Source organism: Triticum urartu, chromosome 3A (assembly GCF_056163025.1).
Source record: "Triticum urartu cultivar PI428250 chromosome 3A, HENAU_Tu73, whole genome shotgun sequence".
Lineage (NCBI taxonomy): Eukaryota > Viridiplantae > Streptophyta > Magnoliopsida > Poales > Poaceae > Triticum > Triticum urartu.
In genome coordinates this window covers 342774107-342918285 of record NC_141875.1, presented here as the reverse complement: position 1 = coordinate 342918285, position 144179 = coordinate 342774107, and the positions used below count along the sequence as shown (strand labels likewise).

Sequence of the window (144179 nt, the reverse complement as noted above, 5' to 3'; positions counted from 1 at the left end):
GAGCTCATGGACGAGCTGGCAAGGTGCGGGGAGCCCTATGGCCATGCGGCAGCGAGGCGACGACGACGGCCGTGGCGACCATGGCGGGCGAGGAGACAATAGCGTGAGAGGAGGCGAAAAATATCTGGGGCGGCCCAGGGCATCGGCGCTGGTGTTCTTATCGTCTCTGCAGCGACTGTAGCGACGCGGGACAGAGAGTGGGTGTGGTGGCGACGGTGAACCGGCTCGGCCGGCGCAACAGGTGAAGGGGAGAGGAGGGAGACGCAGGAGGCAGGTGGGCCGGGCCAGCTGGGCCTGTCCCTGTGGCCTTAGGACCAGGGGCAGGGGGGCTTTTCCCATTTTTATTTCTTCTGCTCTTTCTTTTTACAGAAAATGCTTTGCAATATTTGAGTTGCCAAAAAGGATTCTGTAAATGTGGGACTTGGCCACATAATTACATTGCAATTGTTGGCACTGTCACAAAAGATTGTGAGGCTGTTGAAAAATAGTTTGCAACTTTTATAATTTAGAAGGGAATTTAATATATTGATTTAGCCACCATTTTAAATAGTTTAGTGCATCTAGACACTTGACAAAAATGTTGGTTCACTACCAATATTAGTTATGCATTATTTGGCACATGATGAACATTTTAGATTTCATGTCTGACAAATATGAATTTTTTAACTTTAGATTTGATTTAAATTTGAAAGGTGATTTGGATCAAGTGAAGATTAGCAATAGTAACATGATGACATGGCACCATTAATAGGGGTTTACTATATCATGACACTGGGGGTGTTACAACTACATATTTTTACAAAGTTTTTGTTCGAATGAAATGACAAAAAACATGCACCTCTTCCAAAAAATACAGGTATTTTCTACGTGCATATCTTGTGCATGATGTAGACAATTAAGGCTGCCAGCATTCCAGAGAAATACTTCCTCAGGAGATACACCAATCGCCTAAACATCCAGCCAACATTCAACAGAAATGACTTGAGGATAGTAGCGTCAAACAAGGCATCCCAATACTGCATTGAAATCTCACTACTGCAACTGAACATGAGGGTGCACAGAAAAATCTTGAGAAGCCAAGAGCAAATGGCGAGGTCATGGGTCGTCATGGACAAACTTGAACAAGAACTCGACGCCATGCATTCTGGTGAAAACGGAGGTGTCGCAGACAATGAAACCATTGAGCATGATATTGCTACAATCTTATCTGAGATGAACCATCTAGGAGCTATTGACCTATTCGACAACGAGGAATAGGAGCAACAGCAACCGGAGCTTGCCCATGTACACACTGAAGAGCAGCAACATGCTCACATGCAAGATCATCAGCTTGAAAGGGTAATTAAACCACCCATATTCTCAAACACAAAGGGGAGGAAGAGTAAGACGCAAGCAGCGAAAGCAGCAGCTAAAAAGCCGCCACACCCCATCAGAAGCGTGGAATTTGGCCCGGACGGCAAACCTCTCGGGATAAGGGCATGCGAATTCTGCAACATCATGACCAATCATAATTACCGCACATGCCCACTCCGCACAGATGCCATTGTCAACAAGCAAAAGTTGCCGAAGCAGATTGGAGCTGCCCAGGTTTCTACCAATGGAGACGACACATGTATCAGCTACACTTGCCGCAAGTGTGGGGGAACTGACGGACATAATGCCCGCACATGCGAAGTGGGCAAGGAGGTCAGTGGCGCTGAACAGAAAGAAGGCAAGGTCTTCCAAAAAATCAAAAGAAGAGGATGAAGAAGAAGAGTTTGACAAGACTGACGATCAATCAGACGAAGAGAATGAAGATGACAGTATTGTGGACGAGGAAACTGAAACTGACGATGAAGCTGCCAACGCTCAACCAGGAAAGGGCGCCGACAAGGGACACCATTTGGGGCCAGTTAGGTGGAGCTCACGACTGAAGAATCCATAGTGGTTATGCTGCTGCGTCAACTGAAAAATAAGCTTGTACTGTCAGTTGTCTCGGTACACAAATCAGGAAACATATCAGAAACACTGTCGTTACCAAAACTTATTTAGCTTTATCATTGATTTCTCGATCAGTACTATAGTTAAGATATAATTTGTGATTTGTGCCCGCTGGACAAGTGAGATTATTATGTAAACCACTTGATTATCCTTTTGAATGCAGTCACAAATATATTTGAAAAAACTTATCTGGATTTATGTAACACCAACACTACTGTCGACCAGTAACTCAGCAAAAATATGTTAAGGAAAATTTAAACTCTTATAGTACATCAGTACTGATAATTCTCACTCGTCAGTACAAGGCAGAGTAACCAAACACACCCGTGAACACCTCGAAAACATCGTTTCAAGAACAAGCTATGTCAAAACTAGCTAGGTCTGGTTCTGCTAGTCCTAGTTCAGAAAGTCCATCAGTATATAAAAAAATTACCTCAAGCAAACAGAAAAAATTGAAAGTGCAAATATAATACACCTGTACTGATGAAAAACTAATTTATCTATAAAAATACTTTCAAATATTATGTTGATATAAATAATCCTTTGAAAAAAACAAAATTGTTTTAAAAAAGATTAGCATGACACACACAATCTGACTGGTATTCGGTAAGTTCAATTACACTCCAATTGCCAGTACAGGTACCCACAGTAGAGGAGTACAAACCTCCATCATCACCAACCCTAACATGTGCAAGTGGGATAAGTAGCTTATAAGTACAGCTTGACGAGACGGATCAGTGTGACGGTAAAATGCCATCATCACCGACCCTGAGACGACCAAGTGGGATAAGCAACTGATAAGTACAACTTGAAAAGACTACTCACTGCAACCAGATTAATACCCTAGCAAAGAAATTGGCTTGGACAGTTGGTTCTTCCAGGCCACTGCCCGCGCCACCCACAGGGAGGTTGCCACAAGGGACTGCAAACGGTGACCCCACGACCACTGCACCCATGTCCCCGATGAACCGCCTCCCACACATCCCCGTCCACGCATTGGAAATAACCCATTGTATTCCATCTGTGCCTCATTCCATTCTAAGAACCACCATTGTCGCTGCCATCTCCTCTGCAGACAAACCAGAAACTTCTCTCCCAAGCCCACAGAACCCGAAGGAGGGCAATGGCGGAGGAACCGTCCGCCAAGTGTAATCATGGTGAGACATCCGACCAGAGCAGCAACCTCGTGGACGTTCACGTCCCCGGCGAGAAGCGCGAGTACACCCGAACCCTCACAGGTGTTGAGCTCGACGGCAAGGAGACACTGGAGATCATCTGCACCAGCGAACCAGACAAGACTGACGAGATGATCAGCAGGCACTGGAGGAAGGCATGCGACATGTATCCTAGGTTCGTCGGTGTTGGTGTGCATTACACTAGGGAAGACGAACCTCCCCAGATGGCAGCAGTCCTGCAGTTGTACGTGGAGGAACTCTGCCTGGTGTACCACATCGCAGCGGCCACAAAATGGTGACCTATCCTACTCATTTGCCCTGTTTGGTTCATATGTTTAATTACTATTGTATCCTGAAAATTTCATCAAACTTGTTTCCCAACTAGATGTACTATTGTGGTTTGTGAAAGTGGATGCATTACTGCATTTTCTCAAGTAGATGCACTATAAATGTATTTTTGAACCTGATGCACTGGATTACTATTTGAAAAATCTTTTAGAAAATTAATTTCTAAAGTTGATGTACTAGCATAGTTTCTGATCTCGATCTAAGAGTGTAGTTTCTGTACTCAATGTATTAAAAAGATGTTTCTGAACTTGATGTAGTGAAGTAGTTTTTGAATTTGGTCTAATGTTATTTTCATAGGAAAAAAACTAAGAATGTGAAGCACTCGTATGTGTTGTCCTATTGAAAAAAAGAAAACTAAGGCCCCATTTGATAGCAAAGTATTTTCTAAGTATTTTGAGAATACTATAGTTTTTGAGATTACAATAGTTTTATTTACAATCTGGTATTTGGTTGCCCCTAAAAATTGTGCTTTTAATACTGTAGTATTTGGAAAACTGTAGTTTTTTCTCTGCATAAAAAAGAACCCCTAACCTCTTTTAAAAAACAGAGTTGCTGAGTGCTTAAATGCATCGGCCAAACAGCAAAATTTGCAGCGTTATGCGGCAACAGCCAAACAGGTTCTATGTATTGTGAATACTCGAAATTACTCTATTTGATAAAACTATGGTATCTCACACCTACATGCAAAATTACTGTAGTTTTTGATACTTTGGTTTATATAATACTTTGGTATCAAACATAGCCTAAACTAGTACTAAAGCAACACATACAACATTGACTCAAACTATGTATAATCCAAAAATAAAAATAACATGGTGTACTTGAATATAATTTCAGAACTTTGTTTACTAGTTTCTCAAGTACATTCATCCATTAATTATACTATATAAGCATCTACTTCATGCATTCATTGCTTGTAAAACAAAACAAAATGAAGAATTCAAACATCAAAGTAATGCTAATCTTCAAAATGTCTTTCCCCTTGCAGGCCCAAGCACCTCAACGAGATGCTGAAGCATGAGAATTTGATCACATTTATCGGTTTCAGCATTGAAGGAGACAAAGAGAAGCTGAAGATGTCTGGTTTGGAGATCAACCCCAACAAGTACATCAACATTCAGTGCAACTGGAGAGTTCCATACACTGGAAAAGAGTACGACTCCTTGACTGATGTTGCAGCCAGCATCATCCACCCATTCTACAAAGGCATGAAGAAAAATATCGACACGCAGCAAGACCACAAACTATGGGGGATCAGGATGCTGCCAGACAACCTCATCGAGTGTGCAGGAGTAGAAGCGTACGCCTCATACAAGTCATGGAAGATAATCAACAACATCAAAAATGGTTGGGAAATTTCAAAAGCGCATGAGGCTGATCCCTACTACCACTGCTCCTATGTGGGATGAAGATACATCAAAGCCTGCCTTCTATTTGCTTACGCTTGTGCTTGCCTTTTATCTTGTTGTTTCAAATTTGTAGTTTGCGCTTGTTGGGTTGAACCAGTCTGCTTACGTCATGTTTGTCATGGTTGGACAAGTTTACTTATGTCATCAAGTACACTGTTTTGCTTATCGCATTATATAAGTTTGGTAGCTTCGTATTTTGTTAAGCCATCATATCAAATTAAAAAGTAGCTTCTGAATGGAACTTTGCGGCCGCTCTTCCGTACTAGTTATGAAGCAAGTAATCACACAATGATGTTCCATGTGTAGTTTGGATTCAGTATTGTATGGAAAACATAACTGTAGGATCAAAAGTATGTGTAAAGGGGGGGGGGTGATTAGACTACTTTACCAAATAAAAATCTAGCCTTTTCCCAATTTTAGTTCTTGGCAGATTTTAGCAACTTAGCACAAACAAGTAATCAACCTACACATGCAATTCTAAGAGTATAGCAGCGGAATGTAAAACAATTGCATATGAAGGTAAAGGGAGGAGTTTGATGGAGCAAACGCAATGTTGACACGGAGATTTTTGGCGTGGTTCCGATAGGTGGTGCTATCATACATCCACGTTGATGGAGACTTCAACCCACGAAGGGTAATGGTTGCGTAAGTCCACGGAGGGCTCCACCCACGAAGGGTCCATGAAGAAGCAACCTTGTCTATCCCACCATGGCCATCGCCCACGAAGGACTTGCCTCACTAGGGTAGATCTTCACGAAGTAGGCGATCTCCTTGCCCTTACAAACTCCTTGGTTCAACTCCACAATCTTGTCGGAGGCTCCCAAGTGACACCTAGCCAATCGAGGAGACACCACTCTCCAAGAAGTAACAAATGGTGTGTTGATGATGAACTCCTTGCTCTTGTGCTTCGAATGATAGTCTCCCCAACACTCAACTCTCTCTCATAGGATTGGATTTGGTAGAAAGAAGATTTGAGTGGAAAGCAACTTAGGGAAGGCTAGAGATCAAGATTTATGTGGTTGGAATGGAATATCTTGACCTCAACACAAGTGTAGGTTTTCTCTCTCAGAAAATATGTACTGGAAGTGTAGGCATGTTCTGATGGCTCTCTCCTCTAATGAAGAGTGGGTGGAGAGGTATTTATAGCCTCCACACAAAATCTAACCGTTACACACAAATCACCAAACTTGGTGCGAACGAATCATGAAACTCGGTCAGACCGATTTAGTTCAAAATGTCAACGTTAGGATTCTCGTTGGAACCGACATGTCAACTCGGCGGGACAGATTTCGTTAGGGTTAGGGCATAACGTAATCTCGGTGAGACCGATTACACAAAACTCGGTGAGACCGATTTTGGTAATGGACTAACAGAGAGTTGGTCAGGAAAACTCGGTGGGACCGATTCGCTCATCTCGGTTGGACCGAAGTGTTACGAAAGGGAAACAGAGAGTTTACATTGCAATCTGGTGGGACCGATCGCTCATCTCGGTTTGACCGAAACGTTACGAAGGGAAACAGAGAGATTACAATCCCATCTCGGTGAGACCGAGATCCCTATCGGTGGGACCGAACTGATTAGGGTTTCTAGCAGTGGCTATGTCAACTGAACTCGGTGGAGCCGGATAGAAAGAATCGGTGGGGCCAAGTTTGACTTTTGGTGTGGGACATATGTGGATATGAGAAAGTAGTGGAGGGTGTTGCAGCATATCACTAAGCATTTTGAGCAAGCACCACATTAGGCAACACATCATCCCTTCATAATAGAATTGGCTTTTCCTATAGACTCAATGTGATCTTGGATCACTAAAATAGAAAATGTATAGTCTTATGCTTTGAGCGTGAGCCAATCTTTTATCCTTAGCATTTTGAAGGGTCCACTTTCTAATCCATGCCATGCCAACCATTGAGCTTTCCTGAAGTATTCATCTTGGAATAGCATTAGCTCAATGAGCTATATGTTGTTAGGAATTACCAAAACCACCCAGGGATAGTTGCGCTTTCAATCTCCCCCTTTTTGGTAATTTTCCTTTGACACGAGCTCTTGGAATGTACGAACAACACGAAACTTTGCACGAACCTTGCGAACCTGAGTATCTTTGATCCCACAAATTTTCAGATTTTTTAGCATTTTTTTGCTAGTTTTTTCAGGATGGTCAAAGCCCTTTGACCGGCTTTGACCTGCTTTGACCGGACGGTAACGGCACAGAAGGGTATTTCTGTAAGTGCACCTAACGGCGGAGGGGCAAATTTGAGCATGCTTTGAAATTAGGGGTAAATCTGAGAGTGGGCGCAAATTAGGGGCATAGATGTAAATGTCCCAATGATAAATAGTATTTTAAAAACATCGTCGCTTTGAGAAGTATGTGATAAGCAAGAGCTCCCCATAAATTTGTGCATTATTTAAAATTTGCTTTTGAATGCAAATGCAGAATCGATTAGGATCATGGGTTACTATTCCATGTTATATACATCTTGGTGGAGCGCTCAAAATGATAGAGATTAAAAGCATGCATTCATCACCAAGAAAGTGAATGATCATATAAGAGATATAAAAGATATCATCATTCAACCAAACATTAAGGGTAGCAAATGATCAAACACATGATAAACAAGTATCTCACAAGTAGCTCACATAAGCACACAATAAAGTTTCAAAAAAATAGCAAGAGAGATAAAAACCAACACTCTCGCTTGCAGCCTACGATCTGTACATTTTTCTCCCCCTTTGGCAACAAGTTACCAAAAAGTTCAAAAATGCATAGTGCTAAACGACTCTCAGGCTTGATCTTCGGGAGGTGGAATAGAGAGAACTCTAAGGACGAAGGCTTCCGATGAAGTAGTTGGAGCTGATGGAGTGGCTGTTGGAGGTGGAACTGGAGCTGTGGCTGCTGGTGCTGACACTTAAGCTCGAGTATCTGTCACAGGCACTGCAGCAGACCTTGGACCTCGTGGCATTCGTTTGAAAGCATCATTAGTAGACTTGCCCTTCCTATCCTCTGCTTCCTCCTGTAGCTGCTCAACTGCTGTTTGGATCTCAGTTACCTTGACATCCAGATCATAGAACTTTTGCTCAACGATCCTCTCCAAACTATCCTGGTTCTTAGTCAGGGTGGCCAAGCCCTTCTCAATCCTCAGGGTGGATTGGATCAGATATCCAAGTTGATCTTGTTTGGATTTCAGAACACTTGAGATGCCTCTTCAACAGTTGGCATATTTGCACCTTTCTCTGCCTTTGCCTTCTCTCTCTTCTCATGTGCTTGAGCTGAAGATGGGTCATTTTCATCCATCACCACAGTGTTGTCTTCAAATTCAGGATATATGGGCAGGTGCTCCTTGTCCAACAGATATGTGCCGGTGCCCATCTTTGAGTTAATGAGCTCTTGAATTTGTGGAGCATACCCACAACTCCTCTTTCGATCAGCAGTAATCCTCTTGATTGTCTCAACAATCAGGCTCATGACTTTGAGCTTCTGTGGGACATCAAATATGTGCAGCAAGTTTATAGCATGTCCTCTGATCATGTTGTGATCACCTGACTTAGGTAGCAGTGTGTGCCTCAGAATCCATTTTATGGTAGGCAGACCAGACAACAGGTAGTGGACAGATCCAAACTTGTATGTATCCAAGGCAGCATTTGGGATCTCCTTGTACATGTTGGCCATAGTGTTGTGGCCTTTCATTTTCTATGCATAAAAATCCAAGTCATCCTCACTTTCTTTTGGAGCATTAATCAACTGAGCCCATTCATCAACGGATGACTGGTACCTGGTACCCTCAGACATCCAAACAATCTGCCCATCTGGATAGAACTGGGCAGTGGAGCAGAACTGCATGATCAGCTCATCAGTCCACTTGGTGAGCTTTTGTGCAACGAATTCATCAACTCCACATGCCTTAAAGCTGTCATACACTCTAGGATAGTGATCTTCATTCTTCTGGATGTACTCCCAGTCTACCCATTTCATGTCACACACAATGGGCTTCTTGTCAAGCAATACTGTCTCATAGAAGTCCTGTTGTTCCTTAGTTTGAAACCTATAGTCCACAACAGTTCTTCTCCTGATAGCATATGGATTAGACTCTCTCCATATTCTCAATCCTACATCCTTCCTAATTTTGATGTTTTCTACAATTGGATGTGCATCATTGTGGTCAGGCATCTTGGGTTTTAGCTTCCTTAGCACTTGAGTTTCATCTTCTTCAGGCACTGGGGCCTTGTTCTTTTCCTCAGCAGAAATGTTTCTAGTGCTTCTCTTGGGCTTCTGAGCTGGAGCAGCTGCCTTGGGAGCAGCTTTGGGCTTAGATGGAGCAGCGCCTGATCTGATTGCATCTCCCATGAGCTTTTGAGCTTTGGGTGCTGGTGCAGCATCTTCTTCCTCTTCAACATCATCTCTCATAATTGATGATCTGCCAAGCACTCTGCCAGTGGTCTTCTTGACCCTTTCCATCCTTTTCTTGCCTTCTCCAACTGCCTCTTTAGATGTCTTGGAGGTTTCAGCAGTGGATGCTCTGGCCTTAGACATGGGGACTCTCTTTGCTGGTGCCTTCTTATGCATCCCTGGCTTGACTGTAGTAGCTGAGCCATACTCCTTTTTCAGCACCTTTTTCTTAGAGATGACTTCTTCCTCAACAGCCACATAGTCCTCATCCTCTGAATCTAAGGTCTTCTTCTTTCTTGTTCTGGTCGATGCCTTTGGCAAGCTAGGGAAATCAAAGCAAATGGAGACCAAAGCTCTGATACCACTTGTAGGATCGAAAGTACGTCTAGAGGGGGGAGGTGATTAGACTACTTGACCAAATAAAAATCTAGCCTTTTCCCAATTTTAGTTCTTGGCATATTTTAGCAACTTAGCACAAACAAGTAATCAACCTACACATGCAATTCTAAGAGTATAGCAGCGGAATGTAAAACAATTGCATATGAAGGTAAAGGGAGGAGTTTGATGGAGCAAACACAATGTTGACATGGAGATTTTTGGCGTGGTTCTGATAGGTGGTGCTATCGTACATCCACGTTGATGGATACATCAACCCACGAAGGGTAACAGTTGCGCGAGTCAACGGAGGGCTCCACCCACGAAGGGTCCACGAAGAAGCAACCTTGTCTATCCCACCATGGCCATCGCCCACGAAGGACTTGCCTCACTAGGGTAGATCTTCACGAAGTACGCGATCTCCTTGACCTTACAAACTCCTTGGTTCAACTCCACAATCTTGTCGGAGGCTCCCAAGTGACACCTAGCCAATCTAGGAGACACCACTCTCCAAGAAGTAACAAATGGTGTGTTGATGATGAACTCCTTGCTCTTGTGCTTCAAATGATAGTCTCCCCAACACTCAAATCTCTCTCATAGGATTGGATTTGGTAGAAAGAAGATTTGAGTGGAAAGCAACTTGGGGAAGGCTAGAGATCAATATTTATGTGGTTGGAATGGAATATCTTGACCTCAACACAAGTGTAGGTTTTCTCTCTCAGAAAATATGTACTGGAAGTGTAGGCATGTTCTGATGGCTCTCTCTTCTAATGAAGAGTGGGTGGAGAGGTATTTATAGCCTCCACACAAAATCTAACCGTTACCCACAAATCACCAAACTTGGTGCGACCAAATCATGAAACTCGGTCAGACCGATTTAGTTCAAAATGTCAATGTTAGGATTCTCGTTGGAACCGACATGTCAACTCGGCGGGACAGATTTCGTTAGGGTTAGGGCATAACGTAATCTCGGTGAGACCGATTACACAAAACTCGGTGAGACCGATTTTGGTAATGGACTAACAGAGAGTTGGTCAGGAAAACTCGGTGGGACCGATTCGCTCATCTCGGTTGGACCGAAGTGTTACGAAAGGTAAACAGAGAGTTTACATTGCAATCTGGTGGGACCGATCGCTCATCTCGGTTTGACCGAAACGTTACGAAGGGAAACAGAGAGATTACAATCCCATCTAGGTGAGACCGAGATCCCTATTGGTGAGACCGAACTGGTTAGGGTTTCTAGCAGTGGCTATGTCAACTGAACTCGGTGGCGCTGGATAGAAAGAATTGGTGGGGCCGAGTTTGACTTTTGTTGTGGGACATATGTGGATATGAGAAAGTAGAGGACGGTTTTGGAGCATATCACTAAGCATTTTGAGCAAGCACCTCATTAGGAAACACCTCATCCCTTCTTAATAGAATTGTCTTTTCCTATAGACTCAATGTGATCTTGGATCACTAAAATAGAAAATGTAGAGTCTTGTGCTTTGAGCTTGAGCCAATCTTTTATCCTTAGCATTTTGAAGGGTCCACTTTCTAATCCATGCCATGCCAACCATTGAGCTTTCCTAGAATATTCATCTTGGAATAGCATTAGCTCAATGTGCTATATGTTGTTAGGAATTACCAAAACCACCCAAGGATAGTTGCACTTTCAATAACGTTGAAAACAATCAGTACAATTTGAGTTTCTTAACAACGCTTCAAAAGTTGAAGCAAAAATTCTTAGTACTTCATGTACTGTTCTTATTCATATGTAGCTGCTAGAAAATTAACAAGTACTAAAACGAAAAAAGTTAAGAAGCATCAGCACACACTTATATTGGTCACTTGCAGACTAAGAATGAATGTGAGACTAAGAACATAAGTGCTACTATGAATGAACTATCAGTACAACTTAGTCTACACGCAGGTACCGTATTGCTAAAAATGATACTAGAAGACCCTTGTGAATAATCACAAAAACAAACACAAAACTCACAAGAACTAGAACAAAAAGTATCTGTCCAAGTTACTGGTGGAGTCAAGTACTTGATTCAAACAAAAAAAGTAAAGAATTGACCGCCCAAGGACAAGCAGGCCCTGACGCTGCTAGATACTTGAACTCGAGCCCACGGCGGAACCGTCGGTGAATCCCTAGTAATTCGCACAACACAGGGTCAGCTGACCAGGGCCCACAGGTCATGAGAGAGAGAGAGCGAGCGCCGTCTATAAGCGCTCAAGTAAGTATTCAGAGGAGTTCGACCAGTAGGACTCGGCCGCGCTTATAAACAGGTCGAGAGCCTCCTCCCTTAGCAAGGTGGGACTAAACCTAGAGCACACGCACATCCAGCAGTCCCCAAATTGCCCGCGCGGGCCATTTGGGCCGGAAAACGGCCCAATAGCCTCCATTGTCTACAAACACCCCACCAATAAGGCTAGTTAAACAAAGCAGAGCGCAGGGCAAAGAAATATAAACTACAAAAAAAATGTTCAAAAACTGAAAATAGAAAAGTTCGAATAGTAGTTCGCAGGCATTAATGTTAAATACAAAAAATAAAAATAATTTTAGCTCTGCACCACGGATGATAAAAAGGAAAAAATATGATACAAAAACAATGAAACTCTAAAAAACAGAGAACTTAATACGCTATCTGTTAAATGTACATAATTTAAACCACCGAATTAAAATATTACTTTCAAGTTGAACTACTAAAATGAAAGAAGATCAAATAGATAATGTTTGTCATTTCTGCTAAATTTCTTTTTTATATAAAAATTGACAAGTTCAACCACTAAAATGCAAGAAGTTGATATAGATATTGTTTGTCAATTATGCCAAATTTCTTATTTATATAAAATCTGTCCACACCTCAACCAACGATGTCATCATAAATAATCTCAATCCGCAAAAAAAACTTAGTTCAAACATACATATGACATCAGTACTAAAAAAGCAGGAAGGGTCAGGCCACTCACACCACCGTGACACCGATTTTCAAAACCGTACGCTGTATGAAATTACAACTCAGTTCACACAGCACTAAACTAACAGTACACTAAAAGGAGAATACAAAAACTATAAAGGCCTAACTTAGGTTGGGACAGATGAAAATAAAAAAAGTCCCAGTTTTGAGCAACAACTCCCAGGGCACTAAAAAATGTTTTGAGATGAGATTAAAAAAATGTTTTTAGATCAACTAGTGTATAAGATTTCAGTGAAAAAAAGACTTAACCTCCACACAGAAAAGCATCACAAAGCATACGTCACTTAAACAGTTCAAAAATGCCATCAACACCAACCCTGACACGTGCAATTGGGATAACCAGCTGATAAGTACACATTGACAAGACCGATCAGTGCGACAGTAAAAACCCTTGGCTTCGACGGTTGGTTCTTCTAGGCCACCACTCGCACCACCCACTGGGCGGTTGCCACAAGGGACTGCAAACGGCAACCCCACGACCACTACACCCACGTCCCCGACGAATCGCCTCCCACACATCCCTGTCCACGCACTAGAAATAACCCATTGTCTTCCATCCCTACCTCATTCCATTCCGAGAACCACCATTGCCACTGCCATCTCCACTGCAGACAAACGAGAAACTTCTCTCTCTCGAGCCCACGGTCGCCGGAGGAGGGAAATTGCGGAGGAACCGTCCATCAAGCGTCATCATGGCCAGACGTCCGACAAGAGCAGCAACCTCGACGATGTTCACGTCCCCAGCAAGAAGCGCGAGTACACCAAAACCCTCACAGGGGTTGAGCTCCACGACAAGGAGACATTGGAGATCGTCTGCACCAGTGAATCACACAAGGCCGACGAGATGATGAGTAGTCTCAGGATGAAGGGCGGTGGCTTGTATCCTAGCTTCATCGGAGTTGATGTGGAGTACACCAGGGAAGACGAACCTCCCCAGATGGCAGCAGTCCTGCAGTTGTGCGTGGAGGAACTCTTCTTGGTGTACCACATCGTAGCGACAACAAAATGGTAACCCATACTACTGTTCATTCATCTGTTCTACTAGTACTACTCCCTAAAAATTTCAGTAAACTTGTTTCCCAACTAGATGAACTACTATAGTTTGTGAAGTGGATGCACGAGTACATGTTTCTCATGTTACATGCATTTCTGAAATTGTGAAGTGCATTGTTTCACCAGATTAGCATCTGAAACTGATGCACTGGATTAGCATCTGAAAATTGTTTCACCAAATTAATTTCTGAACATGATGTACTAGCATAGATTCTGATCTTGATGCACTAGTATAGTTTATAGAGTTGATGTATTAAAAGATGTTTTCAAACTTGATATACACAAGTAGTTTCCATACCTGGTCTCATGTAATTTTCAGTAGAAAAAATGAAGTAAGACTTCGTGAAGCACTGGTATAGGTCTTTTATTCGACAAAAAGAAAACTAAACATGAAGTAAGCAACACATAGATCATTTACTCCAGTTATAGGTTCTTGAACTTGGTGAACCATTTGGTGAAGTACTGAAGATACCAAAAAAGAAACATGACATGGTGTTACTTGAATTTAATTCCATCCATGACTTATACTATATAAGCATCTACCTCATGGATTATCACTTGTAAACTAAAAATAGAAGAATTAAATCTTGAAAAAAGAACACTAATCTTCAATATTTTCTTCCCCTTGCAGGCCCAAGCGCCTCAAAGTGTTCCTACAGGAGCAGAAATTGTACACATTTGCCGGTTTCAGCACTCACAGTGACAAACTGAAGTTGAAGAAGTCTGGTTTGGAGATCAACCCCAATAACTTCATCGACATTCAGCTCAAGTGGAGAGTTCCAATAACCAGAAAAGATTATGACTCCTTGGCCGATGTTGCAGCCAACGTCATCCACCCATTCTACAGAGGCATGAAGAAGAAGATCGATAGGGAGGAAGACAACAAACTATGGGGGATCAGCCCGCTGCCAGACAAGCTCATCCAGTACGTAGGAATAGATGCGTACACCGCGTACAAGTGATGGAAGAAAATCGACAACATCGTAACAGGTTGGCATATTTCAAAAGAGCAGGAGGCTAACCCCTACTACCACTGCCACTTCGCGGGATGAAGAGACATGAAAGTCTGCCTTCGTGTTGCTTGCGCTTGTGCTTGTCCTTTATCTTGTGGTTTATTTCTAGTTTGCTTTTGTTAGGTTGAACAACTTGCTTATGTCATGTGTGTAAGGGTTTGAACAACTTTGCTTATGTCGTCAAGTACATCGTTTGCTTATGTCGTTAAACAAGTTTGCTAGCTTCCTATTTTGTTTATCCATCATTTGAAGTTGAAGGAGGTTGTGAATGAAGCTTGATGGATGCTATGCAACACTAGTCATGGAGCAACAAATCACACATGGATATTTTCACAAAAATAGTGGCAGACTAAGGACAACAACAAATAGTAGCCTTAGACGCTCAGTACACCTTAGTCCTATATGATAGTACTATCACACTAAAAACAGTTTTTAGTTTTAGAAGAACACTAAAAAGACTAAGTTACAGCCGAGGTCAACATTTAGTACTAACAGCATCATGCTAATAGTAGTTACAAAATTACTAAGTACTGCAACAGGAAAAGCAGAGAACCATCAGTACGTATTTTCTAGTCACTTGCATACTAGGATTGAAAAGTACTAGTACACTTGAACACACAGTACATCCATTCTACAAAAATAATAGTGACACACTAAGAATAACAGTAATAGAACAATTGAAATCTCAGTACAACTTAGTCTATACGGCAAGTACTATGGTGATACCAAATATTTCATTGAGAATAACCACAGCCTATAAAAAAGGCTAAAACTAAATCAAAAAGATATCTGTTCGACCAAGGAGAAAAATCACAAGAAAGACAACAGAAGCATCACCCCACATTGACCGGTGAGGTACTAGTTTCAAACAACACAAAAGAATAAAATGATCACAGTACTAGCACAATCGAAATCTCAGTACAACTTAGTTTATTTGGTAAGTGCTATGATGATACCAATTAATGCCTTGAGAAAGAAGGCCAAGACTCGACCAAATAGATTACAGTTCAACCAAGGACAAAAATTCACAAAAACAAACAACAAAAGCATCAGTCCACATTGACTAGTGAAGTAATTGTGAATTTAATAGGGCTATCTGTTAAATGTAGCTGATTAAACCAGTGCTTTAACTTTTACTATGAAGTTCAACTACTAAAATTCAAGAAGTTCAAATAAAAATTTGGCTCTCAATTTTGCTAAATTTCTTATACTTCAATAAAATCTGGCTAGAGATCACATAGCAATTTCGTCGTAAATAATCTCAATCCCAAAAAAGCTTCAGTTCTAATTATATGACATCAGTTCTACATAACAAGGAAGCGTCACTCCACTCACGCTAGATCCAGAAGTGCTATTGTGACACCAAATTTTAAAAGCCTTATGCTGAATGAGATTACAAATTCAGTACTCACAGAACTATACCATGAGTACAAGAAAAAAGGGTACAATAATTATAAAGGTCCAACTTAGGTTGGGACAGATGAAAATAAAATAAATCTCACTTTTTTCAGCAACAACTCGTAATGCACTTGAAAAAGGTGTTTTCCGTTCAATTAGTGTATACGACTTCAGTACAAAAAATAAAACTTAACCAAAACGAATTCCCAATGAAACATACACAAGTGAAACAGCTATTCAACCACACTATCATCATGGGAAAAAAGTTTGTTAAACATTGTTCCACACTTAAAAACATCACAAATTATACCAGTTATTACATAGTAGTTGACAAGACATCCAAAGAATACAAACAATGCTTACAATGGTTTCAAGAGATATATCACACAAGTATCCCATTCACTACGCAAATGATGACCATTTCTTCCATGCACCAGGAGCCAAAGCCTGAACCTCCTCAGGAAGCTCCCGTAACATAACCTGGTTATTCCGGTTGAACACAACTATATACAGATCCTCAGCGTTCCAATCAACAATACGAGGCTACAAAACAATAAGACAGATTATCAAAAAACAATAGATAATCAGCCAAACACACAAAGTGAAAAGCTCAACTAGAACCCACGTCATTATTTTGAATGTTCTCAATGATATTTTCACCATCATAGGTTCCCACATACTTCAGAGTATAATGGCCACATTCATTCGCCCCCTGAAGTGGAACCTTGACAAACGTAGGTTGCTTTGCGAAAACCTCCCATTTGGGCTGCTTGCTCACATTATACTGAGCATCACCATACACAGCCTTCATTACATGGACCAATCTAGAGATTTGTAAAAAAGAAAAGAAACCACACATTTTCAGGTCTTGGAAAAGCAGAAACAAAGAGGTGGAAAAATTAATCCAGTACATATAATAAATGTCACTCACAATCTTCTCACAGTCTTTATCGTAGGTGTTCTTTGAAGGACGTTGGTTCTTCTTATAAGGTAAAGTGGTTCACTTTCTTATCCTTTGATAAAAACATAGGTTTGAATAGAAGCATCATGATCTAAAAATAAATGACCAAAAAAGAGATATTAAATATTCAAAATAAAAACCAGCATCACAACAGACAAATAAAACAGAAAATCAACTAGTAGATCTCACAAGGTCAGCACTGAGCAAGTCTTCCTTGTCTTTAACATAGCTGTTGAACTCTCTCGCTGCACTTGCCACATTAAACTCTTTATCTTCATCACCATAAAATGTAAAGTCAAGCACAACCTGCAAAAAGCCAAAAAGAAAGACAGGGGGAAACGACCAACAAGCAAAGTATTACTAAAAATCATAAAACAATAGGTTGTCTTGTTTCATAGAAACAAACGATCTAATTGATTACCGTGATGAAACATGGACTCAACTGTCACATCCCTAGTTCTGGTATGACCTAGGCTAGCTAGTCATGTGTGCATCATGTTTAAATTCCATTTAAATTTGAAATGGGGATTTGTAAAACCCTGAGAATCATTTCCGGAAATGACCCAGATAAAAATTTGTCCAAAAAGGTCCAAGAAAATGTTCATGTCTCTCTCTGAAAATATTGGGCAGAGGTAAAATTCAAACCAATATTTTTAGGGGCTCATAAATATTTATTTTGGCCATTTGGAATTAATCCAGTAATTATTTTCATTGGATAAACATTTATATATATATATATAATATTGTCCAATAATTCTGAATTTTGGTGAGGGGCTTTGGAATAATCCCTTAGGCCCCTGCAAAAATTGTCAGAATTAAATAAAATGATTTAGTATTTTTATTAAATCAAAACAAAGTCAGAAAAATAGAAAAGAAAACAAAGTAAGGGAAAGGCTTACCTGGCCTTACCTGGCGGCCCAGCTGGCCAGCCCACCTGGCGGCCCAGCCCACCAGGGGCAGTCCCGTCTTCTACCTCTTGCCAGTAGGCAGAGGAGAAGCCGGGCACGACGCACGCTGTGGCCACGTCTCCCCGCCACCTCCTACTTCTCCTCCTCGTCGCTCTGGCCTCCCTGGACGACGCCACGCGCCGCCCCGTTCCCCTCTCACTCTCCCGTGCCCATTCCTCTCCTCTCCCTCGCTCTCTCTCTCACCGCGCCCGAGCGCTGCCGTCACCGCCGTTCGCCATAGCCGCAGTCACTGCCTCCCCCTCGCCTCTCCGACAAGCCCGAGAGCTTCACCACATCTCCCTCTTCCTCTCCGTCAAGCCACAAGACGCCGGACGCCTTGTGGAGCCGCCGTCGCCATCGTCTTCCTCCTCGGACGCCGCCGACCGCCAACTCCGATTCGCCATCTTCAGCGCCTCCCCGATCCCACTGGCCTTCTCAGCAACTCCGCCGTGAGCTCCCACCTCGAATCCCCCTCTCCGCCTTGTCTTGCCGAGCAGGCGAGCCTGGTGAGGTTGGGGTTACCCCGGAAGCGAGCCTCCAAGATAGCCCCGGCAGGACTGCCGGGGCTCACAGAGGCAAACCACACCACCTCACAGCGACGCACGTGGTCAATCAGTGCGGTGTCAAACTCCTAAGTGACTAAGTGGTTGCTCCCTGCCACATGGCAGCCACTTCCTACAGAAGATGCCTCCAAGCGACACCCGTCCTGAGACGTGTCAAGCAAGCAGGCGCGAAGCTGGCAAAACAGCCCGGCAGGGCCTGCCGGGCGAGCTGTGATGTGACACTGAGCGGCACATTTAATGCGCTTTGTCAGCCTCCAGAGTTAGGTATGATAGCACCGTTTGCTATCTAAGTAGTATGTAAAGACTGATTTTCCACTATGGTGACCCCTTTATCTATAAAAGGAGGCCCATGGCAACCGTAGAAAGGATTCGAACCTACACACATTCATATGTGCATAGCCTCTCTCGCCCCGAGGCAACCTTGCCGGGCAAGAGCGTTGCGTTTCTCCACCATTTTCCATGTTTTACGCCTCGTGGTGGCCCGAACCTAGGTAAAACTGCCTGTGTGATCTCTGTCGTGATGTGTTATGCTTCTCCATTCTTTGTGCAACCTGCCCATCCCCCCGCCGAACCAGAAGGGGCTCATGGCCCCATAGGTGGCCACGGTATCCCTTGACATATTTGGCGTGCTAGGTAGGGGGGTCACTTGTGCGAACCTGAGAGCGTAACAACGCGTCATCTTCATCGCCATCTTCATCATCGATGGCTCCATCGACTATGGCGCCCAAGAAGAAGTCTGGTGCCACAGCTCCCCTGTCCACCTCGAAGGCCCTGATGCCCGTGACCCCCAACGCCGCAGGAAATGCAGAGGTGGGCGCTGCGGGAGACGTGGTCAGCACAGGCGGTGTTGTCACCAACTCTTCCGTGGCCAAAGCAGGAGCAGGAGGCACCGGAGAAGGACATCACCAACAACGTCCCGGTGACCACGCTCCGTGAGGTACGGGTAAATAGATTATTCCTTCTGTCCCTCCCGGCCTGGCCGAGGGGCATAGCCATGGCGGTGACATTCGTCCCGAGGAGACTTGCAATCCTACGGCCGCCCCCGCCATGGGCGCAGTCGCAGGGCATGCACCTCCCCCGGAGCAAACTGGCCCAGCCAATGCTCCGAACAGAGTCATTGGCCCACGGGCACCATCACCTCGTCACCACGCCATCCCAGCGACTAGCTTCCGACGATGGGAGCCCGGCACAGCCACCACCAGCACCATCAGGAGTGGGCGACGCTACGGTCTACATCATCATCATCAATGCCAAGCACCGCTTCGGAGGCCATGGCGCGAGCCCAACTGCTATTGAGGTTTCCACCGACAGCTGATCAAATGGATGAGTGGAGACCCACCATTCAGAGTCTGATTGGCTTTGCCGAGGTTGGAGGCTCACAGCAAGCTGCCCTGGCATGGCCTCCCCAGACGACAACGGCAGCCCACGCTGCTAGCCGTGCGGAAGGGGCCACCCCCACGGTGCAATCCCCACCGCAGCAACTATCGTGAGGGCCATGAGACTAAGAGCTTGATGACGTCTCGATGGCTTCGTCCGATCCTCGAGCTCGTCAAGGCCAACGGTGATCCCCAGAGGACAGGCGGATGGAGGGCGCGCACGTCACCATCGAGCGATGCCGTGACTGCCATCACCAGTCCAATGGGCACGATGGCCCCAACGTCGACGAGCCTGCGCTCGGCAGAGGCAGGTATCTGCCTTTCGAGGCTGGGTGCCCTGCCTTCACCCGTGAGCTGCAGCAAGTCCGTTGGCTGTCCGCTCGCATGTTCAAGCTAGAGATTCCAGAGAAGTATGATGGGAGACTGAACCCGGTAGAGTTCTTGAGGATCTACACCATTGCTGTTCAAACTAATGGGGGAAGAGATGAGAAGGTTTTTGCGAACTACTTCCTTTTGGTGCTCAAGCCAAACGTGAGGTCTTGGCTGATGCATCTGCCGGAGAACTCCATCTCGAACTGGACTGACCTGTGCCATGAGTTCGTTAGCACCTTCATGGGCGGCCACCAAGAACCAGGATGGCCCAGTGATTTGCAGCTTCTCCCGTTGAAGGAAGGAGAGACTCTGCAAAAGTACATGCAGAGGTTCAGCCGAGTCCACAGGAATATTCCAGATATCCACCCGACAGTTGTGATAGCTGCGTTCCAGTCCAACATGCACAGCCGTCGGATACTTTCCAAGATGAACATTTGATTGCCCAAGACTGTGAAGGAACTTTATACCTTAGTGGACAGGTGTGCTTGGGTGGAAGAGGGGAGGAAACTCCCTGGAGAAGAGGATGGCATTGACGTCGACTCAGAAGATGAAGACAAGGCCACCAATTAGAAGAAGAAGAACGAGAAGCACAACAAGAAGCGCAAGGACAAAGCAGTACTGACCGTTGAGGGATCAGGCACGCCTAGTACCGGCAAGAAGGCTAAGGCTGAAGCCCCCGGCAAGGAAGTTGCCATGTGCACTAACTGCTGGGAGGCTGCGGCTACCAAGAAAGCTAGAAAAGGTGATGGGTTGTATTGCAAGATTCATCGGACCAAGGGCCACGATCTCCAAGAATGTCATCGGGTTGAGGAGCTCGTCAAGAAGCACTGGGCTGAATATGAGAAACGTGATAAGGAAAAAGGTCAGAAAGGTGTTGTCGGGAAGGGACGAGGTAGTGAAGCAAATCGCCCCGGTAAGCCTCTCCAGAACCAAGGAAAACCCACCAGGGGCCGAGAGAAGGAAGATTGCAATGATGGAAGTGATGGAGGGGATGAAGAGGAAACCAGTGAGCAAGAATTCGAGAAGGAAATTGACGCCCTGTGCATTGATGGAGGTGCATCCCTGCACTGCTCTCACCGCCAACTTAAACGGTGGTCACGTGACGTCAATGTCGTGGAGCCAGCAGCAGAGTCTCGAAAGCCGCTCAAGTGGTCACGCACGCCCATCATCTTTGACGAAGAGGATCAACCTGACCGCACCATCGTGGTAGGATGCTTTTCGTTGTTGGTTTCACCAACGATCCGCAACCTCAAAGTCACAAAGATGTTGGTTGACGGCGGGGCCAGGTTGAATCTGATTTCCCCAAAGGTCATTAGAAAACTTCAGATAACAGAGGAAGAACTCAAAGTCACGGGAACGTTTCAAGGAATCAACCACGACAGGAGTCATCCTAAGGGAAAGATCACGTTTCCGGTGACATTCGGAGGAGAGTTGAACTACAGGACTAAGAAGGTTGTGTTTGATGTGGTCGACCTCCCCCCGCCGTACAATGGAATCCTTGCACGGCCAACTCTGGCAAAATTCATGGCGGCATCCATCAATGCCTACAATACTTTGAAGATGCCACTGCCGGTGGGAGTCATTTCCATTCCGCCAAACGAGAAGGGCGCAATTATTTGCGTGGATAAGATGTATCAGGATGTAGTCACGACAGAAGCCGCGGAAGCCACAGTTCCCACCAAGGAAATCAAAGGAACGAAGAAGGCTAGCAGGGACACCAGCAAGGAATCCAGGAAGTGTACCTCTTCATAGTAAGTTGCACCTGTCGATGACTTGCCGGAGAGTTCCCACAGCAAGAGATCCAAGGCTACTGCACCTCCTGTGAAAAAGGTCCTGGCAGGGCTAGCTGGCGCTGATGGTACCTCTACGATCTGTGCCACCCATGATGACAAATAGGAAAGAGCGCTCGTTGCCTTCCTGCGGGCGAATATCAATGTGTTTTCCTGGCAACCGTCTGATATCCCCGGTGTTCCCAGGGAGGTAATCAAGCACTACCTTGCTGTCTGCCCACATGCCTGACTCGTCAAGAAGAAGGTCCGAAAGCAAGCTTTGGAGCGGCAGCAATTCATTGCAGAAGAGATCAACAAAGTTGAGGCAGCTAGTTTGGTCAGAAGAGTATTGCATCCAACATGGTCAGCAAACCTAGTGGTCGTACGCAAGGCTAACGGAAAATGGAGGCTTTGCATAGATTTCAAAGATCTTAACAATGCCTGCCCGAAGGACCCATTTACCTTGCCGCACATCGACCAGATTGTGGATTCCACTTCAGGATGTGAGTTGGTCTATTTTCTGGATGCATACTCTGGATATCATCAGATTTTTTTGTCCAAGGAAGACGAAGAGAAGACCTCATTCATCACCCCATGTGGCACAAACTGCTTCGTGCGGATGCCTTTTGGGTTGAAGAGTGTCGGGTCCACTTTTGCAAGAGCTGTCCAGATTGATTTTGAACCACAGTTGCGCAGGAACATTGAAGCTTATATGAACGATGTTGTGGTCAAGACCAAAGACAGATCAACCCTCATCTAGGATTTAGAAGAGACATTTTCTAATATGTGTAAGACCAAGGACAGATCAACCCGAAGAAGGGCGTGTTTGGCGTTCCCTCCAGCAAGCTAGTTAGTTTCTTTGTTTCCCATCCCGGGATAGAGGCCAACCCCGATAAGATCAAGGCTATCGAGCATATTCAGGCACCTAAGACAGTTAAGGATGTGAGGTGTTTGATAGGGTGCGTTGTGGCGCTTAGCAGATTCATCTCCAAGTCAGCCGAGCTCATTGCTGTTCTTCAAGATCTTAAAGAAGGCATGACCCATGAAGTGGACCCTAGAAGCAGATACAACACTACAAGATTTGAAGACCTACTTTTCCTTTGTGCCCACTTTGGTTGCTCCCAAACCACAAGAGCCGTTGCTGCTATACCTAGCGGCAACTAGTCAAGTGGCTAGAGAAGCACTAGTGGTACAACGGGAAGTGGAAGAAGCAACAGCCTTAGCTAGTGTCCCTTCCAGGGAGAGAGTGAGAACAGCCCAACAAGGTCAGATATGGATTAGGACAAAGAAGAGAATGACAGCGGAGACCACCCTAAGGACGTTGCATGGAAGAAAGTGGTGTTGCGCCCAGGGTACTTTGTCAGCTCCCTATTGCAGGGGGCTAGATCCAGGTACTCTGGTGTGCAAAAGTTGATTTTTGGCCTTGTCATGGCCTCAAGGAAACTACGCCACTACTTCCAAGCCCATGACACCATGGTTGTCACCCGCTTTCCTTTGCAAAGGATACTCCTAAACCATGAGGCTACCGGAAGAATAGTGGAGTGTGCATTGGAGTTATCCAGCTTTGGCCTGAGATTTGAAAGAACATCAACGATTCAGAGCAGGGCATTGGCAGAGTTTATTGCAGAATGGATCCCAACACCTGATGAAGAAGTGCTGGAAACAGTTATTCCTAGCAAGGAAGCACCCCAAGAATGGATCATGTATTTCGATGGTGCCTTCTCCCTAAAAGGTGTGGGGGCTGGCATGCTTCTCATTGCTCCCACTGGAGAGCACCTGAAGTACATCATCCAGATGCATTTTCCCTAGGAGGAGGCGACCAACAATACAACACAGTATGCAGGGCTCCTTGTCGAGCTCAGGATTGCCACTGAATTGGGAATCAAGAAGCTGACCATTCAAGGAGATTCACAACTTGTGGTGAGACAAGTCAATAAGGATTACCAAAGTCCATTGATGGAGGCATACGTTGAGGAAGTGAGAAGACTAGAGGGTCGCTTTGACGGGTTGCAAATACAGCACGTACCCCGTGCGGAAAACAACATTGTTGATCATCTGTCGAAGTGTGCTGCGCAAAAGCTTCCTGTGGAACCAGGAACTTTTGTTCTACATCTTACTTAGTCCTCCTTATCCCCGGAAATAATGGCCCAAAAGAGGAGGAAACTGGACTCCAGTAAGCCTCTCCCGGAAAAGCCTCTAGGGGTTCCTGGCAGGGACCCTGCCGGAAACAACTCCCCTTCGATTGCCGGGCTGCACCCTCCTGCTGGGCCACTCGTCCCCGCATTCGAGGGACACACTCCTGCGAATGAGGCGGTGCCTCTAGTCCTCATTGCTGAGCCCCAGGCTCCAACTTGGGCAAGGCACATAGTCCACTTCATCCAAACTGGAGAACTTCCCGAGGAGCAAGAAGAAGCTAAAAGAGTATCCCAGAGGGCCAATATGTATCAGTTTGTCGATGACACACTATACAGAAGAAGGCCCAACGGTGTGAAATTGAAGTGCATTTGTCGAGAAGAAGGAAAGGAACTGCTGGCAGAAATACACAAATGCATGTGCGGGTCCCACATTGGATCAAGGGCGTTGGTTGGGAAAGCATTCCAGCAAGGATTCTGTTGGCCCATAGCCCTCCAAGATGTGGTCAAGCTAGTCACAAAATGTGAAGCGTGCCAATTCCATTCCAAGAACATCCATCTGCCTGCCCAAGCTCTTTAGACAATCCCTTTGTCATGGCCATTTTCGGTCTGGGGGCTCGATATCCTTGACCCTTTCCCCTGAGCTGTTGGGGGCTTTGAATTCTTGTTCGTTGCCATTGACAAGTTACAAAGTGGCTGGAAGTAGAAGCCATGAGAAAGGTAACTGCTCAGTCAGCTATCAATTCTTGAAAGGATTGGTGTGCTGCTTCAGGGTCCCTGCCCGGATCACCACCGACAACGGCACCCAGTTCACGAGTCATGCCTTCATGCAATATGTTCATGCCCTCATAAGCAAGATCTCATTTGCCTCTGTTGCACATCCCAGAAACAGCGGACAAGCTGAGAGGGCGAGCGCTGAAGTGTTGCGAGGACTCAAGACGAGAATAATTGATAAGCTGCAGAAGTGCGGCATGTGATGGATCGACGAGCTGCCGGTGGTTCTTTGGTCCCTCAGAACAACACCAAATCAAGCTACTGGGCAGACACCCTCCTCCCTAGTCTATGGGGCAGAAGCAGTTATCCTGATGGAACTCATTTATGGGTCACCTCGAGTGCTTGCATACGTGAAGTAGCGTAGGATCATCACCGGCGTGATGACGTTGTGCTTCTCGAGGAGAACATTCTCTGGGCTGCTATGCATGTTGCATGCTGCCAGCAAGCCATGTGTCACTATCATAGCCGCAAGGTTTATGCCCCATGTTTTGAGGAAGGCGACCTTGTCCTTAGGCGCGTTCAGTCCGCCAAGGGTGCAAACAAGTTGACGCCGAAGTACGAAGGCCCTTACCGGGTAGTACGAGTCACCAGACCTAGCGCAGTCCGTCTAGAGACTGGAGATGGCATTCAATTGCAAAACTCATGGAATATTGAGCATCTCTGCAAGTTCTACCCATAAGGCGCGGCTGTCAGCCCCTACCCGGCAGCCACCCTTTTATACAAGCCTTGCCTCAGTTGCATGTAACCCCTTGTACAAAGCCAGCACAGACCCTGAGCAACAGAGAAATAAATGAAGTGATGGGCCCCCCCCCCCGACAAGTTGCATGCATGCGTAAGCATTTCATGAGCATCACATGTTCATGTAGATAAGAACGCATCTGGCATCATTTTCATCTGCATAAACTGCAAGCTCCTGCCAAGGACTTGGTCTCCAAGACAAGATTGAAAGATGAGCCTACAATGCGATCTCCGGCAAGCCAAACAGATAAGTTCTTTCTCTTGTCCATATGTGTTCTGTAAGAAAAGACTTGTGCATAAGAAAACCTCGTCGCGTTTTGAAACTCAGGTGCTCCCATCCCTTGACTCGAACATTGCTTCGGTCAGGATGGTCGCAATGGCCTTTGATGAAAAAAGATTAGCGAGGAGCTGGTCCCTCTTCATGATTTGTGCCCGGTAGGCCTAACTCCACGGCAAAAACCTGAGGGTACCGACAGGATAGCCTGCCGAGGGAAACTTGTTTACTTGAAAGTATAGAGGCATTCCGGCCCTGCATGGACATATTACATGCACAAGTCCCCGGAAAGGTTTATCTTTTTCTCTAATATGCTGATTAGACAAGTACTGACCTTATAGGACACAAACGTGGATTCAAGAGATTACAGAATTTGAACTACAATTTGGCAAATTCCTACAGATTTAAGATTGAAAAAACATAAGTGCCCTGTGCTGCCCTTTCTTGTCCCTCTCCTCCTAGGAACTGTGGCAGGAGGTAAAGGGGGCAAAAGGAGTGCCTAGGCAGAAGCCCAGCCTGGCCCCGTCACGCTCCTGGAGAGGTAGCCCGGCGGGGTGGGAGGGCGTAGACGAAGGCGATGGCGACCTGTCAACCACCACCACCAGGGCCAACAGGATGCGGCATGGCTAACGGAGCTGGAGCCCATGAGGAAGCCCGTCGGAGTCTAGCTGGGAGGCTACTGGAGAAGCCGGAGGCACCACGTCAACCCCTGATCCCAACTCCCCAGCAAATCACCTTGCCGGATTGGAGGGGCAGATGCAGATGGTGCTGCCACCGCCTGATGCTGACGGTCTGGCTTACGCTCAGCCGGAGTCAGAGGCATCGCCCTCCCGGTCAGTGTCGTCGTCATCGCCGTCACTATCATCCTCGTCGCTATCGCTCGGGAAGGATCTTTCATCATTAGTTGATCTCTCCGCACAACACCCTAAGCGAGCACCCGAGCTCCCAAAAACATTGACAGAAAGGAAACCATGCTCCATTAACTTCAAGTGGAGGACGTGCCCTTCCAACAAACTATTGGCATGAGCAAAAGTCTTCCATCCTCGACAGAAGTACATGACATGAGGTGCGGGGAAATGTACATCCACCCGTATGCTACCATTCCCACAACCCCTCATGTGCAGCCTCAATGCTCGTGGTTGTTCGAGCTCCATCACCCTTGCAAATGGAGTAGGGAGGCGGAGGCGGCCGTGCGGAGGCTTAAATAGCTTGATGACGAACTCCAGAGGGTGGTCTCCAATGCGACCCTCCAACGATGGAGGAGCGTATCATAAGGGCGCGATCAGGGCACCTCCCCGTCCTCCTCCCCCTCGGGCGCCATGACGACCACGACTTCGTCCTATCCCTCCCCCTCTCACGGTGGGTTCCGCCCCATGTTGTCAGTAGGAGGAGGGATACGCTGTCGAGCAGAAGCTCTCGTCGCCACCACTGGAGCACCACCGTGTCTTCGTCATCTCGCAATAAGAGGAAGCTATCGCTGATTCATCATCAAACATGCATTATTCCGTCTCGGAACCATGAGCCTTATATTGAGTTGCTCTAGTTTGTTAGGGGTGCGTGTCCAAACTTTCGTCAAACAGGCCAATTTTTTGACCACATCATCTTGGTGGCATGACATTACGTCAAGCAAGGTTTCATGTGTTTCTAATCATTTTTTTATTTTTTTTGGAATTTAAATGCCACTCCATGCATGTGTCCAAGCCTTGACACCAACATGTTTGAAAATTCATTCAAATTTACTGCACATGGAATTAACTTGCACACAAGTACACAAACATGATTTTTCAAACTCTTATGTTAGCCGTTGCATGTAGATGTAGTTCAAATTTGAATTACGGTCATTAAATGGACAGAAAAATCACTTAAATGAATTAAAAGGTCAAATGACCACTGGAATTTTCCAAATTTTCACATGACAGTTGTATTAGTGCATGTTAAATGTAGAAAACATTGAAGGCCATAAGAGGAAGCCATCGCCCATTTGTCATCAAACATGCATTGTTCTTGCTTGGAACCACGAGCCTTCTAGTGAATTGCTCCAGTTTGTGAGGGGTGTGTGTCCAAAATTTCATCAAACATGCCAAAATTTTTTACCACATCATCTTGGTGGCATGACATTACATCAAGGAATGTTTCATGAGTTTCTCATCATTTTTTATTTTTTGGAATTTCAATGCCATGGCACTCCATGAATGTGTCCAGGCCGTGACACCAATATTTTTGAAAATTCATTCCAATTTACTACACATGGAATTAACTCGCACACATGTACATAGATATGATTTTTCAAACTGATAAGGTTAGCCGTTGCATGTAGATGTGCTTCGAATTTGAATTACGGTCATTAAATGGACAGAAAATCACTTAAATGTCTTTAAAAGGTCAAATGACCCCTGGAATTTTCCAAATTTTCATATGGCAGTTGTATTAGTGCACATTAACTGTAGAATTTTTTTGAAGGCCATAAGAGGTAGCTATCGCCCGTTCGGCATAAAACATGCATTGTTCCCTCTTGGAACCATGAGCCTTCTAGTGACTTATTCGGTTTGTGAGGGGTGTGTGTCCAAACTTTCGTCAAACATGCCAATTTTTTACCACATCATCTTGGTGGCATGACATTACATCAAGCAAGGTTTCATCTATTTCTGATCATTTTTATTTTTTTTTGTCTAAATGCCATGGCACTCCATGCATGTATCTAGGCTGTGAGACCAATATGTGTTGGATCTGGGCTTCCGGCAGACCCTTGAGGTTCGAACACTGGGGTGCGCATGAAGGTTTTCTCCCTATCAATCTGCGCCCTAGCTCTGTAAGATCTCGCAGACGAACACGACAAAATCTCAACATAGAAAGACACAAGATTTATACTGGTTCGGGGCACTCTTGTGGTGTAATACCCTACTCCAGTGTGGTGGCAGTGGATGGCCTCTTGGGCTAATGATGAACAGTACAAGGGGAAGAACCTCCTGAGGTCGAGGTGTTCTTGTGTTTGGTGTGATTGTGTGTGTGTGTGAGGATCGGAATCAGCTGTCGACTTGTGATGGTGTCGATCCGATGCCCCCCATGGTGGTGGCTAGTTCTACTTATATAGGCCCTGGTCCTCTCCCCAAATATTGAGCGGGAAGGGAGCCTACAAAGGCCAATTTGAAAGGGGACAACTAGTACAGGCTATCCTGACAAAAGGTGGTCTTCGCCTGCAAAAGGCTCTGGTGATGACGTCGTCTTGGGCTCCATGGCGTCCTCCGTCTTTCCATCCTTCTGGTCCTGGTCTCGTTGCACCAATATGGAAACCTTTGATTGATGCCTTGGTACTCCGCGCCTGCGCTTGCCCCTTAGCACCGAAGAGGAAACAAGGACGCTACGCGCGCTGGTGCCCGCCTTGTCTCAATCGTCATGGCTCACGTCACAAGGGCCTCACGAGGTTTGCCTTGCCTTGATCTCTCCGCCCCTCGTGAGCCTGCCTGGCGAGGTCTCTCTTGAGGAGGTCTTGCGTCGTCCACCCCGCGAGGCTTGGCCCCTCGCGAGGGTCTTGAATGTCTTGTCGATGAAGATGGGCCGTATGAACCTACCAGCCCAGCCACGCCGTGGGCCGCAGGCAGGCAAGTCTGGGGACCCCCGTTCCCAGAACGCCTACAGTAGCCCCCGGGCCCAAGGCGCGCTCAGGGTTGGTTTGAGGCAAAGCCAAAGGGTCAAGTGCGGAGCGCCGCGGGCCCCAAAAGCCTGCGGCCTTGGTAGACGCGTGGCGGTTGATTGGACGTGGGCGTCTCCGCTTCCCCACGCTGCGTTTGAACCCGCCTGGCCATGCGGCCCTCGCAACCTACACGGTTATTCTCCTATTGTGCACGCCTTGCTCCCCCGGTCCTTCTGCTCCTCTTCTCCAATCTGACCTGCACTCCGCCTGCTTCATCGCCATGGCGTCTAAACAAGCAGACAAGGGGAAGATGCCTCTGTCCCCGCCTGGTTCGCCTCCAGCCACCAAGCCTGCAGTCGGCCAGTCCTTGGTGCTCAACGACGAGGCCATGGACAAGGTGCGCCCCATGCTCGCCACTAGTTTCAATGAGTGGGGGGAGACGGTGGCTTGGCCTGCGTCTCGGGCTTGTATTCCTCGGGTGGTCAACGAGGTCCCAATCTTCATTGACGTCCTCTAGGCAGGCCTGATCCCCCCTTTCTGTGCCTTTTTCAATGCGGTGCACGAACATTACCAGATCCATGTGTGGCATCTCGACCGCCAATCCGTGATTGTCCTCGCTGTCTTCGCTTTCGTGTGTGAAGCCATGGTGGGCATTGCTCCCTCTGTGGCCCTTCTCCGCCACTTCTTCACGCTGCATGTGACTGATCCCCGGCAAAGCTCGGGGTGCGTGAGCTTCCAGGCTGTGGCTGCGACAGCTGGCGCGGGGATCGACTTCGAGCTTCCTCCATCCACGCGCTAGTTTCGGACATGGTGGGTATTCGTCGACGCGGGTGTGCTCAGCCCTCTACTCCATGCCCCATCAGCGCCCGCTGTTCCCCACTTTGGCTGGGGCCACGAGAGGCTCGCGAGCCCCCGTATTGCCCCTGTCTGGTTCTGACTAAGGATTTTGAAGGACCGCGGCGTGACTGCGCTGATAGTGGTGAAGGAGTTCATCAAGCTCTAGGTTGCACCTCTTCAATGCAATTCTCGCCCGATGTGGGCCTTGCTCAACAGTCAGGACCACATGAGGCTTCAGGAGCCCAGGCTCCCCCTTGGGGCGTGGAAAATAGTGCTCAAGGTCCTGACAAGTGTCCCTTTGCTGGACGACTTGCCTGGGAAGAATTGTCTCTTGTACCGATGCAGGAACAAAGCCGAATTCGCTGTTGGCATGCCTTCTTTTAACAAGTGGCGGCTGCATCCGGACGGCCTGGTGGGATCCCGTGAGAACCCTGCCAGCGTGGTTCCCCTCTTGGTTGCTGTTGCCGAGCTCGTCTGGAATGTGGGTGCGGGGGGACGAGTGCCACCAGAGGCTGACGGCACGAGCACTGATGTGCAGACGCCGCCTAGGGCTCCCAAGGAGTCGTCCTCAGGATCCCGTGACCCTTGGTCACCGGTAGCTGAAGCGATGCAGCATGCGGCTCCTGAGGCCGAAACTCCGGAGGCCTCGGGAGGTCGCGGTGAGACGGCGCCCGGCTGTTCTGCGCAGCCAGGCACCCCTGAAGATGTCCTCTTGAGCACTTCCCTGACTACCCCCCGCACTGGCCGGCACATTCAGCGCTTCGGCCGGCTTTGCATGGACTTCGAGGAGATCCACAAGAGGAAAGGATCTCTGAGCCACAGCGGTACCTTCGGGCTGTTGAAGCGATGAAAGTACATTGCCATTGACGAGTGAGTACCTTATCTTGGTGATCTTCTGTGTGCTGTCTTCCTTCCCTGACGATTGACCCCTCAGGACCCCTTCTGCCGAGGCCGTGAAACCTCCTGAGAAGCAGCTCCCTCTCGTCCCGTCGCACCCGTCGAGCTCCGGTGCTGCAGGTTCGGGCGCCGCCCATGGCGTGGGGTCAGTCGTGGGAGTTGGTCCGTCATCATGGTGCCCCGAGCTCGGGCCTTCGTCGTCCTTTCTTTGGGGCCTTGCTTGGAGTGCAGCAGGCGTGCCAAGGGCTCCTCCCTTGGTCGTTGTCGGCAGTTGGTTGTCCCCATCCCCGGGGTCTTCTTCAGGCAGCGGGACTTGTTTGGTTTGGGCCCCTCGCGAGGGCCGGCCGGCGCCAGGGGCCACGCCAGCCCCTAGCCCCCTGCCGATAGGAGGTGCCCCGCGCCGGGTGTCGCCCACAGCCCCTGTAGCAGAGGGCAAGATGGGTCGTGCGCTTGAGTTCAAGCGCGGGCGGAGCATCGTTCGCCACGAGCTTTTCCTGGAGGCGATGGGCGCGATGGACCGACTTAGCGAAGAACTTGAGGGTGTCGATGCATGCCTTGAGGCCGAGGGTCTTCGGTTAGCGGAGGAGAGGCACAAGGTGAAGGTGGCCATCAACCTCGGGCGCCACCAGCGTGAGCTGGACAACGCGAAGGCTGAGGCCGCCCTTGCGGACTCCCGTGAAGCCTGATCCCGGGCTCTGGAGGAGGCTCATGAAGCGGACCACCGTCGTGAGGCTGTGAAGAAGCGCGCATGGGAGCTCCACGCCTGGAGTGCATCCCTGAGCAGCAAGTGGAGGCGCGCAAGGCCTCCCTCGCGACACTAAGGGGGACGCCTACCAAGGAAGATGAGGTCCGGAAGTGCGAGGAGGCACTCGCACTGGATGTTGTGGAGCGCAACCTCGAGCTTGAGCAACTGGAGACGAGGGAGCGTCAAGTTGCCCAAGTAGAGGATGTCGTCGGGGCTCGCGAGGCCTGAGTCCAGGAGGAAGTCGACCACCGGGTGGCCGAGGTCAGCACGCCTTGAAGCTGAAGCTTGCGGGAACTAAGGCAGCGGGCAGGACCGCCGCTCTCCGGCCCAGGTCAGATGAGACTAAAGGCGTGAGGAGGCCACGACCGCCGCCCTGGTCACGGCGCAGGCGGACATGGCCTCCACCCGTGACGAGCTGCTTTCTCTTCAGAGGCGGGTTTGACGACGTCGATGTCGTCGTGCGTCAAAACAGGGAGGAAGTGCTTCAACGGCGGACGCTGGAGCGCGAGCATGCCCCCATGCTTCAGGGTCTCCGGAGCAGGGCTAATGCCGCCCTGGGTTTCATCTGTGACGAGAATGCACCACCTCCCCACTTGGATGACTACGCCAGTCACCTGACCTTCTTCACCAATGTGGTGACGCGCCTGGAATCCCTGTCTAACAGGGCTCGCCAGCTCGTGGAGGAGAGAAGTCACAGTCTGCATGGGCGCGCGTTCTCCTGCGTCTTCAGCCACCTCCGGAATAATGACCTCGACTTCGATTTTGACGCTGCTATCGCTGCCGTGCTGGAAGCCATCAGGGGCGACTTGGCGCGGTGGGTTGAAGACCACATGGATGCGCTGGTCGTGGCCTTCGCTTCCGATGATGACGGGGTTGTGGCCGCGGAGGATGTAGGCGACGTGGTTGATGATGGCGTCGTCGATGCCGGTGAAGGTGGAGGCAACGCCAGCGACGCCAGTGGCGCGTGTGAAGATGACATGGGGGATGCGGCGAGCAACGTATCCGGCTGATTCCCTGTTTCCCTATTATTTATCCTGTAAAAACTTAGGCGTGGCCCTAGAATACCGTAAGAGCATTTTGAGAGGGGGAGCACCTCATGTAAACAATAGCCGCTTTTATCCTTTCGTGCTAAATTGAGTTCGCATCTTCGTGAGCTTTAGCACGCTGGGACAAGGGTGTCGTTACGATTTTACCTTACCTTTGGCAACCCAAACTGGCTCGAGGGATTGTAGGTTCTTGAGGTGCCCCTGATGAATTCGTTGCCATGCCCGAGAGGGTCGTGTGATAAGCGAGTGGCCGCCATGGCTCGACACGTGTGTGGTTCGTGCGCTTCATGCTCAGCCCGGCTCGCGAGGGGCCCGCGGGGGGGGGGGGGGTTGCGACTGGCGCGAACTCCAAAATAAGGCAAGAACGAGACTGCAAGAAATAACTCAAACGAGCAAAGGCATCCCCCCGCGCGCATCAAATGAAAACTTAACTTCAACTTAAATCCAAATCCAGAAGGAAAGGTTACAGAAAAGTCATCCAAAGCAAATGGCCGCGTCCGGCGCCTAGTCTAGTCTTCGACGTCTTCTCACCAGCGCGGAGCTAAGTGGTGCCGCTAGGCTTGGGAGGGAGCCCCCGAGACCCGAGGACGGCTCTCTGGAGATTCCGGGGTGTGTACAGCCCCACTCATTATTACGTGAGAGTGTCACGGGCGGTGATCTTCACAGGCACTGGACCTTGCTTCACCGGAACCGGCTTCATATCTCCAGGTGAGGGCCCCGCCTTGCACCACCCTCTACCACTGCTGGGACGACTGGAACCCTGGACGGCCCAGCGAGGGCAGAGGGGACGCCAGCAGCGCCCTCGGCGACCACGGGTCCTCTGCTGGGGGAAAGGTCGCGGTCGCCACCCCGGTAGAGGGCCTATCTCCGGGTGTTGCCTTGCACGTCGCGACTCGGGGAGGGGCCTTGCTCCTGCCCCCTTCCGCGTAGCCCCCAGCTGGTTTCTCCGGTCGGGGCAGGCATCGGCGTGCCGGAGCCACCGTTTGGCGCCATAGCCTGGTTCATCTGTGACTCATGATTAGCATAAGCTTTCTCTTGAGGGATTAGTGGTACCATGTATCTATTGTCGACGGCACGGTTGGCAGGCTCTCCAGCGGCTCTTGGAAGGCTTCAGCTCCGAATGCCTCCTCCTCCCATGAGACGGGGTTGCCCTCCGGCGTGTACTCCTGGTCCATCATGCGGGGCACATAGGCTTCTAGGGCTGTCATCCCAAACACCTCGCCGTAGTTCCCCACGCTCCATGTCGCCTGACCCACCGCGACGTCCTTAGGATGATAGCGCGACGCCTAGCTGGGGCCGTGGGGGGCAACGCTCGTGTCCATGCTCACCAGAGGCGGTGCGGGGGCAACAGGGCCCCCGGCGCCGCCGGCTGCCCTGGTGATGGTGAAGCCCCCGGGCACACCCGAGGGCGAGCGGCCGCGGCCTGCGCCGTCGTGAGGTCCAGTAGTGGATCAGGACGGGACCAGGTAGCAGAATGGCGATGCTCCTGATGCCGCCGCATCCAGCAGCTCAGTGACACGTTCCAGCAGTGCATCACGTCCGCTCTCCATCAGCCGCCACCGTAGCAACTCCCGCGCCACCGTGAGTGCGGCCTGCATGTTCGCCTGCTCCTGTCGGGTGTGTGGCGCCGTTGCTGTGGCGCGGCTTGTGGCCCTTGAAGTGGCTCGCGCTTGTCGTGGAGTGGGGGTGGATGACGCCTAGCCGCGCCGCCTGGAGCGCGGGGTTGAGATCTTCATGGGCAGGTGGCGCCGCCCGGGCTGGCCAGGCTGCCCATTGGTCGGAGTCGGCCCTTGGGTCGCCGGACATCGGGGCCATAGAGCGTCGACGGGTCGATTGGTGGGGAAGAGACTCCGGCGCACCCCTACCTGGCGCGCCAAATGTCAGATCTGGGGTTCTGGCACACCCTTGAGGTTCGAACACTAGGGTGCGCGCGAAGGTTTTCTCCGTATCGATCCACGCCCTAGCTCTCTAAGATCTCGCAGACGAACACGACGAACTCTCAACACAGAAAGACACAAGATTTATACTGGTTCGGCCCACCGTTGTGGTGTAATACTCTACTCCAGAGTGGTGGTTGTGGATTGCCACTTGGGCTAATGATGAATAGTACAAGGTGAAGAACAACCTCCTGAGGTTGAGGTGTTCTTGTGTTTGGTGTGCTTGTGTGTGTGAGGATTGGAATCAGCTGTCGACTTGTGATGGTGTCGATCCGATGCCCCCCATGGTGGTGGCTAGTTATACTTATATAGGCCCTGGTCCTCTCCCCAAATATTGAGCGGGAAGGGAGCCAACAACGGCTAATTTGAAAGGGGATAGCTAGTACAGGCTATCCTGACAAAAGGTGGTCTTCGCCTGGAAAAGGCTATGGTGATGACGCCGTCTTGGGATCCATGGTGACCTCCGTCTTGTCATCCTTCTAGTCCTGGTCTCGTTGCACCAATATGGAAACCTTTGCTCAATGCCTCGGTACTCCGCGCCTGTGCTTTCCCCCTTGGCACCGAAGTGGAAACAAGGACGCTGCGCGCGCTGGCGCCCACCTAGCGCCCGCCTGGTCTCGATCGTCATGGCTCACGTCACAAGGGCCTCGCGAGGTTTGCCTTGGCTTGATCTCTCCTCCCCTCGAGAGCCTTCCTGGCAAGGCCGCTCTTGAGGAGGTCTTGCATCGTCCGCCCCACGAGGCTTGGCCCCTCGCGAGGGTGTTGAATGTCTTGTTGATGAAGATGGGTCGTACGAACCTGCCAGCCCAGCCATGCCATGGGACCCAGGCAGGCAAGTCTGGGGACCCCCGTTCCCAGAACGCCGACAATATGTTTGAAAAATCCTTCCAATTTACTGCACATGAAATTAACTCGCACAGAAGTACACAAATATGATTTTTCAAACCGTTATGGTTAGCTGTTGCTATTGGCGTCCTGGGAACGGCGGTACCCAGACTTGCCTGCCTGCGGCCCACGGCGTGGCTCCATCAGCGGCCTAGTACAGCCCAGTTTCAGCAGCACGACTCAAGACCCTTGTCGGATCGTGGGTTCCGGCAAACCCTTGAGGTTCGAACACTGGGTTGCGCATGAAGATCTCCCTAGCTCACTCTCGCAACGATCTCAAAGCTTAGCTCGCCGAACCCAAGGAATAAGTGACACGAGAGTTTATACTGGTTCGGGCCACTATTGTGGTATAATACCCTACTCCAGTGTGGTGTGGTGGATTGCCTCGTGGGCTAAGGATGAACTAGTACAATGGATGAACAGCCTCCTGAGGAGAGGTGTTCTTGAGCTCGATGAGCTGGTGAGATGGCCTTGGAGGAGTGGATCCGATCCAAGATGAGCCGACCCTTGACTACGGTGGTGGCTAGTCCTATTTATAGAGGCCCTGGTCCTCTTCCCAAATGTTTAGGTGGGAAGGGATCCCACAACGGCCAATTTCGAAGGGAGACTGCTAGTAAAAGTTATCCTGACAAAAGGTGGTATTCGCCTGCCAAAGGCTCTAGTAGTGACGCCGCGGTGGGCTCCGCGGTGACCTTCGTCCTGCCATCCTGCTGGTCTTGGTCTTCTTGCACCGATATGGAAACCTTTGCCCGATGCCTCGAGACTCCTCGCCTACGCCTTTTTCCTTAGCACCAAAGAGGAAACTGGCACTCTGCGCCCGCTGGCGCCCGCCTGGCTTTGGTCGTCATGGCTCACGTCACGCGGACCTCGTGAGGTGCCCCTTGCATAGATATCTCCGCTCCTCGGGAGCTAGCCTAGCGAGGACGCCCCAAAGGAGACCTTGGTGTGGTCCGCCTCGCAAGGCTTACCCCCTCGCGAGGGTCTTGAGTGGTTACTAATGAAGATGGGCCATACCAGGCCATTGGGGGAGCCACGACCTGGGTCGCAGGCAGGCAAGTCTAGGTACCCCCATTCCTAGGACGCCGATAGTAGCCCCCGGGCCCAAGGCGCGCTCGGACTTGGCTTCGAGGCGAAGCCAAAGGGAAAGTGAGGAGCGCCGCGGGCCCCAACCGCCTGCGTCCTTGATTGACGGGTGGCGATTGATAGGTCGTGGGTGTCTCCGCTTCCCCACGCTACCTCAGCAACTGCCCTACTTGATGAGACCCTGCTGCATGCAGAAGAAAATCATCATTGCCGTAGATCGTGGAGGTCGGCGGTTGGCCTCCCTCTGGCTATAAATGAGGAGAGGGCGGAGCCCCCGTTGCCCATCTCTACCTCCATCCCGCTTGCTTCCTCTTCTTCCTCCTTGCTTTGCCGCGACACCCATGATGCCGATACGAAGGTTCTCCGCCGCTGAGAAAGGGAAAACCCCTCGCGAAGAGCTTGGGCCACTCCCATCAAAGAAGAGGCTGGTCCGCTCCCGCGACATCGTCGTGAGGCCGGAGGTGACGAGGCCTTGGTACTAGCGGCCTCCCCCCGGCTACTTGCTGCCGCTGTACGCTCGGGTAGAAGGCTCCGGAGGAGGGGGCAGCAACGGGCGCCGCTCGCGCCAAGGTCGCCGTAGTCATGCCGTGGTGGCCCGCGTCGCTGCCTCGCGAACCCACGTTGAGGGCTCCTCACGTGAACTCATGGTGTGCACGGCGATGCCACCGCGCACGTGGATCCGATTCCCGCCATTCTTCACCGAAGTGATGCCGCCAAGGGGGCCGCTCGAGCTGTGGCTGCAGCATGTCGAGTGTGGCACCCCGGCTATGGGAGTAGAGGTTGAGGTCGTCTCCCAGGGCAAGATCTTCATGACCCACGGATGGGGGCAAGGTTGCCCGCGTCTGCCGCACAGAGGGGGCCCTCACGATCCATTTTGAGTACGAAGACGCCTCCACGATGTTCTTCAATGTCTTCGATGAGGAAGGTCACCGCCTAGAGTGCTGTCCTAAAGGGGATCACTAGGATAGCGCAGGGGCAGGCACTGGGCCCACCCATGGTCCTGCCGATGACTCCTCCAGCAGCAACGATGGTGCCTCGGAGTCCATCGACTCTCCCGAGCCTAAGGAGACTCTGGAGAGGAGCGACCACAGCTACGTGCCCCCGAGCTCATGCCATGCCCAGACCGCAGCAGCGGCGTCCGCTCGTTGTCGCCACTGATCTGGATGGGGTTGGCGCCGGCCCCTCGTGGCCCACTGTTGATGATGGCGCCGGTAGTTATACTTGTAGATGGGGCTCCTAAAAAACTTCCTTCTTTTGTTCCTTGCGAGGAATCGAGATGAACCCCGTGGGGTGTGTAAAGGTTCTGTAACGCCTTTGCATCAATATCATTTTCATTGCGAAATTCGTGATTGCACGTCTCGCCCCGGCATTGTCCCCCTTTTCGTCCTCACGGTAGCTTCGTGCTCTACGTTGATAGGTCCCAGTCCCCAGGCAGGCTTCAGCTGTCGCTGGTATGCCAGGTCGCGATGCCGTGGTCAAAGCCAGGAGGTGAGTGGCCCAAGGTCCGGTAAGAGCTCCTGAGGCGCGACGCTCAAGAGCCCCCCCTTAGCGTGCAAGTAGCTCCCTAAAGGTAGAAATGGAAGGCGGCATTGCTAGAGCAAGGGTGTTGGTGCCGAAAATCCTAAGTCGCGAGCTGGGCTGCCTTGGATACGTGACTTATCTTAGCAATCGTGGATCGGTTCCTTGGATGGCGCCCGGTTCATGGGCCGCTGATGGCGATGCTGCCAGGTTGTGTCCATACCAGCTCCGACCCTTCACATTCTTCTGTGTGCTCTACGTCCTCTGGTCCCGACTCTCGAGCGAGCTCAGCCGCCGCTGGTATGCCAGGTCGCGATGTCGTGGTCAAGGCCAGGGGTGAGGGATGGAGAGTCAGTAAGAGTTCCCGAGGCGTGATGCTTAGAAGCCCTCCCTTTAACGCCCAAGTGAAAGGCATGAAGGGGAGCAGTTTGTGGGACCTCCTGTAGCTAGGCTCCAGAGATTCCGGCAGGTTAGTGTGAGAGAGAGTAGCCCAATGCTGTGCTTGCCAGCCTGCCATTGCTCCTTCCGCGAGAAGATGAAGGCATTGAGGATCTGGTGAGGTGGCGTACATGGAGCGGGCCGCGAGCCAGAGCTCGATGATACGTCTCCAACATATCTATAATTTTTGATTGTTCCATGCTATTATATATATTCTGTTTTGGATGTTTAATGGGCTTATTTATACACTTTTATATTATTTTTGGGACTAACCTATTAACCGGAGGCCCAGCCCAAATTGCTATTTTTGCCTATTTCAGTGTTTGGCAGAAAAGGAATATCAAATGGAGTCCAAACAGAATGAAACCTTTGGGAGCGTGATTTTTGGAATAAACGTATCCAGAGGACTTGGAGTGGATGTCAAGCAACCAACGAGGAGGCCATGAGGTAGGGGGCGCGCCTACCCCCCTGGGCACGCCGTCCACCCTCGTGGGCCCCTCGTGGCTCCACCGACCTACTTCTTCCTCCTATATATACTTACGTACCCCGAAAACATCCAGGAGCACCACAAAACCTTATTTCCACCACTGCAACCTTCTATACCCAAGATATCACATCTTGTGGCCTTTTTCGGAGCTCCGCCGGAGGGCGCATTGATCACGGAGGGCCTCTACATCAACTCCATGGCCCCTCTGATGATGTGTGAGTAGTTTACTTCAGACCTTAGGGTCCATAGTTATTAGCTAGATGGCTTCTTCTCTCTCTTTGGATCTCAATACAAATTTCTCCTCGATTCTCTTGGAGATCTATTCGATGTAATCTTCTTTTGCGGTGTATTTGTCGAGATCCGATGAATTGTGGGTTTATGATCAAGATTATCTATGAACAATATTTGATTCTTCTCTGAATTCTTTTATGTATGATTGGTTATCTTTGCAACTCTCTTCTAATTATCAGTTTGGCTTGGCCTACTAGATTGATCTCTTGCAATGGGAGAAGTGCTTAGCTTTGGGTTCAATCTTGCGGTGCTCGATCCCATTGACAGTAGGGGAAATGACACGTATTTTATTGTTGCCATCGAGGATAAAAATATGGGGTTTATATCATATTGCATGAGTTTATCCCTCTACATCATGTCATCTTGCTTAAAGCATTACTCCGTTCTTATGAACTTAACACTCTAGATGCATGCTGGATAGCGGTCGATGTGTGGAGTAATAGTAGTAGATGCAGGCAGGAGTCGATGTACTTGTCACGGACGTGATTCCTATATACATGATCATGCCTAGATATTCTCATAATTATTTTCTTTTCTATCAATTGCTCGACAGTAATTTGTTCACCCACTGTAATACTTATGCTATATTGAGAGAAGCCACTAGTGAAACCTATGGCCCCCGGGTCTATTTTCCATCATACAAGTTTCCAATCTATTTTATTTTGCAATCTTTACTTTCAATTTATATCATAAAAATACCCAAAAAAATTATCTTATTATTATCTCTATCAGATCTCACTCTTGCAAGTGGCCGTGAAGGGATTGACAACCCCTTTATCGTGTTGGTTGTGAGGTTCTTATTTGTTTGTGTAGGTACGAGGTGACTCGCACGTGGTCTCCTACTGGATTGATACCTTGGTTCTCAAAAACTAAAGGAAATACTTACGCTGATTTGCTGCATCACCATTTCCTCTTTAAGGGAAAAACCAATGCATGCTCAAGAGGTAGCAAGAAGGATTTTTGGCGCCGTTGCCGGGGAGATCTAAGCCAAGTCAAGACATACCAAGTACCCATCACAACTCTTATCCTTTGCATTACATTATTTGCCATTTGCCTCTCGTTTTCCTCTCCCCCACTTCACCCTTGCCGTTTTATTCGCCCTTTTTCCGTTCGCCTTCTTCCCATATGTACCTTTGTTTGTGTTTCCATGTGCCTTCTATTTGCTTGCATCTTTGCTTGCTAAAAATCTATTGATATGGATCCACTTAAAGTGTTCTACTTGGATCATCTTTGATCTTTATGCGCTCGTGCTGAAGCCCCAACTAGCCTAGTTGATGGGAAATCTTTATATGAGCATGCTCATTTTGTGTGTCACCGTTTGTCTGAAAAAGGGAGACTCTTATGCGATCAAATAAACAGATTGCTATGTTATGCTTGGAATCTTTGTGAAATTTGTGATCTTACTTGTTGCTCTAAGAACCCTAAAAAACACCTCCCCTACCTATATGAGTTTAATGATAATGAAATCTTATCTTCTTATGCAAAGGGTGTTTATAGTTACTACGATATCGAACAAATTGAAGAATTTGTTGCTTTTAAGGGTGCTTATGAAGTTGCTTCTTTCATTGAAAAGTATGATATTACTCTCTACGAATCTGAAAATTTTGACATGCTTAAATATTGCTATGAAAACTATGCTCATAATGTATATGTCAAAGAATTTATTAAAAGAATGACCGTTGCTTCGGAAGAAAATAATGATATGCATGAATCTATAGATAATTATGATTCCGATGATTTGATTGAAATATCCCTTGATGAACATGATGCTTGCTATTCTTGTGGCCATGATGCCAATATTTATGAAGATGAATTTGCTATAGTTCCTTATGTTAAACATGAGATCGTTGCTATTGCACCCATACTTGATAGTTCCTTCAATGAAACGTATGATTGCGATGATGTTATTATAAATTCTCTTAATGTCAATTGTGCTTATAATATGCAAAACCCTAAGCTTGGGGATGCTAGTTTTGCTATGTCTACTACTTGTTGCAATGATCATGATTGGGGTGATTCTTCTTTTGATCTTGAAAATTTATTTAAGCCCCATGATGAATATGAGATTGATTATAATGTTTGCAATAATATTGAAAGTGGGTTTGGAAGAGTGTTAACTTTAGATCCCACATATTTGGAGAATGTTCAATCTGATGAAGTTTTTGATAAAAGTGGGTTTGCAGAGGTCATGACTTTATTTAATGTTAATCCCACTATTTTGGAAGAGTGTCAACTTTGCATACATGTGGATCGTGTTAAAAATATGTTTTGTGATAGCTATATTGTTGAATTTTATTATTACCTTACATGTAATTATTATGAGAGAGGAAAATATGATGGCAGAAATTTTCATGTTACTAAATTACCTCTTGTTATATTGAGATTGCTATTGTTTCTTTATGCTTCCTTGCATATGCTAGTTTTTGCTTGCTAAGGTAACTTGTTTGCCTATAAGATGCCTATGCATAGGAAGTATGTTAGACTTAGATGTGTTTGTCATGTGTTTTATGATGCTCTCTTTGTGCTTCAATTGTTGTCTTTCATGTGAGCATCGTCGAAATCTTATGCCTAACTAGGGGCGTTAAAACAATAGCGCTTGTTGGGAGGCAACCCAATTTTATTTTTGTTCCTTGGTTTTTGATTCTGATTAGTAATAAATAATTCATCTAGCCTGTGTTTAGATGTTGTTTTATGTTTTTAATTAGTTTTTTTGCCAAGTAGAACCTTTGGGAAGACTTGGGGAAAGCCTTTGCGATCTTGCTGTAAAAAACAGAAACTTTAGCGCTCAGGAGAATTGCTGCCATTTTTTACTGGAGTGTGATATTTAGTTAATTATTTTTGAATATGATTAATAGATAAATTACTCACGACCAGAAATTTATTTTAGAATTTTTGGGGTTCAATAAATATTCGAAACCTACAGATTACTACAGACTGTTCTGTTTTTGACAGATTCTGTTTTTCGTGTGTTGTTTGCTTATTTTGATGAATCTATGGCTAGTAATAGAGTTTATGAACCATAGAAAAGTTGGAATAAAGTAGGTTTAACATCAATATAAATAAAAAATGAGTTCATTACAGTACCTTGAAGTGGGGTGGTTTGTTTTCTTTCACTAACGGAGCTCACGAAGATTTTCTTTTAAGTTTTGTGTTGTGAAGTTTTCAAGTTTTGGGTAAAGATTTGATGGATTATGGAACAAGGAGTGGCAAGATCCTAAGCTTGGGGATGCCCAAGGAACCCCAAGGTAAAATCCAAGGACAACCAAAATCCTAAGCTTGGGGATGCCCCGGAAGGCATCCCCTCTTTCGTCTTCGTCCATCAGTAACTTTACTTGGAGCTATATTTTTTTTGCCACATGATATGTGTTTTGCTTGGAGCGTCTTGTATGATTTGAGGCTTTGCTTTTTAGTTTACCACAATCATCCTTGCTGTACACACCTTTTGGGAGAGACACACATGAATTAGAATTTATTATAATACTCTATGTGCTTCACTTATATCTTTTGAGTTGGATAATTTTACTCTAGTACTTCGCTTATATCTTTTAGAGCACGACGGTGGTTCTATTTTATAGAAATAATTGATCTCTCATGCTTCACTTATATCATTTTGAGATTCCTTTAGAACAGCATGGTAATTCACTTTGGTTATAAATTTTAAATGCTAAGAGAAGTTGGATGCTTGATATATTGTTTTGAGATATAAATGTGGTAATATTAGGGGTGTGCTAGTTGAGTAATTGTGAAATTGATGAATACTTGTCTTGAAGTTGGCAAGTCCCATAGCATGCATGTATGGTAAACGTTATGTTACAAATTTGAAGCATGGGTTGTTCTTTGATTGCTTTCCTTATGAGTGGCGGTCGGGGATGAGCGATGGTCTTTTCCTACCAATCTATCCCCCTAGGAGCATGCGCGTACTGCTTGGTCTTGATGACTTGTAGATTTTTGCAATAAGTATGCGAGTTCTTTGTGACTAATGTTGAGTCCATGGATTATACGCACTCTCACCCTTCCATCATTGCTAGCCTCTTCGGTACCGTGCCATTGCCCTTTCTCACCTTGAGAGTTGGTGCAAACTTCGTCGGTGCATCCAAACCCTGTGATATGATACGCTCTATCACACATAAGCCTCCTTATATCTTCCTCAAAACAGCCACCATACCTACCTATTATGGCATTTCCATAGCCATTCCGAGATATATTGCCATGCAACTTTCCACCGTTCCATTTATTATGACACGCACCATCATTGTCATATTGCTTTGCATGATGATGTAGTTGACATCGTATTTGTGGCAAGGTCACCATGCTTAATTTTTCATACATGTCACTCTTGATTCATCGCAATCCCGGTACACCGCCAGAGGCATTCACATAGAGTTATATCTTGTTCTAAGTATCGAGTTGTAATTCTTGAGTTGTAAGAAAATAAAAGTGTGATGCTCATCATTATTAGAGCATTGTTCCATTGAGGAAAGGATGATGGAGACTACGATTCCCCCACAAGTCGGGATGAGACTCCAGACGGAACAAAAAAGAAATGAGGCCAAAATAAAAAAAAGAATGCCCAAATAAAAAATGAGAGAAAAAGAGAGAAGGGACAATGTTACTATCCTTTTTCCACATTTGTGCTTCAAAGTAGCACCATGATCTTCATGATAGAGAGTCTCTTATTTTGTCACTTTCATCTACTAGTGGGAATTTTTTATTATAGAACTTGGCTTGTATATTCCAGTGATGGGCTTCCTCAAATGCCCTAGGTCTTTGTGAGCAAGCGAGTTGGATGCACACCCACTTAGTTTCTTTGATGAGCTTTCATATATTTATAGCTCTAGTGCATCCGTTGCATGGCAATCCCTACTCCTTGCATTGACACCAATCAGTGGGCATCTCCATAGCCCATTGATTAGCCGCGTCAATGTGATACTTTCTCCCTTTTTTGCCTTCTCACACAACCTCAATCATCATATTATATTCCACCCATAGTGCTATGTCCATGGCTCGCGCTCATATATTGTGTAAAAGTTGAAATAGTTTGAAAAGGCTAAGTATGAAACAATTGCTTGGCTTGTCATTGGGGTTGTGCATGATGGGAGCATTTTGTGTGATGAAAATGAAGCATGGCCAAACTATATGACTTTGTAGGGATAAGTTTTCTTTGGCTATGGTATTTTGATAAGACATAATTGCTTAATTAGCATACTTGGAGTATTACTATTTTTATTTCAACAATAAACTATTATCTTGAATCTTTCGGATCTGAACATTCATGCGACAATAGAGAAAAATACGTTGAAGAATATTCTAGAAAGCATTCCACATAAAAAATTCTATTTTTATCATTTACCTTCTCGAGGACGAGCAGGAATTAAGCTTGGGGATGCTTGATACGTCTCCAACGTATCTATAATTTTTTATTGTTCCATGCTATTATATATTCTATTTTGGATGTTTAATGGGATTATTTATACACTTCTATATTATTTTTGGGACTAACCTATTAACCGGAGGCCCAACCCAAATTGCTGTTTTTTTGCCTATTTCAGTGTTTCGCAGAAAAGAAATATCAAACGGAGTCCAACAGAATGAACCTTTAGGAGCATGATTTTTGGAACAAACGTGATCCAGAGGACTTGGAGTGGACGTCAAGGAACCAACGAGGAGGCCACGAGGCAGGGGGGCGTGCCTACCCCCCTGGGCGTGCCCTCCACCCTCGTGGGCCCCTCGTGGCTCCACCGGCCTACTTCTTCTTCCTATATATACCTACGTACCCCGAAAACACCCAGGAGCACCACGAAACCCTATTTCCGCCGCCGCAACCTTTTGTACCCAAGAGATCCCATCTTGGGGCCTTTTCCGGAGCTCCACCGAAGGGGGCATTGATCACGGAGGGCCTCTACATCAACTCCATGGCCCCTCCGATGATGTGTGAGTAGTTTACTTCAGACCTTCAGGTCCATATTTATTAGCTAGATGGCTTCTTCTGTCTCTTTGGATCTCAATACAAAGTTCTCCCTGATTCCCTTAGAGATATATTCGATGTAATCGTCTTTTTCCGTGTGTTTGTCGAGATCCAATGAATTTTGGGTTTATGATCAAGATTATCTATGAACAATATTTGATTCTTCTCTGAATTCTTTTATGTATGATTGGTTTTCTTTGCAAGTCTCTTCGAATTATCAGTCTGGTTTGGCCTACTGGATTGATCTTTCTTGCAATGGGAGAAGTGCTTAGCTTTGGGTTCAATCTTGTGGTGCTCGATCCCAGTGACAGTAGGGGAAACGACACATATTGTATTGTTGCCATCGAGGATAAAAAGATGGGGTTTATATCATATTGCATGAGTTTATCCCTCTACATCATGTCATCTTGCTTAAAGCATTACTCCGTTCTTATGAACTTAATACTCTAGATGCATGCTGGATAGCGGTTGATGTGTGGAGTAATAGTAGTAGATGCAGGAATGAGTCGTTCTACTTGTCACGAACGTGATGCCTATATACATAATCATGCCTAGATATTCTCATAATTATTCGCTTTTCTATCAATTGCTCGACAGTAATTTGTTCACCCACCGTAATACTTATGCTATCTTGAGAGAAGCCACTAGTGAAACCTATGCCCCCCGGGTCTATTTTCCAGCATACAAGTTTCCAATCTATTTTATTTTGCAATCTTTACTTTCAATTTATATCATAAAACACCAAAAATATTTATCTTATTATTATCTCTATAAGATCTCACTCTTGCAAGTGACCGTGAAGGGATTGACAATCCCTCTATCGCGTTGGTTGCGAGGTTCTTATTTGTTTGTGTAGGTACGAGGTGACTCGCGTGTGGTCTCCTACTGGATTGATACGTTGGTTCTCAAAAACTAAGGGAAATACTTACGCTGCTTTGCTGCATCACCGTTTCCTCTTCAAGGGAAAAACCAATGCATGCTCAAGAGGTAGCACTCGATCGCACAGGTTTATCAGTGTTGTAGGGACGGACCCGAGCACAAGCACTGTGCCAGCATGTGAGTCTCCCTTTGTGGGATAAGCAAGTGACCGATCAGCAGCGCGGGAGGCCACGATGAGCAAGCACCAGGTGAGTAGTGATTATAGAGCAATTCATGCGAGGAGACAAATTAGTTCATATAGATGCAAGAACGATACATGCCACTGGGACGAACCCGAGCGGCCTGGGGATGATGCAGCCGGTGAGGCACTCCCGACAGAGTAAGCTAAAGATGCAAAAGGATACATGCTGCAGGGACAAGCCCATGCGACTTGGGGATAATGCTGCCCGAAGGGCGCCCCTCACTGCATGAATTGGAAAGAGTCACCTGATACCATGCAGGAGTGGTGTCGGGCAGCTAAAGATGCGCGCCTGAGAAGTTGCTACTCACGAGCCGCCAGGGTCATGAGCCTCGGGAGGCTCCGCAGGCCCAAGTGGCTCCTGAAGAATTGTCGCAATCTCCGTGAGGATAGCGTGATGCCTAGCATCCTGAGCCGCCAGAATGCTCTGCAGGTGGCGCTGGAAGGTGACAGCCGCGTTCGACAGGCCGAGAGGCATGCGAACATAGCTGTGAGGGGGACCCTCGCACAGCCCAACGCGCGAAGGCCAGAAACGTCCCTGAGATGTGGCCCTATTGAGCCCTGGAATGTCGACGCAGACGCACAGCCCACCGCCCTTGCCAGGGTGGGGAGCTGCGCTGGGTGGTGGGCGACGATCGCCACGTATGGTCCTTGCCTCTTGAAGCTCCTGGATCGCCTTGGTGATGAACTCCTGAGCACAAGGCGTTCCATGCCTCGTGCCCTCTTGAGGAAAACATGTGGCGAAGCACACCTCCACATGGTGCCCGAGCGCCTCCCTCATGACAATGGCTAGGTCTGAGGCCCTCCAGAAGAGAGCCCCCGAGCGCAGCCCGAGGAGGCGTCGGGCGCACCTTCCTATGCGAGGGAAGGAGGCGCCCCATCTGCAGGCGCAGGTCCTGAGGTGGTGCCGCTGGAGACGCCGCCCTCCTGAGGCCCTTGACAGAGTAGCTGCTTCTTCTTCTTGGCGTTGGCCTCAGGAGGGTACAGGGTGCCTTCGTTGTCGGGGTCTTCGGTCGCTGCAGCTTAGTAAGCGCGCTCGAGGGAGCACACCGCATCTCTTTCCTCGTAGGCGACCGAGATGACGCCGCCACTCCCTGGCATCTTGAGGACGTTGTAGCCGTGGTGGGTCACTGCCATAAACTTGTCCAAGGCTGGCTACCCTACGATGGCATTGTACGGCAGGCAGATGTGGGCGACGTCGAAGTTGATGAGCTTGGTATGGTAGTTGTCACGCTGGCCGAAGGTGATAGGGAGACGGACCTGCCCTATCGGGGTGGTGGAGCCGTCGGTCACTCGTGACAAAGGATTGGTAGGCTATAGCTGATCGTATGGCACCTGAAGGCTGTCGAATGTCTCGACGGACAGGACACTGAGCCATGCGTCATCGTCGATGAGGGTCTTGGTGACTTGAACGTTGTTGATGACAGGTGAGCAGAGCATCGGGAGGGCGCCGATAGTTGCCGTGCACTTGAGCTGGTCTGCCGAGCTGAAGGTGATGGCGCACTTGGACCATCTGAGCGGATGCGTGGCCTTGAGGCTGTGAAGGGCCGCGTTCACCTCGCGAGCAATCTACTTGAAGACACGCTGAGAGGCTGGGGCTTGAGCACCACCCAAGATGCAGGCAATGGTGCGTGGCTCCTGGAAGCCCCCAGCCCCCTCATCCTGATGGTGGTCGTCGTTTCTCCTTGGTGGTGGTGGCAGCAGAGGGAGGCCAGTGTTGCCCTAAGGGTGGTCCTCACGAGGCTGGTCTCTCTAGGCGCCCTAGCGAGGTTGGTCCTACCAGCGGTCCTCACGAGGCCGGGCATGCCACTCCTGGCGGGGGCCGCGGTCATCCGAGCATCCTCCACTTCGTCCACCTCCTCGTCCCTAACCTCGGTCGTTGCGCTCGGGGCGTCGATCGAAGTGCCCATCTCGGATGTCCCTGAGCTCCTGACAGTCACTGGTATTGTGGCTGTGAACATTGTGGAAGGTGCAGAATGAGCGGTTGGCCCTGGATGATTCGGGGTGGTCGCGGCCGCGCTTCATCTCTGGCTCTGCCGCAAGCACGGCAGCCCCCTTGCTCTTCACGTCCTTGATCTTTGCCTTCTTGTCCTCCTAGTCAGCAGCTGGGATCTCGAGGAGGGAAAGGCGCCCTTCCACAGCCCTCGCGCACTTGGTTGCCATGTTAAACATCTCGAGGGCCGAGTATAGCTCCTCATGGATGGTGAGCTCTTCCTTCATCTTGACGTTGCGGACGCCATCGGAGAACGCGGAGATGATGGCCTCGTCTGTCACCTTGGGTATCTTGAGGAAAACACTGTTGAAGCGGTGGATGTACTTCTGCAAGGATTCCCCTGGTTGTTGCTTGATGCGCCACAGGTCGCCTGTAGCCGGTGGGCGGTTGCGAGTGCCTTGGAAGTTGGCGTGGAAATACTCGCGCTTCTCGTCCCAGGAGGAGATTGATCCCGCAGGCAAGTTCAGGAGCCACGAGCGCCCGCTATCCTTGAGGGCCATGGGAAACTAGTTCACCATGATCTTCTCGTCTCCGTTGGCTGCCTCGATGCTCAGCTCATAGAGCTGCATGAACTCCGTGGGGTCGGGGGTGCCGTCATAGCCCAGAAGCAGGTCTGGCTGGAACTTGCCTGGACAGACGACGTTGCGTAGCTCAAGAGTAAAGGCTCGGTGATAACCCACAAGTATAGGGGACCGCAACAGCTTTTGAGGGTAGAGTATTCAACCCAAATTTATTGTTTCGACGCAAGGGGAGCGAAAGAATATTCTCAAGTATTAGCAGCTGAGTTGTCAATTCAACCACACCTGGAAACTTAGTATCTGCAACAAAGTTTTTAGTAGCAAAGTAATATGATAGTGATGGTAACGGTAACAAAAGAGTAATGAAAGCAAAGTAATGTTTTTGGTATTTTGTAGTGATTGTAACAATAGAAACGGGAAAGTAAATAAGCGTAAACCAGTATATGGAAAGCTCGTAGGCATTGGATCAATGATGGATAATTATGCCGGATGCGGTTCCTCATGTAACAGTCATAACATAGGGTGACAGAGAACTAGCTCCAATTCGTTAATGTAATGTAGGCATGTATTCCGAATATAGTCATACATGCTTATTGTCACTTCGGGGTTAACGGATCATAACACATAATAGATGACTATAGACTTGCAAGATAGGATCTAGAACTCTCATATATTGATGAAAACATATTAGGTTCAGATCTGAAATCATGGCACTCGGGCCCTAGTGACAAGCATTAAGCATATCAAAGTCATAGCAACATCAATCTCAGAACATAGTGGATACTAGGGATCAAACCCTAACAAAACTAACTCGATTACATGGTGAATCTCATCCAACCCATCACCATCCAGCAAGCCTACGATGGAATTACTCACGCACGGCGGTGAGCATCATGAAATTGGTGATGGAGGATGGTTGATGATCACGACAGTGACGAATCCCCCTCTCCGGAGCCCCGAACGGACTCCAGATCAGCCCTCCCGAGACGTTTTAGGGCTTGGTGGCGGCTCCGTATCGTAAAACGCGATGATTTCTTCTCTCCAATTTTCTCTCCCCGAAAGCAGTTATATAGAGTTCGAGTTGGAGTCGGGAGGTCTCCATGGGGCCCACGAGGTAGGGGGGGCGCGCCCTAGGGGGGGGGCGCCCCCCACCCTCATGAGAAGGGTGTGCGTGCCCTGTTCTTCATCTTTGGCAAGGATTTTTTATTATTTATTGTAAGATTTTCCGTGGAGTTTCAGGTCATTCCAAGAACTTCTGTTTTCTGCACATAAAACAACATCATGGCAATTCTACTGAAAACAACGTTAGTCCGGGTTAGTTCCATTCAAATCATACAAGTTAGAGTCCAAAACAAGGGCAAAAGTGGAAAAGTAGATACGACGGAGACGTATCAACTCCCCCAAGCTTGAACCCTTGCTTGTCCTCAAGCAGTTCAGTTGACAAACTGAAAGAAATAAAGAAAAACTTTTACAAACTCTGTTTGCTCTTATTGTTGTAAATATGTCAAGCTAGCATTCAAGTTTTCAGCAAAAATTATAACTAACCACATTTGCAATAATTCTCTGGTCTCATGATTACTCATATCAATAACATAATCAACTAGCAAGCCATAATAATAAAACTTGGATGACAACACTTTCTCAAAACAATCATAATATGATATAACAAGATGGTATCTCGCTAGCCCTTTCTGAGACCGCAAAACATAAATGCAGAGCACCTTTAAAGATTAAGGACTGACTAGACATTGTAATTCATGGTAAAAGAGATCCAATCATAGTCACACCCAATGTAAATTAACAGTAATGAATTCAAATGACAGCGGTGCTCTCCAACTGGTGCTTTTTAATAAGAGGGTGATGACTCAACATACAAGTAAATAGATAGGCCCTTCGTAGAGGGAAGCAGGGATTTGTAGAGGTACCAGAGATCGGTTTTGAAATAGAGGGGAATAACATTTTGAGCGGTATACTTTCATTGTCAACATAAAAACCAAGAGATGGCGATATCTTTCATGCTACACACATTATAGGCGGTTCCCAAACAAAATGGTAAAGTTTATACTCCCCCTCCACCAACAAACATCAATCCATGGCTTGCTCGAAACAACGAGTGCCTCCAACATACATCAGGTCCCAGGGGGAGTTTTGTTTGCAATTATTTTTTATTTAGTTTGCATAAAGCATGGGACTGGGCATCCCAGTGACCAGCCATTAATCTCGTGAGTGAGGAGCGGAGTCCACTCCTCTTGAGAATAACCCGCCTAACATGGAAGATACAGACAGCCCTAGTTGATACATGAGCTATTCGAGCATACAAAACAAGATGATTATTTGAAGGTTTAGAGTTTGGCACATACAAATTTACTTGGAACAGCAAGTAGATACCGCATATAGGAAGGTATAGTGGACTCATCTGGAATAACTTTGGGGTTTAAGGGATTTGGATGCACAAGCAGTATTCCCGCTTAGTACAGGTGAAGGCTAGCAAAAGACTGGGAAGCGACCAACTAGAGAGCGACAACGGCCATGTACATGCATTAAAATTAATAAACATTGGATGCAAGCATGAGTAGGATATAATCCACCATGAACATAAATATCGTGAAGGCTATGTTGATTTGATTCAACTACATGCGTGAACATGTGCCAAGTCAAGTCACTTAAATCATTCAGAGGAGGATACCACCCTATCATACGACATCATAACCATTTTAATAGCATGTTGGCATGCAAGGTAAACCATTATAACTCATAGCTAATCAAGCATGGCACAAGCAACTGTGATTTCTATTTGTCATTGCAAACATGTTTATTCATAACAAGTTGAATCAAGAACGATGAACTCATCATATTTACAAAAACAAAAGAGGTCGAGTTCGTACCAGCTTTTCTCATCTCAGTCAGTCCATCATATATCATCATAATTGCCTTTCACTTGCACGACTGAACGATGTGAATAATAATAAGAGTGCACGTGCATTGGACTAAGTTGGAATCTGTGAGCATTCAATAAACAGGAGAAGACAAAGCAATATGGGCTCTTTGTTAAATCAACAATAATCGATATAAGAGCCATTTCAACAATTTAATCATGGTCTTTGAGGGAGTCCTGGATTAGGGGGTCTCCGGACAGCCGGACTATATCCTTTGGCCGGACTGTTAGACTATGAAGATGCAAGATTGAAGACTTTGTCTCATGTCCGGATGGGACTCTACTTGGCGTGGAAGGCAAGCTAGGCAATACGGATATGTATATCTCCTCCTTTGTAACCGACCTTGTGTAACCGACCTTGTGTAACCCTAGCCCTTTCTGGTGTCTATATAAACCGGAGGGTTTAGTCTGTAGGACAACATACAATAATACCATAGGCTAGCTTCTAGGGTTTAGCTTCTCCGATCTCGGGGTAGATCAACTCTTGTAATACTCATATCATCAAGAATAAATCAAGCAGGACGTAGGGTTTTACCTCCATCAAGAGGGCCTGAACCTGGTTAAAACATCGTGTTCCCTGCCTTCTGTTACCATCCGCCTTAGACGGACAGTTCGGGACCCCCTAGCCGAGATCCGCCAGTTTTGACACCGACATTGGTGCTTTCATTAAGTGTTCCTCTGTGTCGTCGCTGTTAGGCTTGATGGCTCCTATGATCATCGATAGCGATGCAGTCCAGGGTGAGACTTTTCTCCTCAGATAGATATTAGTGTTCGGCGGCTTCGCACTGCGGGCCAACTCGCTTGGCCATCTGGAGCAGATCAAAAGTTATGCCCCGGGCCACCAGGTCAGGTTTGGAAGCTTAAACTACACGTCCGACATCCGCGGAGACTTGATCTTCGACGGATTCGAGCCCCTACCTTGTGCACCGCGCGGTCACGATGAGTACGATTTAGCTCTATCATCGGACCGTATTCAGGAGATCGCACTGGCAGCCGCTCCGAGCCTCAATTCGGAGCCAGTTGCGCCATCCATGGATGGGTGGATGGACCCCGTCACGGAGGCCGTATCCTCAGCGGCGATCGAGCCAAATATCGACCTTACCCTTCACGAGAGCCGTGTTGCCAAACTGCCGGTTCCTTCTCCGGCCACGGACTCCGAACCGCATGTGCCCGTGCCTGTCGAATCCAACTGGGCGCCGATCATGGAGTTCACCTCCGCGGGTATCTTTTAGCACTCACCTTTCGGCGACATACTGAACTCATTAAGGTCTCTCTCCTTGTTAGGAGAGTCCTGGCCGAACTATGTCCGGCAGGATTGGGATGCGGATGACGAAGAAATTCGCCGCCCACCCACCGCCCACTTAGTAGCCACTGTCGATGACTTAACCGACATGCTCGACTTCGACTCCGAAGACATCGACGGTATGGACGATGATATGGGAGTCGAAGAGGAATCACTGCCCACAGGGCACTGGACAGCCACCTCATTATACGATATATACATGGTGGACACACCCAAAGAAGGCAATGGCAACGAGACAACGGAGGATGACCCCTCCAAGAAGCAACCCAAGCGTCAGTGTCAGTGGCGCCGCTCTAAGTCCCGCCAAGGCAAAAGTGGTGATACCGACACCGGAGATAATAGCACTCTGGACAGTGCTGAAGACAACAACAATCCTCTCCAGCAAGATTTAGAGAAGGAGGATGGAGGAGCCAGCTCTCCTGAGAGAGCGGCAGATGGAGAGGTGGAGGATGATAATTACATGCCTCCCTCCGAAGACGAGGCAAGCCTCGGCGATGACGAATTCGCCGTGCCAGAGGATCTCGTCGAACAAGAGCGCTTCAAACGCAGGCTTATAGCCACGACAAATAGTCTTAAGAAAAAGCAGCAACAGCTTCAAGCTGATCAAGATCTGCTAGCTGACAGATGGACTGAAGTCCTGGCGGCCGAGGAGTATAAAATCGAATGCCCCTCCAAGAGTTACCCAAAGTGCAGGTTGCTACCCCGACTAGAGGAGGAAGCACCGAAACCTACATCCCCGGCGTATGACGCGGCTGATCGGCCACCTCGTGGCCGCGACAGAGAGACATTCCAGCCAAAAGCTCAGCCCGCACCCCGGCGTCATTCAAATAAAAAGGCAGGGGGAAATACGCCAGACCTGCGAGACGTATTGGAGGACAAAGCAAAACATGCAAGATCGATCTACAGATCAAGAGGGCGCGCCAATATGCGAGACGAGAATCGTCACGCTGGATATAGCAAAAGTAAGTCCGGCCGGGCCGAACACAGCGGACAAGACTCATTCGAGCTGCGTCGCGATATAGCGCAGTACAGAGGCACCGCACACCCCTCATGCTTCACAGACGAAGTAATGGATCATCAAATTCCAGAGGGTTTCAAACCCGTAAATATAGAATCATACGACGGCACAACAGATCCTGCGGTGTGGATCGAGGATTTCCTCTTGCACATTCACATGGCCCGCGGTGATGACCTACACGCCATCAAATACCTCCCACTCAAACTTAAAGGACCAGCTCGGCATTGGCTCAACAGCTTGCCAGCAGAGTCCATTAGCTGTTGGGAAGATCTGGAAGCTGCATTCCTCGACAACTTTCAGGGCACTTATGTACGACCACCAGATGCCGATGACTTGAGCCACATAATTCAGCAGCCAGAGGAATCGGCCAGGCAATTCTGGACACGGTTCCTAACAAAGAAAAATCAAATCATTGACTGTCCGGATGCAGAGGCCCTAGAAGCTTTCAAGCACAACATCCACGACGAGCGGCTAGCCCAGCACCTTGGTCAGGAAAAGCCGAAATCTATGGCAGCCCTCACGACACTCATGACCCGCTTTTGCGCGGGAGAAGACAGCTGGCTGGCTTGCAGTAATAACATATCGAAGAACCATGGTACTTCGGATACCAAGGACGGCAATGGCAGGTCACGTCGCAACAAGCATAAGCGCCGCAGTAACATTGACAATACCGAGGATACGGCAGTCAATGCCGGATTCAAAGGCTCTGAACCCGGTCAGCGGAAAAAGCCATTCAAAAGAAGCATTCCGGGCCTATCCAGTTTGGACCGTATACTCGATCGCTCATTTCAAATACACGGCACCCCCGACAAGCCAGCCAACCACACCAACAGGGACTGTTGGGTGTTCAAGCAGGACGGCAAGTTAAATGCCGAAAACAAAGATAAGGGGTCACATAATGATGACGAGGAGGAGCCCCGGCAGCCGAACACCGGAGGACAGAAGAGGTTCCCCCCACAAGTGCGGACGGTGAACATGATATACGCAACCCACATCCCCAAGAGGGAGCGGAAGCGTGCGCTCAGGGACGTATATGCGTTGGAGCCAGTCGCCCCCAAGTTCAACCCATGGTCCTCCTGTCTGATCACCTTTGATCGCAGGGACCACCCCACTAGCATCCGTCATGGCGGATTCGCCGCACTGGTCCTAGACCCAATCATTGACGAATATCACCTCACTCGAGTCCTAATGGACGGTGGCAGCAGCCTGAACCTGCTTTATCAGGACACAGTGCGCAAAATGGGTATAGACCCCTCAAGGATCAAACCCACTAAAACGACCTTTAAAGGCGTCATACCAGGTGTAGAGGCCCATTGCACAGGCTCAGTCACACTGGAAGTGGTCTTCGGATCTATGGATAACTTCCGAAGCGAAGAGTTAATCTACGACATAGTCCCGTTCCATAGTGGCTACCATGCACTGCTCGGGCGAACCGCATTTGCAAGATTCAATGTGGTACCGCAGTATGCATATCTCAAGCTCAAGATGCCAGGGCCTCGGGGGGTCATCACAGTCAATGGAAACACAGAGCGCTCTCTCCGCACGGAGGAGCACACTGCGGCCCTCGCAACAGAAGCACAAAGCAGCCTCTTAAGGCAATCCACTAGTTCGGCGATTAAGGACCCGGACAACTTCAAGCGCGCCCGGTGTAATCGGCAACCGGACCGCCTGGCACGTCCCGAGCTTGCATAGCAATGCGGCCCCCACCCCAGCCACAGCCACATGGCGAAATCTGTGCCACGCATACAGAATTACGCATTAAAAATACCATGGGCACACGCGGGGAGGGGGGCATGACGGTGGCACGCCCCAAGTCACGGCTTAAACCGCACTAGGGGCTTCCCGCTTTGTTATTTTTCTCTTTCAGGACTTTAATCTCCGGAAACCTTGTCCGGCAGCGTGATTGCCGAACACATGATGCGGCAACCAAGGAGGCAGAAAGCTACGTCACACCACGGAACTCCTAGGTGGATTACGATAATGAGTGAAATATTTGTTTTAATACTATTCCTCAGCTTGCCCTTGGAAGGGAGATGTCGAACAGTCCTACTTTTTGCATATCGCACTACTTGTATCATTCTGCTTTAACGCACCTTTTTGAATAAAAAATCCATAGCATTAAGACTATTATTGCATTCTTCTTATATATATATGTTCATTCATGACATCCAGCACCCGTATACTCTTGTACGGCCAATACGCTAGGAGCTTAAGCATACCCCATAATACGGCATGAGAAGTCCGAACACTTTCGACAGTGCGGCACCCCGAACTTATAGCATTATATGCATCAGCTCTGAATCATGTCTTGGGTCAATAGTTGGGTTTGCCCGGCTCCCATGTTTTGGTACCTTACGTTCCTCTATATCGGCTAAGGTAGCACTGGGAGAACTACTGCGATTGTGCCCTGGTTCTGCTGGGCTAAGCACCTTAGTAGAGAAAGCTAAAACTGACTGTCATGATAAGGCAAGAGATTGGTCGCTGTTCGAGAGGTTTTCGAGTCCCTAAAGACTTATGCCGCTTAGAGCGAGGAGTCGGCCCTGTCCGGCTTAAGGCATGTATCGCGCCCCGAATTCAGCCTTCCGAATACTAGGGGCTTCGCCGAAATATAAAATTATAGAATTCTATGGCTAAGTGAGAGTGATAACGCATTATAGTCCGATTGCCTTGTTCGTTGTGCTGAGCACCTCCCTCGAAGGACCCAACAATGGGAACAAGAGTGCTCAGGTTTATCCGAACACCCCAGCACTCCTGGCGTGGGGGCAGAAGCCGACGACTAGCCATCTCTCAGATTTGATAAACAACCGAACAGAAGGTAATATTTTAAATTCAAACAAGTGTTGCATAGCGCATATGAACAAGTTTTCATAAATACAGGATTGCACGAGCGAGTTTACTCGAATATTATATCTTTCGTACACTCGTCCGCTATGAGGCGAGCGCCCTTCAGGACACCCTCATAGTACATCTCGGGGTGGCGATGCTCCTTGCCCTGCGGCGGCCCTTCCTTCACCAGCTTCATGGCGTCCATCTTGGCCCGTTGCACCTTCACACGGGCGAAAGCCCGGCGTGCACCTTCGATGCAGATGGACCGCTTGATGACTCCAAGCCGTGGGCAGGCACCCACAAGCCGCCTCACCAGGCCAAAGTAGCTGTTGGGAAGGGCATCGCTAGGCCACATCCGGAGTATAAAGCCCTTCATGGCCTGTTCGGCCGCCTTGTGCAGCTCGACCAGTTGCTTCAGCTGGTCGCTCAGAGGCATCGGGTGTTCGGTCCCAGTATACTGAGACCAGAACAGCTTCTCCGTTGAGCTTCCCTCCTCGGCCTGGTAAAACTGTGTGGCATCCGACACGCTGCGGGGTAAATCTGCGAATGCTCCTGCAGAGCACCGGATTCAGGTAAGTAACAAGTAATTCACTTTCACATGCTTGCTTTGCATATAGAATGCCTTACCTGCTGTTATCTTCTACATGGCATCAATCTCCTGGAGGGCCTTTTAGGCTTCGGCCTTGGCACTCTTTGCGCTCTCGAGGGCCGCGGCAAGCTCGGACTCTCGCGTATTCAAGTCAAGCTCCAACGCCTCGTGCTTCGTCACGAGAGCGTGGAGCTCTTGCTGCACCTCGCCCACCAGAGCCTCATGCCTCTCCCGCTTGGTGCGCTCCTTGGCCGCTTTGTTTTCGGCCTCGGATAGCGCTTGCTTCAGGGTCGCCACCTCGGTCGTGGTCCCTGGCAAATTTACGATGATCCTGTCATTTTGCAATCGCATTCTTTTTATACATACACATGGACTAGGTACTACTTACCTTTGTTCTCCTCAAGCTGCCTCTTGGCAAGGCCGAGCTCATCCTTGGACCCTTTAAGGTCCTCCTTCAGTGCGGCGACCTCCGCAGTCAGTGCGGCAGAGGCCAACTGCGAAGCCTGCATACGCGTATAGACATACTTATATTAGACTCCTACGATATTGTTTGATCCTCTGTTCGGCTTTTGTTTTTGAACACCGAACAAAGCATCAGGGGCTACTATCTATGCGGTAATATTTTTCCTATATTTCAAAAACTTACCTGAAAGCTTGTTAGAAGGCTGGCACAGGCTTCAGTCAGTCCGCTCTTGGCTGACTGAACCTTCTGGACCACCGCACTCATAATAGTGTGGTGCTCTTCGTCGATGGAAGCGCTGCGAAACGCTCCCAGCAGATTGTCCGGTGCCTCTGGATGGATAGCGGTCACCGGCACAGGCGCTTTGCCCCTTTTGGAAGGAGGCCGCCTGCCCGAGTCCGGAAGCGCTGGGGGTTCTGGCACGGTGTTCGGCTGAGGGCCGAACTCGGAGCCCTCGGGAGCCTTGCTCCCTCTGCTCCCGGAGTCCGGAAGGTCGCCTTGGGGTGGCTTCGGGACTGTCTCCCCTCGGCCCGGTGCCTCTTGAGACAATACCTCGGCTTATGGCCACGGCTTGTGTAGGGTTCCGGTAGGCGTGGATAGCCGTCAACGGAACAAGGTACTTGCCTACAGTCAAATCAAACAAAGCAGGAGCAGGCAAGGTAATAGTCTCAGGATGATGTTTATTAAAGAACAATTGATATTTAAGCTCTCCTGCCCTATTCTTAACAATAAAATCATGTGCCACCATACTTTTATAATCTAAATAAACACGAGGCATCACTTTTTCTTCCTTTTCAGCAAGCCTAATAGGTATGTTAAAATGTGCAGCTAGGCGTGTAGCATAGATGCCTCCAAAGATGGCACCCTTAGTATGGTTCATACTTAACCGTCTAGCAATAATGCCGCCCATACTAAAAGTGTTACCACTGTATAAACCTTGGAGCAAAATAATAATATCATGGATACTAAGGTTTCCACAGTTTCCGCGACCAATTAAGCAACGACTAGCAAATAATGCAAAGTAACGTAAGACAGGAAAATGTATGCTAGTGAGTCATGCATCGGAAACCTTCCTAGTTTCCCCTACAGTGATAGTATTAATAAATCGCTCCACATCATCATGATGTGGTTCTTCTGTCTTGCCCCCAAAAGGGACTAAACAAATCCGACAGAAATCATAAAGTGACATCTCCTTATGCTCATCATATAAATGAAACTCCACCGTAGCTGGTGAGTTCCTAGAATGAAAATGAAAGTTTTTCACAAAGGTATTTGTGAGTAAGAGATACTGATCGCATTGGTCATGGAGGAAAGCGGTGAGGCCTGCATTATGAGCCAACTCATGAAAATCTTCATAAATCCCGGCTGCTCTCAAGAAATCCTCGGAAGGCCATTCACATGCTCGAACCTCCATGGTGCGCGGCAAATTATACTTAGGCTTCGGTGCCTTTTCCTTCGAGCTTTGGCTCGATGAGCCCCTCAGTAATCTCCTCATCATTTTTTGAAAAATTCTGGAATGTTTAGTAAATTCAAAATAAAAGTAAACTAAACTCAATAATATTGATAGCAACTACTCCTACAAGTGCCTAGGGCCTATATCATGCATCAAAACTACTTTTGACCATATAAATTTGACATGCAAGCTTAAGAACAGGGTCACCTAAGCAACACAAATTTGCAATGAATAAAGCACTAGAACAAAAACTAATTGGACCAATGGAGGAGTCACATACCAAGGAACAATCTCCCCAAGTAGTTTTGTGAGAGGTGCTTTGAGCAAGGAGATCGAAAATGGCAGCAAAACGAGCTTGGACCCGGGTTTGAGCTGGTTTTTCGTGTTTGGGGGAGGAAGATGAAGTGTGTGGCTGAAAGAATAAGTGGAGGAGGGCCACCATGGGCCCACGAGGCAGGGGCGCGCCCTAGAGGGGTGGGCGCACCCTCCACCCTCGTGGCAAGGTGGTTGGCCCCCCGGGTGTGTTCTTTGTTCCATAAATCCTCAAATATTCTATAAAAATCATATTTAATTTTTAGGGCGTTTGGAGAACTTTTATTTTTGAGGTATTTTTATATTGCACGGATAATCAGATAACAAACAGGAAATTATTTATTTTTATTTTATTTCAACTAAATAACAGAAAGTAAAAGTGGGGTATAGAAGGTTGTGCTTCTAGTTTCATCCATCTCATGCTCGTCCAAAGGAATCCACTAAGAAGGTTGATCAAGTCTTGTTAACAAACTCATTTCGATTAACATGAAACCGGAGAAATTTTGAATAACACTAGGTTACCTCAACGGGGATATGCACATCCCCAATAATAAGTATATCATATTTCTTCTTGACAATAGGAAGAGGAAATTCAAAACCTCCAAATATAATCGATGGAATTTTTCCGATAGAATTGATACTATGAACTTGAGGTTGTTTCCTCGGAAAGTGTAATGTATGCTCATTACCATTAACATGAAAAGTGACATTGCCTTTGTTGCAATCAATAACAGCCCCTGCAGTATTAAGAAAAGGTCTTCCAAGAATAATAGACATACTATCGTCCTCAGGAATATCAAGAATAACAAAGTTCGTTAAAATAGTAACGTTTCCAACTACAACAGACACATCCTCACAAATACCGACAGGTATAGCAGTTGATTTATCAGCCATTTGCAAAGATATTTCAGTAGGTGTCAACTTATTCAAGTCAAGTCTACGATATAAAGAGAGAGGCATAACACTAACATCGGCTCCAAGATCACATAAAGCAGTTTTAACATAGTTTCTTTTAATGGATCATGGTATAGTAGGTACTCCTGGATCTCCAAGTTTCTTTGGTATTCCACCCTTAAAAGTATAATTAGCAAGCATGGTGGAAATTTTAGCTTCCGATATCTTTCTTTTATTTGTAATAATGCCTTTCATGTACTTAGCATAAGGATTTGTTTTGAGTATATCAGTTAATCGCATACGTAAAAAGATAGGTCTAATCATTTCAGCAAAGCGCTCAAAATCCTCATCATCCTTTTTCTTGGATGGTTTGGGAGGAAAAGGCATGGGTTTCTGAACCCAAGGTTCTCTTTCTTTACCATGTTTCCTAGCAATAAAGTCTTTTTTATCATAACATTGATTCTTTGATTGTGGGTTATCAAGATCAACAGCAGGTTTAATTTCTACATCATTATCATTACTAGGTTGAGCATCATTATGAACATCATCATTAACATTTTCATTAGGTTCATGTTCATTACCAGATTGAGTTTCAGCATCAGAAATAGAAATATCATTTGGATTATCAGGTGGTTCAGCAATAGGTTCACTAGAAGTTTGCAGAGTTCTATCATTTTTCTTTTTCTTCCTTTTTGAGGAACTAGGTGCACCAATTTTATTTCTCTGAGAATCTTGCTCAATTATCTTAGGGTGGCCATCATGATACAAAGGTTCCCGAGTCATTCTACTTGTTCTAGTAGCCACTTTAACAGCATAATCATTTTTCTTACTATTCATCTCATTGAGCAATTCTTTTTGAGCTTTAAGTACTTGTTCTACTTGAGTGGTAATCATAGAAGCATGTTTGCTAACAAGTTTAAGTTCACCTCTAATATTAGCCATATAATCACCCAAGTATTTAATCATATCAGCATCTTGTTTTAATTTTCTACCAAAATAAGCATTGAAGTCTTCTAGCTTAAACATAAAATTATCAAACTCATCCAAGCATTGACTAGTAATTTTAGTAGGAGGGATTTAAGCTTTATCATATCTATAGAGAGAATTTACCTTTACTACCTGTGTCGGGTTATCAGGGTCTGAAGGTTCATCAATAAATAAAGGATTAAGATCATATGTTTCTTCAACAGGCGGTAAATTAAGACCATGTATTTCTTCAATAGGAGGTAAATTCTTAACATCTTCAGCTTTAATACCTTTTTCTTTCATAGATTTCTTTGCCTCTTGCATATCTTCAGGACTAAGAAATAGAATACCCCTCTTCTTCGGAGTTGGTTTAGGAATAGGATCATTAATTGGAGCAGGAGCTGGCTCAGGAGCTGGCTCAGGAAGTGCCCAATTATTTTCATTTGTCAACATATTATTCAATAAGATTTCAGCTTCATCCGGGGTTCTTTCCCTGAAAATAGAACCAGCACAACTATCCAGGTAATCTCTGGAAGCATCAGTTAGTCCATTATAAGAGATATCAAGTATTTTATTTTTCTTAAGAGGATGATCAAGCAAAGCATTAAGTAACTTGAGAAGCCTCCCCCAAGCTTGTGGGAGACTCTCTTCTTTAATTTGCACAAAGTTGTATATTTCCTTTAAAGCAACTTGTTTCTTATGAGCAGGGGAATATTTAGCAGAGAAGTAGTAAATCATATCCTGGGGACTACGCACACAACCAGGATCAAGAGAATTAAACCATATATTAGCATCACCCTTTAATGAGAACGGAAATATTTGATGGATATAAAAGTAGCGAGATCTCTCATCATTAGTGAACAGGGTAGCTATATCATTTAATTTAGTAAGATGTGCTACAACTGTTTCAGATTCATAGCCATGAAAATATCAGATTCAACCAAAGTAATTATATCAGGATCAACAAAGAATTCATAATCCTTATCAGCAACACAGATAGGTGAAGTAGCAAAAGCGGGGTCAGGTCTCGTCCTAGCATTTAGAGATTGCTTATTCCATTTAGCTAATAACCTTTTGAGTTCATGTCTGTCTTTGCAAGCTAAAATAGCTAAAGAAGCATCTTGATCAAATAAATAACCCTCAGGAATAACAAGTGATTCTTCATCATCACTTTCATCTTCATAGTCAGATTCAATATTTTCAATCTCTCTAGCCCTAGCAAGTCGTTCCTCGAGAAAATCACAAAGTGGCATAGTAGTATCAGGCATAGAGGTAGTTTCATCATAAGTATCATGCATAGAAGAAGTAGCATCATCAATAACATGCTACATATTAGAATGAATAGCAGAAGCAGGTTTGGGTGTTGCAAGCTTACTCATAACAGAAGGTAAATCAAGTGCAGAGCTAGATGGCAGTTCCTTACCTCCCCTCGTAGTTGAGGGATAAATTGTTGTCTTAGCGTCTTTCAAATTCTTCATAGTGTCCAGCAGATATAAATCCCAAGTGACTCAAAGAATAGAGCTATGCTCCCCGGCAATTAGGGGATCTTAACAGCTTTCGAGGGTAGAGTATTCAACCGAAATTTATTGATTCGACACAAGGGGAGCCAAAGAATATTCTCAAGTATTAGCAGCTGAGTTGTCAATTCAACCACACATGGAAACTTAGTATCTGCAGCAAAGTGTTTAGTAGCAAAGTTATATGATAGTGATGGTAACAGTAACAAAAGAGTAATGAAAGCAAAGTAATGTTTTTGGTATTTTGCAGCGATTGTAACAATAGCAACGGGAAAGTAAATAAGCGTAAACCAGTATATGGAAAGCCCATAGGCATTGGATCAATGATGGATAATTATGCTGGATGCGGTTCATCATGTAACAGTCATAACATAAGGTGACACAGAACTAGCTCCAATTCGTCAATGTAATGTAGGCATGTATTCCGAATATAGTCATACATGCTTATGGAAAAGAACTTGCATAACATATTTTGTCCGACACTCTTGTGGCAGCGGGGTCCTAATGGAAACTAAGGTATATTAAGGCCTCATTTTAATAGAGAACCAGAACAAAGCATTAGCACATAGTGAATACATGAACTCCTCAAACAACGGTCATCACCGGTAAGTATCCCGATTATTGTCACTTCGGGGATAACGGATCATAACACATAATAGATGACTATAGACTTGCAAGATAGGATCTAGAACTCTCATATATTGATGAAAACATATTAGGTCCAGATCTGAAATCATGGCACTCGGGCCCTAGTGACAAGCATTAAGCATATCAAAGTCATAGCAACATCAATCTCAGAACATAGTGGATACTAGGGATCAAACCCTAACAAAACTAACTCGATTACATGGTGAATCTCATCCAACTCATCACCGTCTAGCAAGCCTACGATGGAATTACTCATGCACGGCGGTGAGCATCATGAAATTGGTGATGGAGGATGGTTGATGATGACGACAGCGACGAATCCCCCTCACCGGAGCCCTGAACGGACTCCAGATCAGCCCTCCCGAGACGTTTTAGGGCTTGGCGGCGGCTCCATATCGTAAAATGTGATGATTTCTTCTATCCTATTTTTTCTCCCTGAAAGCAGTTATATAGAGTTGGAGTTGGAGTCGGGAGGTCTCCAGGGGGCCCACGAGGTAGGGGGCGCGCCCTAGGGGGGGCGCCCCCACCCTCGTGATAAGGGTGTGGGCCCCCTGGTCTTCATCTTTGGCGAGGATTTTTTATTATTTATTGTAAGATATTCCGTGAAGTTTCAGGTCATTCCGAGAACTTTTGTTTTCTGCACATAAAACAACATCATGGCAATACTGCTGAAAACAGCGTCAGTCCGGGTTAGTTCCATTCAAATCATACAAGTTAGAGTCCAAAACAAGGGAAAAAGTGTTTGGAAAAGTCAATACGACGGAGACGTATTACTCGGCAGCCTGCTGTGGTCACTGGAGCCCGTCGCGGTGGTGGGGCCTAATCCTGATATCCACGCACCGCCGCCACGGGCGGTGCGTGGTCTTGACGCAATGGTGCTGGGAGCGCAAGAGCATTTTCTTGCGGCCTCAGGACTTCTTGGAAGCTTCCTTCTTTGTGTGTGGGCGCTCGGCGTGGCGGTTCACGTCGCGGGACCGCGTGCCTTTGTGCTAGGGCGCCTTCTTGATGCAGAGGCGGTGGAGGCGCTCCGTGAGCCGCGTGTCTTGGTGCGAGGGCACTGTCTTGATGCGGAGGCGGTGGAGGCGCTCCGTGAGACACGTCGCCGGCAGCTGGGGGTGGGCGAGGCAACAAGACATACGGTGCGGTGGAGCCTCCGGCAGCGCTGACGAGCTCGGTGATGCGGTCCAGCAAGTCGTCGTAGAGGTCGTCGACCAGGCGGTAACACAGGATCTCGCATGCCATGAGCAGCGCGGCATGCGCGTCCGTGGGCGCGCAACGAGCATGGGATGACGAGCCGGCCAGAGTTAGCGACGGGGTGGCGGTACATTCGTCCCGCCGCACGGAGGGTTGCAGCGATGAAACTTGCTGCTCATTCACAGCTGGGCCAGTGGCGGCGTTGACAGCGGGTGATGGAGAACGGCGGGGAGCTCCGGCAACGGGCGCCGTCTGAGCGACGCGAGCGGTGAGGGCGGCTCGACGCAAAGCATGGGGTCAGCGAGCATCTCACATGGATGCGGCAGAGCAGTGGAGCGTGAATCAACGGAAGAAGGGCTTCGCTGCACCCCTACCTGGCGCACAAAGATCTCTCCCTAGCTCACTCTCGCAACAATCTCAAAGCTTAGCTCGCCGAACCCGAGGAACAAGTGACACGAGAGTTTATACTGGTTTGGGCCACCGTTGTGGTGTAATACCCTACTCCAGTGTGGTGTTGTGGATTCCCTCGTGGGCTATGGATGAACTAGTACAGTGGATGAATAGCCTCCTGAGGAGAGGTGTTCTTGAGCTTGATGAGATGGTGAGATGACCTTTGAGGAGTGGATCTGATCCAAGATGAGCCGATCCATGACAATGGTGGTGGCTAGTCCTATTTATAGAGGTCCTCTTCCCAAATGATTAGTTGGGAAGGGATCCCACAACGGCCAATTTCAAAGGGAGACAGCTAGTACAGGTTCTTTACATACCCCCTTGGGGTTCGTTTTGATTCCTCTCAGGGAATAAAAGAAGAACATCCCCTAGAAGCCCCGACTACGGGCACCACCACCGACGCCATCATCAACAGTGGACCATGTGAGGCCGGCGCCAACCCCATCCAGGTCACCGTCGGCGCCGGGCGGAGGTCGCCACGGTGCTCCGGGCACAGCGGGAGCTCGGGGACACGTAGCTATCGTCGCTTGACTCCGAAGAGTCGCTAGGCTCAGGAGAGCCGCTGGACTCCCAGGAGTCATCATTTCTGCTGGAGGAGCCATCGGCAGGACCCGCGGCAGGCACTGCGCCCGTCGCCTCTCCCTCTTGGTGGTCTCCTACGGGGCAGCACTCCAGGCAGCAGCCTTCCTCGTCGAAGACCTTGAAGAACACTATGGAGGTGTCGTCATACTCGAAATGGATCGCAAGGGCCCCTCCGCCTGGCAAGTGCGGGCGACCTCGTCCCATCTGCGAGTCATGAAGATCTTGCCGGGGAGACGACCTCGACGTCCGGTTCAGTGGCTAAACTGCAGCACCTAGCATGCTGCAGCCACAGCTCGAGTGCCCCCTCGGCGACATCTCTTCGGCGAAGAACTGCGGGAACCAGATCCACATGCGCGGAGGCATCACCGCCCACAACACGAACTCACGCGAGGAGGCCTCGGCATGGGTTCGCAAGACGGACGGCTGCGCTGCCCCTGCCTGATCCCCAGCAGCGATGACTCCTGGGAGTCCAGCGGCTCTCCTGAGCCTAGCAAGTCTCCGAAGTAGAGCGACGATAGCTACATGTCCCCGAGCTCCTGCCATGCCCGGAGCGCCGCGGCGACCTCCGCCCGGCGCCGACGGTGACCTGGATGGGGTTGGCGTCGGCCTCACATGGCCCACTGTTGATGATGGTGTCGGCAGTGGTGCCTGTAGTCGGGGCTTCTAGGGGCTGTTCTTCTTTTGTTCCCTGAGAGGAATCGAAATGAACCCCAAGGGGGTATGTAAAGAACCTATAATACTTTTCTTTCTGATATTTTAATGTAATTGCCAGTTGGCTTTGGTTTTTATAAGAGTAGAGAGTAGAGAAATCCAGCAAAAAATGATATTTTAATGTAATTGCCGGCTGGCTTCGGTTTAAAAATTTACAGCCCATTTCTTACAACTTATAGCCCATTTTCGGGGGAAGCCCATTTCTTACTACTTACATCACTCTTCGTCGTGAAAGATTTGCAGCCCAGCAGGGCTGAGAAAAGCAAGTAGGCCTCGGTTTTGGTATTCTCCAAAAAAAGAACTGGGCTAGCCATTTTTAGAAAGAAAAAAGATATCAACTGGGCTCGTCATGTGCTAATATAAAAGCGTAAAGTGTGGGCTAGACGGGCCACAGCCCCCGCACAACGTGGAGTTGAGCTCCATCTCTGAAACTAAAAAATAACTGGGCGAGCTATTGGGTCCCTGGTGTTATCCGCTAGTTGTGTAATTTTCCCACTTATTGACTACATTGACAATGGCATGGGACCTAGTTGTCAAAAAATTAGGAGGAAGTATTTTTTGGCTTGTAATAACAAGGCACCTGCTTGCATAATGCAATGACCCTGGTGGGTCCCTACTATCAGCCTATCCGCGTACAGTCATCTCCTGATTCCTCTTGGTTGTTGACCATGTTGACAACGCCAGACGACGGTGGACACAATAAGCGAACCAAGGCGGAAAACGACGGGGAGGCCTCGGACGGAAACGAACAGCAGCCGTGGAAGATGCTGCAGTGTAGTGCCAGGCGGAGGGGAGTACGTGGGCAACAACATGCAACCCAAGCTTACAAACGGTACAAAAAGCCCAAGGATTAATTGTTCAACAAATTTTAGACAAAACCCAGATTGAACGTGGTAGTAAGATCTAACCCAACCAGTCTGTCGGCGTCCTGGGAACGGGGGTCCCCAGGCTTGCCTGCCTGCGGCCCACGGCGTGGCTAAGCTAGCAGGCCATATGGCCCACCTTCATCAACAAGGCATCCAAGACCCTCGCGAGGCGGACGACACAAGACCTCCTCTGGAGCGGCCTAGTCATGCAGGCTCACGAGGAGTGGAGATATCAAGGCAAGGCAAACCTCATGAGGCTCTCATGACGTGAGCCATGACAATCAACACCAGCCGGGCGCCAGCGCGCGCAACATCCTTGTTTCCTCTTTGGTGCTATGGGAACCCGTGCAGGCGAGGAGTACCGAGGCATCAGGCAAAGGTTGCCATTTTGGTGCAACAAGACCAAGACCAGAAGGACGGCAAGGTGGAGGTCATCGTGGAGCCCAAGACGGCGTCACCACCAGAGGATTTGGCAGGGGAAGACCACTTTTGTCAAGATAGCTTGTACTAGTTGCCCCCCTTCAAATTGGCCCGCCATTGTTGGCTCCCTTCTCGCTCAAGATTTGGGAGGAGGACCAGGGCCTCTATAAGTATGACTAGCCACCACCATAGGTAGGGAGAGAGATCTGAGATCACTCTCACCCTCACAAGTTAGCCAAGCACAAGAACACCTCAACCTCAGGAGGTTGTTCTTCCCATTGTATTGTTCATCATCAGCCCAAGAGGCAATCCACCACCACAACACTAGAGTAGGGTATTACACCACAACGGTGGCCCGAACCAGTATAAATCTTGTGTTTTTCCGTGTTGCGAGTTCGTCGAGTTCGTCCGCGAGATCTTAACAAGCTAGGGCGTAGATCGGTGGGAGGAAAATATTTCGCGCGCACCCCAATGTTCGAACCTTAAGGGTTTGCCGGAAGCCCACATCCGACATTTGGCGTGCCATGTAGGGGTGCGCCGTAGCTTCCCCTCTATCGATCTGCGCTCCGTCGGCACCATGCTTCGCCCACATGGCAGGCGCCCTACCGCCAACTCCGACGGTCAGCGTTGACAACGGGGCCAGGGGGCTCCGAGCCCTGGCCCCTGCCCTGCGGTGGGTGCAGTGGCCACCCATGTTCAGGCCGGAGATGCCGCCGTGCTACGACGGCGTGGTGAACCCGTCAGCTTTCCTGCTGGCGTACGAGGAGGCCGTCCTCAAAGCCGGGGTGATGACAAGGTCATGGCTAACTGGCTTCCCATGGCCCTCGCCACCGAGCCACGCGCCTGGCTGCTCAACCTCCCTGGACTCATGGTGGCATCTTGGGAGGAGCTCCGCGACCTCTTCACTGCTCGCTACGCGGTGCCGGCGCAAGGTTGGAAAAGGCGGTAGGCGTAAGCGATGCGGTTGGCCTTCGCCTAGTGCCTAGGCGGTGCTTAGGCACCCTAGGCGCAGCCTAGGCGGTTATATAATATTTACTATCAGGGTCTATATGTGGTTATTATATGTGTATTTTATTAATTCAAGGCATATACGTATGTTAACTACCAGCTACTACGATTGAAATATGATTTTTTGGCATATCAGTACAATATGCATGATTTCTCGCTTGGGCAGACAATTTATTACTTGCCCTGCCTAGACTTCTGCTAATGGCATAGGCAAGGCGTTTGGCCATTGCCTAGCGCCTATGCGTGCCTAAGCGCCTCCTAGGCACTGCCTTTTCCAACAGAGCTGGTGCACCACGCGGTCGCGGCCCTGCTTGGTGGCTCACAAGAACCACCATCAGACCGCCACGCCAAGCCGTTCCTCCGTCAGATCAGGGCCGCACCCTAGGTACCCGGGGGCTCCACCGGGCTGGGCTGCGCCAGAGGCCGACCTTACCTTCAGCTCAGAAGACCACCCTAACTCCACCGCCGGCTCCGGAATGCTCCCGATGCTCTGCACGCCCACAATCTGCAACGTGGCCGTCACCAAGACTCTCATCGACGGTGGTGCTGGCCTCAACTTGCTCTCTGTGGAAGCCTTTAGCCTTCTCCACGTGCCACTCGAGCGGCTTGGCCTCAGTAAGCCCTTCTCGGGAGTGGGTGGTGGAGCTGCCCACTCCCTGGGGCAGATCCGCCTCCCTGTCACCTTCGGCACACGCGACAACTACCGCACCAAGCTAGTGGACTTCGACATCGCTCGCATCGGTCTCCCGTACAACGCCATCCTCGGGTACCCGGCTCTCGCTCAGTTCATGGTGGCGACTTACCCGGCTTACAACGTCATGAAGATATCAGGGAGCAGGGGCATCCTCACCATCAAGGGGAACACTAAGGAGGTCGTGATGGCACTAAGGCTCACCTCCAAGACCGCGGCAGCAGCACAGCCGCCGACGCCGGTACCCCCGCGGCCGGGAAGGCCGCGCCCACCAAGAAGAAGCAGTTGTTCACCCAGGACAAGGCAAAAACCATGCAGGTGTCGGTCAGCGTGGACGGGTCTTCAGGAGCCACCTTTACCATAGGAGCCGGCCTTGACCCGGAACAAGAAGAAGCCTTGGTGAGGTTCTTGCGCACGAACAAGGAGATATTCACGTGGGAGCCCAATCAGCTGTTAGGGGTCCTGAGGGAGGTGATCCAGCATCATCCAAGGGTATGCCCCAACATCCGCCCCGTGAAGCAGCGAGCGAGGCGGCAGTCCACTAAGAAGCGGGCCTTCATCGTCCAAGACACACCCAAGCTAGAAGCGGCAGGTGCCATTCGAGGGGTCCGATACCCCGAATTGCCGGCGAACCCTGTCGTGGTGCCGAAAAAAGGCGGAATGGAACGGATGTGCGTCGACTTCACTAATCTTAAAGAATCCTGCCCTCAAGAGCCGTTCCCACTCCCGCGCATCAACCAGATCATTGACTCCACTGCCGAGTGTGACCTACGGTGCTTCCCGGATGCATTCTCAGGGTATCATCAAATCAAGATGGTGGTGGAAGATGTGGAGAAGACGACCTTCCTGACACCATGTGGGGTGTACTGCTACACCTACATGCCCTTCGGGCTGCGCAACGCGGGTGCGACCTTTCAGCGGTTGATGCACATCACTCTGGGGCGGCAGCTCGGGAGGAACGCAGAGGCTTACGTCAATGACATAGTGGTCAAGACTCGCGATGCTAGGACATTGGTTCAAGACTTGGAGGAGACCTTCGAGAGCCTGCTCCAATTGAACTTAAGGCTCAACCTAGAGAAGTGCGTGTTCGGTGTCCCCTCCGGCAAGCTGTTGGGATTCCTCGTATCCCACAGGGGGATCGAGGCGAACCCGAAGAAGGTCAAGGCTATCGAGGACATGAGCCCGCCGCAGACCCTCAAAGAGATGCAGAAGCTGGCAGGGCGGATGACCGCGTTAGGGCATTTCATCTCCAAGCTGGGAGAGCGTGCCTTACCATTCTTCAAGCTCATGAAGAGGAAGGGCCCGTTCGAGTGGAGCCTGGACGCCGACCGGGCCTTCCAAGACCTCAAGAAATACCTTACTACCCCCCCCCCCCAGTGATGGTGGCACCACAGCCCCTTGAGCCTCTGGTACTCTACCTTCCTGCCACCCCGTACTCCGCCAGCGCAGGGTTGGTGGCGGTTCGGGTGGAGCGCCAAACCAAGGGCGTGCCCCGCCAGGCCAAGGCTGAAGTAGCACGAGGTCAGGAAGGCGCAGCAAAGGCATCAGGAGTGGAAGGCCAAGCTCGGCAGGGTGGTGTTGCAGAAGCTCCAGAAGACAGCCGGGTCTCAGGGACCCTTCCACCTCAGGATATGCCTCGGTCTCCACAGGACCCGAGCATCGACAGCATGCCAGCCCTCGTCGAACACCCGGTGTACTTTGTCAGCACCGTACTACGGGATGCGAGAGCGTGCTACCCCATTGAGGGAGTCCTAGATTAGGGGGTCCTCGGACAGCCGGACTATATCCCTTGGCCGGACTGTTGGACTATGAAGATACAAGATTGAAGACTTCGTCCCGTGTCCAGGTGTGACTCTCCTTTGCGTGGAAGGCAAGCTTGGTCGTTTGAATATGTAGATCTCCTCCCTTGTAACCGACTTTGTGTAACCCTAGCCCCTCCGGTGTCTATATAAACCGGAGGGTTTTAGTCCATAGGACAACAACAATCATACCATAGGCTAGCTTCTAGGGTTTAGCCTCTCTGATCTTGTGGTAGATCAACTCTTGTAGTACTCATATAATCAAGATCAATCAAGCAGGAAGTAGGGTATTACCTCCATCGAGAGGGCCCGAACCTGGGTAAACATTGTGTCCCCCGCCTCCTGTTACCATCCGCCTTAGATGGACAGTTCGGGACCCCCTACCCGAGATCTGCCGGTTTTGACACCAACATTGGTGCATTCATTCAGAGCTCCACTGTGTCTTCATCATAAGGCTTGATGGCTCCTTCAATCATCGGCAACGATGTGATCCAGGGTGAGGTTTTCCTCCCCGGACAGATCTTTGTATTTGGCGGCTTGGTACTGCGGGCCAACTTGCTTGGCCATCTGGAGCAGATCGAGAGCTACGACCCTGGCCATCATGTCAGGTTTGGAAGCTTGAACTATACCTCCGACATCCGCAGAGACTTGATCTTCGATGGATTCGAACCTATGTCAGGTGCGTCCCACAGTCACGATGAGCATGATTTAGCTCTGCTATCGGACAGTGTTCGGGAGATCACACTTGTAGCTACTCCGGCCATCAATCCAGAACAGATCGCGCCGTCCGAGGACGGGTGGATGGAACCCGCCACGGAGGCTACATACTCTGCGGCAATAGAGCCAAATACTGACTTCACCCCCTACGAGACCTGTGTTGCCGGAGACTCAGATTTGTCCCCGGCCACAGACTCCGAACCTCTCACGTCCGTGCCCATCCAATCTGATTGGGCACCGATCATGGAGTTCACCTCCGCGGATATCTTTCAACGATCGCCCCTAGGAGACGTGCTAAACTCATTACGGTCTCTCTCCTTGTCAGGAGACCCTTGGCCGAACTATGTCTGGCTCGAGTGGGAAGCGGATGGCAAAAAAATTTGTTCCCCACCCACCACCCACTTAGTAGCCACTATCGACGACCTAACCGACATGCTCGACTTCGACTTTGAAGACATCGACGGTATGGACGACATACTCCTGGGCTTTTGGACCGCATACTCGACCGCTCGTGTCAAATTCACGGCACCCCCAATAAGCCAGCCAACCACACCGAATAGAGAATCCTGGGTGTTCAAACAGGCCAGCAAGTTGAATGCTGAAAGCAAGGAAAAGGGGCTGCATAGCGACGACGAGGAGGAGCCCAGGCCGCCGAACACAGGAGGACAGAAGAAATTTCCTCCCCAAGTTAAAACGGTGAACATGATATACGCAACCCATATCCCCAAGCGGGAACGAAAGCGTGCACTCAGGGACGTCTACGCGATGGAGCCAGTCGCCCCAAAGTTCAATCCATGGTCTTCTTGTCTGATCACTTTTGATCGCAGGGACCACCCTACTTGTATCCGTCATGGTGGTTCTGCCGCATTGGTCCTTGGTCCTATCATTGACGGATTCCACCTCACTCGAGTCCTTATAGACGGTGGCAGCAGTCTGAACCTGCTTTATCAGGATACGGTGTGCAAAATGGGTATCGACCCCTTGAGGATCAAACCTGCAAAAACCACCTTCAAAGGTGTCATACCAGGTGTAGAGGCCTGTTGCACGAGCTCAATCACACTGGAAGTGGTCTTTAGATCTCCGAATAACTTTCGAAGCGAAGAGTTAATCTTCGATATCGTCCCCTTCCGCAGTGGCTATCACGCACTACTCGGACGAACCGCATTCGCTAGATTCAATGCGGTACCGCATTATGCATACCTCAAGCTCAAAATGCCAAGACCTCGCGGGGTTATAACAGTTAACGAAAACACAGAACGCTCGCTCCGGACGGAGGAACACACTGTGGCCCTTGCAGCAGAAATGCAAATCAGCCTTTTCAGGCAAACTGCCAGTTCGGCGACAAGGTCCATAGACACATTCAAGCGAGTCCGGAATAACCTGCAGCAGAATCCCCAGGCGCATTCAGAGCTTGCCTAGCAATTCGGCCTCCGTCCTAGTCCCAGTCAAGCGACGAAATTTACGCCGCGCGTACATAACTACACACTAAAGATACCATGGGTATAGGCGGAGGCACGGCTATGGCACGTCCCACAATATGGTTCAACCGCCTTAGGACCAGTACATCTTTATCATTCTCTTCCTTTCAGGACCCTATTCTCTAGAGGCCCTCTCCGATAGCTAGATCATCGGACCCATTACGGGAGGGAAGCACCAAGGGAGCAGAAGCTTTGACGTACAAGGGAATACCCAGGTGGTTTCTCATACCGATCGTTATACCCGTTTTACATACCGGCACACAGCTCGCCCTTGGATCGGACATGTCAGATAGTCCTATTTTTGCTTATTGTACTACTTATACACATACGCTTTGACGTATCCTATAAATAACAATGCACAGCATCATCTTATTATTACATTTCTTCACCTTCTTTTTTCTCTCTTCTTTTCCTTGTTTGTCTGTTCACAACAAGTTGCTCCCCTACATTCTGGTGCGTTCAGTATGCCAGGGGCTTCAATGTACCCCATAACACGACAAAAAAAGTCCGAACACTTTTGACAGTGCGGCACCCCAAACTTATAGCATTATATGCATCAGCTCCGAATCATGTCTTGGGTCAATTGTTGGGTTTGCCCAGCTCCCATGTTTCGGTGCCTTACATTCCGCTATATCGGCTAAGGCAACACTAGGAGAACTACTGTGATTGTGTCCCGGTTCTTCCGGACGAGCACCTCAGTAGAGAAAGCCAACAACTGACTGTCATGATGCGGCGAGAGCTGGTCGCTATTCGAGAGGTCCCAAATCCCTAAAGATTTTTTCCGCTTCAGGCGAGGAGTCGGCCTTGTCCGATTTACGCGTTCATAGCGCCGCAAGTTCGGCCTTTCGAATACTAGGGGCTTCGCCAAAATTTAAAATTGTAGACTTCTATGGCTAAGTGAGAGTGAGAAAGCCATATAGTCTGATTGCCTGGTTCGTTGTGCTGAACACCTCCTTCAAAGGACCCAAAACTGGGATAAAGAGTGATCAGGTTTATCCCGAAGACCTCAGTACTAGCTACATGAGGGCAGAAGCCGACGACTGGCCAACTCTCAGATTTTATAAACGGCCGCACAGAAGGTAATATTTTAAATCAACAAGCGTTATATAGCGCAGACGAACTCGTTTTTCATATTACAGGATCACATGAGTACATTCATTCAAATATTACATCCTTAGAACATTCCTCCGCCACAAGGCGGGCACACTTCAGGACGCTGTCATCGTAATTTTCGGGGCGGCGATGCACCTTGCCCTCCGGCGGCCCCTCCTTCACCAGCTTCGGGGGGGGGGGGGCGATGCACCTTGCCCTCCGGCGGACACTATCCTTTTGTTCAAAATCTTCTATGGGGTATTCGTGGGAGGAACCCGCCTTGCAATGCCGAAGACAATCGGCACGCTGGATTCGTCATCATTGAAGCCTGGTTCAGGGGCTACCGAGGGAGTCCTGGATTAGGGGGTCCTCGGACAGCCGGACTATATCCCTTGGCCGGACTATTGGACTATGAAGATACAAGATTGAAGACTTCCTCCCGTGTCCAGGTGGGACTCTCCTTTACGTGGAAGGAAATCTTGGCCGTTGAATATGTAGATCTCCTCCCTTGTAACCGACTTTGTGTAACCCTAGCCCCTCCAGTGTCTATATAAACCGGAGGGTTTTAGTCCGTAGGACAACAACAATCATACCATAGGCTAGCTTCTAGGGTTTAGCATCTCCGATCTCGTGGTAGATCAACTCTTGTAATACTCATATCATCAAGATCAATCAAGAAGGAAGTAGGGTATTACCTCCATAGAGAGGTCCCGAACCTGGGTAAACATTGTGTCCCCCGCCTCCTGTCACCATCCGCCTTAGACGCACAGTTCGGGACCCCCTACCCGAGATCCACCGGTTTTGACACTGACATTGGTGCTTTCATTGAGAGCTCCACTGTGTCGTCATCATAAGGCTTGATGGCTCCTTCAATCATCGGCAACGATGCGATCTAGGGTGAGGGTTTCCTCACCGGACAGATCTTTGTATTCGGCGGCTTCGTACTATGGGCCAACTCGCTCGGCCATTTGGAGCAGCTCGAGAGCTATGCCCCTGGCCATCAGGTCTGGTTCGGAAGCTTGAACTATACCGCCGACATCCACGGAGACTTGATCTTCGACGGATTTGAACCTTTGTCAGGTGCTCCGCACAGCCACGATGAGCATGATTTAGCTCTGCTATCAGACAGTGTTCGGGAGATCACACGTGTAGTTACTCCGGCTATCAATCCAGAACTCTGCTTTCAGCACGCTGAGAAGGTCTCCAACAACATCGCAGAATATGAAGGCCTCATAGCCGGCCTGGAGGCTGCAGCGGCCCTAGGGGTGAAGCGCCTCACCGTTAGAGGTGACTCACAACTCCTCGTCAACTTCTCCAACAAGGTGTATGAGCCAAAGGACGAGCATATGGAGGCCTACCTCACGAAGGTGCACAAGATGGAGAAACTGTTCTCGGGCCTGGAGCTGTAGCACGTGCCCCGGGGCACCAACAAGGAAGCCGACGACGTCCCCAGGAGAGCATCTAAGCATCAACCTTAGGAGCCAGGCGTCTTTGAGGAGCGGATCTTCAAGCCATCAGCTGCGCCACCTCTCTCAAGCATGATTCAGCCTTGGGAGGAGCTCCCCCAGCCTCCGGCCGCGGGAGCCCGAACCTGTGGACCGACCTCCGGAGCTCGGCTGCTCTTGGCGCTCGAGCCCCAGGAGGAATGCTGGACCAAGGAATTCAAGGAGTACTTAACGCACAGGACGTTGCCGGAGAAGGAAGAGGAGGCAGAGCACGTGGCCCGGCAAGCCACGGCATATTGTATCCAAGACGGCGAGTTATATAGGAAGCGACCGAACGATGTCACATTGAGCTGCATATCTAGCGACCAAGGAAGGGAGTTGCTGATTGACATACACGGCAGGGACTGAAGATACCACTCATCGTCACGGACCCTCGTCAGCAAGGTATTTCACAGTGGATTCTACTGGCCTACAGCACTCAACGACGCAGCCGAGTTGGTGAAGTCTTGCGAAGCTTGCCAATTCCATGCCAAGAAAATCCATCAACCAACTCAGGGCCTTCAAACTATCCCGCTCACATGGCCGTTCGCGGTCTGGGGGCTGGATATCCTAGGCCTATTCCCTCGGGCGCCAGGGGGCTACCATTACCTCTACGTCGCCATCGACAAGTTCACCAAGTGGGCAGAAGTGGAAGCCGTCCATACCATCCCAGCCGGCTCTGTCGTCAAGTTCATCAAGGGCCTCATGAGCCGCTTCGGGGTCCCCAACCGCATCATCACAGATAACGGTTCGCAGTTTACTAGCAACCTCTTCAAAACCTACTGTGCTAACCTTGGAACACAGATCTGCTACGCTTCGGTGGCCCACCCTAGGAGCAATGGTCAGGCCGAACGTGCTAACGCGGAGGTCCTGAGGGGCCTCAAGACCAGGACCTTCAAGAAGAAGCTGGAGGCCTGCGGCAGGGGCTGGCACGACGAGCTCCAGTCCGTACTATGGTCCATCCGGACCACCGCCACCAAGCCAACGGGAGAAACTCCATCCTTCCTCATATACGGAGCCAAAGCGGTCCTCCCTCACGAGGTCAAGCATCGCTCCGCAAGGGTCCTGGCGTTCGACGAAATGCGGTAGGACGCCATGCGGGGGATGGACCTCGTGTTAGTGGAGGAACGTCGCCGCGAAGCTGCACTGCGGGCGGCGAGGTACCAGCAAGCACTTCGGCGATACCACTGCCGCAACATCTGCTCCAAAACGCTCGAGACGGGAGACCTAGTCACGAGGCGGGTCCTCTGCAGGGAAGGCATGCATAAGCTTTCACCAATGTGGGAGGGCCCATTCAAGGTCGTCCGCATCTCCAGGCCTGGCGCCGTGCACCTGGAGACACAAGACGGAGTACCAGTCCAAAACGCCTGGAACATCCAGCACCTCTGGAAGTTTACCCATAAAGCAAGGCCCAGAGCCTGTGAAGCAAGGCCCAGAGCCTATGAAGCAAGGCCCAAAGCCTGTGAAGCAAGGCCGACAGCCTGTGAAGCAAGGCCCAGAGCCTGTGAAGAAAGGCCCAGAGCCTGTGAAGAAGTCCCGGTGCCTGTGAAGAATTGCCGCCCGTGACACTCTCACGTAATAATGAGTTGGGGTTGTACATGCCCCGGAGTCTCAGGGGTGCCGGCCTCAGGCCCTGGGGCTCGCGCCCACGCCTAGTAGCAGCATTAGCTCTGCGCTGGTGAGAAGACTTGAAGACTAGATTAGGTGCCGGACGCGGCTTTTCATTTTCTTTCCGTATTTAGCTTCCTTTTCCTTAATCAAAATTTGCTTTTGGCATTCCTTGCTGAGTTGACTCCCTCGCCTCTCGCTGCATTTTTCCGGCTCGGGTTAGCTCGTGTTCTCTCTCTCGCATGCCTCGCGAGGGGGCTGGGCAGGTGCCCTCGTGAGCATTTTCTCCCTTCTCTGCCTTCTCGCGAGCCACCCTCGTTCGATCCCAAAAGCTGGCGTGCCCCTCCTAGTCCGTGCCCCTCAGGTACCGTGATACAAGGCGCCAGGTCGTTGCCAGGGCAAACGGCGAATCTTTTAACGCACTTCCTAACGAGCTTTCGTAGTTCCCGAGCAAATGCAGGCCACCAAGGCAAGATGGACGCGAGGAAATGAGCGCCTCGTGAGGAAGAGAGTGTCCAGGATATACCAGGTTATGTTATATTTGCATGAAATAATGACACAACATGCACAGTGCCACAACTGAGGAACCATAGTTCGATACATGCCCCTAGGGCCCAAACTAGTTATATTCTTGATGCAGGAAAAAGAATAAAACAAAAGCAGCGTTGCAGCAATCTGCGGAGGCGGACCCCTAGCGGCACTCTGAGCCTAGCCGGATCCTTCTTCGCCCTTCACGAAGGTGCGGTGACGAGATGACCCACTGCCGCCTTCAAAGCGGGCGCGGCGGCTGGTCATGGCCACTACTGCTGGAACTGTCACCGGAGGAAGAGCTGCCATAGCTGGACAAGACACAGCCGCCCCCAAGGGTAGGCTCGCCCTCATCCTCGTCGTGACCGTCCCCGAGACCAAGCACCTCCTCACCATCGTTTGCCTTGGGGCAGCACCCGGCACGGCGACCATCTTCCCCAAACACCCTCACGTAGAGGGTTGATTCGCTATCGTACCTGAAGTGGAGGGTGCACCGCCGGCCCAAGCCGCACGCGCAGGCGAACGTCTGCCAACCGTGGGCCAGGGCTACGTTACACGCGGCGGAAGTCGCGACTGCAACCCAAGAGGCCTTGCTGTAGCAACCATCTGCCTGCAGCCAGAGTCCGCCTGGACCAGAGGCCGCCAGCTCCTTGGCGAAGAAGCACGGAAGTTGGAGCCAGTTGCCAGCCGGATTCTCCGACCAGACAACAAACTCCGGTGACACCTCCACCGTGTGGAAACGCGGACGGGGGGCGCCACCAAAGCACACCTCCCCTCGTCAACTGGATCGCCATGGCTGGGGCGACCCCCTCCACGCTTGGGCGCCAGTGAGCCGGGCCCCTCGCGAGGGGCCTTTCCCTTCTCAGCGGGGGAGAACTTCCTTCATGGTGCCATTGGTGGCGCGGCGAGAAATGGAGCGAGGAAGAAGACGGGGGCAAGGCATGAAGAGATGGGCAACGGGGGCTCCGCCCCCTCCCCATTTATAGCAAGAGAAGGCCAATCGGCACCTCCCACGATTGCAGGTAATGATGGTTTTCCTTTCATGTCGCAGGGACTCGTCAAGTCGTGCAGTTGCCAAGGCAGCATGGGGAAGTGGAGACGCCACGTCCAATCAACCACCACGCATCAACCGAGGCCGCATGCTTTTAGGGCCCGCGGTGCTCCGTACTTGACCCTTGGCCTCACCGCGAAGCTAAGCCTGAGTGCACCTTGGGCCCGGGGGCTACTGTTGGTGTCCTGGGAACGGGGGTCCCCAGGCTTTCCTGCCTGCGGCCCGCGGAGTGGCTAAGCTAGCAGGTCGTACGGCCCACCTTCATCAACAAGGCATCCAAGACCCTCGCGAGGGGCCAAGCCTTGTGAGGCGGACGACCAAGACCTCCTCTGCAGCGGCCTAGTCAGGCAGGCTCATGAGGAGCGGAGATATCAAGGCAAGGCGAACCTCACGAGGCTCTCATGACGTGAGCCATGACGATCAACACCAGGCAGGCGCCAGCGCGCACAGCATCCTTGTTTCCTCTTTGGTGCTAAGGGAACCAGCGCAGGCGAGGAGTACCGAGGCATCAGGCAAAGGTTGCCATTTTGGTGCAACAAGACCAAGACCAGAAGGCTAGCAAGACGGAGGTCATCGTGGAGCCCAAGACGGCGTCACCACCAGAGCCTTTGGCAGACGAAGACCACTTTGTCAGGATAGCTTGTACTAGCTGTCCCCCTTCAAATTAGCCCCCCATTGTTGGCTCCCTTCCCGCTCAAGATTTGGGAGGAGGACCAGGGCCTCTATATGTAGGATTAGCCACCAACATAGGCAGGGAGAGAGATCTGAGTTCACTCTCACCCTCACAAGTTAGCCAAGCACAAGAACACCTCAACCTCAGGAGGCTGTTCTTCCCATTGTATTGTTCATCATCAGCCGAAGAGGTAATCCACCACCACCACACTGGAGTAGGGTATTACACCACAACAGTGGCCCGAACCAGTATAAATCTTGTGTCTTTCCGTGTTGCGATTTCGTCGAGTTCGTCTATGAGATCTTAGCGAGCTAGGGCGTAGATCGATGGGAGGAAAAGACTTCGCGCGCACCCTAGTGTTCGAACCTTAAGGGTTTGCCGGAACCCCACATCCGACACACTCTTTTTCGCAGTCACAAACAAATGGACCAGTCTGATCCATAAAATCAACATCCTATGGAAAACAATTTTTTCAGGATGACTACAACTTGTTGTAAATAGAAGCCGAGCATGTTTAGAAGCCCATTTGTCCACCTGAAACTTCTTCTTTTTTGCTGTTCAACGTGCCCTTCCATGAGAAATCTCTTGCGGTAAAACTTAAGCCTCATGGACAATAGTAACCTCGCATTCAATAGGAAGAATGTGACAAAGCTTCCGTTTGCCTGGTTGGATGCATATCCTTCCATCGTTATTGTCCTCAAACGAATGTCATGAGAACTGAGAAAATTCTGGTGCTTATTACACCACCGATTGGTTATACGTTTTTCTCCATGTGGTCGCAGTACCTAAGTAGACATGCATATTGAAAACAGTTAAGGTCTGAAAAAAGAGTATGTCGTAAGAGCGACAGCTGAACAGTTAATTCTAGTACAATATATACGGGCTCTCAATGTGCATGAAATCATCACCTCTATATATAAATTCTCCAGAGATCGAAAGCATCGCAGCAAGCCAATAATTATGTTCAGATCAAAACTAGACATTCCGATATATAAGATCTTGATAGAATCCAGCAGCATTGATAGGCTATCCATGGACGAACTCTTCGTTGAGCACATAACATAATATTAGTACCCAAAGTGTACTCCAAGATGATATAAAACTTACACGCACAAATAAAAAATGCAGCTTATGATTACAAATGTGTAGATGATAATATACGGTACCTGAAAAGGTGAGGGGCCAAACACCAACTTCCTGTGATCATTAAATGGATCATGAATTACACCCAAGGTCTCCGGTTTGGGCACAGAGATGACAGTTATTTGCGAAGGTTTATAACAATTATCAAGGAGCAACCTTTGAAGTGAAGGGGCATCTTCGATGATGAGCTATTATCCTTCAAAACAAATTCCAGTGCTTTTAAGGTGAGACAACTTTATTTGGAGACAACTGATAGGGATTTCTATTCCCAAAACAATTAGCAAGCACTCCCGGGCAGGGCAACTGGAGTGGATGATGCTGTGCAGTGAGGCCTCCGACAGATAATGCACCACAAGCAAAAGTTTTTTTAGTAGTGGGAGTCGAAGCATTTGTACCAGATCGTCTGGTAGATGGCACTGGACGAAGGTGGCGGTGTGGAGAGAGGAGGAAAACCGCGAGATGGACAATGGTGATGTGGGCACGAATTCTTGGCGTGTTCATGGTATGAAACTTTCATGGTAATGGTAGAACTCAAACTGCTGGAGTTTTCTGAATTCAGGGGATGTCAGCCAAGCATCCACCGTGCCGGGTATGGAGAGGCATTGAACGGGGCCCTGCTGGTGAGTGGAGGCGATGGCTCAGAGGAGATCAAATTCAGGAACGACAGATATCATGACGATAGTTGAGATTGAGGGGCGCGGTGCACCATAGAGGGCGCCACCAAGTTGAGAGGACTTCTGTGCGGCAGCAATCCTTGTTGGGGAGAAGCGAGATGATCTCCTCAAGGATGACGTCCGGGAGATCGCTGATGCGATCCAGCGGAGATTCTACCAGTTCCTCATATCTGGGTGGGGGGGCTCACCGCTTCTCCCCGCACTGCCGGGTGCGGGATCTACAATCGGCATCGTCGCTGGCGGGAGCCTCATCTTCTTGGCACTGGGGCCAGCCGACTCCATTTTCCTTGTGGGCGTTGCGCCGAGCTCATGGGTTTGAGCAGAGTAGCCAGAGACAAGCCTAGTGGCAGTGCGAGTGGCGAAGAAGGAGGGCTAGGGTGTTCTGTAGGAGTGGAAGAAGAGGAGCAAGTGTTTTCTGTACGAGTGAGCAAGAAGGTGAGCGGGGGTTTTCTGAACGAGTGAGGAATATGGGGAGTAGGGGTGAGGGAGTCCTGTATTAGGGGGCCTCTGAACAGCCGGACTATATCCTTTGGCCGGACTGTTGGACTATCAAGATACAAGATTGAAGACTTCATCTCGTGTCCGGATAGGACTCTACTTGGCGTGGAAGGCAAGCTAGGCAATACGGATATGTATATCTCCTCCTTTGTAACTGACCTTGTGTAACCCTAGCCCCCTCCGGTGTCTATATAAACTGGAGGGTTTTAGTCCGTAGGACAATATACAATCATACCATAGGCTAGCTTCTAGGGTTTAGCCTCTCCGATCTCATGGTAGATCAACTCTTGTAATACTCATATCATCAAGAATAAATCAAGCAGGACGTAGGGTTTTACCTACATCAAGAGGGCCCGAACTTGGGTAAAACATCGTGTCCCCTGCCTCCTGTTACCATCCGCCTTAGACGCACAGTTCGGGACCCTCTACCCGAGATCCGCCGGTTTTGACACTAACATTGGTGCTTTCATTGAGAGTTCCTCTGTGTCGTCGCCGTTAAGATTGATGTCTCCTACGATCATCGATAGCGATGTAGTCCAGGGTGAGACTTTTCTCCCCGGACAGATCTTTGTGTTCGGTGGCTTTGCACTGCGGGCCAGCTCGCTTGGCCATCTGGAGCAGATCGAAAGTTACGCCCCTGGCCACCAGGTTAGGATTGGAAGCTTAAACTACACGGCCGATATCCGCGGAGACTTGATCTTCGACGGATTCGAGCCCCTGCCTTGTGCGTCGCGCGGTCACGATGAGTACGATTTAGCTCTACCATCGGACCGTATTCAGGAGATCGCACCGGCAGCCGCTCCGAGCCTCAATTCAGATCCAGTTGCGCCATCCATGGACGGGTGGATGGACCCCGTCACGGAGGCCGTATCCTCAGCGGCGATCGAGCCGAATATCGACCTTACCCTTCACAAGAGCCGTGTTGCCAAACTGTCGGATCCTTCTCTAGCCACGGACTACGAACCGCCTATGCCCATTCCCGTGGAATCCAATTGGGTGCCGATCATGGAGTTTCGTCCGCGGATATTTTTCAGCACTCGCCCTTTGGCGACATACTGAACTCATTAAGGTCTCTCTCCTTGTCAGGAGAGTCCTGGCCGAACTACGTCCGGCAGGATTGGGATGCGGATGACGAAGAAATTCGCTGCCCACCCACCACCCACTTAGTAGCCACTATTGATGACTTAACCGACATGCTCGACTTCGACTCCAAAGACATCGACGGTATCGACGACGATGCGGGAGACGGAGAGGAACCATTGCCCATAGGGCACTGGACAGCCACCTCATCATACGATATATACATGGTGGACACACCTAAAGAAGGCAATGGAGATGAGACAACGGAGGATGACCCCTCCAAGAAGCAACCCAAGCGCCGGCGTCAACGGCGCCGCTCTAAGTCCTGCCAAGGCAAAAGTGGTGGTACCGGCACTGGAGATAATAGAACTCCGGACAGTGCCGAAGACAACAACAATCCCCTCCAGCAAGATTTAGAGCAGGAGGATGGAGGAGCCAACCCTCCTGAGAGAGCGGCAGATGGAGAGGCGGAGGATGATAATTACATGCCTCCCTCCGAAGACGAGGCAAGCCTCGACGATGACAAATTCTTCATGCCAGAGGATCTCGTCGAACAAGAGCGCTTCAAGCGCCGGCTTATAGCCACGGCAAATAGCCTTAAGAAAAAGCAGCAGCAGCTTCAAGCTGATCAAGATTTGCTAGCCGACAGATGGACTGAAGTCCTGGCGGCCGAGTAATATAAACTCGAACGCCCCTCCAAGAGTTACCCAAAGTGCAGGTTGCTACCCCGACTGGAGGAGGAAGCACCGAAACCTACATCCCTGGCATATGACGCGGCTGATCGGCCACCTCGTGGCCGCGACAAAGAAACATTCCAGCCAAAAGCTCAGCCCGCACCCCGACCCATTCAAATAAAAAGGCATGGGGAAATACGCCAGACCTGCGAGACGTATTGGAGGACAAAGCAAAACACGCAAGATCAATCTACGTATCACGAGGCCGCGCCACTATGCGAGATGATAATTGTCATGCCGGATACAGTAAAAGTAAGTCCGGCCGGGCCGAACACAGCGGGCAAGACTCATTTGAGCTGCGTCGCGACATAGCCCAATACAGAGGCACCGCACACCCCCTATGCTTCACAGATGAAGTAATGGATCATCAAATCCCAGAGGGTTTCAAACCCATAAATATTGAATCATACGACAGCACAACAGATCTTGCGGTATGGATCGAGGATTTCCTCCTGCACATCCACATGGCCCGCGGTGATGACCTACACGCCATCAAATACCTCCCACTAAAGCTCAAAGGAGCAGCTCGGCATTGGCTCTCCAGCTTGCCAGCAGAGTCCATTGGATGTTGGGAAGATTTGGAAGCCGCATTCCTCGACAACTTTTAGGGAACTTATGTGCGACCACCAGATGCCGATGACTTGAGCCACATAAACCAACAACCAGAAGAATCGGCCAGGCAATTCTGGACACGGTTCCTAACAAAGAAAAATCAAATCGTCGACTGTCCGGATGCAGAGGCCCTAGCACCTTTCAAGCACAACATCCGCGACGAGTGGCTAGCCCGGCACCTTGGTCAGGAAAAGTTGAAATCTATGGCAGCCCTCACGACACTCATGACCCACTTTTGCGTGGGAGAAGACAGCTGGCTGGCTCGCAGTAATAACATATCAAAGAACCATGGTACTTCGGATACCAAGGATGGCAATGGCAGGTCACATCGCAACAAACATAAGCGCCGCATTAACAGCGACAATACCGAGGATACGGCAGTCAATGCCGGATTCAAAGGCTCTAAACCCGGTTAGCGGAAAAAGCCATTCGAAAGAAGCACTCCGGGCCCGTCCAGTTTGGACCGTATACTCGATCGCTCGTGCCAAATATACGGCACCCCTGACAAGCCAGCCAACCAAACCAACAGGGATTGTTGGGTGTTCAAGCAGGCCGGCAAGTTAAATGCCGAAAACAAAGATAAGGGATCACATAGTGATGACGAGGAGGAGCCCCGGCAGCCGAACACCGAAGGACAGAAGAGGTTCCCCCCACAAGTGCGGACGGTGACCATGATATATGCAACCCACATCCCCAAGAGGGAACGGAAACGTGCACTCAGGGACATATATGCGTTGGAGCCAGTCACCCCAAAGTTCAACCCATGGTCCTCCTGTCCGATCACCTTCGATCGCAGGGACCACCCCACTAGTATCCGTCATGGCGGATTCGCCGCACTGGTCCTAGACCCAATCATTGACAGATTTCACCTCACTCGAGTCCTAATGGGTGGCGGCAGCAGGCTAAACCTACTTTATCAGGACACAGTGCGCAAAATGGGTATAGACCCCTCAAGGATCAAACCCACAAAAACGACCTTTAAAGACGTCATACCAGGTGTAGAGGCCCATTGCACAGGCTCAGTAACACTAGAAGTGGTCTTCGGATCTCCGGATAACCTCCAAAGCGAAGAGTTAATCTTCGACATAGTCCCATTCCGCAGTGGCTACCATGCACTGCTCGGGCGAACCGCATTTGCAAGATTCAATGTGGTACCGCATTATGCATATCTCAAGCTCAAGATGCCAGGACCACGGGGGGTCATCACAATCAATGGAAACACAAAGCGCTCTCTCCGCACGGAGGAGCACACTGCTGCCCTCACAGCAGAAGCACAAAGCAGCCTCTTAAGGCAATCCACTAGTTCGGTGATTAAGAACCCGGACATCTTCAAGCACGCCTGGAGTAATCGGCAACTGGACCGCCTGGCACGTTCCGAGCTCGCATAGCAATGCGGCCCCCACCCCGGTCCCAACCAAACGGCGAAATCTGTCCCACGCATACATAATTACGCATTAAAATACCATGGGAACAGGCAGGGAGGGGGCACGACTATGGCACGCCCCAAGTCGCGGCTTAAACCGCACTAGGGGCTTCCCGGTTTGTTATTTTTCTCTTTCAGGACTTTAATCTCTGGAAACCCTGTCCGGCAGCATGATTGCCGAACACATGATGCAGCAACCAAGGAGGCAGAAAGCTACGCCACACCACGAAACTCCCAGGTGGATTACGATAATGAGTAAAATGCTTGCTTTAATACTACTTGTCAGCTCGCCCTTGGATGGGACATGTCGGATAGTCCTATTTTTTTGCTTATCGCACTACTTGTATCATTTTGCTTTAACGCACCTTTTTGAATAAACAATGCATAGCATTAAGACTATTATTGCATTCTTCTTTTTTACATATATGTTCATTAACGACATCTAGCACCCGTAATCTCTGGTACAGCCAATACGCTAGGGGCTTAAGCATACCCCATAATATGACGTGAGAAGTCCGAACACTTTCGACAGTGCGGCACCCCGAACTTATAGCATTATATGCATCAGCTCCGAATCATGTCTTGGGTTAATAGTTGGGTTTGCCCGGCTCCCATGTTTTGGTACCTTACATTCCGCTATATCGGCTAAGGTAGCACTGGAAGAACTACTTCGATTGTGCCCCGATTCTGCTGGGCTAAGCTCCTTAGTAGAGAAAGCTAAAACTAACTGTCATGAGGCAAGAGACTGGTCACTGTTCGAGAGGTTTCAAGTCCCTAAAGACTTATGCCGCTTAGAGCGAGGAGTCGGCCCTGTCCGGCTTAAGGCATGTATCGCACCCCGAATTCGGTCTTCCGAATACTAGGGGCTTCGCCGAAATTTAAAATTATAGAATTCTATGGCTAAGTGAGAGTGATAACGCATTATAGTCCGATTGCCTTGTTCGTTGTGCTGAGCACCTCCCTCGAAGGACCCAACAATGGGAACAAGAGTGCTCAGGTTTATCCCGAACACCCCAGCACTCGTGGCATGGGGGCAGAAGCCGACGACTAGCCATCTCTTAGATTTGATAAACAGCTGAACAGAAGGTAATATTTTAAATTCAGACAAGCGTTTCATAGCGCATATGAACAAGTTTTCATCATACAGGATTACACGAGCAAGTTTATTCAAATATCACATCTTTCGCACACTCGTCCACTACGAGACGGGCACCCTTCAGGACACCCTCATAGTACATCTCGGGGTGGCGATGCTCCTTGCCCTGCGGCGGCCCTTCCTTCACCAGCTTCATGGCGTCCATCTTGGCCCATTGCACCTTCACACGGGCGAAAGCTTGGCGTGCACCTTCGATGCAGACGGACCGCTTGATAACTTCCAGCCGTGGGCAGGCATCCACAAGATGCCTCACCAGGCCGAATTAGCTAGTGGGAAGGGCGTTGCCAGGCCACATCCAGACTATAAAGCCCTTCATGGCCTGTTCGGCCGCCTTATGCAGCTCGACCAGTTGCTTCAGCTGGTCACTCAGAGGCATTGGGTGTTCGGTCCCAGTATACTGAGACCAGAACAGCTTCTCTGTTGAGCTTCCCTCCTTGGCCTGGTAAAACTGTGCGGCATCCGACATGCTGTGGGGCAAATCTGTGAATGCTCCTGGAGAGCTCCGGATTCAGGTAAGTAACAAGTAATTTACTTTCACATGCTTGCTTTGCATATAGAATGCCTTACCCGCCGCTATCTTCTTCATCGCATCTATATCCTGGAGGGCCTTTTGGGCTTCGGCCTTGGCACTTTTTGCACTCTCAAGGGTCGCGGCAAGCTCGGACTCTCGCTTCTTCAAGTCAAGCTCCAACGCCTCGTGCTTCGTCACGAGAGCGTGGAGCTCTTGCTGCACTTCGCCCACCCGTGCCTCTTGTTGTCCCCGCTCGATGCGCTCCTGGGCCGCTTTTTTTTCGGCCTCAGATAGCGCTTGCTTCAGGGTCGCCACCTCGGTCATGGCCCTTGGCAAATTTACGATGATCCTGTCATTTTGCAATCGCATTCTTTTTATATATATCCATAGACTAGGTACTACTTACCTTTGTTCTCGTCGAGCTGCCTCTTGGCAAGGCCGAGCTCTTCCTTGGACCCTTCGAGGTCCTACTTCAGTGCGGCGACCTCTGCAGTCAGTGCGGCAGAGGCCCATAGCGAAGCCTGCACACGCATATATACATATTTATATTAGACTCCTGAGATATTGTTTGATCCTCTATTCGGTTTTTCTTTGTGAACACCGAACAGAGCATCAGGGGCTACTGTCTATGCGGTAATATTTTTCCTATATTTCAAATACTTACATCAAAACCTATTAGAAGGCTGGCACATGCTTCAGTCAGTCCGCTCTTGGCGGACTGAACCTTCTGGACCACCTAACTCATAATAGTGTGGTGCTCTTCGTCGATGGAAGCGCTGCGAAGCGCTCCCAGCAGATTGTCCGGTGCCTCTGGATGGACAGAGGTCACCGGCACAGGCGTCTTGCCCCTTTTGGAAGGAGGCCGCCTGCCCGAGTCCGGAACCACTTGAGGTTCCGGCGCGGTGTTCGGCTGAGGGCCAAACTCGGAGCCCTCGGGAGCCTTGCTCCCTCTGCTCCCAGAGTCCGGATGGTCGCCTTGAGGCGCCTCCGGAACTGTTTCCCCTCGATCCAGTGCCTCTTGAGACAATACCTCGGCGTTGTCCGTAGGGCATGGGGAGGTGGCGGTCGGAAGTGGATCGCTATCCATATCCGACGAGCCCAGGAAGCCGTCCGACGATACGTCGATACGGGCTCGTGGCGGTCTGCATAATCATAATTCGGCATTAGGAGAAGCATTGCGACAAAGGTATTCTATGAGTTACTCTGGCATCCGAATACTTACGACTTCACCAGGGGCTTGGCCCTAAGCAGCCACTCGTCTTCGCCTTCGGCGGCGGTGCTGGAGTAGTTCGGAAGGAGAGTCCTTCCCTTCTTGGACCCTTCGGCCCCCCGGTTGGGGCGGCCTTCCTTTTCTTGTCTCCCCTGACTGGAGGGGGAGCATCTTCATCTTCCTCCTCGTCTTCGGGGGAGGAGTGCGTTGCAGAGTTATCGGACGATGAGTCTGATAACACCTGGCATCGGGAACTCTTTTTGGTTCCCTTGGCCTTCTTGGTCTTCTCCGGCACCTTGTAAGGAGCCGGAGTCAGCACCTCCGTCAGCAGAGCGTCCGCAGTGTCTTCGGGCAGAGGGGCCGGACAGTTAATCTACCCCGACGTCTCCACCCAGTCCTGTGAAAGGCATGGAGCTCAGACCCCGCACATGATTAAGCTAGGGGAAATAAAATATCCTACCAGATGTATAGAACTCACCGAATGCGCTGGGCACTTCGCGCTTAGCCCGCGGTCCTTGGTGAGAGATGGAGGCACCTGAGCACCCTTGAACAGCACCCTCCAGACGTCCTTATGCGTCGTGTCGAAGAGCTCGCTCAGAGTCTGGTGCTGGGCCGGGTCGAACTCCCATAAATTGAAGTCCCGTTGTTGACACGGGAGGATCCGGTGGATGAGCATGACATGGACTATGTTGACAAGCTTGAGCTTTTTGCTTGTCATATTCCGGATACACTTCTAGAGTCCGTCCAGCTCCACCGATGAAGCCCAAGACAGGCCCTTCTCTTTCCAGGAGGTGAGCCGCGTGGGGATTCCGGATCGATACTCGGGGGCCGCCACCCAGTTGGTGTCGCGCGGCTCGGTGATGTAGAACCAGGCCGATTGCCACCCCTTTATGGTCTCCACGAAGGAGCCTTCAAGCCATATAACATTGGGCATCTTGCCCACCATGGCTCCGCCGCATTCTGCTTGTTGGGCCCCCACCACCTTCGGCTTGATGTTGAAGGTCTTCAGGCACAGACCAAAGTGGGGCGGATGCGGAGGAAAGCCTCACACACAACGATGAACGCCGAAATGTTGAGGATGAAGTTCGGGGCCAGATCATGGAAGTCCAAACCGTAGTAGAACATGAGACCATGGACGAATGGATGGAGGGGAAACCCAAGTCCACGGAGGAAGTGGTGGAGGAAAACTACCCTCCCGTGAGGTTCTGGGGTAGGGACGATCTGCCCCATGGCGGGCAGCCAATGCGCGATATTCACGGCTAAGTATCCGGCTCCGCGCAGCTTCTTGATGTGTCCCTCCGTAACGGAGGAAGCCATCCACTTGCCTCCCGCTTCGGGCATGTTTAGAGAAGGTTGAGGAGAAGGATGTGGACTTGGGCGTTGGAGCTCGAGTGCGCAAGAATGGATGAGCAAGGAAGAAGAAGGCGTGAGTAGAAAAAGGTTAAACCTTGTCCCTTTATAAGGGCGGCCGAAACTATGTGCCTCCACTAGCCTGGTAAAACTCGCTTATCCCCCAAGCACCGTAATCGATGGCGCGCTTGGGTTACCCACGCCCATATTGATGAGAATCCCGTAATAAGGAGGACACGATCTCTGCTTTGACAAGACGTGTCAAGAAACTACCTCGCGTTATGTGCGGGGGAGTTAAAGGAAACGTTCGAATAGTCACTGGGCCATGGCAAAATGTCATATTGCCAAAACGTGTCAGCAGATTAGATTTATGGAAATATTATTCTCTCTATGGTGGTATGTGGAACCTATTTTGCAGGGTCGGACACTATCCTTGTATTCAAATTCTTACATGGTGTATTCGGAGGAGGAACCCGTCTTGCAATGCCGAAGACAATACAGCGTGACGGACTCATTATCATTGAAGCGTAGTTCAGGGGCTACTGAGGGAGTCCTGGATTAGGGGGTCTCTGGACAGCTGGACTATATCCTTTGGCCGAACTGTTGGACTCTGAAGATACAAGATTGAAGACTTCGTCTCGTGTCCGGATAGGACTCTACTTGGCGTGGAAGGCAAGCTAGGCAATACGGATATGTATATCTCCTCCTTTGTAACCGACCTTGTGTAACCCTAGCCCCCTCCGGTGTCTATATAAACCGGAGGGTCTTAGTCCGTAGGACAACATACAATCATACCATAGGCTGGATTCTAGGGTTTAGCCTCTCCGATCTCATGGTAGATCAACTCTTGTAATACTCATATCATCAAGAATAAATCAAGCAGGACGTAGGGTTTTACCTCCATCAAGAGGGCCCGAACCTGGGTAAAACATCATGTCCCCTGCCTCCTGTTACCATCCGCCTTAGACGCATAGTTCGGGACCCCCTACCCGAGATCTGCCGGTTTTGACACCGACAGGGGGGAATTGGGGGGGCGACGGAAGCGGGAGAGTCCAGTGAGCTATAGTATAAGCGGAAGCGAGGAGGAAGGAGGGTTTTTCTAGGATCACCCCCTCTTCAAGAAATATGGGCTTCTCCTCGCAAAAACCAAAAATAAATGGGCTTTAAGATGGATAGCCTTTTGTATCGGCCCAGTCGGCTGCCCGTGTTTCGTACTGGAGGGCCTTAACACTAGAGGCAGCCCGTGACACTCTCCATCTTATTGCCCATTTGAAAGAAAAAAGAGACACCTCCAGCTTATGGCTACTCATCGGTAACCTTTTTCAACTTGGCATCCACCAAATTAGAGGATGCGGTACTGGACGCAGACACTCACACTAGTCGCGTAGCGCGGCAAAGTGAGGTGTCAAATAACAGGCCTACAATATACTTACTAGATTGTAAAGGTTCACAGGCTAGTCAACATTCATATTAAACTAAGCTTCAGAAGATACGGTATGCATCCTAACATTCAGAAGAACAAAAGTTCAGCATGTTTATGCATCTCAATGATTCACCATACTATAACCAGTACAAAGCTGTGAGAAGGTGTGGAAATAAACAAAATCGGTCGATGCTTCTCTGAGCAAAGGGCCTCTCTGCGCATGCATTAATTTCTTGGGCTTGCTTGTTTCTTCTCAATGTTGCGAGCACTTTGAGCATGTTGGCAACTCAACAGCTAGCTAGCTGCCTCATCTTGCAATTGATGCTGACACATTTGCAGCAAACACATGAGGCTATAGAGATGACTCAACATGAGTCCATATTGTGCAGTTCCCTTGAAATCATCTTCATTGTCCTATATCTGAAAAGATAGGAAAACAATAGCTATACTTAAATGGTGTTGCAAAACAGTAGCACATATCAATAGCTGGGCATGACAAAACATGATCATCTGGACGAAGGCGACACTGACCTGCCTGAGGAAGATTATATATAATTTCATAAGTGGTTGTTTGATTTCCACCTTCGGCTGCACTGCTTGTTTGCTACTCCACACATGACAGGATCGTTCTGCACTGCAATCAGCAAGTCAACGTACGAATAAGCTTATTTCATCTTACGGTGGTCATTGTACCTAGTTACAAATGTAGGAATACCTGGAGCACCATGAGGTTAGCTGACAGCTGGTAGACGTGCCATATAAATTTTGTGCGGTGCTACCAAAATTGAGGTTTGTATCCCTTCCCGTTATGCGAATTCTTCTTGAAGTTGGTAGAATGTGGCGGCTTGTTCTTTGCATCAAACTTGCCTTTCCCCTGAGATTTGTTCTTGTTGTTTTGGGGCTGGTTGGGCTGGAAGTTCTTCTCGTGTACCATGTGGGCACTAGAAGCTCCCTCAGCGACCCGAGCACGTTGTCTTTTTCTCTCGCATTCTCTTCAAATTTAAGAGTGCTAATGAGATCTGAAACGGAAAACTCATGTCTCTTGTTTTTCAGAGAAGTAGCAAAATCATTCCACGAAGGTGGAAGCTTGGCAATGATGGTCCTAGCAACAAATTTGTCCGGTAACACACACTTAAAGTACGCAAGTTCCTTAGCAAGTGACTGTACCTCATGAGTTTGCTAAACAACAGAGTGCTCATCAGTCATCTTCTAGTCACAGAATTGCTCCATGACATACAACTCATTGCCAGCGCCCGAGGCCCCAAACGTGGCCTCGAGCGCAGCCCACATGTCTTTGCCGCTGTCAAACGACATATACGAATCCACAATGGAATCGTCAAGAACACTCAGCGGTGCAGCTTGAAGAGGGTATCCATGTTCTGAAAAGCTTCCTGCTGTGTAGGATTAAGATCGCCCTCAGGCTTACCCTTAGTGACGTCATAGCAGTACATGATCTGAAACCAATATACTGCTCTTGGGCGCCACCTTTTTTATTGCACCCCCTTAAAAGTAGGCGGCTTCAAAAGTGCAGCAAAACCACTCGGAGTAAATTGCCTATAATCAGGTTTTTGGATTGGATTGTTGAATATATGAGCAATTTACTATGAGATTTAAGCCGAATCAACAGTAAATACATCATGACGACAATTGCAAAGATCAAAGTAATGAGGCGGACTAAACCAGGAGGACAAAATCACATACTATACAGCGGGAGCAGAACCGTTGTGGTTGATGTTGTCACTCATGTCATTGATGAAGAGGTTACCGAGGTCAGGGAAGAAGGCTGTCGTAGAGGAAGTCATCGCTGGCAGCATTCATAGGAGTGTGCTCCCCAAAACCCTGATCGCCCTCTCCCGTACAGGATCACGAAAGGCGGGGTTCAGAGGACTGCCAACCCTTCTCGCGGTGCACACCGGTAGGAGGGCTGGAGAAGAATTGCGTGGCGGCACTAAGATCTAGAACGGTGTGAAACCATATGATACAGCGACGGCTAGGGTAGATCCTATCAGGTCGGTCGTGCGAGTAAAGACCAAGTATAATAGTAGGCCTTTGGCCCAAACCCCACGCCCAAGTCAATAATAGCCCCACTATCGAAAAGAATCAGAAATGGCTGAGTAATTAAGGCGTCCATTAATTATTAACTAATGACTTAATAAATTTTCCGACCAACAAAAATATAGACCATGTGGATAGCTTTTGTCCTTGGACAGGCTCATTCCCGAATAGCGCGCGTGTAGGTTTCCTATTATCATGATCATGCAAATGCTAGAATAGATCACATTATAAAGTGGTGCAACTCACACTCACCTAGCAGTATGAGACTAAACTTTAGTCCCACTCACACAACACTTAGAGGATGGTTAATAGTATAGCCAACATCCGGCTATATGAAGTTGACACATCATCTAGAACCAACCTAATAGCCTGCTAGTACAACAGTTAGTCCCTTTAGTATAATACTATATCAATAATAATGGCCCCACCTTTTGTCTCACAAAGTGTGTTGGAGCTCCTACTACAACCGGCTACAAGTTTACAACCCACTTATCTTCTGTCTCCTCTTCTCTCTCCTTCAACTAAGCATAAATACCAAATTTAAATCCTTATGTCATCTAATTGTAGTACTTGCTCTAAAGTTAATCTGCATTGTGTAGTCTGAAATGACAGGCGTGCAGCGGGTTGTGCCCTCGATCGGCGCGTCGCTTCGATGGCGGAAGTAGTGAGAGGTCGCGCCACCCTGACTTGCCATCAATGTGGAGCGTCGGGCTCAGCTGGCGCCGGTGGGAAGCGCATAGGAGGGGGAGGGGTTTTTGTTGGGCCAAGAAGGTGAGAAGCCAACTTGGGGTCGGTCCGGACGGGGAAATATCATGTGCTCCCATACTCACTACTCCCTCTGTTCCTAAATATAAGTATTTTTATATATTGCAATAAGAGACTACATATGGAGCAAAATGAGTGAACCTACACTCTAAACTATGTCTATATACATCCGTATGTAGTCCATAGTGAAATCTCTATAAGACTTATATTTAGGAATGGAGGGAGTAGTAGATTCATGCATATGACACTAGTCTATGTTACTACTCCCTCCTTTCCGGTTTATAGGGATTATCTCAAAATCTTTGTTTTCCATTTTATAAGGATTAATTTGGTTGTTCCCCATCACAAGTTTAGATTTCAAGGTGCATTAAATAATTGCATGCAAGTATTAAGAGAAAATTGACCAATGCATGTACTTTATGCATGCATGCATTGCAATTAATACAATGGTAAACATAAATTTTTGAGGAAAACAAGATCATTAATTGGGTGCTTTTGCAAATTACAAAAAGTATTCCACCACTCATCATCTACCTTGGTTGGTGAGATTTTCGAATTGAGCCCTATAAACCGGAAAGGAGGGAGCCCTATAAACTGAAAAGAAGGGAGTAGTACAGTAATGTTATGATGGCTTCATTTATTACCTTGTAGACTCATCTTGTCTTGGGAAACACTATGTTACAGTAACATATTATGTTACCACTTCTCATTAACTACTTGCCACATGAGCAAAATTTTCTTGGAGTGCGCTAAGTGACTCCCACTATAACTAGCCGTACAAAGTGTGGGCTATATAGAGGGCTAGTAAGCAAGCTTCTCATCGTTCTGCGAGTTGACATGACACATCAAAGTAGTAGTTTTTTTCAAAATGTACATCAAAGTACCAGTGTAGTGGTCTCCAAAAAGGGCCGACCATGTCCATGGCTACCATCCCATCCCGTGCTCCGTCATTGAGTATGTGCACGATTCACGTGCCATTGAAGAAAAAAACTACGTATGTTCTATTGAAGAAAAAAATAGAAAATAAACACGCCACCGCGCTATGGTCGAACTTTGATTCGTCCACGCGTGGTTCCCGATCCTCCACTAAGTGAACAACTACCAAACACGTCAAATTATCACATGAGCTGCCTCTTCATCCAGAAATGAGCTCCACCGTGTACCTGTGCGCGTGTGTTAGGGTATGAGGCACAGAGTTCGTGTGTCCGTGCGTGCAATTTTTCTCTTCGTGCATGTACTCCTTTTTTGTGGGTGATTCGTGCACGTACTCGGCCTACGTTGGTGACCGTTGGTGAGTGGCACTTATCTCTACATCTCAACATGTACATCTACATTTGCATCTACGTCTACAGTACATCTACATTTACATGTACCTCTACTATAGTACAACAAGTTTTAAACATGAGACCAGCCATTTTCTTGCATGACACGACCAACCCGTATCGCTTCTTGCTCCTCGTCTCTCTCAAAATGCGTCCAACAGGCGATTTTGCCGTCGATTGAGGTCGGTTCGCTCACACTCGGTCCCACATGTTATCTATACCTACTATTAAAGGGAATAGAGATTCTTGGTTTGGTTTGGTCCATAGTAATATTTTTATATAGCTCAAATTTTCGTCTGTCTTTTATATAGGCTTTTTTGGTATGTCAAAGCGTACGGAAACCGAACTACGTGCGAACACAATGTGTACGTGGTCTTCGGGTTGTAAGTTTAGTGGGCTTAGAGGATTCTGCCTGGTTGGTGGTTTGGGGAGCCCGCATATCCACATATGCATGCATCCCCTAAAAATCAACAAATGCATGCATCGAGCCAGAAAACCATATGTTGCACAATTTAGTCCGGACTACAAGTCCTTATTTACAACTGGTTTGAGCCGAGTCACCTACACACGTATATGTACACGCATCAATGCAATTTAACTCGAACAACCTGTACATGCATCGAGCCCAAAACCCTAGATCGACGTAAGTCTCGCCGCCACCCTACCTTCCACAAGCGGCAATGCCATTAATGGACGATGAGCTCCCTTGCAGCAACCGGTTCAGCTGCAATGCGTCGCCGGTGCCAACCTCCCCGAGCAGCTCTTCATCTTGCAGCATCACAGAAAAAGAGCAAAATTCAAAGAAGATAAAGAAAGGACAAGACTCAAGGAGTGGCGGTGGCTAGAGATGAAATAGTGCCGCCGGAGCTACTGCAACCCTAACCTACTGCTGACCGAAGGCCATACTGTCAGCTCAAGCGCGTCCATGTCGATCGCAAGATCATGCTTACAAAAAATAAATTGTTTGACGCATCATGATGCGTCAAAGCTAGCAGTCCGCGCTAATCGTCTAGCATCGACTTTCGTGGCGGCGCGGCTGCCACATAGCATCTACCTGCACACTATAGCATTTAGAAGATGCGCTGCACTAAGAAACTTTGATCCAAACACATGAACAAACATTTTAAATAAGGCGCTATAGCACCCTATAGTGTTTAGAAGTGGTCCATCGCTAAAAGGCTTAGCGCGCTATTTAAAATTATGGAGGATGCCCAGCTACACTAGCATCTATGGTGGCCACAACAGGAGCTTGGCATGGCCACATCAATCAGGAGACTCCATCTAACCGTGCATTGTCATGCGATGATTTAGTTCTCCCGTTGCAACACACAGACATTTGTGCTAGTAAATCTGAAAAGAATACTCTGACCAGTGGACCATTGAAAGAAGTGGAGTATATTTTTCACCCTCAAATGTAAGTTGATGGACAAATAACCCCCCCAAAGTCAATTTCGGTATGATTTTTACCCTCAAATATCTAAAACTGGGTATATCACCCCCTTAGAGTTTAGGCATTTTTGATTGTTGACTAGGAATTGACTAATTATTTACACTAACGAGATGGCAACGACACCGTCGGAAGGCGCGGATGTAGTCGGAGCTGTACCCAATGGACCCCGACCTTCCCTATGAGGAGAGGAGATCATGCGGGTGGCTTTCAAGCTCAAGGGGTCGTCGGGCTACCTCGTCGGCTCGTCGCCCGCCTCATAGTGGGAGTAACTTAGGTACTAGTAACATAGCGCACTCCAAGAAATTTTTTCTTATGTGGCATGTAGTTAATGAGGAGAGGGATCTTTAGAGTAACATAGTAATATGTTAGGCTACTTCCAATGCATTGGTTCTTACATGAGGTGCTAAGCATATTAAATACTTTAGCAACTAAAGATCCCAAATGCATAGGTGCTTAACTTGTTGGTGCTAAGTATCCTTCATTTAATGATTTTGCAACTAAAGTTCTTCATGAATTGGTGGGATTCTTCCATTTAAGTCTTTTGCCTAGGTTCTCGTGCTTGGAATTGTTTCTTCCTAGGGTCACCACACTCATCTCTCTCCTCTTAATTACCTTGCCACATTAGATTTTTTGCCTACATGGCAGCCTTAGCACATGTACAAGGTGGAGCTTTGGGAGGGGCAGTACTATAAGTTACTCCCCACTATGACCAGCGTTGGCCTCTCCCAGTGCTCCACCATGTATAGCTGCTAAGCCTATCACGTAGGCATAAAATATGATGTGGCATGTTAATTAAGAAGAGAGAGACTAGTTTGGTGACTCCAAGAAGAAACGGTGGAAAGACAGTTTTGAGTCTATAGCTAATTAAATGAAGCAAGCTTAGCAACAACAAACTAAGCACCTACTATGCATTGGAGACTTGAGTTGCTAAGCCATTTAATGCACTTAGCACCTCAGCACATTTGCATTGGAAGAGGTCTTAATTCCATACGATATCATAATATGATACTCAACTCTTTCTTTCTTCATTTAATTCTACGCCACCTCATCAAATTTGCCTACTACTAGTTGGCATGCATGATACTACTTATAATACTCCCATTACATCCAGCCTGGTAGAATTAAAATACCTAATGTGAATGGTTGCTGCTCGATCTCTTTGTCCTCCTCCAACATGGCAGAAGAAGAATCGTGCAAGACACCGGCTGTATTCGTCGGCGTCGCCTCCGCGGTGGCATTCATGGGATACAATCGGCGGCAGCCTCCCATGTTCTACTTCTCCTCGATGATGGCGGCGGGCAGGGACGTGTTGCCCGTAATCTCGTCGACATCCGCGCAACTGCATCACCTCGTCGACATCCGCGGCGGCTTCTTTCTCTGCCTGCATGTCACTTCTAGGAGCGCATCGACAGCGGATGGCGCATTCGCAGACACTGGAGGCGACGTACGACGCGGCAGTGTCGAGGATAGCGACGATGCCCGTGCTGCCGTGCTCCCCGACAAGAGAGGCCAGCCGCGGAACCACGCGCCGGCTTAGTGCAGCAACTGCCTCCGATGGGCTATGCGAGGTAGGTGGAGAAGCGAACTGCCTCGCTCGTAACTACCGGGCTTGGCGGGCCACCCGGATGGCTTTTATGCCGGAGAACTGCTATTCCTGCTCGTCGGATGCCACCGAAAGAGTGGACAAAATGGTGGAAGGAGGAGCTTAGCCGGTGTCCTGCTCCTGAACAGACGTGTGTGGCCAGAGTTGGTTTCGCGCATTCCATGCGGTTTTAAATGTAGGTTTTTGAATGCGGCGAGGAGGCGGGTACAACTGGGAGGGCAGCGGGCAGCGCCCTGGGCCGGGGCGCCGCTTCAACTGGCGGATGCAATGAGAGGTCGCGTCTGCCCTGACCCCCTTGACAGTGTACCTTGACGGTGTACGTCACCTTGTGTCCAGATCTGAGATGCCACGTGTACCAGATGAATGACTCCAAGCTCAACCACCATGATCCAAGAGGTGCGAGCCGAGGAACACTGTTGGAGACACCCCCCTTAGACTAGCCACAATGGGTAGTAACATAGACTAGTAACGTGCTCATGTTACTCATGTTAGTAGTCTATGTTAGGACTACCTCTATAGTAACAGTCTAAGGGGGGTAATATATGTGTGTTAACATGCAAAAATTCATTTATTATGTTATAGACACATCTTGCCTTCATATGTGTGATGTTACTACTTTCCTCTCTTTCTTCATTTATTGCTTGCCACATCATCTACTTTATCTAGACATGTGTGATGTTACTACCTACTAGCAAGATGCCCGTGCGTTGCACGTAACATCAAGATGCATTTGTATGACTAGTTTATCTTCTGAGAGAAAAGGATGAACGAGGGAAGGCCTTATTTGCAAATGTGGAGAGGTGTGTGGGTACCTTTTTGCAAAATTGCCATAGTTTCCTTCCTATCCGTCAGATATAAATCGGACGGCCTATATTGCAGGATGGCAGACACACCATCATCACCAACTCTGTTTTTTATAAGAGTGTAGATGTTACTCCCACTGTGGGTAGTCTCAGTGTGTGCTTCTCGTCATTCTGCGAGTTGACAAGACACATCAAAGTTAATACGTAGTAGTAGTATTTGGTACTCTCTCCCAAAAGGGCAGACCATATCCATGGCTACCATCCCATGCTCAGTCATTGAGTACATGCACTATTCATGTGCCATCGAGGAGGAAAAATATTGCGTAGCACTAGGTGCCATCGTAGTGCACGACTCACTTACGCACTACTTATCTCCATTTTCTTGCATGACACATTCACCTTGATGCTAGATGTCCCGCGTGTTTGCAAAAGGATGAACAAAGTGCGGCGGGCTGGCATTTTCGCCGTCTATTGAGGTCAGTTAACTCATCACATGTTAGCGACTCTTGGGTGGGATAGTTTTTTGGTGGGTTTGGGGCAACTTGCTCCAATTTGACCGTCATGTTTGGATACTTTAGGGCTATTTGAGCCCCAACTAGCTCAAACTAACTCTAACCCATGGATCCAAACAGGGCAGCCGGAGTACATGATACTAGCAAACACTCACCAGTAGTAGTAGTTCATTGGTTGGTTTCGATTTTTTGATTCAGTTGTTGTGCTGCTACCGTCCAATATTTGCGTGTGGTTGTTTCTAGAATAAAAAAGGAGATAGCCCTACTTATGTTACTCCCACTATGCCTAGCCTAAGGTTAGTAGGTGACCTTGCGCTTGGCTCTTCACCTCTTCAGGAAGTCGAACAATAATGATGGTACTACAATAGTACTTCTGGCAATCTGACACCAAATGAACTGCAGCACGTCCACCACTTGTAAGCAAAAGTTTCTCCTCGTGCTGCGAGCCACCGCGCATGCGTTGGCAAGGGAGAAGGCGTAGCAAGCAAGCTTCTCATTGTTCTGTGAGTTGACGGGACACATCAAAGGTATTTAGTATGTACTCTCTCCAAAAAAGGGCTGACCATGTCATGGCTACCCCCCATCCCATGCTCCAACATTGAGTACATGCACTATTCACGTGCCATCGAGGAGAAAAACTATTGCGTAGTAGTAGGTGCCATCGAAGTGCATGACTCACTTACGCACTACTTATCTGATTATCTCCATATTCTTGCATGACACGTGCACATTGATGCTAGATGTCTCGCGTGTTGGCAAAGGGATGAACAAAGCTCACGTAAGAAAATAGTTGAAGAACATAGATTCCCGACGACCGAGAAGGATCAAGGAACCTCGCGGTTGAGCGTCTGCAAGGAACCTTGCACGTTTCCCCTGTTTTTTGCCGCCTACCCACCTATAAACAAATAAAAGAACATGCACTCTTCGCTAACCACTAGAGACGATACATCAGGATGCTAAGTTGAAGATGTTTAATAGTTTATATTGATAACCACGCAAGAAGCCACGCATGTACATGACACATGTAGCCACACATGTACAGGACACATGTAGCCACGCATGTACACACGCCAATGCACTAACTCATGCCGATCCAACTCATGCACATACGTGCACAAGATGGAGCACACAACGCACATACACAACACATGCATGCACACACACTTGGCCGCAGAATGCACGTGAATAACACATGCATGCACACACACTCGGCTGCATGGAGGCGTGCGCCATCTGCGGCGATGTCCGGTTCATCGTGCTATGGCGAAGCTCGCACACAATGGCGCCTACGCATCTCTTGTAGCACCTCTTTGCCATCATTTCTCAACGACTAGTCAGAGACGAAGACGACCGCAGCCTCGGCCTTAGAGCTAGCACTGATGGAAAAGCACGCACGCTGCACGCACACGAGCACGTACAGAGTTCCCACGATGTGGGGCATCCCCAGTCGCCTCTACTCCTTCTGCGCATGTTGTCTATCAAGGCGGCTGCATGCCAAATGATGATGTGGGTGAGATCTTCTAGGACTTAGATGATGACGAGGAAAATTACGGGGAGTTGGCTCTCATGCAAGAGCCTAGCTATATGCGGATTCGTAGACAAATAGAATAAATGTGAAGAAAGAGAAAGAGAGAAGGTTGAAAAAAGTACTAAGTGATGTTATAGCCAACCTTGTAGACCACACTACTATATGAGTGACTATAAATGATGGTTATACATGACATGGCAGTTTCTCATAGCCATCAGCTGGCTATACTATTAACCATGCTCTTAGGCTAGTTGTAATGGGGAGTATCATATACTAGTATCATGCATATGATACTAGTGTATGATACTACATCTGTAATGCATAGTATCATATGGTAATATCATAGAGGACTACATTTATTGCCATGCATGACACAAAGTAGCACATCATTTAATATGTTACGGTATCATGATATGATACTCAAGGATCTCTTTCTTCATTTAATTCTATGCCATCTCATCAAAATTGCTTAGTTGGCATGCATGATACTACATATGATACTCCCATTACGGGCAGCCTTAGGCTGGTCATAGTGCAGAGTAACTTAGACTAGTGTCATGCATATGACACTAGTCTAAGTTACTCCCTCCATAATGCAAAGTAACATAGTAGTAGTGGCATACTAGTTGGCTTCATTTATTACCTTGTAGACTAATCATCTCTTGGAAAGCGCTATGTTACAGTAACATTTTTTCTCAAATACGCACGAGTGTGTGTATCATTCATTAAAGAAGAGAGGGGAAAGAGCCCCAAATCCATGGTCACAAGCTTATTTACATGCGGAATTATTCCGGCACCACCCTAGTTTCTACAATGGACTACACGCTTGTGCCCCACACTACTATGTTACTCTAAAAACATCTCTCCTCATTAAATACATGCCACATAAGCAAAATTGTCTTGGACTGCACTATGTTACTACCTAGGAGTATGTTACTCCCACTATGAACTGCTGCATGTCCATCGCAGCAAAAGTTTCTCCTTGTGTTGCGAGCCACCGCGCACGCATTGGTGACGGAGAAGGCGTAGGGGCTATTTGGTTTGTGACTAATAAGTTTGCCAAAGGTTACCACACCTAAGGTTAGGCTAGTTTGACCAACTTAGTGGGTTTTTGGTTCAAGCCACACTTTAGGCAAGCCACACTTAGGCCCCACCTGGCATGCACATAAAAAGTGTGGCCAGAACCCCTTAGGCTTGCCAACTTGTGGATCTCATTTTGAAGGCCTAAGGTTAGTTCTTCAAAATGAGAGCCACAAGTTGGCAAGCCTAAGGGGATCTTGCCACACTTTTTATGTGCATGCCATGTGGGGCCTAATTGTGGCTTGCCTAAAGTGTGGCTTGAACCCAACACCCACTAAGTTGGTCAAACTTGACTAACCATAGGTGTGGTAACCTTTGGCAAACTTAGTCACAAACTAAACAACCCCTAACCTTAGGCAAGTTTGGCAACATTGTATGGCAAAATGTGGCACTCCTAGTCCTAGAACCAAACGGCCCCATAGTAAACAAGCTTCTCGTCATTCTGCGAGTTGCCGCGTGTTGGCAAAAGGATGAACAAAGCTCACGCCAATAAAAAAGACTGGAAGAGCATAGATTCCCGATGACTGAGAAGGAGCAAGGAACCTCGTGGTGGAGCGTCTGCACTCATAATATTTTATATTATTCAGTGATATAAAATCAACCAATCATCTCCACGGTGGATTGGAAGAATACGAAACACGACAGCCCAGTGTAGTTACATCATACTACATGGCTAACCCATGCTATCACCATTTTTCATGGCCTCCGTGCAACACCTAGCTCTAGTAATCCAGCAGCCCGTATCGCTTCTCGCTCCTCATCTCTCTCAAAGTGCGGCGGGCTGGCGTTTTGCCGTCTATTGAGGTCGGTTAACTCATCACATGTTACCGACATGCCAAGAGCATTCTAAAAAAACATTGTACTCTATTGTTATGCCAAGAAGAGGAAGCGCTTTGACCGACGGACCAAAGGAGATAGGTGTGTCGTGTCGTGAGTGGGTCCATTTTCTCATTTTGAACTCGTTTAGAACACTTGATTTTGACTATTGATAAGATTTTATATAGGGCCTAATGTATTCTTTGAGGATGCCTTTGACTATTGATAAGATTTATATAATTTAAAAATTATATCATTCGAAGATCCTTTCACTTTCCGTTTAAAAAAAAGATCCTTTCATGTACGAATTCGACTGTATGCTTTGAGCAACTTGCATGTCCTATACTGCTCATGTTTGGATACTCTAACTTAGCTAGAGGTTAGACTAACTCATGACTTACCCTGAACTAACTGTAGCCAAAGAGGTGTTTGGGTGGCAGGGTTAGATTGACAATACATGCACTTGATGGAGAGAGAAAAGTGATTTTCTAGTGGGCCCAATGAGAACTATCTCCAATTAGCACCTCTTAGGTGGGATAGTTTTTTTGGTGGGTTCGGTGCAACTTGCTCCAATTTAACCCTCATGCTTGGATACTTTAGGGCTATTTGAGCCCAAACTAGCTCAAACTAACTCTAACCCATGGATCCAAACAGGGCCAAAGTTAGTCTCGAAAAATGCATTAAGCCTATATACATGGACCGACGGAGTACATGATACTAGCAAACGCTCACCATTAGTAGTAGTTCATTGGTTGGTTTTGAGTTTTTATTCAGTTGTTGTGCTGCTACCGCCAATATTCACGTGTGGTTGTTTCTAGAGCAAAAAAAGGAGGTACTAGTACTTACTGTGGGAAAGGTGAAGTGATGGTTGCTTCGCCCGACCAACTTATTACTCTGGGAATATGGGAGTACCAGCGGATTCAAGGAACATATAAATGATGGTTGCTTCGTCCGAGCAACTTACTATGGCGAAGGTGGGGCTCTGTGATTTGACTTCCCACTAGTCCTTACTACTGCGGCGCAACGACCGGGGTGAATCTTTCCCTGGAGTTGTGCACTCAATATTGCTGCATGGCAGGTGGAGCCGGATGAAGGATGTCCCACATGTCGGCGAAACAAAGTTGAATCCCTTCTGGCATTGTTATCAATCCTTCAGGATTTATTTATATGTACACATAATTTTAATGAACTTGTACTGTGATGCTATGAAGGTTTCAACTTTGGTTCCCATAGGAAAAAAAGGTTTCAACTTAGGATTCATTTGTCCTCTTGCCTCAAGATTATCTTGTTACAACATTCCATCAAATACAAATGAAACTACCATGGCTGCTAATGCATCTCAATGGTTCGCAGAGCAGCGCCAATATTCACAACACAACTGAAGACAAAGTTGTGAGAAGGTGTACAAATAAAGAAAAATATATAATTGATTAATGATGTTCATAGGCATGGCCCTATTTCCTGGGCACGGTGTCCATTGCTTGGCAGCTAGTTTCACCCAGCTCTATAGCCAAAAAAGAGGTGGATGGAGGACACCACAATCCGATCATTTTGTGCAGCTCCACTAAAATCGAGCGGACCAACCATGTTTCAAAAGATATCTAGTCAGTGTGATTACAATAATAGTGGAACTAGATGATGAAACATAACACTCACAAATAGAAGCCGGTCACCTCTGCGATCTCTCTTTAGGACTAACTACTTGTTGGAGAAGATTAGGCACAGAGTTGGATGAGGAGGATAGCAAAACCAATCTCCCTTTCTGCAGTCCCACAAAAATGTAAAAACATTGCTGGTGTGACATTTTGGTGGAACTGCACAAAACACTCTTAAGAAAAAATTGATTTGTGTAGTTCACGAAAAGGTCGCAATAGCAACGAGGTGAAAATGGATAGCCCTGTTTGCAAAAGGAGGTAGAGAGGAAACAATTACTGCCCAATAACACGAGTTGAAGACACATACGCTGACAAAAAAGAAGCATATTCCATGTAATAAGGGAAAGACAGTAGCATGGTGGTTTACCAAAAATGGTTTGAGGACGAGATGGCAAGATGGAAAGTACGCCGGCCGAGATACATTTTAAGCAAACAACTAAAGAAGATCCACATGCAGCAATGCAGGAAGATGGGCAGTGGAGCAAGGCCGAAGGAAGCTGTACCTGAGGGTCGTCGGGATGTTACTAGGAGGGCGCTGGCGGCCAGGATCTGCCCATACTGCAGCAGTGAGCAAGTGGCGAAGGCCCTACCACGCCGGAGCTTGATCAGAGAGAACGGTGAGTACCGCAGATCGGGACGTGCTGCCTCAATACCGTCGAACAGAGAAATGATGCACATCCTCCCTTTCCGCCGGCGGACGAGATGCGGCCGTATCACTGACCAATGGTGAGACAGAGAGGCCACCGCCGCCTTCTGTGAGATGGTGTGACGAGAGATAAACCCCGGCAGGCAGGCTCCGTTTTATGTAGTGGAGCGGATTTTTCCATTTTCCCCCACGACAATCGTTTTATATTCTGTAAGTGCCATTGAGGAATATATAGCTTTATTTAATACTAACACGTCAAGTCAAACTTTGTTCCGTCTAGGCGTGCTACCCGACCCTCCTTCGAGTAAACAACCGCTACACGCATCAAATTATCACATGGACTGCCTTTTCGTACAGGAACGAACTTCACCGTGTACCCGCGCGGGTGTGGCCGGGAACGAGACGTGAGTACGTGTGTCCCATGTGCACCTCTTCTTTAGGTGTAGGTACGTACGTGGGTGGGTGTGAGAGAGATGGTTTGTGCGAAACAGAGGCAATGTGTCGATGATATCTCAAACAAAAAAACATAACATATGCAATGTGTGTGAAACAGTCATGGACGTGAGATATCGATAGAATCGAAAACAGGGATGAAGTGTGTGCCTGCATGATCGATAAAGAGTGCCATCGAATTTGTGTTTGCCCACGTCAAAGATACAGGGCGGCTGGCCTACTGGAATTTGAAAGGGCAAAGGTGCAGTTTTTCTCTGTGGCATGTATACCTACCTACAACTTTCGACTATCGGTGTGTGTGCGGGGGGGGGGGGGGGGGTAGAGACCGATCGACTAGTATATGTGTGGGGAAGGAGAGGGGCCAAGCTATGTATTGAGGGTGATTGTAACACCCACAATGCGGCTATATCTCCCACGTGTCGGGGCATGACTTAGAGGCATAACCACATGGTAGGCATGTCGCAAGAGGGGTAATCTTTACACATCCCATGTACTGAATAAGAAAGGGATAAAGAGTCGGCTTACAATCGCCACTTCACACAATACATAAATATATCATACACCATCCAAGGTACAATCAAGGGTCCGACTAGGGAACCAAAATAAAGAAAGACCACCCCAAATTCTAGACCCCCGATCGTCCCAACTGGGCTCCACTACTGATCATCCGTAAAAGAAACATAATAGCGACCCAAGTCTTCGTCAAACTCCCACTTGAGTTCGGTAGCGTCCCCTGCACTGGCATCATCGGCACTTGCATCTATTTGGAAGTATCTATGAGTCACGGGGACTCAGCAATCTCACACCCTCGCAATCAAGACTATTTAAGCTTAAAGGTAGGAAAGGGGGAGTGAGGTGGAGCTGCAGCAAAGCACTAAGCATATATGGTGGCTAACTTACGCAAAAGAGAGCGAGAAGAGAAGCAACGCACAGTCGAGAAGCTGATAGTGATCAAGAAGTGATCCTGAAGCTAATTACATTCAAGCATAACACGAGACCATGTTCTCTTCCCGGACTCCGCCGAAAAGAGACCATCACGACTACACACACGGTTGATTCATTTTAATTAAGTCAAGTGTCAAGTTCTCTACAACCGGACATTAACAAATTCCCATATGCCCATAACCGCGGGCGCGGCTTTTAAAAGTTCAAAACCCTGCAGGGGTGTCCCAACTTAGCCCATCACAAGCTCTCATGGTCAACGAAGGATATACCTTCTTCCGGGAAGACCCGATCAGTCTCGGAATCCAGGTTACAAGACATTTCGACAATGGTAAAACAAGACTAGCAAAGCCACCCGATGTGCCGACAAATCCTAATACGAGTTGCACGTATCTCATTCTCAGGGCACACCGGATGGGCCAGACATCGGGTTGGCATAGACCCTAGTTGCCCAGGGGGCGCCGAACATCGCTCAGTTTGGACCAACACTCAGAGGAGCACTGGCCCGGGGGTTTAAAATAAAGATGACCCTTGAGTCCATGGAACCCAAGGGAAAAAGGCTTAGGTGGAAAATGGTAAAACCAAGGTTGGGCCTTGCTGGAGGAGTTTTATTCAAAGTGAACTGTCAAGGGGTTCTCATAACACCCAACCGCGTAAGGAACGCAAAATCAAGGAACATAACACCGGTATGATGGAAACTAAGGCGGCAAGAGTGGAACAAAACACAAGGCATAAGGCCGAGCCTTCCACCCTTTACCAAGTATATAGATGCATTAAAGTAAATAAGAGATAGTAATGATATCCCAACAATATCCATGTTCCAACAAGGAACAAACTTCAACTTCACCTTCAACTAGCAACGTTACAAGAGGGGCTGAGCAAAGCGGTAACATAGCCAAAAAAACGGTTTGCTAGGAAAGGTGGGTTAGAGGCTTGACATGGCAATATGGGAGGCATGATAAAGCAAGTGGTAGGTAGCACGGCATAGCAATAGAGCGAACAACTAGCAAGCAAAGATAGAAGTGATTTCGAGGGTATGGTCATCTTGCCTGCAAAGTTCTCAGAGTTGTCGAAAGCTTGATCCTCGCTAGCGTACTCAATAGGTTCCTCGATCACGTACTCGTATCCCGGCTCTACCCAAAGCAAGAACACAAGTAAAGGACCAACAATCAAACACGGTGCGATGCACAAGCAACATGATGAAAACATGCCATGATATGCAAGACATGATATGCAATGCATATGCATGCTTCGGAAGGGAAAGATTGAACAAGGCATCGACTTGGCACCAAGTGTGCCGCAGGAAATGTGAGATGATTTCGATTGAAATCGATATAAAGATCACCAGAAATGGATGCACGGTTTGCAAATGGCAAGCAAAGCAAGAATGGCACAATTCTGCGAGTAACAGCATGATGCCATCTAGAATGCAACAAGAAACTAAGCTACCGCACTCCAACATAGCAACAAAGCACATGGTAGTGATGTACACAAGATGCTTGACAAAACATAAACACTGAGCTATGGCTAAATCACAAAAGTGCAGGTTCAAACAAGCATGGCAAAAGTGCAAAAAGATATCAGCTTCACAGACTTAGTGAAAACACTAACATGCCAGAAATAACATTAGGAAGCCATGTTTAGAGCAAGAAAACAACATTCTACAGGAACATATCATAGCAATACAAGGCATGGCATGAATCTACTAAATTCATAGATCAAAATGTTGTAAATATGCCGTAGAGGCAATAATAAATTGGTTATTATTATATTTCCTTGTTCGTGATAATCATTTATTATCCATGCTAGAATTGTATTGATAGGAAACTCAGATACATGTGTGGATACATAGACAACACCATGTCCCTAGTAAGCCTCTAGTTGACTAGCTCGTTGATCAATAGATGGTTACGGTTTCCTGACCATGGACATTGGATGTCGTTGATAACGGGATCACATCATTAGGAGAATGACGTGATGGACAAGACCCAATCCTAAGCCTAGCACAAGATCATGTAGTTCGTATGCTAAAGCTTTTCTAATGTCAAGTATCATTTCCTTAGACCATGAGATTGTGCAACTCCTGGATACCGTAGGAGTGCTTTGGGTGTGCCAAACGTCACAACGTAATTGGGTGGCTATAAAGGTACACTACAGGTATCTCCGAAAGTGTCTGTTGGGTTGGCACAAATCGAGACTGGGATTTGTCACTCCGTGTAAACGGAGAGGTATCTCTGGGCCCACTCGGTAGGACATCCTCATAATGTGCACAATGTGATCAAGGAGTTGATCACGGGATGATGTGTTACGGAACGAGTAAAGAGACTTGCCGGTAACGAGATTGAACAAGGTATCGGGATACCGACGATCGAATCTCGGGCAAGTATCATACCGATAGACAAAGGGAATTGTATACTGGATTGATTAAGTCCTTGACATCGTGGTTCATCCGATGAGATCATCGTGGAGCATGTGGGGGCCAGCATGGGTATCCAGATCCCGCTGTTGGTTATTGACCGGAGAGGTGTCTCGGTCATGTCTGCATGTTTCCCGAACCCGTAGGGTCTACACACTTAAGGTTCGATGACGCTAGGGTTATAGGGAAAGTATGTACGCGGTTACCGAATGTTGTTCGGAGTCCCAGATGAGATCCCGGACGTCATGAGGAGTTCCAGAATGGTCCAGAGGTAAAGATTTATATATGGGAAGTCAAATTTTGGTCGCCGGAAAAGTTTCGGGTTTTATCGGTAATGTACCGGGACCACCGGGAGGGTCCCGGTGGTCCACCAAGTGGGGCCACCAGCCCCAGAGGGCTGCATGGGCCAAGTGTGGGAGGGGACCAGCCCCAAGTGGGCTGGTGCGCCCCCCACCAAGGCCTAAGGCGCAAGGGAGAGTGGAAGGGGGCAAACCCTAGGCTCAGATGGGCCTAAGGCCCACCTAGTGGTGCGCCCCCCTCTCTCCCCCCTTGGCCGCACCCCTAGATGGGATCTAGGGCTGGCCGCCACCCCTAGGGGTGGAAACCTAGGTGGGGGCATAGCCCCTCCCCTCCCCCTATATATACTTGAGGTCTTGGGCTGCCAGAGAGACGATTGAATCTCCCTGTTGGTGCAGCCCTACCCCTCTTCCTCCTCGTCTCTCGTAGTGCTTGGCGAAGCCCTGCTGGAGTCCTGTGCTCCTCCACCACCACCATGCCGTCGTGCTTCTGTTGGATGGAGTCTTCCCCAACCTCTCCTTCTCCCCTTGCTGGATCAAGGCGTAGGAGACGTCACCGGGTTGTACATGCGTTGAACACGGAGGTGCCATCCGTTCGGCACTAGGATCATCGGTGATTTGGATCACGACGAGTACGACTCCATCAACCCCGTTCACTTGAACGCTTCCGCTTTGCGATCTACAAGGGTATGTAGATGCACTCTCCTTCCCTTGTTGCTAGATTACTTCATAGATTGATCTTGGTGATGCGTAGAAAATTTTGAATTTCTGCTACCCCAACAGTGGTATCAGAGCTAGGTCTATGCATAGTTTCTATGCACGAGTAGAACACAAAGTAGTTGTGGGCGTTGATTTTGTTCAATATGCTTACCGTTACTAGTCCAATCTTGATTCGGCGGCATTGTGGGATGAAGCGGCCCGGACCGACCTTACACGTACTCTTACGTGAGACTGGTTCCCCCGACTGACATGCACTAGTTGCATAAGGTGGCTAGCGGGTGTCTGTCTCTCCCACTTTAGTCGGATCGGATTCGATGAAAAGGGTCCTTATGAAGGGTAAATAGCAATTGGCATATCACATTGTGGTTTTTGCATAGGTAAGAAACGTTCTTGCAAGAAACCCATAGCAGCCACGTAAAACATGCAAACAACAATTAGAGGACGTCTAACTTGTTTTTGCAGGGTATGCTATGTGATGTGATATGGCCAAGAAGAATGTGATGAATGATATGTGATGTATGAGATTGATCATGTTCTTGTAATAGGAATCATGACTTGCATGTCGATGAGTATGACAACCGGAAGGAGCCATAGGAGTTGTCTTAATTTATTTATGACATGCGTGTCAACATAAACGTCATGTGATTACTTTACTGTATTGCTAAAGTGGTAGCCATAGTAGTAGAAGTAATAGATGACGAGACAACTTCAAGAAGACACGATGATGGAGATCATGATGATGGATATCATGGTGTCATGCTGGTGACAACGATGATCATGGAGCCCCGAAGATGGAGATCAAGAGGAGCAAAATGATATTGGCCATATCTTGTCACTATTTGATTGCATGTGATGTTTATCATTTTTTACATCTTATTTGCTTAGAACGACGGTAGCTTAAATAAGATGATCCCTCACTAAAATTTCAAGAGAAGTGTTCTCCCTAACTATGCACCGTTGCGAAAGTTCGTCGTTTCGAAGCACCACGTGATGATCGGGTGTGATAGATTCTTACGTTCGAATACAACGGGTGTTGACGAGCCTAGCATGTACAGACATGGCCTCGGAACACATGCGAAACACTTAGGTTGACCCGACGAGCCTAGCATGTACATACATGGCCTCAGAACACGGAAGACCGAAAGGTCAAACATGAGTCGTATAGAAGATACGATCAACATGAAGATGTTCACCGATGATGACTAGTCTGTCTCACGTGATGATCGGACACGGCCTAGTTGATTCGGATCATGTAATCACTTAGATGACTAGAGGGATGTCTATCTGAGTGGGAGTTCATAAAATGAACTTAATTATCCTGAACATAGTCAAAAGGTCTTCACAAATTATGCCATAGCTTGTGCTTCAGTTCTACTGTTTAGATATGTTCCTAGAGAAAATTTAGTTGAAAGATGATAGTAGAAATTATGCAGACTAGGTCCATAAACTGAGGATTGTCCTCATTGCTTCATAGAAGGCTTATGTCCTTAATGCACTGCTCAGTGTGCTGAGCCTCGAATTTTGTTTGTGGATGTTGTGAACATCTGACATACACATTTTGATAACTATGTGATAGTTCAGTTAAATGGTTTAGAGTTGAGGCACCGAAGACATTTTGAAACGTCGCGAAACATAAGAGATGTTTCGAGGGCTGAAATTGGGATTTCATGCTCATGCCCACGTCAAGAGGTATAAGACCTCCGACGATTTTCTTAGCCTGCAAACTAAGGGAGAAAAGCTCAATTGTTGAGCTTGTGCTCAGATTGTCTGAGTACAACAATCATTTGAATCGAGTGGGAGTTGATCTTCCAGATGAAATAGTGATGGTTCTCCAAAGTCACTGCCACCAAGCTACTAGAGCTTCGTGATGAACTATAACATATCAGGGATAGATATGATTCTTGAGCTATTCGCGACACCACGAAAGTAGAAATCAAAAGGGAGCATCAATCGTTGATGGTTAGTAAAACCACTAGTTTCAAGAAGGGCAAGGGCAAGAAAGGGATACTTCATGGAACAACAAATCAGTTGCTGTTCTAGTGAAGAAACCCAAAGTTGAACCCAAGCCCGAGACTAAGTGCTTCTGTAATAAGGGGAACCGTCACTGAAGCAGAACCACCCTAGATACTTGGTAGATGAGAAGGCTGGCAAGGTCGACAGAAGTATATTGGATATGCATTATAATGTGTACTTTACTAGTACTCCTAGTAGCACCAGGGTATTAGATATCGGTTCGGTTGCCAAGTGTTAGTAACTTGAAACAAAAGGCTACGGAATAAACGGAGACTAGCTAAAAGGTGAGATGACGATATGTGTTGGAAGTATTTCCAAGGTTTATCAAATATCGTACGCTCCCTCTACCATCGAGATTGGTATTAAAACCTAAATGTAGGATCGAAAGTATGTCTAGAGGGGGGGTGATTAGACTACTTGACCAAATAAAAACTTAACCTTTTCCCAATTTTAGTTCTTGGCAGATTTTAGCTATTGTAGGACAAGTCAAGCAATCATCACACAATTCAAGCAAGCATGCAAAGAGTATATTGGCAGAGGAAAGTAAAGCATGCAACTTGCAAGTATGTAAAGGGAAGGGTTTGGAGAATTCAAACGCAATTGGAGACACGGATGTTTTTCCCGTGGTTCGGATAGGTGGTGCTATCCAACATCCACGTTGATGGAGACTTCAACCCACAAAGGGTAACGGTTGCGCGAGTCCACGGAGGGCTCCACTCACAAAGGGTAACGGTTGCGCGAGTCCACGGAGGGCTCCACCCATGAAGGGTCCACGAAGAAGCAACCACCCACAAAGGGTCCACGAAGAAGCAACCTTGTCTATCCCACCATGGCATCGCCCACAAAGGACTTTCCTCACTAGCGGTAGATCTTCACGAAGTAGGCGATCTCCTTGCCCTTACAAACTCCTTGGTTCAACTCCACAATCTTGTCAGAGGCTCCCAAGTAACACCTAGCCAATCTAGGAGACACCACTCTCCAAGAAGTAACAAATGGTGTGTAGGCAATGAACTCCTTGCTCTTGTGCTTCAAATGATAGTCTCCCCAACACTCAACTCTCTCTTATAGGATTTGGATTTTGTGGAAAGAAGATTTGAGTGGAAAGCAACTTGGGGGAGGCTAGAGATCAAGGTTCATATGGTAGGAATGGAATATCTTGGTCTCAACACATGAGTAGGTGGTTCTCTCTCAGAACATATGAGTTGGAATTGTGTATGTGTTCTGATGGCTCTCTCCACGAATGAAGAGGAGGTGGAGGGGTATTTATAGCCTCCACACAAAATCCAACCGTTACACACAGTTTTCCAATCTCGGTGGGACCGAATCAACAAACTCGGTCGGACCGAAAAGGTAAACCTAGTGACCGTTAGAGATTTTCGGTGGGACTGACATGCAACTCGGTAGGACCGATATGGTTAGGGTTTGGGCATAACGTAATCTCGGTGAGACCGATTACACAAACTCGGTGAGACCGAATTTGGTAATTAGCTAACCAGAGAGTTGGTCAGGCAAACTCGGTGGGACCGATTTGCTCTTTCGGTGAGACCGAAAAGTTACAAAAAGGAAACACTAAATTTACATTGCAATCTCGGTGGGACCAATTCGCTCTTTCGGTGAGACCAAAAAGTTACGAAAGGGAAACAGAGAGTTTGCAATCCCATCTCGGTGAGACCGAGATCCCTATCGGTAGAACCGAATTGCTAGGGTTTGGCAGTGGCTTATGACAAGTGAAACTCGGTGGCGCCGGATAGAAAGAATCGGTAGGACCGAGTTTGGCTTACGGTTTAGGTCATATGTGGATATGGGAAAGTAGTTGAGGGTTTTGGAGCATATCACTAAGCACATGAAGCAAGAGGCTCATTAAGCAACACCTCATCCCTCCTTGATAGTATTGGCTTTTCCTAAAGACTCAATGTGATCTTGGATCACTAAAATATAAAATGAAGAGTCTTGAGCTTTTGAGCTTGAGCCAATCCTTTGTCCTTTGCATTTGAGGGTTCCAGTTTCACATCCATGCCATGCCAATCATTGAGCTTTCCTGAAATAATCATCTTGGAATAGCATTAGCTCAATGAGCAATATGTTGTTATGAATTACCAAAACCACCTAGGGATAGTTGCACTTTCAATCTCCCCCTTTTTGGTAATTGATGACAACATATAGATCAAAGCTTCGACAAATGATAATAAGCATGAAATATATCGTCGCTTTGAGAAGTATGTGATAAGTAAGAGCTCCCCCTAAATTTGTGCATATTTAAAATTTGCTATGACTGCAAATGCACAAGGAGTTAGAGTCATGGGTTACTCTTCCATGTCACATACATCTTGGTGGAGCGCTTAAAATGATAAGAATGAAATACATGCACTCATCACCAAGAATAGTGAATGATCACATAAGATAGATAAGATAATAGCATTAAGCAAACATTAAGTGTAGCTTATGATCAAACACATGATCATCAATGTCTCACGAGCAATGACATAGTATCTCAAGCACTCAAAAGCAAACAAAGTTCGAAAAACCACCAAATAAAGCAAGAGAGAAAAAAGCAACACTCTCTCTCTCGAAGCCTATGATCTATACATTTTTCTCCCCCTTTGGCAACAAGTTACCAAAAAGTTCCTAGAAAATTCATAGTGCTAGATCGACACTCAGGCTTGATCTTCTGGTGGTGGTGGAGTCTGGAGCACTCCAAGGATGAAGGCTTCCGTAGACGCTGAAGTAGACGCTGGAGTTGGAGCTGAAGTAGACGCTGGAGCAGGTTGGGCTGGTGCTACGGCTGGAGCTGAGGCAGTTGCTCTTGTGTTAGGAACTAGCACTGCAGACGACCTCGGACCTCGTGGCACTCTGGCAAAGGCATCAGTGGTTGTCTTCCCTTTCCTCTCCTGCATATCATCTTGGAGCTGCTCCACTGCAGTCTGAATCTCTGTCACCTTGACTTCCAAGTCATAGAACTTTTGTTCCATGATTCTCTCTAGGCTTGCCTGGTTCTGAGTTAGGGTGGCTAGTCCTTTCTCAATCCGCAGGGTGGATGCAATTAGGTAACCAAGCTGCTCTTGTTTGGTTTTCAGGAAATATTCAGATGCCTCCTCTTGAGTAGGCATCTTGGCAGCTTTCTCCTTCCTTGCCTTCTCCTTCTTTGCTTGTGCTTGTGCAGACGATGGTTCATTCTCAGTCATGACAACTTGATTGTCCTCAAAATCTGGACGGATGGGCAAGTGTTCCTTGTCCAACAAGTATATGCCCGTGCCCATCTTGGAGTTAATGAGCTCCTGAATTTGTGGGGCATATCCACAGCTCCTCTTCTGGTCTGCTGTTGTCCTCTTGATTGTCTCTACCATGGGGCTCATCACCTTAAACTTCTGAGGAACATCAAAGATATGTAGCAAGTTGATTGCATGGCCTCTGATCATCTTGTGATCTCCAGACTTGGGCAAGAGAGTGTGCCTCAATATCCAATTGATGGTTGGCAGCCCTGACAGAAGATAGTGCACAGACCCAAACTTGAAAGTGTCAAGTGCCTCGTTTGGAATTTCCTTGTACATGTTGGACATAGAGTTGTGGTCCATCTTCTTCTTGGCATAAATGTCCAAGTCATCCTCATTCTCCTCTGGGGCATTGATGAGCTGTGCCCACTCAGCAACTATGTACTGGTACCTCATACCCTCTAACATCCAAATTATCCTACCATCTGGATAAAAGTGTGCTGTGGAGTAGAATTGCATAATGAGCTCCTCGTTCCACTTTGTGAGCTTCTGCCCAACAAAGTCCTCTACTCCACATGCACTAAAGCTATCATACACTCCAGGGTAGTGTTCTTCATTGTCCTTGATGTACTGCCAGTCAACCCATCTCATGTCACAGACTATTGGCTTCTTATCAAGCAGCACTGTCTCATAGAAGTCCTGCTGTTCCTTGGTGTGAAATCTGTAGTCCACAACAGTTCTTCTCCTTGAAGCATATGGGTCTGCTTCTCTCCACTTCCTGAGCCCTGAATCTCTCCTGAGCTTCATATCCTCAGCCACAGGATGAGCATTGTTGTGTTCTGGGATCTTGGGCTTGAGTTTTCTGAGTACTTGCTCTTCATCATCTTCTTCTGCAGCTTCAGGCACTGGGGCCTTGTTCTTCTCAGCAGCTGGGATGCTTCTTGTATTTCTCTTTGGTGCAGACTTGGGCTTGGAGGCAGCTTTCGGTGCTTCTTTGGGCTTAGATGTGGCAGCCCCTGTCCTGATAGCATCACCCATAAGCTTAGGTGCCTTAGGTGCTGGTGCAGCAACCTCTTCTTCTTCCTCTTCTTCCATGATGGAAGCCTTTCCAAGCACTCTAGCCATGGTCTTCTTGACCCTTTCCTTTCTTTTCTTGCCTTCAGCAGCAACTGGCTCTATGGGAGTGGCTTCTCAGAAATCTTGGTTAAAGCTCTGGCCTTTGGCATAGGCTGCCTGCCTGCTGGCCTTTTGACTTTCAGGCCTGGCTTTGTGCCCTGTGCTGGCTCAACTCTCTTAGATGTGGCTTCCTCTTCTGCCACATAATCTTCATCCTCAAAATCTGAAGTTCTCTTCTTCCTCTGTCTGGTGGCAGCTTTTGGCAGATTGCTAGGAGTACTTCTGCTGCCATCATCTGAAGAGCTGGAGGGACTAGTACCCTCACTCATGTGCACTTGCTGTTCTGACACATTCTGGCTGTCACTCTGGTCTGACATGATGAACAAGCTGACTGCTGACCCTGTGAATAGTTTATAGATGAGGTAGAATAGATGAGCATCACAAAATGCAGAGATTTTTTGCAAAAGAATGATCCAAAAACTTAGTTTTAGTTTCCCACTGAAATCATCTCGGATCTCCCGATTTTTAAACTCGATGATACCGAAGCAGTTTTGGCACCTAAACTAGTCAACTCGGTCAGACCGAGTCATAGTTCGGTGGCACCGAGACTGCTAGGGTTTCACAGAGTTCCAAAATCGGTCACACCGATAAGTAATTCTCGGTTAGACCGAGTCTCACTTGTGCAATGGCATAAGCCAAATCGGTGGGACCGAGTTTTTCAACTCGGTGGGTCCGAGATGGTTTCGGCGGAAACCTAACCCTAAAGTTTTTGAATCATACCTAATCTACGAGCGCATTGACTGGATAGGAGTGTTTCAATCATGGCAAGAATCATGATGATCACAATGTGCTAAGAATCGGATTGGAGAATAGCACAAAGATCGAGTCCATACCCTAGTTCGGTGGAGACTCGCTACGGCGGCAACGGTGGGGTAGAATTCCGTTGACGGCGATGGAGACCAGCGACTGGAGGCGGCTGGCGGCGAGGTGACGATCCGGAGACCACGTTGGCAGAGCAGGCTATTGCGCGGGCGAAGGGGTTCAGAGAAATTTCCAAATTTTTGCCCGTGACTATATATAGCCCGACCCTGTTAGTGTGACCGAGTGGAACAACTCGGTGGCACCGAGATTCATAACTGCAAGCAGTTACTGAAACTCGGTGTGACCGAAAGGTTCAAATCTGTTGCACCAAGATCGAAAACCTAGATCAACTTAATGATCTCGGTAGGACTGAAAGTGGGGTATCGGTCAGACCGAGAATCATAAAGAGGTTTTGGAAGTTTAAGTCTATGACGAATCGGGGACTCCGAGCGCTCCTCACACAGAGTGGTTTGAATCTGACTTGATCAAATTTTGTGATGTAGCATGAATAGAGTTTGAGACGAGAAAAGCATAGATAGCTAGAGGAGGTTCTTAGGCACTCTTGTCCATCCACTTGGGAAAAGGAAATAAAACCAATCAATCAAAACAACAAGTGGATGTCCTCGAATGAGTAAAATATGCAACCAGCATGCTCACACAATAAGATGGCAAATGAAATATGTGACAAGGCATGCACAACCAATTCTAGCATCTATCAATCAATTTGCGATGACAAGGTCATCTATATATGAGTATATTGACTTAGGAGTCAAGTGAGAACACTTGATCATAGGTCATACTCATCGTTTAAGCTCAAGTGGGGTTACCACTTTTACATAAAGCATTGTTGTGTTCACATCTTTAGAGTTGCTTTAGCTCAAGTCTTAGAGTAAAGCTCCCCCTAGATGTGATATCCCCCCTTAGAGGGATGAACTAACCTCGGGTTTTGTCGATGATGACTTCATGTAGATGTTGAAGATGTGGATGCTCAATGTTGATGTAGATCACTTGGAGCTATGCATTTGAGTGAATTGCACTTTCAATACCTACATGGGTTAGTCCCACAAGGAACAAACAAGGATATCCATAGACATAGAGTGATGCACACACAAGATGATGTCCATGAAAACTTTTAGGTTACCTTGTCCCTTGTCTTACCAACAAGAGGGTTTGTGACTCCTTGAACTAGTGCAAGATGTGGAAGTTGATTGCACTTGTTCTTGCCAAAATGATAAGAGTGAAGTATGTTGGCCGAGTCACCCTCAAGAACTCTCTAGTTCTTCTTCTTTTGGATCCACACCATCTTGATGGGAATCCTTGGAGTTGTAGTCGTACTTGATGAAGTGGAACTTGAAGTAGTCTTGGGAATCCACTTAACTAAGGTCTTAGGAGCTTCTTCAAATGCATCAATTTCCTCTTGAAGCTTGTCCTTGCCTTTTTGCTTGTAGTCTTGTGGTGGAAGATCATCTTGAGCTTGTGTCCCCTTGAAAGAAGTATCATACTTCTCTTGTTGAGGAACAAACTTTATCTTGGGGTATTGATCTTCTTCCCACTCAACTCCATTGGCATTGAACTTTCGCTCAAAACCAACACCTTGATTCTTCCGGTGCATTCCTTGCTTGCGCACAATTTCCTCGAATTGCTTACTCCCGGCAAGGCTTTTGTACACTCCTTTCTCTATAATTCCCTTCAATAAGCTATTTTCTTGCTCAAGTGTAACTTGGCTAAGAGAATCACTAGTGGAATCAAGAGAACTACTAGAAGCAACAATATTGGATTTAGCATGATCATTGTTACTACTAGAGGAAGAATCTTTCTTGTTCTTGTTACTAGACTTGACTTGAGGCATGTAAGTGGATAAGAGTAAACGCTTGGCAATGTAAGAAGAACTTTTCTTGCGGATATCATCACTGATTGCTTTTAAGAACTCATGCTCTTGCTCAAGATTGAGCTTTTCAAAGCGTAATTTCTCATGAGCCCTTAAAAGTTCTCGATGATCTTCGAAGATAGTTTCATGAGCTAACTTAAGAGTGTTTAGTTCTTTAGTTAGAGCCTCAATCTTCTCCTTATCATTGTCATTCGTTTTATCTTGATTAGCATGATTAATTGACGTTTCATCATAGTATTCATCACTAGAGTTGTCAACAAGCAAATCATCACCTAACAAGTCATCTTCATCACTATTGAAATCAACATACTCGGGGTGTGTTACCTTAGGACCTTTGGCCATGAAGCATCTTCCAATTCCTTCATTTGGTGAGTCAAATATGTCGTAGGAGTTGGTTGACACAAGTGCTAGACCGGCAACACCTTCATCTTGAGTATCTTCGGAGTCGGAGTGATAACTTCTCTCGGAGTGGCTGTCGGAGTCGGAGCCGGATACCCATTCACCAACATGAGCTTGATGTCTTCGTTTTGTGTAGCTCCTTGATGATTTTTCCTTTCTTTCCGAATCCTTGCTTCTCCGTGAGTATCTTCGTTCATAACGATCATCTCTACTCCTTCTCTCTCTGGGTGGTGATTCTTTGCTTCTTACTTTTGGAGAATCTTCTCTTCTCCTGTAGGGAGCCGTACACTCATTGGAATAGTGTCCGGGTCTTCCACAACTGTAGCAGTTTCGCTCTCGACTAGAAGATCTTTTTTCATTGTAGGACCTTGACTTGAAGCTTCTATCTTTGCTTCTACTCTTGTAGAACATGTTGAAGTTCTTCACCATTAAGCTCAGTTCTTCATTGAAGTTTTGCTTCTCACTTGATGATGTAGGGGCTTCGCATGAGGCTTTGTAGGCACCACTTGATTTGTTGTGAAGTTCCTCTTTATCCTTAAGTGACATCTCATGAGCAACAATTCTTCCAATCACCTCCGTTGGCTTGAGATCTTTGTAATTGGGCATCATTTGGATGAATGTGCACACGGTATCATATTTTCCATCCAAGGCTCTTAGAATCTTCTTGATGATGAATCTATCGGTCATCTCTTCGCTTCCTAAGCCGGCAATCTCATTTGTGATGAGAGCAAGCCTAGAGTACATTTTAGCGACACCTTCACCATCCTTCATTTTGAACTTGTCAAGTTGACTTTGAAGCACATCCAACTTGGATTCCTTGACGGAGTCGGTAACTTCGTGCATATCAATCAAAGTGTCCCAAATTTCCTTTGCATTCTCAAGACGGCTGATTTTGTTGAATTCTTCGGGGCATAATCCGTTGAAGAGAATATCACAAGCTTGAGCATTGTATTGCAACATCTTCAACTCATCCGCGGTAGCTTCACGGTTTGGTTCTTTCCCATCAAAGAAGTCACCTTGCAAACCAACACACACAATAGCCCAAACGGCGGGGTTATGTCCAAGAATATGCATTTTCATTTTATGCTTCCAACTAGCAAAATTAGTACCATCAAAGTAAGGACCTCTACGGTGATAATTTCCCTCGCTAGACGCCATACTCTCCTAGGTTGTGAAACCAAGGCTATGACCACCAAAAGCTATGGAGATCAAAGCAAATGGAGACCAAAGCTCTGACACCACTTGTAGGATCGAAAGTATGTCTAGAGGGGGGTGATTAGACTACTTAACCAAATAAAAACTTAACCTTTTCCCAATTTAAGTTCTTGGCAGATTTTAGCTATTGTAGGACAAGTCAAGCAATCATCACACAATTCAAGCAAGCATGCAAAGAGTATATTGGCAGCGGAAAGTAAAGCATGCAACTTGCAAGAGTGTAAAGGGAAGGGTTTGGAGAATTCAAACGCAATTGGAGACACGGATGTTTTTCCCGTGGTTCGGATAGGTGGTTCTATCCTACATCCACGTTGATGGAGACTTCAACCCACAAAGGGTAACGGTTGCGCGAGTCCACGGAGGGCTCCACCCACAAAGGGTAACGGTTGCGCGAGTCCACGGAGGGCTCCACCCACGAAGGGTCCACGAAGAAGCAACCACCCACAAAGGGTCCACGAAGAAGCAACCTTGTCTATCCCACCATGGCCATCGCCCACAAAGGACTTGCCTCATTAGCGGTAGATCTTCACGAAGTAGGCGATCTCCTTGCCCTTACAAACTCCTTGGTTCAACTCCACAATCTTGTCGGAGGCTCCCAAGTAACACCTAGCCAATCTAGGAGACACCACTCTCCAAGAAGTAACAAATGGTGTGTAGGTAATGAACTCCTTGCTCTTGTGCTTCAAATGATAGTCTCCCCAACACTCAACTCTCTCTCATAGGATTTGGATTTTGTGGAAAGAATATTTGAGTGGGAAGCAACTTGGGGAAGGCTAGAGATCAAGATTCATATGGTAGGAATGGAATATCTTGGTCTCAACACATGAGTAGGTGGTTCTCTCTCAGAACATATGAGTTGGAATTGTGTATGTGTTCTGATGGCTCTCTCCACGAATGAAGAGGAGGTGGAGGGGTATTTATAGCCTCCACACAAAATCCAACCGTTACACACAGTTTTCCAATCTCGGTGGGACCGAATCAACAAACTCGGTCGGACCGAAAAGGTAAACCTAGTGAGCGTTAGAGATTTTCAGTGGGACTGACATGCAACTCGGTAGGACCGATATGGTTAGGATTTGGGCATAACGTAATCTCGGTGAGACCGATTACACAAACTCGGTGAGACCGAATTTGGTAATTAGCTAACCAGAGAGTTGGTCAGGCAAACTCGGTGGGACCAATTTGCTCTTTTGGTGAGACCGAAAAGTTACAAAAAGGAAACACTGAATTTACATTGCAATCTCGGTGGGACCGATTCGCTCTTTCGGTGAGACCGAAAAGTTACGAAAGGGAAACAGAGAGTTTGCAATCCCATCTCGGTGAGACCGAGATCCCTATCGGTAGAACCGAATTGCTAGGGTTTGGCAGTGGCTTATGACAAGTGAAACTCGGTGGCGCCGGATAGAAAGAATCGGTAGGACCGAGTTTGGCTTAGGGTTTAGGTCATATGTGGATATGGGAAAGTAGTTGAGGGTTTTGGAGCATATCACTAAGCACATGAAGCAAGAGGCTCATTAAGCAACACCTCATCCCTCCTTGATAGTATTGGCTTTTCCTAAAGACTCAATGTGATCTTGGATCACTAAAATATAAAATGAAGAGTCTTGAGCTTTTGAGCTTGAGCCAATCCTTTGTCCTTAGCATTTTGAGGGTTCCACTTTCACATCCATGCCATGCCAATCATTGAGCTTTCCTGGAATAATCATCTTGGAATAGCATTAGCTCAATGAGCTATATGTTGTTATGAATTACCAAAACCACCTAGGGATAGTTGCACTTTCACTAAATAATTGTTATTTGGTGTTTGCGTTGAGCATAGACATGATTGGATTATGTCTATCGCAATACGGTTATTCATTTAAGGAGAATAATGGTTACTCTGTTTATTTGAATAATACCTTCAATGGTCTTGCACCTAAAATGAATGGTTTATTGAATCTCGATCGTAGTGATACACATGTTCATGCCAAAAGATATAAGATAGTAATGATAGTACCACCTACTTGTGGAACTGCCACGTAAGTCATATCGGTATAAAACGCATGAAGAAGCTCCATGTTGATGGATCTTTGGGCTCACTTGTTTTGAAAAGTTTGAGACATGCGAACCATGTCTATTGGTGTATATGCATGAAGAAACTCCATGCAAATGGACCGTTTGGACTCACTTGATTTTGAATCACTTGAGACATGCAAATCATACCACATGGGCAAGATGACTGAAAGCCTCGTTTTCAGTAAAATGGAACTAGAAAGCAACTTGTTGGAAGTAATACATTTTGATGTGTGCAGTCCAATGAGTGCTGAGGCGTGTAGTGGATATCGTTATGTTCTTACATCACAGATGATTTGAGTAGATGTTGAGTATATTTACTTGATGAATCACGAGTCTGAATTATTGAAAGGTTCAAGTAATTTCAGGGTGATGTTGAAAGATCGCCGTGACAAGAGGATAAAATATCTATGATATGATCATAGAGATGAATATCTGAATTACGAGTTTGGCATAGAATTAAGACATTGTGGAAATTGTTTCACAACTAATATAGCCTGGAACACCATAGTGTGATGGTGTGTCCGAACGTCATAACTGCACCCTATTGGATATGATGCATACCATGATGTCTCTTATCGAATTACCACGATAGTTTATGGGTTAGGCATTAGAGACAACCACATTCACTTTAAATAGGGCACCACGTAATTCCGATGAGATGACACCGTATGAACTATGGTTTAGAGAAACCTAAGTTGTCATTTCTTAAAAGTTTGGGGCTGCGATGCTTGTGTGAAAAAGTTTCAGGTTGATAAGCTCGAACCCAAAGAGGATAAAATGCATCTTCATAGGACACCCAAAACAGTTGGGTATACCTCCTAATTCAGATTCGAAAGCAATAGGGATTGTTTCTAGAATCGGGTCCTTTCTCGAGGAAAGGTTTCTCTCGAAAGAATTGAGTGGGAGGATGGTGGAGACTTGATGAGGTTATTGAACCGTCACTTCAACTAGTGTATAGCAGGGCACAAAAGTTGTTCCTGTGGCACATACACCAATTGAAGTGGAAGCTTATGATATTGATCATGAGACTTCGGATCAAGTCACTCCCAAACCTCGTAGGACGACAAGGATGCATACTACTTCAGAGTGGTATGTAATCCTATCTTGGAAGTCATGTTGCTAGACAACAATGAACCTACGAGCTATGGAGAAGCGATGGTGGGCCCGGATTCCGATAAATGGCTCGAGGCCATAAAATCCGAGAGAGGATCCATGTATGAAAACAAAGTGTAGACTTTGGCAGAACGGCTCGATGGTCGTAAGGCTGTTGAGTACAGATGGATTTTAAAAGGAAGACGGACAATGATGGTAAGTATCACCATTAAGAAAGCTCGACTTGTCGTTAAGATGTTTTCCGACAAGTTCAAGGAGTTGACTACGATGAGACTTTCTCACTCGTAGCGATGCTAAGAGTCTGTTGGAATTGTATTAGCATTCACTGCATTATTTATGAAATCTTGCAGATAGGATGTCAAAAACAATGTTTCCTCACGATTTTTTGAGGAAAGGTTGTATGTGATATAACCAGAAGGTTTTAACAATCCTGAAAGATGCTAACAAGTATGCAAAGCTCTAGCAATCCTTCTAAGGACTGGAGTAAGCATCTCGGAGTTGGAATATACGCTTTGATGATGATCAAAGATTTTTGGTTTATACAAAGTTTATGAGAAACTTGTATTTCCAAAGAAGTGAGTGGGAGCACTATAGAATTTCCGATGAGTATATGTTGTTAACATATTGTTGATCGGAAATGATGTAGAATTTCTAGAAAGCATGCAGAGTTACTTGAAAAGTGTTTTTCAATGGAAAACCTGGATTAGGCTACTTGAGTATTGAGCATTAAGATCTATAAGGATAGATCAAAACGCTTAATAGTACTTTCAAATGAATACATATCGTGACAAGATTTTGAAGGAGTTCAAAATGGACCGGCAAAGAAGGAGTCCTTGGCTGTGTTATAAGGTGTGAACATTGAGTAAGACTCGAAACCTGACCGCGGCAGAATAGAGAGAAAGGACGAAGGTCGTCCCCTATGCTTTAGACGTAGGCTCTACAGTATGCTATGCTGTGTACCGCACCTGAAGTGTGGCTTGCCATGAGTCAGTCAAGGCGTACAAGAGTGATCCAAGAATGGATCACAGGATAGCGGTCAAAGTTATCCTTAGTAACTAGTGGACTAAGGAATTTTCTTGATTATGGAGGTGGTAAAAGAGTTCGTCGTAAAAGGTTACACCGATGCAAACATTGACACTAATCCAGATTATTCCGAGTAGTAAACTGGATTCGTATAGTAGAAAAGTTATTTGGAATAGCTCCAAATAGAATGTGGTAGCTGCATCTGGGAGATGACATAGAGATTTGTAAAGCACACAAGGATCTGAAAGATTCAGACCCGTTGACTATAACATCTCTCACAAGCATAACATGATCAAACCCAGAACTCATCGAGTGTTAATCACATGGTAATGTGAACTAGATTATTGACTCTAGTAAACTCTTCGGGTGTTAGTCACATGGGGATGTGACCTTGAGTGTTAATCACATATCGATGTGAACTGGATTATTGACTCTAGTGCAAGTGGGAGACTGTTGGAAATATGCCCTAGAGGCAATAATAAATTGGTTATTATTATATTTCCTTGTTCATGATAATCGTTTATTATCCATGCTAGAATTGTATTGATAGGAAACTCAGATACATGTGTGGATACATAGACAACACCATGTCCCTAGTAAGCCTCTAGTTGACTAGCTCGTTGATCAATAGATGGTTACGGTTTCCTGACCATGGACATTGGATGTTGTTGATAATGGGATCACAACATTAGGAGAATGATGTGATGGACAAGACCCAATCCTAAGCCTAGCACAAGATCATGTAGTTCGTATGCTAAAGCTTTTCTAATGTCAAGTATCATTTCCTTAGACCATGAGATTGTGCTACTCCCGGATACCGTAGGAGTGCTTTGGGTGTGCCAAACGTCACAACGTAATTGGGTGGCTATAAAGGTACACTACAGGTATCTCCGAAAGTGTCTGTTGGGTTGGCACGAATCGAGACTGGGATTTGTCACTCCGTGTAAACGGAGAGGTATCTCTGGGCCCACTCGGTAGGAGATCATCATAATGTGCACAATGTGATCAAGGAGTTGATCGCGGGATGATGTGTTATGGAACGAGTAAAGAGACTTGCCGGTAATGAGATTGAACAAGGTATCGGGATACCGACGATCGAATCTCGGGCAAGTTTCGTACCGATAGACAAAGGGAATTGTATACGGGATTGATTAAGTCCTTGACATCGTGGTTCATCCGATGAGATCATCGTGGAGCATGTGGGAGCCAGCATGGGTATCCAGATCCCGCTGTTGGTTATTGACCGAGGAGGTGTCTCGGTCATGTCTGCATGTTTCCTAAACCCGTAGGATCTACACACTTAAGGTTCGATGACGCTAGGGTTATAGGGAAAGTATGTACGCGGTTACCGAATGTTGTTCGGAGTCCTAGATGAGATCCCGGACGTCACGAGGAGTTCTGGAATGGTCCGGAGGTAAAGATTTATATATGGGAAGTCCTGTTTTGGTCGCCGAAAAGGTTTCGGGTTTTATCCGTAATGTACTGGGACCACCGGGAGGGTCCCGGTGGTCCACCAAGTGGGGCCACCAGCCCCGGAGGGCTGCATGGGCCAAGTGTGGGAGGGGACCAGCCCCAGGTGGGCTGGTGCGCCCCCCCCCCCCACCAAGGCCCAATGTGCAAGGGAGAGTGGAAGGGGGCAAACCCTAGGCTCAGATGGGCCTAAGGCCCACCTAGTGGTGCGCCCCCCTTTCTCCCCCCTTGGCCGTCCCCCTAGATGGGATCTAGGGCTGGCCGCCACCCCTAGGGGTGGAAACCTAGGTGGGGGCGCAGCCCCTCCCCTCCCCCTATATATACTTGAGGTTTTGGGCTGCCAGAGACACGATTGAATCTCCCTGTTGGTGCAGCCCTACCCCTCTTCCTCCTCGTCTCTCGTAGTGCTTGGCGAAGCCCTGCTAAAGTCCCACACTCCTCCACCACCACCACGCCGTCGTGCTGCTGTTGGATGGAGTCTTCCCCAACCTCTCCTTCTCCCCTTGCTGGATCAAGGCATAGGAGACGTCACCGGGCTGTACGTGCGTTGAACACAGAGGTGCCGTCCGTTCGGCACTAGGATCATCGGTGATTTGGATCACGATGAGTACGACTCCATCAACCCCGTTCACTTGAACGCTTCCGCTTTGCGATCTACAAGGGTATGTAGATGCACTCTCCTTCCCTCATTGCTAGATTACTCCATAGATTGATCTTGGTGATGCGTAGAAAATTTTGAATTTCTACTACGTTCCCCAACACAAAAGTCTCTTACTGAACATGAGCCAAAAAGGCACAGAAGATATGATGGCACCCATGTAAACACAGCAAGTTTTATTAATAGTTTCAGACTTAGCAGAAATCAGAGCATGGCATAAACAAAATTATGAAGGCAACTTTGCGAGCTCAAATCACTCACCACAAAGCATTTCATGACAAAACAAGCATAGAATCAGCAAGATGACATGTTAAGTAGCTAACCATGGCAAGATCAAGTTCATAGCATGCAATGGTCACTAGCAACAACCATGGTAAAATTGATTAACATGTAAACAATCTGCCAGGAACATTTTCTAGCAAAAGTAGAGCAAGATTAAGACATGCTAGTGCACTCCATAATTGCAAACAGGGGCATGGATGGATAGAGCATAACCATATGTTCATAACATCCTTACTGAAGCAACTCAAAACAAGCATGGATCTCATTGTAGCATCATGTTTATATGGCCTCAAAATAACAGCAGGAAAATGACTTGGCAAAATCCTAAGTCCCTGAAAACAGCAATATCATGAAGCCTAGTTTGCATGCTTGTGCTAGTCACCACATAGATCACAAAAATACATGGCAAGCACCTCTGTAAAGATGGCATGGCATAGTTCAAAATACATGTAGAGCTCATGCCCATATGAAGCACACATCAAATGTGGCAAAAATGACAAAACATCATAATCTGATAAGTAGCAGTAGTAGACATTTTATAGCACTCTTGCATCAACGATTAGGACATCAACTTGGACTCAAAAAAACATGCCACAAAGTAATGAAATGAAGAGCAACTCGCCATGAACATTTTGAAATATCATATGCATGAAACGAAGCTACAGTCATGGAGTTATGATGCAATGAACAGGGCATGAAAAAGTCACAGAAAAAGGACTTAGTCGAAAATGAGGGGGGGTTAGACCTCAGATCTAGGGTTCTTGGCACGGTCTACGAGGATGGCCGGAGTCCATCGGGGATTGCGGTCAGAGCTGCGGGGAGCTTGCCGGAGGAGAGAGCCGGCGAGATCCGGGGCCGGGGCACCTGTCGGAGGAGGAGGCGGCGACGGGGTGCCGGGGTGGCGCGGATCTGAGGCACGGGCGTCGCGACGCAGGAGCTGCGAGGCGGCAGCTTCCTGCGGCGACGGAGGCAGCGCGGAGGCTCGACACAGGGCTACGGCTCTTGGCGGTGGAAGGCGCGAGGGCGGCACGGCTCTCGCGCGGGGGCGCGACTCGGGTCCGGCACGGTCGCGGGCGGGCCGGCCATGGGCCTCGCGGGCCGTGGCGGTGGGTGGCACAGGGACAAGTGGCGAAGCCTCACTAGCTCGGGGCGGTGGCGCGAAATGTTCGGTGGGCGGCAGACATGTCCGGCGGCGCGGAGGGAGTTCGATCTAGGGTTTCGGGACCCGAATTTGAAGGAGATGTGCACATATTTATAGATAGAAAGAGGTAGGGGTGTCCAAATGGAGTGTAGTTTTCGCCCACACGATCGTGATCCGACGACGGAGGACATGGGAGTGGTTTGGATGGGTTATTGGACCGTTTTGGAGGGGTGTTGGGCTGCAACACACAAGAGGCCTTTGCAGTTCCCCGGTTAACCGTTGGAGCATCAGACGGACTCCAAATGGCACGAAATTTGACAGGCGGTCCACCGGTGATGTACCAAGGCCACTTGGAAAATCTTGGTCCATTCCGAATATGTTTAGCACCCACTCACGAAAAGAGACAAGAGGGGTGCACTGGTGCACGTAGGAGTGTCGGATTACAAAACGGACAACAGGGAAAATGCTCGGATGCATGAGACGAACACGTATGCAAATGCGATGCACATGATGACATGGTATGAAATGCATGACATGAACAAAATGCAAAACGAAGACAAAACCCAACCACGAAGGGAAATCTCATAACTTAAAGCCGGAAGTGGCAAGAGTTGGAGTTACAAATATGGTATGTTACATCCGGGGTGTTACAGAGATCGATCGACATCCATGGATATGTGTAGCAGAGGAATAAGGTTGGGAGAAAGACAAAGGTAGAGCGTCGGAGGGTTGGTGATGGAGTGGCGTCTCACAAATGGTGGGAGAGGCCTCCTAGACAAACGAAGGGTACGAGTGCAATATCAATAAGAGAGGGCAAGGGATGTCTGTCTGTCTATGCACGTGCGTGTGAGAGACGGGTCGGGAGGTATGCAAGGATGATGAGGGGGGAGATATGGTTGTGGTAAGAAAACGTAACTACATAGGAAGATCAACCGTCGTGTGTCCGAGAAAGGGAGAGACATAACTAGTGAGGTAAGTCTGCATGGGGAAAACGAATTATAGTCAACCTAGCTATATGTAGGGAGATCGGTACATATACATGCATGCATGTGTTAGAAGCAAATAAGGTTTGGAGAGACAGATAGGGGGGAGGGGTGCAGCTAGGAGGTGATGCAAGAGGCCTACCATGTCAAGGGGGGAGGAGTGTGCGAGTATGAGATCGATGAATAGAGGGACGGGAGTGTGCACCTGCGTGGAACCGTATTCGACATAGGGGCATGGACGGTGAGAAGAGAAGAGGGGAAGTACGTGTTTGTGGTAGGCACACTTGGCTAGAGAGGTATATCGACCGGTGTGTGCCGGAAAGAAGGATCCGGGGGGGCTACACACACCGCGGGTGAATGACCTAAAGATAAATAACGAACATGCGCGATGGAGGGAACGCTGGGGGAGGGTGAGAGGGAGGCGGGCGTGTGCATGCACGATAGAAAGTTAGCGCTAGCTAGCTACAAAGAGAAGAGGATCATGAACGTGTAAAAGACGAACAAAGATCATAATTCATTATAAAAAAGTGGATACGGATACTTGAAGAAGATATCATAATGTAGAACATTAATTATAATTTGGGCTAATGTGTGGCTTTTGCAGCTCAGGGCTAAATACTTGTCATAATGTAGGGGGCGGGGCACTATACTTTGTGTGATAAACACGATGTACGTATGGAACATGGTTTAGATTATGAATATATAGTTAGTACATCAAATGTACTATTATTTGGAATCAACATCAAGTGTATTCAAAAAATTGAATTCGAGTTCATATCGTACACATAGTTCATATCTATCTCTATAGTAATCATGTGGTGTGTTGTTAAGGTAATACACGAATGATGGTTGAAGTTGGCAACAATCATGATTGTAGATTCTTATTGAAATAGAGAAACGAATTCAAATTTAGTTCGAATTACAGCGGTAGTATAGACATTTCCATTGCACTAAAATGTTGGTATGAGTAGGTTACATGCATTATACAGCGAACGAAAAAATTTAATTGGACATAACATGTTGGTATGAGTAGCTTTGAATAGCATTTGTATAGTAAAAGGGGACAAGACTCTATCTTTGTGTGGTGTGAATAGTTTTATTTTTTTTTGGTTTTTTTTCGTTGAGGGAAGTGCGAATTGATTTGGTACGTACAAGTACAATATTACACGTTAGGCGTGTCCCTAGAATTCAACCAGCGCCTTGTTATATCCCAAAAATTCAGATATCGTGCTCCCAAAACTGGCGCCTTCACAACCCGCGCCTTGCTATCCCGAAATTTAAACGCGCGCAAAAACTCCCTCCAGCTGCCAAATCCCGACACGCGAAATCCCCCTTCTAACCGTGAGCCGAAAGGGCCGCTAGTTCAAATTGGTGGGGGTACTTTTGTAACACACCCTACATTTTGGACAAGTGCATCCCTAAGGCATGGTTCCCCCCACCCATCGCCTCCTTTTCGCCATTAGAAATCCCAGGCCGCCATTACCTCTCCGCTCCATCCACGAAACCCCACCCTCCTCCTTCTGCCACCTCCTTGGTTCAACTCCACAATCTTGTCGGAGGCTCCCAAGTAACACCAAGCCAATCTAGGAGACACCTCTCTCCAGGAAGTAACAAATGGTGTGTAGGTAATGAACTCCTTTCTCTTGTGCTTCAAATGATAGTCTCCCCAACACTCAACTCTCTCTCCTAGGATTTGGATTCTGTGGAAAGAAGATTTGAGTGGAAAGCAACTTGGGGAAGGCTAGAGATCAAGATTAATATGGTAGGAATGGAATATCTTGGTCTCAACACATGAGTAGGTGGTTCTCTCTCAGAACATATGAGTTGGAATTGTGTATGTGTTCTGATGGCTCTCTCCACGAATGAAGAGGAGGTGGAGGGGTATTTATAGCCTCCACACAAAATCCAACCGTTACACACAGTTTTCCAATCTCGGTGGGACCGAATCAACAAACTCGGTCGGACCGAAAAGGTAAACCTAGTGACCGTTAGAGATTTTCGGTGGGACTGACATGCAACTCGGTAGGACCGATATGGTTAGGGTTTGGGCATAACGTAATCTCGGTGAGACCGATTACACAAACTCGGTGAGACCGAATTTGGTAATTAGCTAACCAGAGAGTTGGTCAGGCAAACTCGGTGGGACCAATTTGCTCTTTTGGTGAGACCGAAAAGTTACAAAAAGGAAACACTGAATTTACATTGCAATCTCGGTGGGACCGATTCGCTCTTTCGGTGAGACCGAAAAGTTATGAAAGGGAAACAGAGAGTTTGCAATCCCATCTCGGTGAGACCGAGATCCCTATCGGTAGAACCGAATTGCTAGGGTTTGGCAGTGGCTTATGACAAGTGAAACTCGGTGGCGCCGGATAGAAAGAATCGGTAGGACCGAGTTTGGCTTAGGGTTTAGGTCATATGTGGATATGGGAAAGTAGTTGAGGGTTTTGGAGCATATCACTAAGCACATGAAGCAAGAGGCTCATTAAGCAACACCTCATCCCTCCTTGATAGTATTGGCTTTTCCTAAAGACTCAATGTGATCTTGGATCACTAAAATATAAAATGAAGAGTCTTGAGCTTTTGAGCTTGAGCCAATCCTTTGTCCTTAGCATTTTGAGGGTTCCACTTTCACATCCATGCCATGCCAATCATTGAGCTTTCCTGGAATAATCATCTTGGAATAGCATTAGCTCAATGAGCTATATGTTGTTATGAATTACCAAAACCACCTAGGGATAGTTGCACTTTCACTAAATAATTGTTATTTGGTGTTTGCGTTGAGCATAGACATGATTGGATTATGTCTATCGCAATACGGTTATTCATTTAAGGAGAATAATGGTTACTCTGTTTATTTGAATAATACCTTCAATGGTCTTGCACCTAAAATGAATGGTTTATTGAATCTCGATCGTAGTGATACACATGTTCATGCCAAAAGATATAAGATAGTAATGATAGTACCACCTACTTGTGGAACTGCCACGTAAGTCATATCGGTATAAAACGCATGAAGAAGCTCCATGTTGATGGATCTTTGGGCTCACTGGTTTTGAAAAGTTTGAGACATGCGAACCATGTCTATTGGTGTATATGCATGAAGAAACTCCATGCAAATGGACCGTTTGGACTCACTTGATTTTGAATCACTTGAGACATGCAAATCATACCACATGGGCAAGATGACTGAAAGCCTCGTTTTCAGTAAAATGGAACTAGAAAGCAACTTGTTGGAAGTAATACATTTTGATGTGTGCAGTCCAATGAGTGCTGAGGCGTGTAGTGGATATCGTTATGTTCTTACATCACAGATGATTTGAGTAGATGTTGAGTATATTTACTTGATGAATCACGAGCCTGAATTATTGAAAGGTTCAAGTAATTTCAGGGTGAAGTTGAAAGATCGCCATGACAAGAGGATAAAATATCTATGATATGATCATAGAGATGAATGTCTGAATTACGAGTTTGGCATAGAATTAAGACATTGTGGAAATTGTTTCACAACTAATACAGCCTGGAACACCATAGTGTGATGGTGTGTCCGAACGTCATAACTGCACCCTATTGGATATGATGCATACCATGATGTCTCTTATCGAATTACCATGATAGTTTATGGGTTAGGCATTAGAGACAACCACATTCACTTTAAATAGGGCACCACGTAATTCCGATGAGATGACACCATATGAACTATGGTTTAGAGAAACCTAAGTTGTCATTTCTTAAAAGTTTGGGGCTGCGACGCTTGTGTGAAAAAGTTTCAGGTTGATAAGCTCGAACCCAAAGCGGATAAAATGCATCTTCATAGGACACCCAAAACAGTTGGGTATACCTCCTAATTCAGATCCGAAAGCAATAGGGATTGTTTCTAGAATCGGGTCCTTTCTCGAGGAAAGGTTTCTCTCGAAAGAATTGAGTAGGAGGATGGTGGAGACTTGATGAGGTTATTGAACCGTCACTTCAACTAGTGTATAGCAGGGCACAAAAGTTGTTCCTGTGGCACCTACACCAATTGAAGTGGAAGCTTATGATACTGATCATGAGACTTCGGATCAAGTCACTCCCAAACCTCGTAGGACGACAAGGATGCATACTACTTCAGAGTGGTACGTAATCCTGTCTTGGAAGTCATGTTGCTAGACAACAATGAACCTACGAGCTATGGAGAAGCGATGGTGGGCCCGGATTCCGATAAATGGCTCGAGGCCATAAAATCCGAGAGAGGATCCATGTATGAAAACAAAGTGTAGACTTTGGCAGAACGGCTCGATGGTCGTAAGGCTGTTGAGTACAAATGGATTTTAAAAGGAAGACGAACAATGATGGTAAGTATCACCATTAAGAAAGCTCGACTTGTCGTTAAGATGTTTTCCGACAAGTTCAAGGAGTTGACTACGATGAGACTTTCTCACTCGTAGCGATGCTAAGAGTCTGTTGGAATTGTATTAGCATTCACTGCATTATTTATGAAATCTTGCAGATAGGATGTCAAAAACAATGTTTCCTCACGATTTTTTGAGGAAAGGTTGTATGTGATATAACCAGAAGGTTTTAACAATCCTGAAAGATGCTAACAAGTATGCAAAGCTCTAGCAATCCTTCTAAGGACTGGAGTAAGCATCTCGGAGTTGGAATATACGCTTTGATGATGATCAAAGATTTTTGGTTTATACAAAGTTTATGAGAAACTTGTATTTCCAAAGAAGTGAGTGGGAGCACTATAGAATTTCCGATGAGTATATGTTGTTAACATATTGTTGATCGGAAATGATGTAGAATTTCTAGAAAGCATGCAGAGTTACTTGAAAAGTGTTTTTCAATGGAAAACCTGGATTAGGCTACTTGAGTATTGAGCATTAAGATCTATAAGGATAGATCAAAACGCTTAATAGTACTTTCAAATGAATACATATCGTGACAAGATTTTGAAGGAGTTCAAAATGGACCGGCAAAGAAGGAGTCCTTGGCTGTGTTATAAGGTGTGAACATTGAGTAAGACTCGAAACCTGACCGCGGCAGAATAGAGAGAAAGGACGAAGGTCGTCCCCTATGCTTTAGACGTAGGCTCTACAGTATGCTATGCTGTGTACCGCACCTGAAGTGTGCCTTGCCATGAGTCAGTCAAGGGGTACAAGAGTGATCCAAGAATGGATCACAGGATAGCGGTCAAAGTTATCCTTAGTAACTAGTGGACTAAGGAATTTTCTCGATTATGGAGGTGGTAAAAGAGTTCGTCATAAAAGGTTACACCGTTGCAAACATTGACACTAATCCAGATTATTCCGAGTAGTAAACTGGATTCGTATAGTAGAAAAGTTATTTGGAATAGCTCCAAATAGAACGTGGTAGCTGCATCTGGGAGATGACATAGAGATTTGTAAAGCACACAAGGATCTGAAAGATTCAGACCCGTTGACTATAACATCTCTCACAAGCATAACATGATCAAACCCAGAACTCATCGAGTGTTAATCACATGGTAATGTGAACTAGATTATTGACTCTAGTAAACTCGTTGGGTGTTAGTCACATGGGGATGTGACCTTGAGTGTTAATCACATATCGATGTGAACTGGATTATTGACTCTAGTGCAAGTGGGAGACTGTTGGAAATATGCCCTAGAGGCAATAATAAATTGGTTATTATTATATTTCCTTGTTCATGATAATCGTTTATTATCCATGCTAGAATTGCATTGATAGGAAACTCAGATACATGTGTGGATACATAGACAACACCATGTCCCTAGTAAGCCTCTAGTTGACTAGCTCGTTGATCAATAGATGGTTACGGTTTCCCGACCATGGACATTGGATGTCATTGATAACGGGATCACATCATTAGGAGAATGATGTGATGGACAAGACCCAATCCTAAGCCTAGCACAAGATCATGTAGTTCGTATGCTAAAGCTTTTCTAATGTCAAGTATCATTTCCTTAGACCATGAGATTGTGCAACTCCCGGATACCGTAGGAGTGCTTTGGGTGTGCCAAACGTCACAACGTAATTGGGTGGCTATAAAGGTACACTACAGGTATCTCCGAAAGTGTGTGTTGGGTTGGCGCGAATCGAGACTGGGATTTGTCACTCCGTGTAAACGGAGAGGTATCTCTGGGCCCACTTGGTAGGACATCATCGTAATGTGCACAATGTGATCAAGGAGTTGATCACAGGATGATGTTTTACGGAACGAGTAAAGAGACTTGCCGTTAACGAGATTGAACAAGGTATCGGGATACCGACGATCGAATCTCGGGCAAGTTTCGTACCGATAGACAAAGGGAATTGTATACGGGATTGATTAAGTCCTTGACATCGTGGTTCATCCGATGAGATCATCGTGGAGCATGTGGGAGCCAGCATGGGTATCCAGATCCCGCTGTTGGTTATTGACCGAAGAGGTGTCTCGGTCATGTCTGCATGTTTCCTAAACCCGTAGGATCTACACACTTAAGGTTCGATGACGCTAGGGTTATAGGGAAAGTATGTACGCGGTTACCGAATGTTGTTCGGAGTCCTAGATGAGATCCCGGACGTCACGAGGAGTTCTGGAATGGTCCGGAGGTAAAGATTTATATATGGGAAGTCCTGTTTTGGTCGCCGGAAAGGTTTCGGGTTTTATCGGTAATGTACCGGGACCATCGGGAGGGTCCCGGTGGTCCACCAAGTGGGGCCACCAGCCCCGGAGGGCTGCATGGGCCAAGTGTGGGAGGGGACCAGCCCCAGGTGGGCTGGTGCGCCCCCCCCCCCACCAAGGCCCAATGTGCAAGGGAGAGTGGAAGGGGGCAAACCCTAGGCTCAGATGGGCCTAAGGCCCACCTAGTGGTGCGCCCCCCTCTCTCCCCCCTTGGCCGTCCCCCTAGATGGGATCTAGGGCTGGCCGCCACCCCTAGGGGTGGAAACCTAGGTGGGGGCGCAGCCCCTCCCCTCCCCCTATATATACTTGAGGTTTTGGGCTGCCAGAGACACGATTGAATCTCCCTGTTGGTGCAGCCCTACCCCTCTTCCTCCTCGTCTCTCGTAGTGCTTGGCGAAGCCCTGCTAAAGTCCCGCACTCCTCCACCACCACCACGCCGTCGTGATGCTGTTGGATGGAGTCTTCCCTAACCTCTCCTTCTCCCCTTGCTGGATCAAGGCATAGGAGACGTCACCGGGCTGTACGTGCGTTGAACACAGAGGTGCCGTCCGTTCGGCACTAGGATCATCGGTGATTTGGATCACGATGAGTACGACTCCATCAACCCCGTTCACTTGAACGCTTCCGCTTTGCGATCTACAAGGGTATGTAGATGCACTCTCCTTCCCTCATTGCTAGATTACTCCATAGATTGATCTTGGTGATGCGTAGAAAATTTTGAATTTCTACTACGTTCCCCAACACAAAAGTCTCTTACTGAACATGAGCCAAAAAGGCACAGAAGATATGATGGCACCCATGTAAACATAGCAAGTTTTATTAATAGTTTCAGACTTAGCAGAAATCAGAGCATGGCATAAACAAAATTATGAAGGCAACTTTGCGAGCTCAAATCACTCACCACAAAGCATTTCATGACAAAACAAGCATAGAATCAGCAAGATGACATGTTAAGAAGCTAACCATGGCAAGATCAAGTTCATAGCATGCAATGGTCACTAGCAACAACCATGGCAAAATTGATTAACATGTAAACAATCTGCCAGGAACATTTTCTAGCAAAAGTAGAGCAAGATTAAGACATGCTAGTGCACTCCATAATTGCAAACAAGGGCATGGATGGATAGAGCGTAACCATATGTTCATAACATCCTTACTGAAGCAACTCAAAACAAGCATGGATCTCACTGTAGCATCATGTTTATATGGCATCAAAATAACAGCAGGAAAATGACTTGGCAAAATCCTAAGTCCCTGAAAACAGCAATATCACGAGGCCTAGTTTGCATGCTTGTGCTAGTCACCACATAGATCACAAAAATACAAGGCAAGCACCTCTGTAAAGATGGCATGGCATAGTTCAAAATACATGTAGAGCTCATGCCCATATGAAGCACACATCAAATGTGGCAAAAATGACAAAACATCATAATCTGATAAGTAGCAGTAGTAGACATTTTATAGCACTCTTGCATCAACGATTAGGCAATCAACTTGGACTCAAAAAAACATGCCACAAAGTAATGAAATGAAGAGCAACTCGCCATGAACATTTTGAAATATCATATGCATGAAACGAAGCTACGGTCATGGAGTTATGATGCAATGAACAGGGCATGAAAAAGTCACAGAAAAAGGACTTAGTCGAAAATGAGGGGGGTTAGACCTCAGATCTAGGGTTCTTGGCACGGTCTATGAGGATGGCCTGAGTCCATCGGGGATGGCGGTCGAAGCTGCGGGGAGCTTGCCGGAGGAGAGAGCCGGCGAGATCCGGGGCCGGGGCACCTGTCGGAGGAGGAGGCGGCGACGGGGAGCCGGGGTGGCGCGGATCTGAGGCATGGGCGTCGCGACGGAGGAGCTGCGAGGCGGCGGCTTCCCGCGGCGACGGCGGCGGCGCGGAGGCTCGACACGGGGCGGCGGATCTTGGCGGCGGAAGGCGCGAGGGCGGCACGGCTCTCGCGCGGGGGCGCGACTCGGGCCCGGCGCGGTCGCGGGCGGGCCGGCCGTGGGCCTCGCGGGCCGCGGTGGCGGGCGGCGCAGGGACAAGTGGCGAAGCCTCACTAGCTCGGGGCGGTGGCGCGAAATGTCCAGCGGGCGGCAGACATGTCCGACGGCGCGGAGGGAGTTCGATCTAGGGTTTCGGGACCCGAATTTGAAGGAGATGTGCACATACTTATAGATAGAAAGAGGTAGGAGTGTCCAAATGGAGTGTAGTTTTCGCCCACATGATCGTGATCCGACGACGGAGGACATGGGAGTGGTTTGGATGGGTTATTGGACCGTTTTGGAGGGGTGTTGGGCTGCAACACACAAGAGGCCTTTGCAGTTCCCCGGTTAACCGTTGGAGCATCAGACGGACTCCAAATGGCACGAAATTTGACAGGCGGTCCACCGGTGATGTACCAAGGCCACTTGGATAATCTTGGTCCATTCCGAGAATGTTTAGCACCCACTCACGAAAAGAGACAAGAGGGGTGCGCTGGTGCACGTAGGAGTGTCGGATTACAAAATGGACAACAGGGAAAATGCTCGGATGCATGAGACGAACACGTATGCAAATGCGATGCACATGATGACATGGTATGAAATGCATGACATGAACAAAATGCAAAACGAAGACAAAACCCAACCACGAAGGGAAATCTCATAACTTAAAGCCGAAAGTGGCAAGAGTTGGAGTTACAAATATGGTATGTTACATCCGGGGTGTTACAGAGATCAATCGGCATCCATGGATATATGTAGCAGAGGAATAAGGTTGGGAGAAAGACAAAGGTAGAGCGTCGGAGGGTTGGTGATGGAGTGGCGTCTCACAAATGGTGCGAGAGGCCTGCTAGACAAACGAAGGGTACGAGTGCAATATCAATAAGAGAGGGCAGGGGATGTCTGTCTGTCTATGCACATGCGTGTGAGAGACGGGTCGGGAGGTATGCAAGGATGATGAGGGGGGAGATATGGTTGTGGTAAGAAAACGTAACTACATAGGAAGATCAACTGTCGTGTGTCCGAGAAAGGGAGAGACATAACTAGTGAGGTAAGTCTGCGTGGGGAAAACGAATTATAGTCAACCTAGCTTTATGTAGGTAGATCGGTACGTATACATGCATGCATGTGTTAGAGGCAAATAAGGTTTGGAGAGACAGACAGGGGGGAGGGGTGCAGCTAGGAGGTGATGCAAGAGGCCTACCATGTCAAGGGGGGAGGAGTGTGCGAGTATGAGATCGATGAATAGAGGGACGGGAGTGTGCACCTGCGTGGAACCGTATTCGACATAGGGGCATGGACGGTGAGAAGAGAAGAGGGGAAGTACATGTTTGTGGTAGGCACACTTGGCTAGAGAGGTATATCGACCGGTGTGTGCCGGAAAGAAGGAGCCGCGGGGGGCTACACACACCGCGGGTGAATGACCTAAAGATAAATAACGAACATGCGCGATGGAGGGAACGCTGGGGGAGGGTGAGAGGGAGGCGGGCGTGTGCATGCACGATAGAAAGTTAGCGCTAGCTAGCTACAAAGAGAAGAGGATCATGAACATGTAAAAGACGAACAAAGATCATAATTCATTATAAAAAAGTGGATACAGATACTTGAAGAAGATATCATAATGTAGAACATTAATTATAATTTGGGCTAATGTGTGGCTTTTGCAGCTCAGGGCTAAATACTTGTCATAATGTAGGGGGCGGGGCACTATACTTTGTGTGATAAACACGATGTACGTATGGAACATGGTTTAAATTATGAATATATAGTTAGTACATCAAATGTACTATTATTTGGAATCAACATCAAGTGTATTCAAAAAATTGAGTTCGAGTTTATATAGTACAGATAGTTCATATCTATCTCTATAGTAATCATGTGGTGTGTTGTTAAGGTAATACACGAATGATGGTTGAAGTTGGCAACAATCATGATTGTAGACTCTTATTGAAATAGAGAAACGAATTCAAATTTAGTTCGAATTACAGCGGTAGTATAGACATTTGCATTGCACTAAAATGTTGGTATGAGTAGGTTACATGCATTATACAGCGAATGAAAAAATTTAATTGGACATAACATGTTGGTATGAGTAGCTTTGAATAGCATTTGTATAGTAAATGGGGACAAGACTCTATCTTTGTGTGGTGTGAATAGTTTTATTTTTTGGTTTTTTTTCGTTGAGGGAAGTGTGAATTGATTTGGTACGTACAAGTACAATATTACACGTTAGGGTGTCCCTAGAATTCAACCAGCGCCTTGTTATATCCCGAAAATTCAGATATCGTGCTCCCAAAACTGGCGCCTTCACAACCCGCGCCTTGCTATCCCAAAATTAAAACACGCGGGAAAACTCCCTCCAGCTGCCAAATCCCGACACGCGAAATCCTCCTTCTAACCCTGAGCCGAAAGGGCCGCTAGTTCAAATTGGTGGGGGTACTTTTGTAACACACCCTACATTTTGGACAAGTGCATCCTTAAGGCATGGTTCCCCCCACCCATCGCCTCCTTTTTGCCATTAGAAATCGCAGGCCGCCATTACCTCTCCGCTCCATCCACGAAACCCCACCCTCCTCCGTCTGCCACCTCACCGCTGCCCAGCTGGAGCCTCTTCCCCGATGACGTCGTCCACCGCAACAGCTCGACGTCCCAAATCCACCTCCCCGGATGAGGATCCGTCATCCCACCGGTTCAGCCGCCCCGTCCTCCACCTCCAAGGAGCTGCTCCGACGATTGCCTCGTCTATCGCGGCTGCTCCATCCCCACAGTGCCGCCTTAACCTGCTCCACTGGAACTGCAACATCCTCACCGACTCCTCGTCACACCTTCTCCTTAACTCGACTTCCCGGCGCCGACAGTGCTCCATCCTGCACCCCCATGGAGCGGCTACCTCGAAGCCGGCGTTGCAGGCGACATCTCCACGGCGGCTCTCCCCCAGTGTGAGGCCCCTTCGGCGGCAGCGTCCATACCAGCCAGATCTGCTGCTGCTGCTCCAGCTCTCGCTCGCTCACGCTGCTACTGCTACTCTGGCTCTCGCTCGCTCGTGCTACTGCTGCTGCTCTCCCCCTCGCTCGTGCTGCTGCTCTTCTCCGATTTAGCTACACTTCAGTCGACAGAATCGACTTTTGGTTCAATCGATTTTCAGGGGGTGGGGGCCGTCGGAGTTAAGGAAGAACCACCCACAATGGGGAGGGAGGCTTTCCATAGAGGTACCCCACTATCTATCTTAGGGTTCAGGGGGGCGGTGGTCGCCGGTGGTGGGGGCACGGTGGTGGGGCGGTGGCGTGGGGATCGCCAGAGAAAAAGCTCGGCGCGGGGGGGGGAGCTAGAGGGCTGGCAGGGGCAGCGGCGGACCAGCGGTGGGGAGTTGTTTCGGGGCGGCGGTGGGGAGTTGTTTCGGGGTGGCAAGGCGGCGCGAGGGCCAGTGGCGGCTAGCGGCTCAGGGTGGTACAGGTTGAAGATGAACTGCAGGCCCTCCCTAAACTACATGTCAAGTGCCTCTCGGCTACCATTGCGTTCAGTTTCGACAGTAACATTCAGATTCCATAGTAAATTTCAGTTTTGACTAGTAAGTTCAGAGTCAACAGTTTTTACCTCATCTGTTGTAGTCAGGTGGTTTTTGGTGATGTAAATTTTGCATCTATTTTACATCATCTATTGGAGATGCTATTAGAATCCCACTTGAGATTAACGATGTCTATCTTGTGTTGCTTCAGCCTTGACATCTTATGGATCATCGGAGCTGCTCCAACGATAGAACGATCCATCACAACAGAGCAGTGCCCTGGATGTCGTCTACAGATTCCTCAGATCTTCCTCCACAACTCCGATGGCCACCTCTGCCTCAACTTCTTCAATGACCAACCCAATGATGCTGAGGTCGACACGGCTACGGCAAAGAGGTTGTACACTTGTTGCATCACTTATTACTCTACATTCATGTCGATCCATTAGGGCTATTTTGATTCAATGGAAAAACATAGCAATAGGAAATTTTCCTATGGCACTCTACTATTTAATTATTCATGCATTTTGTTGAAAGGAATGGAGAAAAACATCCACCTGGACCTACTTTTCAAAATCCGATGCATGAAAACAAGCCTAAGTGCATTAGTGGTAGAATAACATTCTAACTGTACACACTTTCATATGGTTTCACTTTATTTTGGCCATGTTTCTTTGCATTCCTCTGCTCTTCCAATTCATGTGAACCAAACACCCAAGTTGACAGAAATCATGTGTTTACAAATGCACTGTTTGCCATGTGCATTCCTATCCTATTCTGGTGTTTTTCCTATCACTGCATTTTTAGAATCAAGCAAGCCAAATGATCCCTTACAGAATTACTTTAGTTACAGGTAGGTGTCGAAGGAAACTTTGTGTGGTTTGTCCTGCTCCTGTCGCGATGTCGTCCACCTCACTTGAGCTGCTCCATCGACAGAAGCATCCACCAAACCAGACATCACGGCTCCTGGCCGTCTTTCTCCGCCTTAGATCTCCTTCCCTGCCACCGGCACCCACCGCAACGGCATCACCATCATCGACTCAGCAGATGAACCTGAGGAGCACACGGGTCCACAAGA

The 144179-nt window shown here is 47.8% G+C and overlaps 1 protein-coding gene across 1 annotated transcript; it reads left to right on the top strand.

Annotated features, from left to right (window-relative positions):
* Positions 1-3103: 3103 nt before the first annotated feature.
* On the top strand, positions 3104-4912 carry LOC147979658 (uncharacterized). Its single transcript, XM_087515294.1, has 2 exons — positions 3104-3450; positions 4492-4912. The coding sequence occupies exons 1-2, from the start codon at positions 3104-3106 to the stop codon at positions 4910-4912; spliced, it is 768 nt and encodes a 255-aa protein (XP_087371420.1).
* Positions 4913-144179: the final 139267 nt, after the last annotated feature.

Bases quoted from the DNA above. Each gene is read 5' to 3' on its own strand.
- LOC147979658 (XM_087515294.1), top strand. From the start codon at position 3,104: ATGGCGGAGGAACCGTCCGCCAAGTGTAATCATGGTGAGACATCCGAC. The intron at 3,451-4,491 runs GTGACCTATCCT...TTCCCCTTGCAG, and splicing joins ATCGCAGCGGCCACAAAATG to GCCCAAGCACCTCAACGAGA.